General features: G+C 34.1%; 3 protein-coding genes, 2 long non-coding RNA genes and 2 other non-coding genes across 7 annotated transcripts; 2 read left to right on the top strand and 5 right to left on the bottom strand.

The window, feature by feature from the left end:
- Positions 1-14355: 14355 nt before the first annotated feature.
- Positions 14356-21560, bottom strand: LOC136974115 (uncharacterized). Its single transcript, XR_010880599.1, has 3 exons — positions 21447-21560; positions 20933-21072; positions 14356-14767 (listed from the first exon to the last, which is right to left on the bottom strand). It is a non-coding gene; the product is annotated as an uncharacterized lncRNA (long non-coding RNA).
- A 10460-nt stretch (positions 21561-32020) lies between these two features.
- On the bottom strand, positions 32021-58310 carry LOC136974073 (pre-mRNA 3'-end-processing factor FIP1-like). Its single transcript, XM_067268849.1, has 5 exons — positions 58107-58310; positions 50152-50289; positions 49012-49332; positions 44966-45172; positions 32021-33115 (listed from the first exon to the last, which is right to left on the bottom strand). Exons 1-5 carry the CDS (start codon positions 58257-58259, stop codon positions 32204-32206), a joined length of 1731 nt encoding a protein of 576 aa, XP_067124950.1. The 5' UTR covers positions 58260-58310; the 3' UTR covers positions 32021-32203.
- Positions 40798-131053, top strand: LOC136974074 (short-chain dehydrogenase/reductase family 16C member 6-like). The gene is made up of 5 exons (XM_067268851.1): positions 40798-40806; positions 126152-126629; positions 127221-127465; positions 129780-129896; positions 129988-131053. The coding sequence occupies exons 2-5, from the start codon at positions 126174-126176 to the stop codon at positions 130082-130084; spliced, it is 915 nt and encodes a 304-aa protein (XP_067124952.1). The 5' UTR covers positions 40798-40806; positions 126152-126173; the 3' UTR covers positions 130085-131053.
- On the top strand, positions 59194-59302 carry LOC136974123 (U6 spliceosomal RNA). Its single transcript, XR_010880603.1, has one exon. It is a non-coding gene; the product is annotated as a U6 spliceosomal RNA (small nuclear RNA).
- Positions 88967-89072, bottom strand: LOC136974122 (U6 spliceosomal RNA). The gene has a single exon (XR_010880602.1). It is a non-coding gene; the product is annotated as a U6 spliceosomal RNA (small nuclear RNA).
- LOC136974108 (piggyBac transposable element-derived protein 4-like) lies at positions 114440-115577 on the bottom strand. Its single transcript, XM_067268918.1, has 2 exons — positions 114546-115577; positions 114440-114493 (listed from the first exon to the last, which is right to left on the bottom strand). The coding sequence occupies exons 1-2, from the start codon at positions 115575-115577 to the stop codon at positions 114440-114442; spliced, it is 1086 nt and encodes a 361-aa protein (XP_067125019.1).
- A 207-nt stretch (positions 131054-131260) lies between the features above and the next one.
- Positions 131261-131929, bottom strand: LOC136974080 (uncharacterized). Its single transcript, XR_010880592.1, has 2 exons — positions 131729-131929; positions 131261-131434 (listed from the first exon to the last, which is right to left on the bottom strand). It is a non-coding gene; the product is annotated as an uncharacterized lncRNA (long non-coding RNA).
- Positions 131930-144179: the final 12250 nt, after the last annotated feature.

Below are 144179 nucleotides of genomic sequence, written 5' to 3'. Positions count from 1 at the left end.
CGAGAGAGACGATCACGTGACCATTTCGAAAAAACGGCGACGCGCCTAACTAAAAAAAATGTACGTTCCATGTAAAAACTAATACTACTATTACTAAGTATACGGAAAAAAAAAATATACAAACATTTTACTCACCTACACGAAGGCTGTCATTTCCGCTTATTTTTTCCGGCAACGACGACTTGCTGACCGGTTTTCGATTCGGCTTGGGACGCTTCTTTTCTTTTCTTTGCCTGTTTCACATTCCCACTCGTAGTTTCCATCCCCTTTGTTTCCGTTTCCTCCTTTTTCTTTCGGGGTTCTGGGGCAGCTGGCACAAACGGCGGTTCCTTCCATACGGGGTTCTTACCCAATCCAGGATATATGTAACTTACATGTTTCATGAACAGTTCGAATCGTTTTCCGGGCCGTAGTTGGCCCCATTTGAACAACTTCTTGTACATGAACATGTACAGATAAGAATCAGACAAATCCTCGGTGTAATGTTTGGGCAAATTCTTCCTGTTTTTCAACACTCCCCATAGCCGTTCTATCTTCTGGGTGTGTACACCGGTTTGAGGGTCCACGAAATTCTTCGAATGATTCACCGTCTTGTGGACTATGTCTATACCTTCCAGGTCCTCTATGTGATTGTAACCTCTCCACTCGTCGGTAAAAACAGTGCTTCTGGATTCGACGAATTTCGAAATTATCCAATTCAAAGTCTCCTCGCTCCTGTCGTTGACCTTGCAAACAAAGCATGCGTTATCCTCGCGACAAACACTCCGCCGACTACCCATCTCGTTCCCTTCAGTTTGGACCCTTTTCGTATTTACGTCTAGATATCACGGTCTCCCGTCGATTTCCACGGTTCTGCCGGGTCCTTCTATTTTGAACGACGAAAACATTCTCCACGGCTATCATCATCATTATTAGACGGAAGAAGTTTGCCCAATCGACAGACGTGTGACTACCGATAGAGCACGCAAAGAGCCGCGTTCTTTAGCGTGCATTCCAAGCACAGCAAATGCCATACGAAGGAAAATACTTTCCCCCAAGAAACGTGTCCGCATTTACCCCTAAAAGTACCTTCGAAAGCGGAAGAGGAGTTCCTTTTACAATAGGCACATTTCATAACCACGGAGTTCCTGTCGGCACGGTACACCAACTTCGACGACACGGGAACAAGCGGCACAAACGGCTTCGACATGTTGCAAACCTAGTTTTACGGCCAATTTCACGTCGGACGGAATTCTCTCGTCCATCCCCAAATCGTTAAATTTGCTTCCAAGCATTTCAAAAAACATTACCGAATCACACCTAGTCCAGAATTCTTCCGAAATTATCACACTTCGGTCGACATTATTATTATTATTCTCCGGTTATTCTCTTTCCTTCTAAAATTCCATAAAAAACGAAATAAAAAAAGCAAAACGTCAGGAATAAACCTGGATGCGAAAGGAGAAAAAATAAAAGAGGGACGTACCGTAAAGAGTGAAGCAGCAGGAAAATTCTAGAGAACCAAACAACAAAAAAACGACTCGCATAGGCCACCTTGCAAATGAAAACGAAAATTTGCATAATTTCACCGCAAGGGAAAACCCGCGAGGAACGAAGTGATTTGCATAAAAAATTTGCTAGATGTCGAAATATGCCCTCTACAGTCTCCGGTGCCGAGATTTCCAAACGATAGCGGATCACGTGATCGCGTCTCGCTTCCAACAGTCGCCGTCAGGAGCATCGCCAGTCGCAACAGGTACGGCCGCCATCTTGAAACACCTGGCGACAAATTAACCGAAAAATCTTTATCTATAAACATCCAATTATTCTGTTATATACGTTTTATAGATAGGTCTAAATTCTCACAAATAAAAAAAATTGCAGCTTTCTGATCCAATGTAGAGAGATAATATGGCATATAACACCTATGGGCGTGGAAGGCGGGTGGTGGTTTTTGTAAATCTAGGTCAATACACATTTTAGTCTCGATGATGTATATTTCATTCTATGTATATGTTATTTACGCTATTATAATAACAATAGACTATAATAATCGAATATTACACTATTATATGAATGATTATATACCTATTTTTTTACGTATTTACGGAAGTACTGTAAAACCCGGAAGTAATGACTTTCCCGATACATTCTTTGAGTAGAAGCTTTTGATATAACATCTTCTAGTCTAAGTAACTTCAAATAACATAAAACCTAGTGAAATTACAGCTAGAAGCGATGAAAATAACTTTTTCCGAAGTTTGTTTACATTCTGACTCTGATCAAGTGACTTTGAAAGCCATTGGTTCTTTGCAAGAAAATCCTAAACGAATAGTTCTGCAAAGACGCACATTGGTTGATATCCAATCAGTCATAATAAAAATGACAAATTAGAGCGTAAAAGACGTAAAAATAAGAACTTGAAAGCCAATTGACATCAAGAAAATTTTTCTTAGACTTACTATAGTAATATAGAGTTTCCCAGAAATATTTATTGCTAAACAGTTTTGAAAACATTTTTACTTGTCTAAATACTGTCAAAACTTTTCTTTAGCAAATCGTAGATCAAAAAACAAACAAAACAAGCCATTTTATAGCGACTGTTTACATATTTACACAATGTAGCTCGATAAGTGTGGCATTTAGCAACAATTTTAGTTTCAGTGTTTTCAAAGGTTGATGATTCGTCAAACTAATATCTCAACTGATACAGAAATAAACCAATTACAGTTTTAAAAAGTTCAGTATTGATTTTATCAGCCAATAACCTGTATTCTTATCGCTAATTGCTTTACAATAGTAGGGGACGGTCTTTCCCGAAGTATTTATGGCCTAGGGGTGGTGACAAAACATTTATTGGTTAAGACAAATACAAAAAAGCAAATCAAAGTTTAGATCGTTACCTTCATTATATATTTTGTCGTGTTTAATTTTTTAAAATTATTTTTTATCGCTAACTACACCTTACCTACGAATGGCAGCTTTTCGGTAAAACACGTAATACAAAAAAGCCGAATAGCAGGGGGCCCCTGTAAAGTTGGCTATCCAAAGGAAAAGATGCCATTTAGGAACCAAGTTCGATCAATTGAAAAAAATTAAAAAACACTTTTTTTTAAATAAAATAGATGTTTACTTTTAAGTAATAATAATAATTTTTTTCATCTGAAGTCATTTTTTTAATAATTCGTACGTTAACAGGTTAAAGATAGGCGCATTTTTCAAAGCGGAAGATGAATTCGCGGATCAGGCCGCTCCCGAAGAGCTGCCTGAAAGCGAGCTAACGCGAGCCCAATTTGCTAACCTATTTAATTTGAGCGAAGTAGGGAAGGGTAAAGTAGCCCCCTTACTCGATCTCCTGTATAAGTATAAACACGTGTTCGCCAAGAACGACTTTGACCTTGGTTTCTGTAGCTTAGTTCAGCATGACATAGACACGGGAAATAGTCCCCCGATTTATCGCCCCCCCGTATCGGATTCCCTACGCGCAGCGGGAACACATAGACAAATGAGTTAACGACCTAATCGAGATTGGAATCGTAGAACATTCGCAATCTCCGTGGTCTTCCCCGGCATTATTAGTAAAGAAGTCTGACGGTTCGCAGCGTCTCGTGATAGACTTCCGCCAATTAAATAAGGTCACTAAGATAGACCCTTACCCTTTGCCCATCATACAGGAATTCCTGAGCCTGTTGGGGAAGGCGACCTACTTTTCGTCGATGGATACTTTGAGTGGATTTTGGCAGATAGTGTTGAAATCTAAGGAAAAGAGCGGTTTTAGTACACCCTCGGGACATTATCAATTTAATCGTATGCCGATGGGCCTCGTCAATAGTCCTAGCACCTGGCAAAGGGGAGCTGATTTGATTTTAAGCGGGCTTAAGAATAAAATTTGTCTTGTTTACATGGACGACATACTCATGTTTAGTTCCACTTTCAAATCGCACCTCAAGCGGTTAGAATTAGTACTTCAACGATTATCCGAGGCAGGTTTAAAGTTAAAACCAAAAAAGTGTCACTTTTTACAGCGCCAAATTAAATTTTTAGGTCATGAAGTGTCGGGGGAAGGAATCCGTCCCGACCCAGCAAAAATTGAGAGTGTTAGGAATTTTCCTCGACCGCGAAACGAACGGGATGTTCGAGCATTTTTAGGATTAACAGGGTATTATCGACGGCACATTTCACAATACGCAAAAGTTTCGAGACCCCTTTCCGATTTACTGAAGAAGGATATCGAATTCCAATGGAATGAGGAACGGGAAGCGGCATTCGAGAGGCTTAAGGAGATGCTTATCTCTGCCTCTCTCTTGCGATCGCCCGACTTTGAAAGCCCTTTTATTTTAGCGACAGATGCATCGAACGCCGCAATCGGCGCGGTGTTGTCACAGGAGGACGAACGGGGCGAGCTTCCGGTGGCCTATGCCAGTCGACTCCTCAAAAAGGCAGAAAGAAATTATAGCACTACGGAGAAAGAGTGCTTGGCGGTGATTTGGGCGATCAAACAGTTTCGCCCGTACCTTTACGGCCGACAATTCAAGGTTGTCACCGATCACCGTCCGCTCAAATGGCTCATTAATGTGAGGAACGAGAGCTCGCGTCTGAGTCGGTGGAATCTCGTCCTGCAAGAATATCAATTCGAGATCGTTCATAAACCGGGTAAGGCTCATTCAAACGCGGATGCTTTGAGCCGTCTACCGATTGCGCAAGTAGAGGAGGTAACCCCGATCATTAGTAAGGCCCAGATAAAGAAACAGCAGCAGGGGGACGAGTTTTGTAACCGCGTCAGACAGCGCTTGCTGGGAGACACTCCCTCGCGGCAGGGCGATCTTAATGTCGATTTAACCTCTTATTACTTAGACGCCGATCAAGTCCTATATCATAAAAAATTAATCCCCGAACGAAACGAGGTTTGGGAACAGATCGTCGTGCCGAAGACCCTGGTAGATCATGTGCTAAAGTTGTTTCACGATATCCCCATGGCGGGACATTTAGGCGTGAAAAAGATGAGACGAAAGATACGGACGCAATTCTTCTGGCCCGACATGGCTAGGGATATCACCCGTTATTGCCAGAACTGCGGGGAATGTGCCTTGCGTCGTCGTCAAGTTCCGGGACGTCAGGCACCTTTGCAGTCTTTCCCTAGGATTTCGAGACCCTTTGAGATGACCGCGATGGATATACAGGGCCCGTTTCCAACGTCACACAAAGGCAATAAATACTTGCTAGTGTTTATAGACCACTTCTCCCAGTGGGCGGAGGCGGTCCCTATCCCAAACGCTACAGCGGAGAAGGTCGCTAAGACTTTCGTGACCCAGATTGTTTTGCGTCACTCGGTACCAAAGAAATTACTTACTGATCGCGGAACAAATTTTACGTCTAAGCTAATGCAGGAAGTATGTAAATTATTGCGCATAGATCGCCTCCTTACTACCGCGTATCATCCGGAATGTAACGGTATGGTGGAACGTTTAAACAAAACGCTCGTCGATATATTAACCCATTACGTCGATCGGGATCAGCGAAACTGGGATAAAATGATCCCGTACGCGCTTTTCGCGTACAACACAACGGTACACACTAGTACCGATGACGTTCCCTTTTACCTGTTATATCAAAGAGATCCAGTCTACCCCTTTGATGTTGTAACCGCGCCAAATAGACCCCTTTATGATAGCGATGAGAATTACGCAAGCGAATTAAGATTACGACTGACCACCGCGTATCGTTTAGCTCAGGAGCACGCGGAGAAAGCTGCGTGTGATAGACAGCGGTATCACCAGCGGAAAAATCAACCGTATCAGTTTGCAGTGGGGGACAGAGTATTTGTAAAAGAGGCAGCAGTTGCCCCCGGATTGAAGCGCAAATTAGCTCCGCGCTGGTCCAGTCCTTTTAGAATCATCGCCGAAACCAGTCCGGTCAATTTCGAAGTTCAGCACGTACATACCGGAAAGAAATTGCATGTGCATGAGAACCGTTTAAAACCGGCGGTTGTACATTCGGAGACCTCGGCAACGGCACCGAGAGACCCGGACTCCCGCACCAATGACCAAAGCGAAGTGCTGACGGTTAACAGACCGCACTTAGCGGAGCCCGTGGATCCGTGGGACGAGGTTATCTTAACCTCAATCACCCAGGACCAAATGGGGGAAACAACTCCCGAAGAGTATGACCTTCAAGCGGTTAGCGCGCGCGCGTCGCACGGTTACGCGTTGAAAAGTCAAGGTCCAGTGCCAGAACAGCCCTGGGTCTTGCCAACCACTAGCCGGACTAGACGGGGTAACGCCTCGGGTGGCGAAGAAGCTGTGATCAATACGGGTATAGATTCAAGCACAGAAGGGGAAATTGACGGATCGGGAATAGCAGATCAAAGCCAGACGTATCCCCAATTGCCTTTAGTTCCTCATGGTCTCGATGTGAATGATGGTCTCTTCCCAGAGGAAGAGGTCGTCATCAAAGAGACCGTAAAGTGTTTTTATATATATATTTTAAAAAATGTACATAGGTAATTCGGGCACAGGAAACTCAGGGAATTGTCGCGTGGACGCTCCTAATATAACCACCCTGTGAACCGAACTAGAAGTAGGTCACAGAAAGGGGGTTCGAGTCGTATAGAGACATAATGATTTGTAAAGATTGAGCGTCGCATACAAACGTGATATGGAGTCGCTAAACAATGGTCGTGAAGTGGCTGAACGGAAGGGAAAGGAAGAACGTGCAAATCGGGCTGACCGCCTCGACGGAAGTACGAGGTTTGGTGAAAACGCGAATGCGAGATCGGTGTAGGAGCAGTCGACTGATTTCAACGTCTCGTTTGTTTGTTTTTAGGAAAGAAAAAAATTAGGAAAAAAATGACGACCGAATGGACGGAGAGACCCAGACGACCGTGAGACCGCCGGGCACACCATTGATCTTACTGAGATGGCCCTCACGCTCGCCGGGTTAGTGGACTGCCCGGTGTGTTGGGAAAGGGCGATCCCCCCCGTCACCCTGTGCGAGAATGGGCACATTGTGTGTCCCCGGTGTCGGGGACACGTAGAGCGTTGCCCGACATGTCGGGGGCTACTAAGCGGGGGGAAGTGCTTCATCCTGGATCAACTCGTGAACACGTTGGCCCACCCCTGTCAGTATCGACAGGAGGGGTGTAAGGATTTCCTCGGGGAGCGGGACCGGGAGGCCCACGAGAAATATTGTCCGTTTCGGACGTGCCGCTGCCCGGCCCTCGCCCCGGGTTGCCGTTGGGAGGGCCCTCGGGAAGCCATTTCTAGACATCTGGCAGGGGGCCCATCCCGCGGTGATAGAAGAGGAATCCCCCTCGTTACGTATGATTTGCTTGGGTTGGCGCCTGGCTCGGCGGTGTTCGTGGGTAGCCGGAATCGCATGGGGCCGCAACAAGTTCCTGGCCCAAGTCGTGAGAGAAGAAAAAAGGGAGGACCAGGTCTATTTTCCCATGGACTATTTCCTCCTCCGGTCTTTGGGCACCCGTGAGGACACCCGTCGTTTTCGTTACCACGTCCACCTAGGGGAGTGGGCCCAGCGGGTGTCCTACAAGGACGAACCCCGATGGGTGGCGGGCAGCGTTCTCAGTGCATTTAAGCATGGGGACTGCCTGGCCTTACCCCTCGCCCTTGTCGAGGGCCTGTCCGGGTACGGGGCCGTCGAGATGACGGTGGCCGTTCGCCTCATGGGTGGAAGGAGACTGGAGGAGGCGATGCCCCCTCCTCTTCTCAGGGAGGAGGTGGCGATGGCAGCCGAAACCGAGATAACTCCCCCACCTTGGGTGGAGGATGGATAGGGAGACCCTTGGGAGGTGGAAGTGAGAGATCAGGACCGAGTTAGACCAACGTAACGACGAAACCCAGAGCGACAAAGAAGACCCAAGAATTGGATAAGTGCGGAAGAGTGAAGGACTCAACTTCCTACGAACACGCTTGCGTTACTTCTACCCAGACGGAACCTATCTCCAGGTGTGGATACCCGTTCTCCCTGTCTCCAGCAATCCCTGAGATCGAGGACGAACTTTCTTCGGCTCTACAGGTCCTACAAGAAGTTTCGTCTCCAAATTCAACATTTGACTTCATCAGATTGGCAAATCGCCATCCTTGTAAGCATGTCTTTACTAAAATAAACGCGGTAAAACCTGTAAAACGGTCTCTGTGTGGCTCTCTTTGCGTCCTGCAAACCACTACCCCCATACGGTAAAGGCCCTTTCGAGACATCCTGACCTAAAGCGAGTCGGGTCAACTTCGCCCCTTTCACTAAGAGGCGCAAATCCTCACAAATTCGACCGATTGTGGTAAAATTACGATTACCAACAATACGTAATGTTTTGCTGAAAATGTATGGTAAAACTCAATCCCTAGATACAGTAACGAGATGGGTTCTACATATGCCATGCTCGATCGTTTTCTTTTTTCAAAGACTACTGCGACCAAGTAGCTGCTGTCGTAACAAAAGACCTACAACTTAAAAAAGCAGAATGGGACAAAGTAAAAGATATCAGAGCTGTTTTAGAAAAACCAAATATTTCGACAATTGCCCTTCAAGCTGCCGATCTTATTCTGGTGATGTTTATGAAAGAACAGTGTAAACTAGAAAAATGTATGGAAGAATTTGGAGAATATGTTGCATTAGGGATTCTGTCCTCCACGAAAAAGTGGAAAGAAAAGCTTTTTCAAAACACATATTTTCTTGCTGGAGTGTGTGTTGATTCTAGATATAGAATCTTATTAAGTGCGGCAGAAAAACTAAAAGCGAGAGAAAGTCTTTCAGACATCCAACGGTGAATCAAAAAGCAAACATTAATTGATTTGGTTGAAGAGCCAGCAATTGTTAAGCTATCACAGCCAACTTGTAATATAATAAATAAACTCAGATGATGATTTTGAAAAAGAATTGGATAGAAGAGAAAACAGTCGTCGAATTTCCACTTACATAATAAAGATGACAACGAAATAGACAAACATATTGAGAAAGACTGCAATGCAATAGAGGCTGTGGGGAAATTAAAGGTGAATGTATTCGAAGCCATTGACCATTATCAGAAAAACATGCAGAGTCGCTTCGAGCATGCCAACATCTCAAGCAAGTGTCGAGGGTCTATTTTCCGAATTAAGATTAATTTTAAGTGATAATAGGCAGACAATGAAAAATGATTTGCTGTCTGCCATTTTATTTATTAAAATCAACGAATAAATTTCAGGTTGTATGTTAATTTTCTTAATAATAAATAAATTAGTTGTAAATAAACAAGTTTTTTTATATGTACCTCGTACTTATATATCAAAGAAAAAATTAATGAAATTCGTATAAGAATATTTTAACCGGAGCATGGAGCGGAGCACAGAGCAGAGCTGGAGCAAATACTTCGATGCCGGTGTGGAGCTGGAGCGGAGCAACTCAAAAAAAAAAAAAAAAAAAAATGGTCGCTCCAAAGCCCTGGTTTTAGGGGTGGCCCCACCCTATCATTCTCCTCACTCCGAAATCCGATAAACATAACCAATTGTAGAATTTAATCATATATGAGTTCACGGGGGTGGAAATTGGTGGGATGACAGATTGGGATTGGTGGGATGGGTTTGACAGACTTTGTATCACACAGATTGGGGTGGCCCAATCTGTGTGATACAAAGTATGTTTAAGGAAATGAAGAAGTAAGACTGAAAGTCACCAAGCTCGGACAGGAAATGTGTTATATAATAATGTGGATATAACCAGGGCTTATTGTCGTAGTTCCCGATATTCAAGATGAATCTCCCAGTGATATGATCCTCATTCTAATTATGGAGTCAGAGGTTATTAAGTTCTTGCCAGAGCAAAGAACAAAGGGTAGAGACTGGAGTGTGAGTTAATGCGTAAGGCATGGCACGGCTGTCACTTGTAGTCCTGTCTAAAGCATTTGCCTTCTCGTTGCCAAGAATGCCGGCGTAATCCTTGACCCAACCTATAAAGTAGCGGTCTATGCTTCTCTGCCACGATACTACTGCAAATGAAGACGATGTTGGGATACTAATGGACGGATGCGTAGCGATCGCCGTGCATCTGCTAATCACCTGACAATGATTCGAGAAGAAAAAATCTGTAGTAAGATAGTGAGTAAAATGGCACCTATTCTCATCAAACGATCATCTCTCCTAGTGGTCTATGGCACCTAGAAATGTACAGTACATGTACATATTGCCCTCAGAATCATCTCAAAGTTAGGTCTGAACGATCGGCGAAATTCCGAGAAATTCGGCGAAGCGGCCATCTGCTCTTCTAGGCCCAAAGATGCCACCTTTGTCAAATATCGTCAACTGCATATAATATCTTTGACTCTGTGATACAATAAAGTTTCACGTTCAAAGACCTCCAACAAATACATTGAACATTCTGATACACAGTGAATCTCTGTGACACCTCCACGAGAACTTTCTATAGAAAACTGGCGCTATTTAGTGTTGTAAACGTGAAGAAAACTCTGAAAACTCCATATGGCCAGTCCACTGGCGAGGTGCGAACCCACGACGAGTGTTCATTGGTTTTATCCATTCGGCAGTTCCCTACTTCTTCGGACCCCAGGGCAATTTGCTTCTTTTCTTTTGCATATCCCTGCAAGTGCGTAACATTTTTTTCTTAATGAGTTTATGTATATGTTATAGAAATCCAATCTGCAAACTAATTAAATTACAGCAACTAAGTTACCGGAGATAAAAATAAGTATTAAAATAATTACATCTACAAACTTTCATTCAAAAAATAAATTAATTATCATTTTCAAAAAAAAGATAAAACAAAACTTTACAAAAATTCAATTATAAAACTTTTAATACTGCCATTTATTATTAATTGATATAAGTTACGGCTTATAATATAAAAATTTCAAATAGTAATTACGGTCTATATAAATACCGGTAGTTAAATTAATATCCTGTATTTCTTTCTTAATGATAGAAGTAAATTTTTAATCTTTAATATAAAAATTGAATATTAATCTCATAAAAAAGAAATTTAATATTTTAAAAGTGAGTATGTTCGAATTCCTATGGGAAAAATGAACGAGCGTAAGGATGGCCGAATGGATAAACACTGGTCATGGGTTTGCGCCTCGTCAACTGACACGTTGGGTTTTATTTACATATGTAACACGTAAATAGGGATACATTTTCCTTAAAATATCAACTCGTGAGCGATACATTCTCCCTTGGCAGATCCACGTGTCGCGTTGCCCTAACCAGATGAGTGTATGGCTATAAAATTTTTAAATTATGAGTCCTTCTTTCCTATACATCAGGTGTGGCCAAACTTTTATCCCTTAGGGGCTACTTTTTCGGTAAAATACAGTCTGCGGGCGACTATGAATATGGGCAAACAATTTTAGGATTTTTCAAATTTTTCATAGATATTTAATAAATAATTAATAATGATAAATAAATAATGATAAGTTTTCATTTTTTTCCGGCCTGTAGTTGATTTATTCATTCTAAAATAATGGGGTTAAATATTAATAACATTTAAAACAATAATTAATAAACTAACATACCTGCTTCGTTCGCTGTATGAATAAATAAAAACAACTAAAATTGAAAGTAAATACAAGTGCACAAACAAGGAGTAACAAATGGATTGAAGCCAGGGGTTGTCACGTTACTGTCTGACATGATTTTGCGCCATTTTATGCGATTGCCATTTATATGCGCATGCGTTGCGACTACAATTAATTTAAAAGTTAACATTCATTTGCATTGTTCGTCGGGATAAATACAAACAGTATGGGTACATTGCACAGACAGTCTATTATTGTAAGAATAAATTATCGAATTTAGATTTTTAAACATTGATTTAAGTGAAAGCAAATTGTTCAACTTTAGCTTCGCGGGCTACTTTCAAAACCTTTGCGGTCGACCGGTCAACCGCGGTCTACGTGTTGGCCATCCCTGCTATATATCTACCGAATAATAAAGAAAAAAAGAGCAAACGTGACGTCTCCTTTTTTTGTAAGCACATTAATAAATACTTTAGTGTGTGAACGTGTAAGAAGCGATACGACTTGCTTCACAGTAATTAAATTTATATACAGGGTGTTTTTTTATCTTGAGACAATGAAATAACTTACTTGGATTTCATTATTTTGAGAAAAAGGTATCTAGAAAAGTTGTAGGGTTTCGAAGGCCCAATCAATTGGTGACCTTGGATGTGTCCTTGACCTTGACCCTGAAATGACCTTGAAGGTCAAGTCTGTTTTTTAATGGGAACACATATTTTTGACCCCGGCAATGGAAAGAGCGGGAAATTTTACAACCAGATATTCCTTTGACCTTATGGTCTAGGTCAAACATTTTAAGATTTAAATTATAAGCTTTTTCTAATGGGAAACCATACTTTTTATTACTGGAATGGGCAGGGAGGTAAAAGTTACATTTTTTCATGACCTTATTACTTTGACCTTTAAAAGCATTCACTACTTTTAGCACTATCCAGGAGTAACAATGTAGAAGTAGTAGTTTTCTGCTCCCTTTGACGTGCTTATTTTCAGTGAGTCCCTTTATTTCTCACTACTGCGGTGCTTGTTTTTTGAGTCACTTTACTTTTTGCCATTGCTTGAGATGTTGGTTTCAGGAAAAATTTTATAACAAATGTTCAAAATAATGCCCTTCCACTTCGATGCATTTGTTGAGCCGCGCTTAAAATTATCATGCTTGAGATGACCTTCAGAGGTCAAATTTGGGGCACTGAAGGTCATGGCTGATTGTGAAATTTCCTGCTTTTTCCATGTAAATGTAACTTTTACCTCCCTGCCCATTCCAGTAATAAAAAAAGTATGGTTTCCCATTAGAAAAAGCTTATAATTTAAATCTTAAAATGTTTGACCTAGGCCATAAGGTCAAAGGTATATCTGGTTGTAAAATTTCCTGCTTTTTCCATTGCCGGGGTCAAAAATATGTGTTCCCATTAAAAAAACAGACTTGACCCTGAAATGACCTTGAATGTCAAGGTCAAGGTCACACCCAAGGCCACCAATTGATTGGGCCTTCGAAACCCTACAACTTTTCTAGATACCTTTTTCTCAAAATAATGAGATCCAAGTAAGTTTTTTCATTGTGTCAAGATAAAAAAAAAACACTCTATATATGTTTGGGATTCTCGATTAATAATAATTTATTGTGTCCAAAATTCTCTTTTAGGAGTTGTTTTTCTAAAAAGGGCTTTTAGTGTTCAATTTTTCAGGTCTATTGTGGCTTGGTTTGATGGAATTCACCAACGGAACATATGGGTGATCTGCCAAGAAGGGGTGCCTCTCGGGTAGACTTTTATGAATAACTGGCCCCTATTTAAGTGTTAGACACGTGAAAAAAACACGGAAATATCCACGAGACCAGTCGGTTGGTCAAGCGCGAACTCACGACCAGTATTTACTAGTGTTTTCCATTCGGTTACTATTGGGCATATCAAGCACGTTGTGAATTCGTCTAGATTCATAATAGGACTTCCGGGTGATAAGGATGGGACCAATATTATCTGGGACAGACTACTCCCTTGAGGAATTATTCAGGTTTTTTGATCGTTCAGATTCGATTCCGGATACCCCAAAGAGTTAATACATAAGAATTGTTTTAGAATTGTTATGTATTATGTTAAAAGAAAATCGTTTTAGAAGATGGAGAGTTTTTATGAGGAATTTTTCTCAAAATTTGTCTTTAATATTTCATTGTTTAAGAGCAATCGCAGATATAATGTAATCAAGAGACAACAAGCGATAATAATTCTTGCGAAAACATATTCTATTTTCTTCGGATAATAAATAATTTTTATAGCAAGACATCCGTTTCTCCTTGTCTAGTCTTCTTGTTAACTGTGTTGGACTAGAGAAAGAGAGACTCTTCTTAAAAGTCTCTCTCTCCTCTCTAGTAAGCGCTGTAAAATGTAGATGCTCGAATGCCTCCCTCTGGTGACGATATTTTTAGCGTTTTTTAGCGTTTTTGGCGGCTAGCAGCCTCTAACGAAAGGTCGGTCGCCGGAATTGTATTGTCTTAAACACGGAATTAAAAATGGTGATCTCTGTTTGAGCGAACTGTCTTCAAATTATTAAACATAAAAAAAAGCCATCGGACGAAACGAAATTACGAAGTAAAATAAACTACATAAAACTTGCGTAAACCGGAATCGTATGTTACCGAATATTTTTTCTTCTATGCCCGATTTCCACTTTAAACACATGATTTAAAAAATTTTCAAAAAAATATATAACATTTTATTCTGAACAAATGAAATCAGCCATAATACTATATTTGAAATTGAATTGAATTTACATTTTATTGCAGTTTCGTAAATTTACGTCACAAATATTTGTAATTTACTAAGGCTTTATACATTCTGTCATATTTTTGTCATTAACCAGGTTTATCAAAATATTCAGATTTGTATAGTAAATGTATAAAAGATCAACTATATATTTTATGATACCGTCAATATCCAATGATAGAATTTTATAAAAAAATTCACAATTGAGAAGTCCACTACGGGCAATGGAATACAAACGGGCAATACATGCGACAATTTTTACTCCACGTGGAGTAAGAAATAGGCTCAGCAATGTGTATACTGTAGATGCAGTCTCTGATGTAAGGCATTTAGTCAGATTTACTGCATTAGCCGTATTATTATTGAAACAAATTTTCTCTAAGAGGCACGTCGTATTAACAACACCTGACAATAGATTCTCAAGAAAATTTACAGCAGTGATGTTTTCACCTCCACACCCGAGTGATGGTATTATTTTTGGATCCAGACAGTTCGGTAATTTAATTATTACATTCTGAAGAAAAAAATGTATAAACTTAAAAACAGGTATAAGACTGTTTTTAAGGATTTGTTGGTATAATTTCAGAACAACGAATACTAAACATATCTTACAATAAAAGCTTATGGAAGAATACAGGTAATTGTATAGCAAAAAATTTATTAAAAGTTAAAGATATTTAATTAATCAATAATTTTAATAATTAACTAATTAATTATCAACTCAGCAGAAAGTCATTTCAAGAATAATACGTGGTCTCAATTAAACAAACGTAAAAGTACAATTAAAATGTGAATTAAATTTTAATAATTACTGCAAAGATTTTAATACTAATGATTTTTTTAGTGGCTTTGAATTAGGGCGAAAAAATAATAAAAAAATAATTCATCCAATTTATTTCATTGAGTCTAAGCAGAAGAAAACCAACTTTCGCTAGTTACATCCCTTCATCACAACGAATTTACATTCAACAATTCCCCAAAAATATTGATAAGAATTTTAGTATATCAACTTTTTAATGAATTTACAGATATTCACCATAATTTTGAATATAATGAATAATTCCTCCACTAAATTGTCTTTTACCTTCCCGGATGTTATATATAACAGAGGGAAGGTATGGTAATCTGTTAAAACATGATCCTCCAAAATTTTTGTATTTTCAGGACTCAGGGGACCTTAAAACAAGAAATGCAAAAAAAAAGTTGCGGGTTTTTCCTGTATGTATGGATGTCTTTCTATTAATATAAATTATTCTGCACGGGTAACCTATTGAATATCCTTCTCTTATCCAACAGTCCTCTATGTGGCTCATGTCCCCCCTTCTACTTTCAAACCTCCAACTATCCCACTTTTTCAGCTTTTCCTCAAATCACTCTCCCTCCTTCCTTCACTCTTCCATCTTTCTTATCTTTTAAGTTCACACCTTTTAAATACGGTCTTTCTTCTTTCGTATGTGTGTATGTATGTATGGATGTTAGTGTTTTGTGGAGAGGTTATGTGGGTGTGTTTGTAGCACGTTTTTTGTTGCCTACTTGTATTTTAATAATTCCTGTGTCTTCTGTCGAAAATTTATAAACTTTTACACGGGGTTCGCGTGTTAGAGGAAATGATGCAATTAAATTTTAATGGTTAAAGATTAAGGAAATGGGGAGATATATGAAACATGACCTGGTCTATCAATATATCTCGAATGGGTCAAACGTAATGATTTTACCGGTTTTCTCATTTACAATCAATATATATATATATATATATAAACTAGAATATAAACTAGCAGATGATCAGGCATTGCTGGGACAAAAAATCACAACAGCCAAGGTTCAAATTATTAGATTATTTCTTACTTCTATTAATATATATATATACTGTGTATATATTAATAGAAGTATAGATATATATATTACTTCTTACTTCTACTATTATATAATATTTTAATATTTTATTTATATTTACAAAGATTATCTTACAAAGATTATCAAGTGTCCAACCTAACACATTTTTAAATTTTTTTAATATTGTGTAACGTAGAGGAATAAATAATTTTTAAAACGTGTTAGATTGGTTATTCGGTGTGATAAAACCCTTACACAAGATAACCTTTGTAGTTATATAGCCGATCTTACCCATTTTCACCGGATGTAAGAATTAGGTCACCCTCTTCTGAGGCTAATTAGAAAATCTTTAGATGAGTATAAAAATATGTTCGATTTCCCACAAAAACTCAAAAAAAAAAAAAAGCATCTAAAATAGTAATGTAGAAGCCGAGTTTCTCAGGATAATCCTTAATCCTTTCCCTCTTTCCTGCGGGGAAGAATTTTCAAAAATTTCTTCTTAGTGTGAATTCTCATGACTTACTCTGTGTACCAAATTTTAACCTTCAACTCCTAACCGTTTGCACTCTGCGCTTATTATCATCATCATTATTGTTATTATCAACTGATCTCGATATCATAAAGCGAGGATGTCTGTTTATTTATTCGCTATACACTCTTAAACCGTCTGCCCAATTGCTGCGAACTCGGCAGCTACGTTCAAATACTTCTAACTTTGATAATGTCGCACATTCTTCCCCAAATTATTGATTGAATTTCTATGTACAAATTAATTTCTGTTTAAATTTGATTGCTGGCTTTACATGTTGAATTCATCTATTGAAAAAATTTAACAAAATAATTAAGTAAATAAAATTCTTATAAAAAAAAAAAATAGAATTTTAACGATCAACCAATGCCGAATTATCGGGCTAGCAAATGGCTATAGTAATATTAATAATTTAAGATAATTTGGTACTAGAGTTAGGCGTTTGGCGCCATCTCTTGCTAAGTTTAATAATTAGAATTTTAATTAAATAATTTAAATAAATTTAGGCCTAATTTATAGCCATTTGCTAGCCCGATAATTCGGCATTGGTTGATCGTTATCTATAACGGGCTAGTAGTTGTTTATTTATAGATATAATTTTAAAAATATATACAGTCAAACCTGTTTTTATGCGGGGGATAGGGACCGCATTAAAAAAAAACGCATAAAAAAAATCTCACGAAACTTCACGAATGGCTGTAAATAATAGTTTTCGCGACACAATTAAAAAATATTTTTTATGCGGTCAACAGGGACCGCATAAAAAAAGTCTCACATAGAAAATAACTCAAAACCGTACGAAATAGAATTTATTGACAACAGATGTCAGCACTTGACTGCATCGTCTGGTCTATCGTCTGTTTTACATATTTTTGTCCAGGTGGTGTTTTGTTGACTTAAAAAGTAAATTATTTCATTTTTCGCATATTCATGCAATAATATTACTATAATAAGTGCATTTATGCTATAATAAGTTTATTTAGCTATAATAAGTCAACGTAAGACATGACGAATCGCACGAGACTAGTCGCCAACTATACCGCACAAATTAAAAATTCGCATTAAAAAAATCGCACAAATAAAAATCGCACATAAAAAGAGCGCATAAAAACAGGTTTGACTGTATACATATTCACTTAATTATTGCCAAATTAATTATAATAAGAAATATACTCGCCATTACTGCAACTGTTAGCACATAGCACTTGCCCACATGGAATGTAGTAGTTTTTCCTTCTGTACTTTATTCTTTTCCTGTTAGCAATAGAGTCACGCCGGTTATGTATCTAACTCCGTTCAGGAAAAAATATTTGAATTGAAATAACACGACTCGAGGGAATTCATATATAATTAATCTGTGTCTCATGTTCTTAAGCTCTCCACGTATGATCTCATCTTTTATTTAACTCCGTTCTCGAGATTAATGAAGGACAGACAGCCTTAAGGACAAAAGTGGGAATTTATAGGTCTACAATTTCTTCAAATTGCAGCCCAATAAGTACTCCCTCCAGTATCCGAGTGGATAAAACTACCGAACACCGGTAGTCGGTCTTGGGATCCAAATGGCCAACGGTTTGGCTACGTGGAGTTTCTGCGTTTTCTTCGCGTTAGCCAGCTTTACATAAACGCCTTTCCGGGATGCATCCTACTTGGCAGATTCCTCGCGTGTCGCGTTTCCGTAACCAAATAAACCAAACTAATTTTAATAACTTTTTCATAAACGAAATATTTAGAGGGCATGCTTAACTAATACGAAACCTGAACATCCCGATCGCGATCTATGATTTCGTCTCCCCCTTATTAACTCGTAAACCCATTGTCCAAACTTCCTTCACTGGTACTGCTTAAAGATGTTCTAACGTTCAGCCAAATCAATGTAAAGTACGTGCAACGATTTTAAAACAAGCAGAGCTTTGCCGATGTTTATTTTTTCTATTAATTACTATGGCGACATTGCTTCATTCAAAATTTCCTGTAGTTGTAGTCTGTGTAATGTGCACTTTGTTCGGTCTTACTGTCAAATCTGCTTCCTTTATGGTTATATCACAACTTTCAAAAGTTTCTTTTACTTCGATGTATTTAGTATTTGTTATATCATAGTGATTCATTTATATAACTACAAACGTTATCTTACGTATGGGTTTATTACAATTTAAAGAATTTTTAAAATTAGTTAGATTGGTCACATGATGTGATAAACCCATACGTAAGATAACGTTTGTAGTTATACAAATCAAATACTACAATATAATATAATAAAAGGGTTAGAAGTACGAAATAATCTTAATGTTTGTACTTATTTTTTGCCCAGGCAATGCCGGCTTATCTGCTAGTTCTTTAAAAAACTCATTCCTACCCTGAACATTAAGCATTTTGCATTTTATAATAATTAATTATAAAGAATAATATTTTTCATAAAATTTCATAACAGATGGCAACATACGCAGTTTTAATCGTCGTTGACGGTAAAGTTACGCGACTCGTTGCTGGATTCTTTTATCAATATTACTTAACAGACTTCTTGTACGAATTACAGCCATGATCTTTAGGCGCTAATAATAATATAAATTGTTATAAATACTGTCAAGAAGCCTTAACGAAACTCGTCGAAGAGAAAACGATTTTGTCTTCAGCTTGAAAGGATCGGTTTTTCGAAATGGAGGGTCAATTTAGCGTTAGGCATAATTAACAAATTAGTCAGAAGTCCCATAGAGTTGGACTAAAGCCCTGGTCACACTATGCGATTTCCAGCCGTGCGGGCGACTGCAACCGCGACGGCTGTTCCCGTTAACTAGTAATCCCCCCCTCGAAAACTGGTGCGACTGCAATCGCAACTAGAAACAAAAAGTTTGTTCTACCCGCGACGGTTGCAAACGCGCATCCAATCAAAAAATGTCTTTCAGCCACGTCATACTTTGTGTTGTATATTTGTCAAGATATCTTGATTATAACATTTGTATTAACTCAGTTTCAGTACATTTAAATGCTATATTTGATATAAATCAAATCTGAATTTATAAAAGTTATTGTTAGATTTATTTTAAAAAGTTTGATTACTTTTAATAATATACAACTGAATAAAATAAATGCTGATATAAAAGAAAAAAATATATCGATTAAAAATGAATTAAATCATTCAACCTTTCCTCTAAACCACTTCAACCCTCAAATATTCACTTTTATAAGATTGATAAATAGCATCCAAAACTTCTGGGATAAGACTGATATCGAATTATGGTCCACTCTAAATTGATATGTCAAACTACGAAACGTTTCGCCTAAATTATATATAAGTATTGGTATTCATACAGATATATCCCCTATAACCTTCGGCATCCGAAAGCCTTAATTCATTCATCAGCTGGTGAAAGCACGATTATTTAGCCCGTTGATTTTCATTTCGCCAAGTTTTAACCCAGCATGAACGTTTTTTCTTATTTTTTTCTTCGTATATTCTCGCCAGCTCTAACAAAATTGTCGCCTTTTTTCTTTTATTCATTCCAGAAAAGGAACTGCTTGCCATTTTAATAAGAAAAGTTGCTAAAATTCCGTAAATACTCTAAAGTAGAACGTAAAATGTCGGTAAACACACGAAAGTAGACAAAAACAAGCTACTGTATTTTATTGGTTTATTATAAGGTCACGTGTTTCCGAGTTGCAACGTCAACGAATAATGTGTGACCACGAGAAGACGCGCGCGACTCGCGCTTGTTGCGGTCGCAGTCGCCTGCGCGGCTGGAAATCGCATAGTGTGACCAAGGCTTAAGTGAAAATTACTGGCCTAGCTCCGGATTGGACAGTCGTTAGATCTGCAAAACGCCTTATAAAGATGATGGGGAGGTAAAGAAATAAAGGAAGTCCCGAAAGAGAGAGGAATATTACGAATCTTCCGATACAGTTCGCACGCGCTACGAAGACATCTCTGTCATTCTCAACGTAACCTGTATATACTTGTAAATAAAGATATGAATATTATGGTTCGGGTCGTAAGGTGTCTTTCCAATAAACCATAATACACGTATTCTAAGTATACCATATTTTTCAGCTAGTTTATGAGAAGATACTCTGAATTCTGATAACATCTCAGCTAATTATTTGGTCAAGAGGAGAAGGACTTCGGATTTGGACTTCTTACAATGCTATTTTAAACTATATCAATATTATACACATTATAACCGTTTATATGATATTTAATATCTAAATGTCCTAGCTACAGAAATAACAAAAACAAACGAAAATTTATGTAATTACCGCACATTGAAGCAATATATAACCTACTATTGTTTTAATTATGTTAGTTATGACTTTTTGACTCACATGAATAGCTTCGTTTAACTTATCAAATATCTCATTCGGAGTGGGAGTTCTAACGATGTCTTGGGTGCTTAAAACCGAAGTCAGGTCTAGATAAATTCTTGAATTCGACAGTTGACAGAGACTTTGTGGCGGATTCAAACCTTAAAAATAAGATACAGTTTAAGGACAAATACTTTTTACATTGCATAGAAAAATTTTTCTATATCCAAAACGAAATATATTTATATGAATTGCATTGTAAAAATACAAAATATTATAGACTGTAATGTTTCGGTGATGATGAAAGAAAACGACAAAGATGACAATAAGAATAATTTCTTCATATTAGTCTTTAATATGTTGTATTTTTACAATGTATTTAATATAAACAAATATTTTTGTTTTGAGAAATTTTAAGTAAAACGTTTCTTTCTATTCCTACAAAAAACACAATTTTAAAGTAAATTCGTCCTCCTCACCAAATTATTTTTAAAAAAACTAATTTTACTAATTTATATTTAAATGAAATACGTACTTAAAATAAAAACTAGCAATGTAAAGGACATCATGATGCTTTTACTTGCTGCTGGAAACCTGAAAGAAAATTCGTAATTTGCAACTGTCACGAGCACTGACGTGTTTTCAACTATTCGATCAACCTCGCGATTCCACATATGTAAACTTTTAGCTGTGACATTATATGGAAATGGAATGTGCGATATTTGCATCTGTTCAACTTTAGAAAATGTATGTGTAAAATTCTCGTGTTTTTTCTAAATTTTTCTGTAATTGTACATCGAAGCCCATGGGATTATCTTGACTAATTTCATTAAGTGAAAGTTTAGACCATATAAAAATAAATTTTGTATGGTTCCTGATTGGGAATAAAAGGATGTTAATAGGCAAAACGACTCAAAATTTATTTTTGTATGGTCTAAACCAGGCCTGGCCAACCCGCGGTCCGCGGGCCGCATGTGGCCCGTCACGTTAAATTGTGTGCCCCGCTAAGCGATATTATATATTTATTAAAACTTTTGTTTGCCGTTATGTGTATACCAAAACAATTAAATAAATGAAAATTTGCCTGTATCATTGTTATAATGCTCAAGTGCGAGTACGAGCTCTTGGTATAACAATAAAATCTTGCTCATTTTGTATTCATTTTACTATTTCATATCTGATATCTGAAAGCATTTTTGTCTAAATTGTGGCCCACCGTAATGTTACGCATGATCAAAGCAGTGGCGTAGCGTAGTGGGGACGGCAGGGGCGGCCCACTCCGGGCGGCACTTTTTGGGGGCGGCAAAATTTCACAATAAATAATAATAATATCTTGTAAAAATTTTCGTAATAAATGTGATTATTATATTGTAAAACATATAGGGTAGATGTACCAGTTTTGGCCAGTGTACCAATTTTAGCCAGAAAACAAATTTAACTTAAAAATATAATCACCACATATTCAAATCTGTCCAATGAAACAAACTTTTATTGTTAACTGTTCACACAGTTAACAGTAAAAGTTGTTTTCGTGTTTCGTTCTCTATGATTTATGATCATTATATTAACATTTACTGTAAATGTACGTATTTTAATTTATGTGCTTTTAACGCTTTTCTAGAGATATTACGACTTCAATATTTGTGACGGACGGATGTAAAGTCGAACAAAATGACTTAAACTTGATTTTTATTTTTCCATATACTTTTTTCACAAACGACGTATAATCGAGAACGACGTAACTCGAGGTATACCTGTACATCGGGACTGTTGTTCGTTAATTCGAAGAACGAAGTTAGATAGGTAAAAATCGAGATCAGATATGAAAACATTACGGACAGATGACCCAATTAACCAGGAACGAACTTCCGGTCCGGATCGAAAGTTACGCGATTCTGTTAAAATTGAAAGATTAACAACCACAGCCCGGCTTAATTTCCAAGGAAAAGAAATTAAATTATAAATTGCTTTTTTATTTTCAATTTGGAAAATTAAATATGGTAATTTTGTAATTAGTAGATTTTAAATTCTGTTACACTTTTGCTTCTTAATAACGTGGAATAAAATTTCTAAATAAATATTCGTAGATGCAATTAAATTATAATTTCTACTTGAATTTGTAGTTGGTAAAAGCTGCATATGTGCCGCACATGAAACACTGTCGCAGGTGGCTCACATAATACTTGTGAATTGCAAATAACAAACCCGTTTGCAAGCTAAACAAAAGAAATTTTTTTCGTAAATATTAAATATTTTAAATGCTTTTATAATTAATTTAACTGAGAAATTCTACTGCATAAATTTCAGGTAATGCATATTATTTTCGATTTTTTATATTCACATTTTTTTTAAATATCTGACAGAAAATATTCGAAATTCATTGTTTATTTTCGAAATGAATGTACAGTACACAGCTGCAAAAAATACTTAATTTAAGATTGTTCTAGTTACAATTTTGCAAAATGTAAAAGAGCAATTTCGAAAATATGCCTTTAATTAAACTTAATAATTTAAGACTTTAATTTCATAAGCAAATATTTACTTAAATTTTTAATGATATTTGAATTTAAAAATTAATTGTGGTCTTTATTTCCTCAGCTTTTCGTATCTGGTCTCGATTTTCGTCTATCTACGAATTCGTTCTCGAGATTAATAAGGAAAATAAAACGTTTTTATAAATAGTTATATTTATTTTCTATTTCCATTTAAACTGCAGTTAGCAAAAGCTGCATATTTTGATTACACATGGATGATGAATCGTAACCAGCTTGTATTTTGACATCAATAAAATAACACTTGTTAATTAGGAACAACAACAATTTCCAACGTAGTTGTTAAGAATTAATTACAAATATTAAATATTTCTAAAATGTTAGCAATTATTCAACAATTTCTACTGCTTATAAGCAAAAAATTGTTGATAAAGGTATAATTAACTAATAGCAATTACTCATTTTGGTGATTGGCTATTCTATTCAATTTTCACTTGATTTGTCACAACGGTTTGACACAGAAGGCAATTCTTACTTTATTTTTATTAACCGTTGTGACAAATCTAGTGAAAATTGGATAAAATAGCCAATTACTAAAATGATAATGGACTCTACTAGATACGAAGCAAACAACAATAGTTAATTATAGTTAATTTATACTTATTTAAACTGCTATTATTGTATAGTTTTCTAATTTTCACTTTCACTCATGCGCATAATAATACAGCAAACATTCGATAAATGCAGTTTCGATCAGTGCAGATGTGTTCTGAGGGAAGTCAACGTTGCCGGTTTTGTCAGAATCAGCAACGCTATAATTATTCCTTCTCACTTTTTGTTACTGGAGTTATTCTGGTGCAGTTCTGTTGTTTGAATAATTTCATTATTATGTGGGTGCCGGGAGGTGGACGCACCTCCTTTTCTCGGCTAACAGGTCAATGAGACCTGCCCACGTTAAGACGGCGGCTCGGTTTTGTTACGCGTCACGCGTTACGCGAGTGAGAATGCGGAAGAAAATGGGTCCGACGGTAGAGCGGCGGCGATACTCGAATAAAGGACATTAACAACGTATAATAACAACAACAACGATTTATTAATGCTAAAGCTACAGTTACAATAGGGGCGAGCTACTGTCGCCTAAGTTCGGATACGCGGAGGGAGAGTTTACATGAATTTGGGTCATACCTCGTGATCCGGGTCGGTCTTTCCTCTAGGTCAAAGTATTCCTTTGTTCGCCGTCGGTTTTCCTCAGGACTTCGGACGCACACCAACTGTCTAATTGACACTACGTAACCGACCTCGAGTCGATCAGACGGACTCTATGTAACCGATCCCCTTTCCTCTCTCGTCGCCCTTTTATCGTCTCGGTCACGTTTCTCGGTTTCACCAACCAGCATTATTCGAATGTTGTTCCTCATGATTCATGTTTCCTCCATGGGAACCAAACAATAAAATATTTTATTAATAGCGTTTTGGTTCCAGCGGGCTGCTGTAGTATTCTTTACAATGCGTAGTCAATAACCTGGTGTAAACGTTTGAAGTTTACACACTTCTGAACTAGTATTACACCAGTTTTAAGTATATTTCTGCATATCTTCGTGTATTTCGCACCTAAAAACGTTCCTGAAATTTAGCAAAATAGAAATAAAATTTTAATAAATTCAAATAAGAAAATTTTGAAAAGTCTTGTAACACCTTTGTCTTCTTGTTTCACACATTTCAATCATTTTTAAACTGTAAAATACATTTACTTTGAATTGTAATCGTTACGGCTAAAAAACGTTACGGCTAAAAGTTTTTCTATAATTGTATTATGTATGTATTATTTGTATTTTAGAATTAAAGTACATAAATTGTTTATTTTTGTCATTCGCACGTACGAATGGACCCTAGACCATCACTGACGCGCAATTAACTGATTGCCCCTGAAAGTCGGCTTCTTACAGAAACACAGCTTCCCTATCATCAAATGTCACGGCACGCCACTGTTTTTATGTATATTTGTTAATTTTGAGATAGTTGACATCAACTGTCTTTTGGGACTTAATTATACAAATAAAGTAGATATGTTATAGGCCAGCTGATGGGGGACAATGGTCTAAAACAGTGGCGTAGCGTAGTGGGGGCGGTAGGGGCGGCCCGCCCCGGGCGGCACTTTTAGGGGGCGGCATTTTTTCAGAATAAATAATAATAATATCTTGTAAAAGTTTGAACCATTTTATTTCATATTTTTGTCGCACCTACGATGAAACTGAAATGAGCACGGAATTTTTCATTACTTACTCTGTGACGTAAATGGAGAATCCTCTTTCTTTCAATGAATGTATAATAATGACATCTTGCTCATTGTAGCGACTGACAACACCGTCTGTACTGACTTGTAGGGATTCCCCGTATTTTATTTAAGGGAACGAAATTTTAAAAGGGCGGCCAAATTTTCCTTCGCCCGGGCGGCTGACACCCACGCTACGCCACTGGTCTGAAATGTAAGTTTCTGCACTCTGGCAAATAAAAGAACGTAGTCGTGTAATGATCGATCTAGTTTAGCAACTAAACGGTACGAAGTCCCGCAGAACACTTTGATAATAGCGAGGTTGAGGCCGAAGTTTTAAACGCGAAAACGTGTACGTCGGACGTTCAGCGCCGCTATCCTGTAAGCATAGAAGTTTGGCAATAGGGTTTGGAATGTCGAGCATGATTCCACTGACTTTCCAAACGCCATTGTCAAACTTTTAAGCTTACAGGAAAGTGGCGCTGAACGTCCGACGTACACGTTTTCTCGTTTAAAACTTCGGCCCCAACCTCGCTAACCTATGTAGAGAATTTTTTCTATAATTTCGGGTGTACTATAGATTGCTCCCTATGGAATTTCGGGACTTGAGTATATAGTTGAACTCGGGGCCGAGACGAGTTCAACTATATACTTTTGGACCGAAAACCAAAAATAAGAAAGTTATATTTACGATTTCTTGCCTTTCACAATGCATTCTACGCCATTTTAGTTTTCCATTAAGTGGCGTTCGACTGTTAGTGCTCCCTACGGATTCCTCCCGGAGGGGAGCCGTCCAGTATTTAACGTCACTAGTTATTGATTCACGGTAGTTCTTGAACAAAAGAAAGGAAACGTATACTGAACTACAAGCACTACCACTTAATGAAAAACTAAAATGGCGTAGAATGCATTGTGAAAGACAAGAAATCGTAATTATTATAATTTTCTTATTTTCGGTCTTCGGTCGAAAAGTAGGGTATCGTTGAGCTCGTCTCGGCCCAGAGTTCAAATATATACTCAAAGTCCCGAAATTCCATAGGTATCCGCTCAATTTCGACTAATTTAAGTGTTTTCTATTCTGTTTTTTTATCATTGTTTTTATTGTGAAGACGCTAATATAAAAGACGTCATTTTGATCATGTTTAACTTTGTAATAATTTTTAATATTTACTTTTGATGTTAGAATTTTTTTCTTCAAGTTTTTTGACTGTTACTTCTGGATTTGTCTGTGAAACAGAATAGAAAAGACTCAAGACTTGCACAAAAATAATCTAATGTAATTATTTCTTTAAATTGAAGAACTCCTGGGAAATGTCTTCATATATTCCTAATTATTGTAGTACTAGGAGGTAGGCCCGGCGTTGCTCGGACAAAAGTAACGATAGCGAAGATTAAGATTATTACGTTATAGTCAACCTTACCCGTTTTCACAGAATGCAAGAATTGGGTCCTCCTGTTTCCAGACTAATTAGAGCAGTGGTTCTTAACCTTTTAGTGATGAGGGACCATTTATCAAAATTTTTCTCTTGCCATGGACCACGAGCTGTTTGGCAGTAATATAAGTTCTTATAAGGTTGTTCTATAAATTAAACATGTATAAAATTATTCGAAACCAAGAGTATTATATTATTTGCGAAAATGTTACATTAATTATATTATTTTAGTGCAATTTTTGTAACTGCATAGTGTTTGCCAACTGCTGGATTCTTTGTTCAGTGCTACTCAAAGCCAAACGCATGTCGGCACTGGCATCCAACCGATTTCGATGTTTATTTTTAATTAATTATCAAAAGCACTGAGAATCCTTGCTTGCATAAATATGTGGTTGAAAATAAAGTTAGGTACCGTAAAGCAATTTCTCGAATTTTAGAGAAAGCAATAGCTTTATGGCTCCAAAAATCTTCAAGATTAATTCCTGTCTCGAAAGTATTCTTGCAGTTACTATCGTGTTACATTTCAATTAACTCTTTTGTATTTTATCCGGCACCTCAGAAATGTTGACTATGAAAGGATTGTGGATCAGTTTCTGAATAATGCCTTCCAGGAGGTCTTTTAAAGGAAACTGGCCCCTATTCAGATGTTACAAACGTGGAGAAAACCCGGAGAACTCCACGTGGCCAGCCCGTCCGAACGCAGTGGGAACCCGCGACCAAACTCTCAGCGTTTAGCGACAGAACCGCTCAGCCACTGGTGGGCATCTCAGCACACTGTCAATAATTGGGTTCAATGTATCAAATGCAGAAAAATTCTCTTTCAACTTTGCTGATCAATAGGTCGATTTTAGCGATAAACGTACTGATTTTATCTTCAAATGCAAATATATTGCTAATGCCTTCCAATTTCATATTTCCTGACCGTTGTAGTTGAAGGTTCAATTTATTTAGTTTGTGCAAAAAAATCCACTAAATAAGCAAAATGTATTTGAAATTTGAACTGACAAAACTCGTCGTCATTTATTTAATAATTTTAGGATGACTTCATGGACCACTTCGGGTGCTTTCAGGGACGACCAGTGGTCCATGGACCACCGGTTAAGAACCATTGAATTAGAGAATTCTTAGATGGGTCTAAAAATATGTTCGATTTCCCGCAAAAACGAAAAAAACTGCATCTGCGTCTTGGCACGTCGCTTTCTCTTAACAATTCCATTATTACTTAACACTTCCATTGTCACTAAGACTTAATCCTGTCCCTCTCCCCCGTGGGGAGGAATTTCGAAAAATCCCTTCTTAGTGTGCGTTCTCGTGACGTACCCTAACTCCGTACTAAATTTCAACTTTCACCTCCTAACCGTTTGGGCTCTGCGCTGATTATTATAATTATCAACTTGTTTCGATTATATACATAGATTTCGTAATTACTTATTTACGTACAGGACATCATACTATGATCATTTGTAGCCTATTTAAATAAGAGATTTCTTGTTTAACGCCATTCTGGGAATGGAGATCAATGTTAGAAACTAAGGACGACATGTTGAATACTTATAACCGCGATTTGCATAGCTCCGGCGTTACCTGTCCATGACTTTTAGTACGAAAAATTATTTAATTGGCGAGCGCATCTAAAGTTCCTGTTGTCCAAATATTTCATTTCGAACAGCAGAACACGCTCCAGAGTTGGGAAGTTATTTTTTAACAACCCTGTATTTTAAACACCTATTGAACTTTACCTTATTATTTCCAGTTTCTTTACCTATGTGAAAGTTCGAACCCACCGGAATTAAGCCGGTAATGATACATCCTTTTCCGCGCGTGTAGAAGGAAAAGGGATATGAATCGAAGGAAAAGAAAATATGAATCAGGAGGAACAAGAGTCGAAAAACGCGGGTTGGTGAAACTGGAACTTGTGACCGAGAGAATAAAAAGGCGACGACAGAGAAAAGGGGGGTCGGTTACGTTTGTCTTTTAGACTGTGCGTGTGCGAACAAAAATCGAGGGGAACCGCCGATAATCGACGAAATATTGTCGACTACGAAGACCGACCCGGATCACGAGGTATGATCCGAATTTATGTAAACTCTCCCTCCGCGAATCCAGAGAGGCGACCGTCCTTTTGTAATTATCCTACTAGCTTAAATAAATTCTTGTTGTTGTTATTATCCGTTGGCTATGTCTTTTATTCGAATGTTATCATCCGCCGCTCTACCGTCGACCCCATTCACTTCCTCCACTCGCGTAACGCGTAACTCATCCGAACCGCCATCTTGACGTGGGCAGGTCTCACGGACCTGTTAGCCGACAAAAAGGAGGAACGAGACTTTGGCCGCCTCCCGGCACCCACACCTATCACTTAAAAATAATAATAATAATAAGAATCGCAGTTTTATATTCTATATTATATTCAGTTCACTATTAGCAAAAGAAATTGAAAAACAATGTTACTAATTATGATTTAAAAATAGCTTATAAATAAAATCAAATTACCTTCAGTGTATTTCCTCAATTGCAAAGTTGATTATTTTAACGTTAAAAATGTTAAGATCTTATCTTTATTCCACTGCATAATATCGAACATAATTGAGTATGATTTCAGTAGGAATTTTTTGACAAAACATCATCTTTTCTATATGCACAATGCAATTTGAATGCCATTCATTTACATAATTAGATGTACTTTTAACTGTAGTCAGCATAGCTAGAGTAGACATGAATCAGCCTGAGCTGAGTCTATGTCAGATGAAAGGGAAGACGTGGGAATTAACGCACAGAAATAATCAATTTCAGCTATTATGTTTTTATCATAAATTTTTTTTTTTTTTACTTTCTCGGCTGTTATATATAAACAGAAAAGTATGGCGATTGGTCAAAAAGTGACACCTATTTATATTTTTGAACTTAGGACACCTTAAAACGTCGAGAAATGAAAAAAAAACGGGGATAATTTCTATATGTATGGATGTTAGTATGTGGGGGACACGACTTTGTTCACCCTCTTTGAAGCTTAACTCCTGTGTCTTTTGTCGAAAATTTCTGAAATTTTGCAAGGTTTGTATATAAGGGGAATCGGTGCTGTTAAATTTTAGTGGTTAAAGGTCGAGAGGTGGGGAGATAATGGAGGTCGTGTGTACCTCCAGTAGGGTCGGATTTAATGATTTTACTCGTTATTAGCATTTACATTTTTATAAAACCCACTCTTACCTTCAAAGTTATTATAAAATGGCAAAAAGCCTAGTTAAAAGTATAAAGTTTTTTAAATAAAATATGGTAACAGACGGCGTCGCCAAAATTTTAAATGTTTCCAGGGAAATTGAGCAACTCGTTGCTGGTTTATTACTCTGATCCATGTGTCAACTCCCATGTGTCTGTCCATCCCTTTCATGACAGACTCTTTTCGCTCAGGCTGACTCATGTCTACTCTTTCGCCGCGCGTTCTACTGTATCTCAATAACAGTTTAATTCATTAAACACATTTTAAAATATATTTTAGTATTTTGAAAATTTCTTACGCAAGATTTTCATTTTGCTGGACACTACTAACACCGTGTAAGGAGTGTAATCAATTTCTACAAGAAAAGCAAACAAAAATCGTAGATCCAAGAGTGACTCGAGCCTCCAAAGCTTTCTTCCTAAAATACAGTGACCTTAAAAAACACTTAACGTGTTTTTTAAGGTTACTGTATGAACATTAATGGCATTTTTCCATATTCATTGTAAATTCAACAGGCCGAAAGTGGAGGCAGATGAATTTTTCGAGTGGTCTCATAAAAAATTTAAGGTTTTTCAACTGCTAGAATTCAATCACAGGTCCCAATATCTCAACCATCTCATCATCCAGCTGTGACATGAATTGCATTGCCAGTATGATATTTAGTGCATAAAATTGCTGCTGCATATCATAACTTACCAAAGTTAACTATACCAGATACAGAAATTATAATTTCTTTCAGTAAACGATTGAGCAGAATCTTTATCATGGACAATTTTGGCTAAAACATAGAGACAAAGATAACTTTGGAACAGAATATCTTAAAGAGAGCTACTTCTGGACCCATAAATCCTTTCAGTTTGTGCTCATATAGAAATGACTTACAATCCTAATAATATTCTAATAGTGTCTGACGAAAAACATTCGATAATACCAAAGATTATGCAAGCATATAAATAAATTTTCTGGAATATAAATGTCAAAAGCAAGTTGGACAATTATTCTTCTTCGTAGAGATGAAAATTACGACTGTAACAAACAAAATTATTATTACATATAATCACTGAGTCTTTAAAAAATTATATTGCAAAAATAATACACTTACCATTACTTGTATTCTTCAAACTGATTGGTAAAACTTCCCAATAATTTATTAAATTATCAAAAATCTAAGCCACTATATGCAAATTATATCATTGTTAATGATGCACCGATAATACAAAAATAATTGAAAATTTCTGTAAAATCAGATACAATGATATATTATTTTGACTCTCTTCACTTTTGTACTGTATTTTGACATAACAGTTTACATGTAAATTAATTTATACATATTAAAAGGCACGAAGTGATTTAAATCTTTCTGAATACACAAAATTTGAGGACACACCTAGGAAACATAACATACAAATGATCTAAGTGTATTCTTCAACAAAGGCACGGTAAATTTTCTGCAAACATTAACGATAAATGATTAAAAAAATACGATTAAAATATTTGAAAAAGAATTATTAATTCATTTGCAGTACTCATGTAGAAAAATTACAGTTATTGTTATTCTTTAAACAAAATTGTGTGTTAATATTTACAATCTGCTAAAAAATTTTAACAGCCTTCCTTGTTTGGAATATTTACAAAACCATAAATTTTTACTTTTAAATTAATCTTAAACACTTATTTTATATTATTAGCGAGTCAAACATTCTACATCATTTTATTGTTTCAGAACAATTACAAATTACTATATAAACTGAAAATTATATAAAATTATTTTAATAGTGAGTGTTACAGTAGCTCAGATATTTGTATGCATGACAAGTAAAGTTGATCTTGACAAAAGTGTTGTATGAACAATGATGCAATTGATGATGGCTATGTACATCACGAGCTTTTCTCTTCCCCCTCGGCTGCCGTTCCGCTCGATTTTCCTCCTCCTGCAGAACTTGTCGCTTCTGCTTCCTGCGATTCTCCTCCACCGTTTTCTTCTTCTTTTTCTCGTTTGGATCGTTTGTGTTTGTGACGAGAAGAGCGATGCTCGTGTTCTTCCTCTTCGTGTTGATGTCTTCGTCTCGAGGATCTATCTCTGTAACGTTCTTCTCTGTCTCTGTGATGATCCCTATGTCTTCTTTCTCGATCCCTGTCTCGCTCGTATCGTTCGTCTCTTTCTCTGTCGCGTTCCCAATTATGATCCCTCTCTCTCTCGCGTGGGCGATCGTGATATTCGCGGTATCTTCTTCTGTCATGCTCTTCCTCCACTGCCGGAGAACGACCAGAAGAACGATCCCTCGAATAATCCCACTGTGCGTATCCACTACGATTATGGTTCCTATCACGTTCTCTGTCTCGTTCCTCGTGTTCTCGATCCCGTTCGCGATCATGTTCTCTCGACCTCTCTCTATCGCGTGGGGAATTCCCCCAACTTTGTTGAGTAGATTCCGAGGGCATGTCAAATTGACTATGAGACGACTGATTTCCATTGTAGAAACCAGCCATTTCATCAAAATGTGCTTGTCGATCATTACCGGGAACAGAATGAGACGGCACGTAACAAGCTTGATTAAACGAATCGAAAGAATCTTGGAAATTTCCGTCTTGATTTCCCATATTTCCCGACGGAGTAGCTTGAATATTTGGTGGGGGTAAACCAGGTGGTGGAACTGGTCCAGGTGGTGCTATATTTATATTATGTTCAGGTGGAGGAAGTAGAAAAGGTGGAGGCATGTGAGGAGGAGGTAAATGTAGAGGTGGCATTCCTGGAAGTGGCTCAAACGCTGTACCTTTTCTTCCAATAACCTATAATGAAATTAATTTTAGAAACTAAATTACTTCAATTTAACTTACTACTACTTCAATTTGTAACAAAAAAGGGTGTACTATAGATTACCACCTATGGAATTTTATGACTTTGATTATATATTTGAACTCGGGACCGAGACGAGTTCAACGGTACCCTATTTTTGGACCGGAGACGAAAAATAAAAAAGTTATCATACTTTTTAATGCTCTCATGAAGACGGCACCATAGTTGCTAGTACTGCCATCTTGCGGTAAAATCTGCAAACCATGACGTCGGACCACAGTCTTCTCCAGTAGGATTAACACGCGATACGAGAGCGGAGAGAGCGACGCTACTTCCGATCATCGCGCGATCGCCATTTCGGTTAATGTTACTTATGGCAGCGAACATGGAGGCCGTTCCCACCGTTCGTGCTCCCGACTGACCTCTCGGAGGGGAGCCGCCGGCAGGCCGCCATGTGCTAAACGTCACTAGTTATTGATTCACGGTAGTTCTTGAACAAAGTAAAAAAAGGGGGAAACATCTACTAAAGGCAATTTTAACGGCAAGCGACGCGACTCCCGATTGCGATAGCGAGGCCGACTTAGTGGAGAGAGCGACGCGACTCCCTATCATTGCGCGATCGCTGGAAAAAAGTATGATAACTTTATTATTTTTCGTCTCCGGTCCAAAAGTAGGGTATCGTTGAATTCGTCTCGCTCTCCTGAGTTCAGATATATACTCAAAGACCCGAAATTCCATAGGTGGTAATCTATAGTATCCCCCAAAAAAACTATAAATATATAAATTCTATAAATTATTCTATTCTATAAAAATTCTATAAAAAATATATTCTATAAATTAAAATAACAATTTAAATCTGATGAAAATGAATAAAATTCTGCAATAATTCTACAATACTGAAAGTAAAGTCAAGATAGCTGTCCTAGTTGGACTCAGCCAAGGGTGTGAAAGGAGAGGGAATAGAAGGATGAGTGAGGGGTAGAGTGGGGAAGGGGAGGAAGTGGGGTAGGAGAGGGGAAAAGAGATGAAAAGTGGAAGTAAAGTTTGGGATCACATTCCTGATTTGCATTGCACTTACAAAAGAAAACAGTCGTTGGTACAAATACATTTACAGATCGCCTTTCCGGCTAGACAAGTATAATAGTAATATACAGAACAATTTTTTTTTCTTCTCTCTTGCGCAAACACAATACAGTGACAGTTAATTTAAACACTGGGCAAATTTTCATCCTTTATTCGGTTGGATTTACCAACCTGGTTAGGTTTGGCATAGGCCAGAGTTATACTTGAAGAGATTACAAGAGTTTATGAATTTGGCAAACAACTCAAAGATCTCTTGATCCTCACAGAGGGTGTTGGGTTCAGGAGGCCAACAGAATCCCTTCCATAGACAATGGTAGATGAGTTCTTCCCACTGGCTTCCATACAGCATACAGTGAAAGATGTAATAGAAGGCATCCCCTTCAGAGACACCATCACAGCTACACCCGTCATTATTGATCTTTTTGAATCTTGTAAGATAAGAGGGAAGTTACCAATACTGAAAATTTATTTGCATAACCTTGACAGTGTATTTATGGTCCCTGATGTGCTTCACAAACATTTTATGTATCTGCCTCTCAAGTGCTATTGACAGAGACCTAGTTTTGTCAACAGTTTAACAAATTAAATGAAATTGCTTTGACAGATGAACATCTCATAGTACTAGATATCATTTCCAAGTGTCCGTCTATTATGTTAAAGCAGGGATCACTAAACTATGGCTCGCAAGGTCAGTTTTATCTGGCCTGCCACTGCACTGTGTCACAAATGAGCTAAAATATAATTATTTATATGGAAATAATATGTAGATGAACTTATGTAGAAAAAATTAAAATAAGTAAGTAAAAATGCCAAAATTGTTCCAATCTGATTTTTGTGTTTGACAGTAATAGAATTTTTATGAAAATCAGTGATATGAAAAATTCAGTGACTTTTTGCAACTTTGGATATCAGAGCACTTTTTGTGTAAGTATACAGTACCTGGAATAAAGTTTCTAAGAAAAGCGATTATGAGTTTACTGCAGCAATCGTGTTTGTGTATTGGTAAATAAATATGTTGGTTTTTTTTATTTTTTGTATATTTAATATATGATATTGAACAAAATGATTATCCGGCCCATGCTTGACATTCCTTCAGTTATCTGGCCCACTGTACAATATATATATATATATATATATATATATACCTGGCATGGTATATACGTGGTATGGCAGGATGTTTACCTGGCATGGTATATATATATATATATATATACCATGCCAGGTAAACATCCCAAAGCCTGATGCATTGATACTAAACCAAACAATTGCCATAAATAATTTTTTTATTACTTTGCTATTATTAATAATTAGATATTAAGTAATTTGTTTACATATGTCTGGAAGTGAAGAACTGCTTGGAGGTCTGGGTGGCATTGGATTTGTAAAAAGGGCATACATGCACTGCTCCAACATTGAAAACACAATGAACAAACTAAAGCACAGAAAACAATGCAAACATGCACAGGTACAGTAAAAAACTTATACACAGCCTGGCATAAAAATAGAAGGTGCTCATATTAAACATCAGCATCAAGGGAGAACAGATACAACCATGCACACAAAGTCAGCAGACTATAATTACAGATTATGATCCTAGGCTAAGTTTGGCAAATGTGCTAATAACTAAATATGCCATCCCATATATCTTATTGGCACAATGCAACTGTCTACAGAATGCTAACAAACCGTAAAGATACACTAGATGCAAGTAAAGCCCTTGGGTATACTCTGTCCTGATTTATGGACACCTAACTTAGATTGGATCAACTAACAGATCGTCCCACAGAAATAAAGAGCATCAATACAGTATTAATTAAAAAAAAATCATTAATTAACCACATCTGCTCAATATGTCAGTGAGCTTGGGATGTCCACTAATTTCAATAAGAAAAGGCTTATAAGACAAGTATTTGAAGAATACAGACTGCAAACATTGTAAGTATTGAAAGCATCCTTAAAAGAAGAGAGAATTAATAATAAAGACTGTACAGCACTGTCTAATGTGTATTGCTTGGCATTATTATTTGATAGCCCTCTTAGAAGTATAAAGGAATCAAATTGTGTGCAGTAAAAGCCAAAATACAACCCAATCTTAAGTTATTAGTATTATTTTATAATCTCATGTTTATATACCATATTTACTCACATATAAGACAATCTGTCCTATAGGATGAAGTGTGACTTCAACCTGTCCTGTGTTGTTCCCAAGTATTTTCGTGTTGACCTCATTTGACCTTACACATTGACCCCGAATATACTCATTTCTGCATCAAAACGTTTTCAATACTAAATGTCATTGTGTCATAATTTTTATATTAAAACAAACTTTCAAAATATAATTTTTTTGTTCTTATATTTTTCAATATACAGTAAAACCTGTCTATGGCAACCACCCATGGTTTCTTCAAAAAGTGGTCTAATACAGGTGGTGCTGTAATACCATATGTATTTTGCGCATTTTTTAGCCATTTCTACTAAGCAAAACGCGAGGTGAGCCAAAATAAGCAAATTTTTTCAACAATAGCATTAGAATTGTATTTTATTCTTATTGGATAAATTGATTTACAGGAATTGTCATGATTTTATAAGAAAATTTAATACCAATATTTTAAAGATTAATACAATATACACATTTTCTTGATTATAATGCATACTTTCATTTTTTCGACTTAATTAATTCAACTTAGTTCTTTTCGTTCGCTCCTCAGTTACGTGTATTATGTCATCGATATACAAGCGCATCGTATCTCTCCATCACTTTGATTTTGGTTTTCGTTAGTTTAATCTTATTTTAACTTTAAAAATACTGTATTTTTTAAAATATTTAATATTTTCTTAAGTACAATAAGAAAAATTATTAATTAATAATGAAACGATTTTATTACTTTTTCTCATAATACAATTTCATTACATTCTGCGATTGTCATTGGACAATTGCAGAATCAAAAAAGAAGGTTGCCTGTAAAACTGATTTTTGCATTAATGTGTTTATTTTTTTTTTTGAATATTTTGCATGCAAAAACTACATAAATATTATTTTTTGAAAAATATCATGGAAATAAAGTAGGTTGATACAGAAAGTATTTATTGCACATGTACTGTATACCAAAAAATAATAAATAAATAAATTTTATCGAATGATGAGATCAGCTAATTAATTGTATTGTGTACAAAATTTTATACCTGAAGAAAATTACTATAGGTCTACAGTACAATAAATTGACAGTAAGGATACAGTATGTACTCTTGTATGTAGGTGCATGTACTGTACCTTAAAATTGTGTAAAATAACAGTTTTAAAGCAATTTAGAACAGAAAAATTAATAAACTAAATTTACATGCACAGGCTAGACAATATTTACGTGCTTATTAAAAAATTCCATTACCTTAGTCTGTCTAACCTGTTTTAACTTTTGTTTTAGGATCATTTCCTCAAGCTTGTTTTCAATTAAATTTATGCTTTCCAAAAGATGTGATCTTTCAAGATTGATAAGCGTTGCTTTCAATCTTGAAATTGTGAAAAGTGTCTCTGATAGTGGAAAAGGTTCGATACAAACATCACTTTGTTGTTCATTATCATTGTCGTCGTCATTGTCTTCTGTTGTTTGTGATGGTCATTGATTAGTCTTTACACCAACCATAAGTTGATCCTCCAAGTCATCATCCAAATATTCAAAGCATTGAACATCTTCAATAGCTACAATGTTGTTAATTTGTGCAGCAGTTCAAAGCTCTCGAAGTTCCGCTTCTAAAATATTTTCCACATTGTGAAAAAAGCCACACCTTCTAAGACATTTGCTGAAGTTGTTTCAGAACTTTACTTCCTTCCAAGCATTTTTCCATTTAACTGCATCCAAAACGGTCAGTTATTTAGCAAGTTGTGTTGCACTTTCAGCACTTTCCATTTGAAGAAGCAAAAATTTTACAAGTTTTTTTCTGTTTAGTATCTTAAACTCCCGGATTATTCCCTGATCTAATGGTTGAAGGTGGCTCATAGTGCTGGGCGAAAGAAATTTCAATTCAACGTTCGAAAGTGAAATCTTGGGGATGGCAGACAGCATTGTCCAGAAAAAGTAAAATTTTCCTGTTTTGCTTCCTCATTTTTTCATTTAATTTTTCTAACCATTCTTGAAAAATGTCTGCTGTCATCCAAGTTCTGGAGTTGGCTTTCCAAATCATGCCCAAAGTTGCAATGTCAATACCTTTAAAGCATCTAGATTGAAATGACTTAGAAATGACCAATGCTGGTTCTCTCTCTCCTAATGCATTACAGCAAAACATTAGTCAAGCGTTCTTTTGCCATCTTGCCTCCTGAACACTTCTTTCCCTTTTCGATTAAACTTTTATCCAGAATGGCACGAAAAACAAATCCTGTTTCGTCTGTGTTATATAGACATCGCAAAAATCATATCCTTCAATCATTGAAAAAAGACACTGTTTCCAATCTTCCACATTAACTTGATTGACGTCACCACTTTCACCACACAAGATGCGATAAACAATGTTATGACGCTTCTGGAAACTTTCCAGACATCCATTGCTGGCACAAAACAATGAAATGCCTTATTTTTCTGCAAATTCACATTCTTTTGCCTAAATGATTGGTCCACTCAAAGGAATCTGTTTAGCACTTGCCTTTTGAAACCACTCCCATACCAATATGTTTATCTCTTCATTCAGCTGCTTTCTTGTTAGTTTGCTATTCTTATTTCCATTGCTTTCCCAATCCTCCAGTATCGACGACTTCTGTTGCACAATTTTGAAAATTTGCATTTTCCCACAGTTAAATTTCTCTGCTAATCTCCATTGTGATGAACCATTTTCAATTTCTCTAATAACTTTAATATGATCTTCTAATGACAGCATCTGTTTCGTTTTTCTGATATTTTCAAACAAACAGAAATGAGTTTTCTTTGCAGCTGGACTAATCTATTAACACCTGCACCTAATTTCAAGAGTGGGAGAAGTGCCCGAGGTAGGTTCGAACAAAAGTTTAAACTAGATATATTTGTGGAAGTGGTCGTTTATTACAGTTGTTTTTTTACGGACCAAAAATCAATGCCCACAGTGGCGTTACACAGGTGGTCGTTTAATACAGGTAACTTATATGAAGACTCTATGTGTAAAGTATTCCGTACCAGAAATTTTTGCACGTTTTGACAGGTGCCCATTGAATGCAGGTGGTTGCCTAAGCAGTTTTCACTATTTATTTTGTTTGTGCAAAATAAAAAAATAATTTTTAATGATACAGTAGCCGCAATTATTATTTTTTTAAAAATTTTCATTAGGCTTAACATCAACAAAATTCAACATGCAATGGGTTAAAGATCAAAATAAAAAAAATTAGGTTTATTCATACAATTCTAATTTTATTTCGTTTAATCACGAATAAAATATCAAATGCACACATTGTCCCACAAAAATTACTGGCATTTTAAACTTAAAAAAAAAAATCTTGTAAAATTGACATAATTTGTTCATGTAAAGCTGGACAATTGGGAATCAGTGAGCATCCAGTAAAAAATGCAAATAGAAGGTTCACAAAAATGATTGCAAAAATTCCATTGTTTGCACGTATAGGACGCGGTGTCGACCAAGGTGTCGCGTCAGGCCCATCCTAGTCTCGTGTAATGATTAATTTTCGTAACTCTCACCTGACCGTCTTGTTCGTACGCCAGGTTCCCTGTCGTATGTCCAATCACGCAAAAAAGTCCACTAAATCTGTCTTTAGATTTTATTCACACAAAACAAAAATCAACTATTTACATTAATTCGGTTACAAGAGCATTCCACTATGTTCCCGCGCCTTTTGGAACTTAACAACTTTTTTCTTGGTGTTGCCAACTCTCGACAAAAAACCAAAATTCCCGCCATCTAGTGGGATGAATGGGTCATCCTCCCACCCTTGATTTTGTCAGTCAAAATCAAAATTAAATTAAACTTAAATACAACAAACACATATAGTACTAATTGAATGAGTTCGAATCAGTCTACAAATCCAGCCGATTGGGAGCCTTTAAGGGTCTGCCCCTTTTTGAGACTCGAGAATTCTCAGATGAGGTGGTCACATCACTCCCTGTAGCGGCAGAGATCATTCGGGACCGATGATAGGTCCTCTCGCAATCGTTTTCAGTAGAGTCTACAGTCTTGCCACGAAATTCGTTTCGCATAACATACTTTTCATCCACCGAAGAGATTTCCAAGGGATACAGTCTCCTAACAGGACGGATGAGAAATCCAACCTGTGTTTTTATTTTGGCTACTCTTACCAATCCATCTTTACCTGGATAGATCTCGACAACTTTCGCCAGAGGCCAATCAAGTCGCTTTTGGTTGTCATGCCCAACCAAGACGATATCTCCCACAGCAATTACTTTAGCGCCCTTGGCTACCCCCTTCGGGTTTTGCAATTGCCCCAGGTACTCAATTCGAAATCTATTTCGTAAATCTTTTCTCAACTTGCATAAATAACGGAATCTCTTCCCAAGATTTACCTTTTCCAAGTGGTTTAAATCGGGAAGTCCAGTTTCCTTTATCCCTTGCAGAAACATATTAGGAGTCAACGGGATTAAATCTTCAGTATCTTCTGAGAGTGTAGTAAGTGGTCGAGAGTTCATCAAACCCTCTACCTCACAGATAATTGTGTAGAGCTCTTCGTATGTTAACGAGGCTCGTCCCAAAATTCTCCTCATAATCTGCTTTACACACCCTACCAACCTTTCCCACCAGCCACCCCACCAAGGCGAAGCTGGGGGAATGAACTTCCAGATAATGCTCTGAACAAGAATTTCATCTTTAATCTTCGTAAGTTCAGCCTCAGAGAAAATTTTGGCAGCACCGACAAAATTTGTACCGTTATCACTATAAATGACAGAAGGGCGTCCTCTTCTTGCCACAAATCGTCTGAATGTTTGCAGGAACGCCTTCGTTGAAAGAGACGTCAACAACTCGAGATGTACAGCCCTGTACACTGCACAAGTATACAGGACAATCCAACACTTCTGCTTATCCCTCAAGTACAGTGGACCAGCTAGATCAACGCCAGTAACCTCGAATGGCGCAGCATCTCTTATGCGATCCACAGGCAATGGCGGAGATTCAGGGTGGGCTGGAGACACAACAAATCTTCGACACCTAGAACATCGCAGTGTGATAAGCCGAATGTATTTTCTGCACCTCAGTATCCAGTATTTCTCGCGCAGATGATTCATTAAAATTTGAACACCAGCGTGGTTTAATTCTCTGTGTTTCCATTCTATCAATTTCTGTACAATATAGTGATTCCCAGGCAAGATAATGGGTAATCGGAAATCTTCACTATCTTTACTTCTGAATACGAGAGTTTTCACTCTCAAAAGACCTTCCTTGTCTATCACTGGGTGCAATTTTCGTAAACGGTTATCTATCCCCTTTGGAAATTCTTCTCTTTGAATCAGTTTCAGCAATACTAATTCAGCGTGCTTTATTTCCTTTACTGTGAGCCCCCCAGACATTCGAAGGGGTCGTCCTTTGAGATTTGAGGTAAACCGGTATATCCAAGCCGTTACTCGTAATATTTTCCAGTAAGTAGAATAATTCTCATAAAACTTTTCTGCTTTCTCTACATCCAGCGCAGAAATCACAGATTTTTTTCTTTCAGAGCTCACTATCTCCATGTCAGGCATTTCCTTCTGCCGAGGCCATTCTTCTACCGGTAAGCTTGTAAATTGAAGTGTCTCCCACCAGCGAGATTCGGCTAAAGTTCTTGCATTACAACCCCGAGATGGGAGATCTGCAGGGTTTAAGTATCCTGGAACGTGATTCCAGTCATCTGGACTACTTAAAGATCTAATTTCGTTTACTCTATTCATAACAAATGTAGCCCAGCATTCCTGATTCTTGATCCAATACAACGCATTCATGGAGTCAGTCCAATAAAGTGTTGATAATCGTTCAAGTGGGAAGTCCCCTTTAATAGTGTTCATCATTCTGACACCCAATAAACAGGCTAGAAGTTCAAGCCTTGAGATCGATACAGACCCTAAAGGTGCAACACGCGCACGAGCCTGTATCAACAGCCACTTTATGTTGCAGGTATCTGGCTGTCTGAGATAAATACAAGCGGCATAGGAGTACTGTGATGCATCACAAAATATATAAAATGAGAGTGGGACAGCTGTATTGTAGCTATTTACTATCCTTCTAGGAATTTTCACCTCCTTTAAAAATTTTAATTCTTTTATCCACTTTAGCAATCTTCTTTCTAAATCGTGCGGTAATGGGGTGTCCCAAGCTAACTTTCTTTTCCAACACTCTTGCATCAGAAGTTTTGGTATTAACGTCACTGGAGAAAGGAATCCAATTGGATCAAAAAGTTGACTCGCCAATGACAGAACCACTCTTTTTGTTAAAATTTCATCGTTAGGTACCCTAAGGTTTGCATCACAGTATAAAACGTCCTCTGAAATATTCCAATTCAATCCTAGCACACTGACTATTTCATCGGGCTGGATTTCCAAAGTTCCCAATGTCCTTTCATCGCCGTCGCAAACCGGTGACGTCTCTGTTTGTATACCATTGTATACCCAACCTCTTAAATCAAAGCATGCTAAACGCATGATTTCTCTAGACTGTCTCATAAAATCCACCAGCTCCTCTTTGGACTGACAACTCGTAACGCAGTTATCAACGTACATCGATTTCTTGAGTTTTAAAGCTGTTTCTTGCAGATGATCTGGAACATGGTTTAAGTGATAATTTAGAGTGGCTCCCAGGAGAAATGGACTCGAGTTTACTCCAAACACTACCCTGCGATGTCTGAAAACCTTTAATTTTCCAGGGTCGCCACCCTCCCACCACAAGAATCTGAGAAAGTTGCGATCCGCTTCACTTATTTCTATCTGCAAAAAAGCCTTTCGAATGTCAGCTATTACTCCGTATTCAAATAATCGAAATTTATTTAGAATACTGGGTATCAATTCAATGTAGTTAGGACCCTTTGCTAAACAATCGTTTAAGGAGACGTTGCCTCTTTCCTTAGCGGAGGCGTCGAAGACTGGACGAATCTTCGTCGTGGAATGCTCTTTGATGACAGCTCTGTGTGGAAGGTAATGGCAGTTAATCTCATTCGTTTTGACGTCTTTTACTTCTTCGATTATTTGTTCTTCAAGCCATTGCTTGAAGACTCCCTCGTAGGCATCGACCAGGTTCTTATTCTGTAGAGTCTTCACTGTAGATTTTAATCTTCGCTCGGCCAGAACCCTATTATCAGGCAGAGCTTGACAACCTTCTATCCAAGGCAAGGACACCATGTACCGACCATCGCGATCTCTCTTCAGCGTCTTTTCAAAATGTTCGATAGACGCTTGTTCCAGTTCCTTCTTTGATTGTTTTTCGGCAGGGTCCTTTATTCCAAGAATATCTAATTCCCAAAGATCAGGAATTCGCAAATCTCCAATTAACATCGAAGTGACAATCAAGTTTTCGGTTGGCTCGGAATGCTCCTTCGTGCGTCCTAAGATCGTCCAACCGAGTTTCGTTTCAATAGCAGTTAAACCTGATTTGAGTGTCCGGAGTGTAAATTGATAGGGAAAAAAAGATTGGTACTGTGTATAAAATTAATTGCAACTGTCAGAATCCGAAAGTTTATATCGGGGAAACAGGTCGTATATTGGAAAAACGAATTAAAGAACATGAAGCAGCTATGCGTTTGAAAAATAATATTTCTCCTTGGTACCCTCATGTTGTTAATAATAATTGTCAAATTGATAGAAATAGTGTACAAATTTTACATAATGAACGGGATATTTATAAACGCAAATTTAAAGAACACATAGAAATAATAAAATACAACAATAGTAAAAATAATAATTTGATCAACATTTCTAATGGTATGCAAATTGATCAGAAATGTAATCTTTTAACTGTTTTAGCACCACAGTCAACAACTGTGTGAATATTTACATGTAAATTAGCTGTATTAGTGCAGTAGAAGCGCATATAAGATCCGGGAGTATGAAGGTATTGAAGAGGGTCCATGATGTAAAATAGGACCGAAATGCATTTACCATACTAAATAAAAGAAGTTATTAGCAGTTTGGCTGAAAGATAGTCTACCGATTTACAAGTATATTTTGTTCGGATTACAGAGACTTATATATATTTAATATATTAACAGCCGTCATTACAAATCTCAAAATAAATATATTGAAAAATAAAAACAAAAAATTATATTTTAGAAGTTAATCTAGTATCAAAAACGTTCGATTCAGCACAACACAGTCCGACTGGAATGCTTTCGGTTAACTGACGTTTTGGTTGATCGGCTTTCAGATAAACGACGCTCTACTGTATTATGTAATTTCCATGCTTATGCATGAGAAATAATTTGAAAATGTTCTATTCCTACAATTCAAATGTTCTGTTTGCTATGAGTGATTTAACCTGAAGAAGAAAGTTGTGTGGCTTAGCTTTTTGGAACTAATATTTACTTTATATGACTTTAATAAATTTGTGACTTTAATAAATTACTTACAACTTTAATAAATTTTGGAACTAAATTACGACTTAATAAATTACTTTTTTGGAAGTGTGTATGGTAATTTGTGATTCTATATCAGTTCTAGCTTGGATAATTGGTGTAAATGAAGAGTTTCGGCTCTGTGAAATTATTTGATGAATTAAAATGTAAGAATTCCAGATGAATCCATAGTTCAATATTTTTAACACACGTTAGAAGTTATAATAATGAACTAAATGACTGAAAATTAAAATCTTAATACCTGAATGACATTTTCTCTTGGACTGTTTGCAGGTCTGCGACTAGGCAATGACGGTGTTCCACCTCCAATGACATCAATGCTACCTGACATTTTTCTCCCAGGTGGCGGACCTGCTTTTTTTGTAAGTCCTCCTAAACCTGAATATTTACTGTTTTCGTTAACTGTTGCAACTGGAATCTGTTGATCTTTTCCAGTAGCAGGTTGAGTCTGAAAAATAATTGTAATCATATACGTTAATTATAATACCAAGTTTATTATACAAAATTTGTTTTTCATATTTCAACAATAAATGCATTAATCATGAAAAGCTATAAATATTTTCTAATTAAAATTTATCATTTAACAATCACAAAGGAAAATTTTTGAACAACAAATTGTAATGTAGAATAGGATTTAATTGCTTATTTCTTTTAAATATATTCTGATACATCTATAGATTTATGGAAATAAATTATAGATGTGTACACAATTTACTTATATCATGTTTTTGTGAAAAGATTTACAATGAACAAATAAAATTCAATTACAGATATCATGAAAACAAAAATGCACTAGACAATTACAAGTGACCTTACAGCTTTATTCAGATTCAATGATTTTCTAGATAGCATGCATCTGATCATAAGATCCACAGCAAAAAATAATAACCAAACTGAACACACATGTATTTTGCAAACTGAACAGAAATATTATGAAATCGATTAATGTTTAAATAATTTTACAAAACCCAAGCAGTGTTGGGTTTCAAATAATTTAACAATAGGTTTGCTACACTAGTGAATGTTTTATGTATAAAAATCAATATTTATTTATAATTATGTTGTATCCTCTAAGTTGTGGTAGCATTAGTGTACTTGTGAAGTGTCACTAGTTACTCTAATATCCAGTTAAAACTGATTAAATTTTTTTCTTGCATACAAAAAACCTTGACAAAAGCATTTTCGATCAAAGTTTGTATTATGATCCTTTTTCAGTGTCTTCCTGTACATTAAAGATTCCATTAATTACTAGAATACAATATGATCTTATAAAAAAGAGACTCCTACTACACTCCTAATTCACAATACTGTAGATGATAAAATAGATTAAAAGATTTAGTAAAGCATTCTGGATTTCAAATATAATTAATTACAGGAAAAAAAGGTATATACATAAAGATAAATACATTGTTATAAAAATGCCAGTATAAAACTTAGTGAGTGTGCAGTACACTAAGTATGATTTATTTTAGGACATTTTTAATGATGTCACACCTTTTACTATTAATTTGAATACCTTCAAATAGATTAAGAAATCATGTTTTGGTGTAAAATTTCTTTAAATTTCCAATTATGACATTTGTTTCTTTATGGAAGATTTGAATTTTATCTCTATTAATTGGACTACAATTTTAAAAAATTGTAGACCTATAAATCCCCATTGTTGTCCTTCCTTAATCTCCAGAATGGAATTAGATAGTTGAAAGACGAGACCAGATATGAAAACCATAGGAACAGGAGACCCCAACTAACTATATACAAACTTACGATGCAAACTGAAATTCATATTATTTCAATTTGAGTTTTCCCCTGAAAGATGTTATATAGATGACTGACATGACTCTATTGTTAAAGAAAAATTATGATGTACAGGAACAAACTATATTGTGGCTTCATGTTCTTTGATATGAGTATTCAAACCTCTACCAGTTTCTCCTACACAGTATTATGGAGAATACAAGTACATCTATTTTATACACTGTTCTGTTTTTATCTATGTCAGCAATAGGTGGTTGATATGTTACATGTTATAATGTTCTGTATTTTATTATTCCAAATTGTAGGTGAAGTTATTCTATATTATTGTACAAATTTAGAGCATTTTCCTAAATTTTTTTTTTAAATAAGAAAATTTATAACTTAAAATATTTATCATCATTATATTGTTTCACTTTAAATCTACTTTTTATAAATTTCTTTCACCATTTTGTTGAAATCAACCTTGGGTAATCATTAAATATAAGCTTTCCATCAAGATTTTTCATCACTTTATGTCTATCTTTAACATTTGTTGTTTTAGTATAAATTTTATACAATTCTATTAAATATATATCTTCCTTTATTTTCATTGCACAATTAGAATTGTAATTTATTGTTTTATCTACATTACATTCCTTTTTATATAGAAATTATTATTATTTAGTATGTATTGATATTTCATATTTTTTATGGCAATATCTAAATTTAATTTATGGTTAATTTCTATGTATTTTTCAAAATATATACTATGAATACTAGAACCTATTTTTAAAATTTTTTTCATTATGTTTTGGCATTAAAGACCAATAAATAATTGTCCACATACTTTACAAGTAGGCTAACATGACTTAGAGAAACAATAAATATACTACACTTCCAAATGGAATTATTTATAAGTTTATATGGGACCTTACAGTATTTCTTCAAATTTAACAGCTGAACTCACAATGGACTTGAAATGAAAACCTCTTATTTTCTGCAGGACATTAAGAGTAAGAAAAATGTCAATTATGCCCCATTAATCATTGTTCATTAAACACCACATACTGAAAATGAAAGAATTTTCTTCACTTCAAGATGTTTTCTGACAAAATGAAAAAGCTGCTTTGCTGATAAATCAATCCGCACTTTTAAAATAACTTTTTAGAAAATCAAAACTAATAAACACATTGTATGTAATGCTGGATGTAAATTATAAATCACTTACAAACCTAAAATCCAGTTTGTAGAACAAGACATTGTAGAAAAACATATATTTTCTTATAACATTTTGTTCAATGGTAAATAAGACAAGCATTGTCAATGTTCACTTGCATATCCTTGTCCAAGGTATATATAGTTAATGCTGTAGTAGTTTGCCTTTTATTAATTTTCATTTACCATACACATGTGCCTGCAGAACCTAGTAACTTAAAATGTTAAAAATTTACATTGCCAGCAGAATAACATGACTATTAACTACAAGGAGAATAACAATTATCTCCGACATGGAGGGTTTGAAATTTAATATTACTTTTTACATCCTAATGCAACCATGTGACTGGCTGCTGCCAAACAAATGTTCTTTTTTTTATTTTAAATTATAACATTCCATCTCTTGTTCCATTCCAAATTCATTCTTTTAACTTGAAGATAGTTGCTCAAGGCAATTGAAAATGTTCATTCTCCTTCAACAGTTTGTTCAACGAACTGGAGTTTGGTTTTGTAAGTGATAGTTGTTATTTTCAAAACATAAATATAATTCATTTTTTACCTTTGAATATTTCATATTCAAATTATTATTATTTTTTATATATAAGTTTTATACTTTTTGGTTTACAGATACTTTTAATATAGAATTAAAACAATTTCTGAATCCTGGTATTTGCTGTTCCTGGGAAATCTGAAATCAGGAAATTTCAGAAACATTAAGTGATATGTAAAATCATATCTAAAATATATTTATTATCCCAGATCCAAAAACACAGACATTTATGCCTAAAGTTTATCACTTCTACCCATGAGTTGAGCAGAAAATGACAGATGCTTGATTATGATAGGTTGTTGGAAAACAATAGCAATCATGACAGCAACAAGTCTTACTCATGTTTATTGCTCTATTGCATAGTCTCTTTCATTCTGCTTCAGTCTTCATTTAGTGTTAACAAGTTAGCAGTCTCAGGCAAACACACTTGCTATAAATTATTTAAATAAATACCTGTGTTACAAATAATTTTAATAATTGGTTTGCCAAACTAATATTTTGGAAAGCAGTTCTACCAAACCAATATGAACAACTAATTCCAGAGTCCTAATTATTTTAATCATCAAATGATTCCACTAGATTAACTAATAGAGTAAACTTGGATAGTTAATTAAACAGATATTACATAATTTGGTAAATAAATAGTTAGCTAATTCATTATAAAGATAGTGTCCTAAGTTCTAGCCCAATAGTTAATCTGAATCTATCAATTCATTATTAAAATAATTTCAATTGTATAATTATTTTTCTTTGCTTTAGAAATTGATGTCAATGAGTAAACCTACCTTACTTACTACGTTGTTATCAATTCGTAATTTCCTCTGCCTTTCACAATATACTTTCCATGTTTCTTCATTAAAGCCATAGTTAAAGTAATCTGTGATATCGGCTCCAGGTTTACGCCATGGTTTATCTTCTAGTGTATCCAAATTAAATTCATATACAGGAACACCGTTGATAGATCCAACCGAATCCATGTCGATACCTTTTGTTTTGGTAGATGGTCCTGTAGTGGTGGTGCTTCCAAAGGTACCTCTTTTAATATTAAGATTAACAGGAGTACCACTGTAACCGTAAGGTGGTGGTTTGATATCACCAATTGTAACCTAAAATTGTAACAATCATTAATTAATTTCATATTATTTTATCATTAAATTTATTTTATGAAAATTTTATCAGCTTTAAATTTACATTTAACAAGTTATATATTATATCTATTCAATCTGCATATTTCTTAACATAAAATAGATATCTTTTAAAGTAAGACTAACTGATTGAATTTTTATTAAATATAAATTTACACTGAAATTGTACTTTGTGTGGAAAGTTTGTGCATTTGCATGTATATTCATTATCAAACACACCCACACACTAATGCTGAATTGTTTCTTGCCAACTTTTTGACAATGTCCTACATAATTATTTGTAGTATCTGCCTTGCCCCTTTGGAAGGAATTAGCATTTAAAAACAAAACAAACAAACAAACAAACAAAAAAACAAACAGTCAATGATAAAATGAATATGATCCTAAATGAAGATGTTTGCTTGATGTAAGTCTCAGGGCTACCCAACAGCAACTCATGTTCCATAATAAGTGTAACTACGATTAATGTCATGATACCTCTAGTGTTTAATGTGGCTTAAATTCTTGTGAAAATTTTGAATAATTTGAACCTGTATAAAAAGTTATAATGGTTGAAGAACACTGGTTGGAATGTCTATCTTTGGGAAATAGTTGAAGTGGATCTGAAGATGGGATGTTAGAAAAAGTTTTATGGCATTAAAATATAATTAAAATTTGGACTTATGAAAATATTAGCATTTTATATGTTGTTCAAGTTCATTTACATTCAATATGCTATATTCTATTTAATTAAATTTAATTGCAATTATATTTCATTAATAAAAACATTTCAAAACCAACCTGTACAGCATCGTCGTCGTCATCGTCAGAATCAGTTTCTTCAGAACCATGCTCAATTTGATTATTTATTTCTTTATTCTCTTCTTCACCACTTAATTCACCTGCTTCCTTATCTTCTTCTGAAATAGGATCAATTGCCTACAGGTATAAAAAATACAATAGAAGCATATTAATTCATGCAACCAATCTTTTTACTTTATAGACAATACACATACATGACAAAGATGTAATTTTATAAATCTGTATACTAAAAGTTATATTATGTAGGATATATTTAAAATATTTTCTTTATGCTGAAGTGAACTGAAGTTTAAATGTTTATTAATGGCTCAAATACAACTTCTATTGACTTTAAAGATTCTAAATAATTTTACTAAACATTTAAAATAGTAGAATCTCTGTAATCTGACATATATTGGACTGATGGATATCAGATTACTGAACGTTTCAAGCTGGTGAGTGACATTACAGAGAGACTACTATACTCCAAAAATATTTAAACAATTTCTTAAAAAATTTAATATCAAATGACAATTCATATTCATATAAATGTATAGGTATATGAAAGTACTTGAAATACAAATTTCAATAATTTCATATTATTAATGTAATAATCAGAATTGACAGTTTTGTTACAAATTCTCATCTAACATAATATCTATGTTTATGACTGAATGACAAACTAAAGATTGCAAATTTACCAACATTTTACTGGTAAAACAGTAAATTTGTAAAATATTACTAGTTTACCAATAAATTTCCAGTAATTTTTAAAATTTAACACTAAATGAAAAAATTATAACAATAATTGTTTAGTTGCCAACTGACTGACAAGCTTATAACTAGGCATTCACTAGTACAGTGTGCAATTAAATTTCCTTTCCTCTATATTAAAAAGCAATGGTTTTATTGTTGGAAAGATAAAACACATAGTAATTCTTTAGTTGCAATAATTAGAAGAGTGACCAGTTCAGCACTTGCATTCAAATACGTGTTCCACTTTGCCAACTAAAAGTGCTGGTCTACTGTATGCATTACAGGTAAACAAATAAATTTCAGAACTGCATGGAGCTAAAATGTGACACTTTAATAATTGTAAAAAACAGTAAAATAATATCTTAAAACGTAATTGACAGGAACAAAACTACTTTTACATCTGATTTAAATAAAAACTTTTGATGCTTCTGTCTAACACACAAAAATATAAACATAAGTGAATGTTAGTTTACAAAGAGATTTTACAATAATTAAAACCAATATGTATAAAATATGTAAAGTACACCAAAAATATATTTCGGACTTTGAAATAATCCCTCACCAGTTGGTATTTCAATTAAACTCACAAGATAAAATGCATAAAAGTTATATTAAAAGGTTGAAATAATGATGAAGACATCACAATTAAGAAACCGACATTATCTCACAAGTGTGGTACAATAACTTCTCTTTTTCTTGTTTTCATGTTAAAATTATATGACCATCTTCAGTTTTCATTTTATTAGAAGAAATAGTGAAGTAATTCCATTGTGTGTAAACAAAACCAAACATTGCCCTGTCAAGCTAGGCTTATAAAAAAAAAGGTAACCATATATATATATGGTTAACTTTATATATATAACCATATATATATAGTTTCCAAATATTTACTGAGTAACAGCATGATGTGTGATGTGCAATCAACTATCAAGTTCATAGTTTATTATGAGGAAAATTGTCTTAAGGGTAAAAGTTCTCCGAAATGGCAATTTTTTAATAGGTCCCGTTCTTCAGTACCAGTTGTTATTGGAGGCAGATGAGCACACTGAAATGCAATTCTGATCACAAAAATGAAACCCAAATAAACAAAGAAACAGGATGTAAGACAAGACTAACATTTGCATGGAATCAAAAGTAATTAACAATCACACACTAGCATATGCTGGATAATTAAAGGCTAAGTTGTTATAAACCCTAACTAAATTTCTTTTATAATCTTCTATAATTTCTAATTTATTAAATGATCTTTCAATCATAGCCACTGATATGGGTAAAGTAAGAAATAATACAAATATAATAAACACTTCTGAAAGTTTGAATAATATACAGGAAATTCCCATTTCTGAATTCTTCCTATAGCATATAACTGACAATCCATGGCAAATGCAATATGGGATTTATCAGTATATAAATAGTCAAAAATACCATAATTTTTTAGGAATTAGCATACCATAGACACCATAATCAGCAATCAATCAATGACTTTATTTTACCAAGATGCATTTTGGAAATTACATCAATAATAAAATAACTCTCCAAAACTGGGATACAATAAACACAGAATAAATCAATACCAGCAAATTTGAAATTAGGAAATACAGAAATATTTACTAACTGTTTTCATCTGTTTAAAACAGACATCGTCAGACACATAATGCAGAACAAAATGGCTACATTTAAAATGTTCTGTGTTATGTGCTTGATGATGTCTGTTTTAAACAGATGAAAATGTTAGTAAATATTTCTTTATTTCCTAATAATAAAATAGCTATACAAAATATCATGAGTCATGAAATCATTAATAAAGAATTAAAATTTGATTTGGAGGTAGAAAGAGAGGAAATTAAAATATTTAGATGTAATTAAAAATGAGTTAAATCATTTGTCTTTGAAAAATATGTTAGACCTTGTGCTGTTCCATAGGCAATACATTTCAATTTGTATGTCTCCATATATTTTAAGAAAAATACACTTGAAGGATAAATACAAAGTAATTAATAGAACTATATACATTAGAAAACAAGATGAGATAAAAAGTTATTATGATGACTTTATTAAATAGATATACTAAATGTACATTAAATAAATGATTAACAAAAATGAAAGTTATAAGAAAGAAGGAAAAGAAGGAGAAGTAACTAACTTTTTTTTATTTTTAGTTGTAACTAAATTAGAGAATCAGACATTTGAAAAAATAACTTATAAACAAATTTTTTTGAACAAATTAAGAAAACATTCTATCCAAATAATATTGTATTGATTCCCCAATCAAGAAAATAGAACAGAACAAGTATTATATAAATCAAGAGTACCAATAACAACAAAAGAAAAATTAATAATATAGAATAAAAAAGGCAGCAGTAGTATACAGCTGCCTTTTTTATTAGTAGTAGTTTAATTGTGGATGTAAAAAGCCATTCACTTACATCGGAAAGACAGGAAAAGTTATGAAAATAAGTTAAAGAGCATGTCAGAGCAATAAAGTACGATTACAAGAACTTGAGCGTAAAGAACTAGCTGTTACCCGTGGCTTCACCCACTCGGATTTTGCAATTTGATAGAAATAACCCCACTCTTTTTCCCTCCCTACTTCTTGGAGGTTTTCACCAAAAGTAACTCTTTCTCTGTCTGTTTGGCCCCAGGGCCCCACACCGTCTTTTGTTCTACTTATTTTCATGGAAAAGATAATCCTACCCAAGGGCAAAAGGGTTAGACAGCCACACTATAATTGAACAAATATGTAATAATATTTGAAAATAACAAATCAATACATCACTTACTTGCAACTTACTTAATAGTAAGCAAGTTGCATCTTTCAAAATCTGCTAAAATTTCCTTTATTTAGGACTGTTGGCATTCATGTTACAACAGTCTGTATCAAAAATATCACTTTGGAATAGGTTTAGAACAGTAGAGTGCTATTAGAGTGCTGTCAACAGAACCGTTTTGAATTTAAACGGTTCGAACATTTGGTTTAAAAAATCGTAATATGTAAATATTGTATGTTTGGAAATTAAGTTATTACCATCAGAAACAAAAAACTGCATCTGAAATAGTACAGTAGAAGTCATTCTTCCGGTTAAACCTTAATGCTCTCTCTTCCGGTTAAACCTTAATGCAGCCCCGCGGGGAATTTTGAAAAATCGCTTCTTAGTGTGCATTCCCATGGTGTACCCTAACTGTGTACCAAATTTCACCACTTTAGGTTCAGCGGTTTGCTCTGGGCGAATGATGAATCAGTCAGTCAGAACAAGTAGTTTTATATATATATAGATGAACATCAGATTGATCTTAATACATTAAACATAGCTTGTTTAGAGTAAAATATGATAAAGAGAAAGTTGTTTGAACACACATTACTAATGAACGAAAGTGAAGGTATAAATTTACATAAATTGTAGAATTGGTTTGTTGCAAATAGAGGGCGGGGGGGTAGCATTTGGCTATTAGAGTGCTGTCAAATGATGTGATGGAGAATATATGAAAGTAAGAATAGCAAGGAATATTTACAACAAAATGTTGCTTACAAAGGAATACAGATAGTACAGTACAGTAATTTGTTAAATATGCTAGATTTAAAGTTATTGAAAAAACTGTTTTAAAAAATAGATGACAATGATTATAGAATGAAAGCAGTTAAACAGTTGGTATATTGAAATTAGAAGGTAAAATGTTTAATAGCTTTTAGTGATTGACTGTATATTGTTTATTTTTTGTAGTTCTTTTTATGTAACAGAAAACTGTTTGTGCCATATTCTGTTTTTATGGAAGAAAATCCATTGAGAAAACTACTGTAATTTCCAAAATGCATCTGAGTAAATTAAAGTTGTTGATTGGTTGGTGATTATGGTGTCTGTGGTGTGATAATTCATAGAAAATTATGGTATATTTGACTGTTTATATACTGATATTGAAGCATAGTACAGATTACAGATCATATGGAATTTATTATATCATATAATGAACAAATTTCAAAATCTGCTAAAATTTCCTTTATTTAGGACTGTTGGCATTCATGTTACAACAGTCTGTATCAAAAATATCACTTTGGAAGAGGTTTAGAACAGTAGCTCCAATTATGAGAATTACTTTATATACAGAATTAAATTCCTAAGAAAAATTCTTATTTTCTTTTGTAACTACGGACTGTTTCAAAATTCAAATAGGCACATGGCAAGTTGCCAGATCCCGCAATTTCTTGCCAATTGAGCTAATTTTGAAAAAGTTTCACAGCAGATTCTATGTCAAAGTTACAACTTTTTTGTTTATTAAAAACATTTATATCTGACTTTTTATTCTCTTCTACAGATTTCTGACATTAAAAACTAAAATGATCAAAATTTAATCACAGTAATAACAAACTGTACTAATCAAGAGACCTGTTCTAGCCATTGTAAAACTTAATAGTATGCAAATAATACTCAATAAATTAGATATGAATTAATAATTATAACTATTAAATCTTCAAGTTACACAATTTTGATTCATTTCAACTTGTCCTTTAATGTTGGTGTCAATAAAACCAAAATTTCTGCTAATTCTTTTTCACATATCTATACTTGCAACCTTCAGAATGGAGAATAGCTGGGATATTGATAGACAAATACTGATTTTTGAAAAAAAATGCTGACAGCATAAAAAGCAAAATTCCTTATTAACATTGATATTGCAGTGTTTATATTAAATATCTTTAATAAACAAAATTCAATGTTATTTCTGCATATGATGTGTAAAACTATTGCCATAAACATTGGTCAAGAGTATAGCAATGAGTTTTTTTAAATTGTAATGTTTCAGAGTACAAAGTTAAGTATTTTACAGGAACATTATAAATTCACACCCAGATTTAATATATGTTCCATCTTGATGTGTCATGAGTCTTGATATTGCATGATGAGTGCCTCGTTATGTGCCTTTGTGCAATGTTTTGCTTTCTTAATTTCCTTTGTTATGGTACTATGTACTCATGACAGCTACTATCAGTCAGTTTATTGACTTTCACTGCAATTATTAACAACAATAATTTTCTGGTTGTAATGTATTTATTTCTCTCTCTTTCTTACTACACTGAATATCTTTTCATTTTGCTGCACAATAATGCATGGGAGTCAAATCTCAAAAAAATCATCTAATTTTTTTCTTGAGAAAGTTCTTAGCATATGATTTGTATATAATTAAGTGATTAATCGGATGTTTCTTCCTTTTTTGGGTGGAGAAACTGTAGCGCTGCTCAATAATTTGTTGTAACTGTAAAAGTAACTCATTTCCTTCTGCTGATGAGTCAGCCATAATTGATTTAATTGTCAACACGGTAGCACAAATTGCCAGACTTAAAAATGCTATTCATCTTATCTGCCATTTAAAATTATCACATTTGAACAAAAATTCTCTTACATATACCAACATGAATGACACAATATATATATATATATATATATAAATCTTGGTTCTTTCCAAATTAAGAGAATCTGAAAATGTCACTCTGGTTTGCTTCAATCATTCATAAAAAAATACATACAATGTCTTTGTCATATATATTGGTATTAGACTTGTTAAATTAAATGTTTATGTGATAATATCAAATTCTTAAAAAACCCCGGCAAAAAAGAAAAGCGGCCCATCCACTGATGGATCTTACAAAATGCTGTTAGTCAGTGCCAAATGCTGACGGTTGGCAACTACGCTTATCCCAATTAATGATATAGGTGGGTTATTGTTACCAATCCCAAAGTGATTACATTAAGCAGATTGTACTGTATTTGGAAAAAGAAAAGGGTAAACAAGGTTTTCCAATTTAAATTAGCTACATTGAATCAAGAAAGAAATAGAATAGTTTCTCATAATACAAAATAAGAAGGAAAGATTCAAAACTGATAGAATTACAATTCTGAATGAGATGGTTGGGACAATATCACAGCTGTAGACCATGTCCATAGGAGTAAAAAAATCAAAAGGAACTATCAAATGTGTGTCCCTTCACAAGACATAGCATCACCAAAATCAGTCTAAGTGGAAGTACGGTAGAGAAATTTTGATATGTAAGGAGCCATATATACATTAGAAAATCAATCTTCCAGAAGTTAGACTATGTAGTAGTTAGAACATGGCCATTGTCAAAAATGTGGAAAAAGAAAAAGCAGCGAATTACCCTCAAAAATCGAGTTAAATTTAAGTGTAAAAATCTGGAACTATTTCTGAAAACAATGCACAAACTAAACTGTTTTCCACTTTACTAGAGACAGCTAAAAGTTAATAAAACAAGAGAAATGCCATCACATAGGCTATTTTTTATTCTTAACTCTTTCTGCCCCGTGGGCACTAAGAGGGCCTCTTTTAACAAGCCCATTATGAGTTCGTCCAGACCCACAATGGGGTGGTGGGGGACGGGGCCGACACATCTGGTCGAACCACCCTGAAAAAGTTCCTTTTTTGACCCGTCCAGATTTGATCCCATGCCCCCCAAAGCGGCAGGCTGCCACCTCGATTGCTTGGCCATTCGGCCAAATTTCGTAGGAAACAGAGCAGGCAACATGCTCCATTAAGCCCATAGTGTGTTTAACAAGTCGATTTGGGGCTATATCTCACGAAGGGTCACACGTAGATTAATTCCTTTGACTTTTTTTACTCCTACGGGCATTGTCGACAGCTTCGATAAGGTCTCAACATTCTCATTCAGAGCTGCAATTTGACTTCAAAATCTAGTTTAAAAAGATTAACTGGTTATTCATAAACAATAAAAAGCTTTAAGAGATACACATTTTAATATGAAAATAAAACATTTTCAGCGGTTCTTAAAGCATAATCATAAATCTTGGTTTAAGCCAGCCAGTTAATTATTATTGTAATTTACATTAAATTAGGTGAAATATTTTAATCAGCTATAAAACGGTAACAAAATACCATACCAAACTTTACAATTAAAATGCATTTCAAACAGTTTTATAATCAAAAATGACTAAAGTACCATTCTGGTTGTTTGTAACATAATGCAAGTCCCCTTACATAACATTTAATGTAGAAACAGCCATTTAAACCACATTAAATTCAAACTTTTCTTTTGTTTAATTTAATTTATGCCACTAATTGAAAGTGAATATGAAAAATTGATTAAGTATCATCTTTTAAGTCAGTTTAAGGCTGTGAACACTGAATAAGACAATAAAATATTTATTGATTGTAAGCAAAATCTGTAAACAGACCTTCGCTGTGACTTCTTCTGGAATGAATTCGGTCGGAGGTTCGCCATTAGTATCCTCGTTTAAGCGTTCGTTAATTCTTTCTAGTTCTGCCTTTTTCTCTTCGTTTGAATCGCCGTATAACCAAGCATCATCGTCATCAACTAGCGAAGCCATTTTGTACGGCTTATTCAGTTTTGGCGTCTAGAAGGGCGATTGTGACACTCCCTAGCGGAAATAATACGATGTAAAAATGCAAAATAAATATCATATTTATGTTCTAATTTACTTAAAAAATAGTGTTTAGTTTTCAAGTAGTCTTTTTTTTATTTGCGTAATTAATAAATTATGCAAAATAAATAGATATAAATTAACAATAATTACATTGTTTATTTATTCGTATTGAAATTAAGGGGTATCTTAAACACAATTTGGAGAAATTGGTGTTCTGTTGCAGTAAGCAGAACAATTATTACGTGCGTATCAAAGGTGAAAGAAGTACAAATTCGTAGTAAAGCAATTAAGTAGGAAAGAAATTGTTTTCTTTGCAGCATCGTGGAATTAAGCACCCGCTGCTTTAAAACAAAGCATCGCGGCTACGAAAAATAATCCGTCGGTGCGAAACCAAAATACCACGTAACACGAATACTGAAATTTGTACTTTACCATCGTTTACTATCTGACAATGCCGTGATATGATATTGCAATTATCAAGTACAATTGCCGAGAGCGTAGTATGAAATTTAAACAGCGTTCAACTTCTGAGGATTGTAGCTGGTGATTCCAAAGAACAAAAGTGTAGTGCATAATATAATTATTAAAGTCGAATTAAAGTATTCTTAATACGAGCAGGCCGAAAATCCAACTGATCCTGGCAGGTTTAACACTCAGGTCGGACATTGCAGCTATCGCAGGATCTGAAGTGTGCAACCATTCATCGTCGGCCAATAACTTATCTGCGAAAATTTCAAGAAATTTCCAAAAGCAGTCGTTTGAATTTAAAACGAACCACGATAGTTAAATCTATAGAGTGGCGATTAACTGCTGTCTGACGATAAACGTAAACACACCAGTGTGTTAAAATTGTTGGCATATACAGGGTTATTATTAAGTGCAAAATTTCGGTGGTACATATTCGAAAATTGGAACGATACAGAAAAGATTAATATGGTCCCTGCGCAAAAGATGCGACGCAAAATCGTGAAGCGTTCCACATTTTTTAAAATCCAACTATTCGAATCGTTTCCGCCACAAAACGAACTTCTCTTACTAGGCGAGTGGTATAACTGAAAACAAACGTTCTCTATTTTCTGAAAATTGATCAACGCTTTTTTCTTATTGAAAAAAGGCGTGGATTTAAAAGTAATATTGGAAATATTTCGCTGCATAAATTTAAGCCATATTTACAGGAAATACGAAATGAAGCATTGAAACAAGGGCGTCGCCAGAGGGGGGCAGAGGGGCAGTTGCCCCTCCCTAGACATGCGAAAAAAATTATTTAAATGCTAAGTCATTTATTGCCCGATTTATAATTCCAGCGCGAAAAACCCAAGAAGATTATGTTTTAATTAAAATAATCTTCTTAAGCTTCTTAAAATTTATGAATCGTTTTCATTTTACATAGATACAATTCATATCTTCTATCAATTTATATCATCTTGCCCCCCCTGGCCCATTGGCTGACGACGCCCTTGCATTGAAACTTTAAAAAACAATCGAAATTATACAAATTGAGTTTTGGATCATTACAGATATAATTTAAAGAAAAGTTTATATTAAAAGATTTCTTGCGTGCTTATTTAAAAAATTTTAAAAAGCTTTCAACATTCTGTTTAATAAAGTAAATAGCAATAATTATGGAATTGAAATAATTTTTATTTACAGTTACACTTTGAATTTTTCATAGCTCCTTCTTAGATGAAAACAAACATTCATAGTAAAATAAATACTTCAGTTAGACGAAGTGATGAGGAAGAAACTGGTAATGGTAGGCGACGTGTTTTTCATCGGTTAATCGTGGATGATCGGTTAACGAACACTTTCGTGAAAGATTTTTATGTTCGGACAACGAACACCTCACAGAACAAACACAAGAAGAAGCGACGTAAAATAATGAATAGCGATTGGTCTTGTCTTCAGGCAACAATTCGAAACTTTTCGGAGCGCGGGAGACGTCGACATTGACGCTCAACACGGTATATACTGATCGGATAGTATTCCTCCGAACTTTGAAACTGTCCCTTGTAATTCCAGCCTTTTCTTTTTCTGACAGAAACAATTCTATTATAGTATTTGCGAGACTGCCGGGCAAGCACTCGTTAAATATTGCGTGGATTTTTATTTTCGAAAGGTGGGAGTATAATACCAAAGGTATAGAGTGGGCAGATGTTTGATGTTGCTGGGCAGTATGGCTTAAACAGGTTTACAGTAGGCCGCAGTTCAATCTTATCTAAGAAAGATACAGTATAATCAAGATGATTCAAGCAGCTAAAGGAGTAACAAAAATCAGATCTGAGAAATAAAAAACATTGAAGAGCTCATAATGGAACCTGAAACGGATCTGACGACAGAAGAAGGCCAAGAACTCTTGAATGAAGAACACCAAGAAATTCGGTGAGATATGTTTTCTTCTGAAAAAGAGGATTGATGCTAAATCTGCTATTAAACATCTTTTGAAGAAGTGGGAAGATATTAGAACAACGGTCTTAGAATGGCATCCAAACCAGGTTGAGGTTAATAGGTTCAGGGGTCTCTACAATTACAATGCTATTAATCAATTCTGAAAAATCCTGAAGAAGAGAGAAAAGCAATCGACGCTGGACAGATTCTTTAACCCCCACAAACGGAAAAAAACATGACTAATAAAAATGCATGACTGTATATATATGTATTTTAATCATTACATATAAATAAACGTAGTAAGAAAGTATATATTTTTTTTTATCTTTCGGGGTCTCCAGAACGAATTAATCAAATTTCCATAAAATGGTAAATCGATAATCGATTAACGAACAAAGTCTTGAAACGGATTGTGTTAATCGATGAAAACAAACTTCGTCTAACTGAAGTATTTATTTTACTATGAATGTTTGTTTTCATCTAAGAAGGAGCTATGAAAAATTCAAAGTGTAACTGTAACCGATCACCCACTGTATAAGAACTGAAGTTAGAAACACCGAGTTATGTTAGTTGGAGCCTCTATTAGTTCCGGCGATTTCATTGTGTAAAATTGCAAAGATATTATTTAAATTAGTGGCAGAGAATCATATACTCTATTTAGAAAGTATGAAAAGCCGACAGCCTTTTACATTTGGCAGAAGCAGAGTGGTGCAGTGGGAGCGTCCTGGGGCCCCTAACCCAGAGGTCGGTGGATCGAAACCACTCTCTGCAATGTTTTTAATTTTCTTTTCTTTTCCTCTAACTTTGTCGTTTTACGGATTTCAATCCGGAAACGGTGTAGTAAATGGATACTGTTATTTCTTATTAAAATCGATATAATTCTTACCAACGATAACACAACGTTTTCTAATCGATGGTTCTTAATGGTAGGCAAACTTTGCCGCAGGGTCGTAGAGAGTACGTATAAAATTTCATTCAGATATAATTTTTAATATTTGTTTTAATTACTTTTTGCTCGGTCCGTTAGAGTTATCATACATTTAAAATACTCGAACCTGATTTTATTATTTCAAAAATTTCACGATACTTTTCGAATACAGTAGAACATCGATTATCCGGACCTCTATTATCCGGATTTTCGATTATCCGAATAAACAAAAATTCTACGAATTTGCTGATTTGCACTTGGCGAATTGCGACACTATTTATGTACGTACGTGATGAAATGCATGATACAAAATTTTGAAAAGACCATTAGTAAATTCCAGTAACAGTAGAAAGTAGTATAGAAGACATTGCGGAAGCAATAGCACAAATTTCAATATGTGTTGAATGTGACAAAGATGTAACCGAGTGGTTAAATTGCGATTCGAACGATCCTGGATTCCAAATTTTGAATGATGAGGAAATAATTAAAGAAATATCTGCCTCAGATGAACAAGATCGAGAAGACGGAGATTTGCGAAGTAAGAGATATTGGTCCTACATATTCTGAAGCTTTTCAGTGCTTAGATGTCGCCATGAAGTAGTTTGAGAGCTAAGACGAGTGTAACTCAGGACAACTTATATGTCTTAAAAGTATTCGCGATTTAGCAGCTTCAAAAAGAACAGCTAGCTTTAAACAAAAATCGTTAATTGAATTTCTTAATAAAAAATAATTTAATATTGAAGCTATATGTAAATCTAGACAAAAAAATTATTCATACTATATGCACTGTCAATTATTATTTGTTCGATTATCCGGATTTTTCCTTATCCGGACTATCTTCATTCGCAATTAGTCCGGATAATAGAGGTTCTACTGTAGTTGAAAACGAAATGGAGACCGTTTGCTGTTGCCACAACGCTGAATTGCCAAAGTGAAGAACGGGTTTGTAGTTTCAAACAGAACTGCCTAGATATTCGTTGTGATTGTGGCCTATATTTTATAGTTCCGAGTAGACAACTTTGCCTTCGAACTGAAAAGACGCAACGCCATTAGAAAGAGAGTGATTTGTACGCGGTTGGTGTACTTTTCGGTACACCTATGACTCGAAAATCTGGAAAACGCAAAACGTAAATATGTGACTTTTGATAAGTTCGTAAAGTTTATCGAATCGAAATGTAAGTGAAAAAGGCTTAATGCAGCTTAAATTAAAGACCTCTTACTGACGTCGCACGAAACGCACCGTAAACTGGTCCTGGAACTAGCCCACATTCTGTGCTACACTTCCTTTTTCCGTTTCGACGACAAAACATATCTTCAGAAACGTGGTGTTCCGATGGGCAGCCCGCTGTCGGGCGATTTATGCGAGTTGGTCATTAGAAAGCTGGAACAAAGAATCATACCCCTCTTTAATTCAGATATACATATTTATAGGAGGTACGTCGATGATATCTTTATCTTATGGAAAACTAAGCCCAATATAAACAGGTTCATCGATACAATGAACGACAACCTATATGGACTCCACATTAAGCTTGACCAAATAAGCAACTCAAAAGCAAACTTCTTAGATATCCATATGCAAATAGATGGCAACACAATATCCACTAAGGTCCATTACAAACCATGCTACACTCCTTTATTCATCCCTGCCGTTTCAGAAGACCCCTTCTCTTACAAGGTAGCTGCCTTCCGGCCCTTACGAAAAGAGCGTTCACGCACCACTCCAGAATCGAGGACACCATATCTGAATTAGAGCGCATCCAGAACATAGCCACAAGACACGGCTATAGCCGTACATTGGTTCATAACCTTACGTCTGCATATTATACACAATTGCATCGTACTGACAACACCAACACACGCACTAACGACTACAATACCACTCAATCACTTGTTGTGGTTGAATATAATAAACACCTAGACTCCATTTACAGGGAAATTGCCGCATACACCAACAAAAAGATCGCTTACAAGAGGCGTAACACTATATATGACCTCATGCGCAATTCCAAGGACATCGTAGATAAAAGAATGGCACCGGGGGTATACTCTGTTCCATTATGGGATGGCAGATTCCAAAGAAAGCTTGTATACATCGATTCAACGAAACGGTCGCTGGACAAACGTCTACGCGAGCATAAGTATGATATTGACCGCAACAGAGGCACCACTGCCCTCTCCGCGTATGCCTCGACCCCGGGCATAAGTGTTGATCTGCAAAACACGGAATTGACTAAACTCTCCCACCGATTGGACCATCTGCGATCCCTGGAAACTCTGGAAATATACAAAGCTGGACTGCGCACAACCTGCATCAATTCTAAAGATGCGTGTAACATTTCTCAAGCTTGGAAGTTTTGTTACGAAGGGGATGTTCCCCATAGCTCTATTTAATGTACAGTACATCCCTATCCCTTCGTTTATATATGGAATGTAATTACATTGTGTTTTTGCGCCACACGTATTACGTATGTCAACAACACGTATGATACCATGGCAACACGAACGCGCAACTGTTCTATTCGAAAATTTGAATACGTTCTGAAAGAGTTTTGAACTTGTAACGAATCTCAATATTTAGAACCTGAGGAAGACAGAGTTAACGGTCGAAAACGTTTGTTTTCAATTACTATTACTGGTTTTTAAAAAGGTTGTTGAGTGTAAATTCTTCGAGTACACCAGTACACAAGTCGAACCTTTAGAAACTTTATGCATTGTAAAAAATTGTTTGTTTTATACTATGATTTTCTAGCAGAAACACAAAATTCTAAAATTAATTTTTAGAGTAATAAATAATAACAACGACGTCCTTTTTAAAAAAAAAATCACGATGAAGTGATCCTCTAAGACTAGATGAAAATTCTAGTGTCTTTAGCGCAGTGTTTTGAATTTTTTTTCTCATTGCGGAAGAGTAAAATTATGGATATTTTCACTTAGTAATTAAGTGCTACTATGAATTATTCTTGTTGAGATTATATACATTTATTTGAAGTGACAGTACGTAACAAAGTACTGTACGCGTATATGCAGGGAAAATCACGCAATTTGGCCAAACTCTTAATATTAACTTTCGTGGCAACGCAACAATAAAACTCTGTGTACTTACAAATTGTCAGAGTTTTATTGTTGCGAGCGGTCGTTGATTGTTAATGCGAACGGTTGGATTTTTAGTTCGTGCGGTCAAAATTTTCTCGTTTCGAGTGTTTTTCTCAGTTTTGTTTCGTTTGCGTCGATTTTATCGGTAAGTACAGACTACGATGTTTCTAATTTTACGTATTTTTTGAACATTGTTAAGCCGAATATCACAATTAGTGCCAATGATTTTCCGACGAATCTCTATTTTCATAACAATTGATCGGTCTTGACAGAGACGACGGACGGGGTCTTTCCACTCATTTTCACTCTTCGTTAAGCCCAAATCCAATGGAATCTAAATTAATAAATACATTACATTGGTATTAGCGCGCTATAGTTTATATACGCATCATATCCCATATGATATTTGCACTGTTATAGTGCGAACTTTAATTAAACAGAATAATTCGAGATTATTCGTCTAAATTTTCACAAATGTTTTGTGTTATGGCAATAGACAGAACTGTACAATTTGTAGGAACTGATTTCTATAGCGAACATTAACCTATTTACCCCCAAAATAAGAATATATGTGAAAATTATTTTTACATATTATTTATTACTACACACTAGACAAAATGAAAAGTAAAAATTAAAAAAAAATGCTTGCCCTTTGGATTTTAGTTTCCAGGATATAAAGACTTTATGGACATACACTGAACTTTGATGATTTTTGTCACGCCTTCAAACTGAATCATCGCTACTAAAAAAATGTTTCCCATCTGTTTATGGTATTATAATTCTGTTAAACGTTAAGCAAAATTGCTGTTTTCTAATTGGGTAATTATCTTAACACCTAATGTCCTCCGCACCCGTGTTGCAGTCGTGCCAACGTTTGATGACAACATTTAATAGCGAGGTTGAGGCCGAAGTTTTAAACGCGAAAACGTGTAGGCGGACGTTCAGTGCCGATTTGCTGTAAGCCTAGAAGTTTGACAATGGCGTTTGGAATGTCGAGCATGATTCCACTGACTTTCCAAACATCATTGTCAAACTTCTAGGCTTACAGGAGAGCGGCGGTCAACGTCCGACGTACAAGTTTTCGCGTTTAAAACTTCGGCCTCAACCTCGCTAATGTCAACGTCTGCAACACGCTGCAACGAAATATTTCAATGCAAAGACGGGAGAGAAAATCTTGCACTCATGTCAGTGTGCAGCAAGTTGTCATCGATTAGTGGATTTTTTTTAAACTCTTTCCGCCCAGTGGGCACTAAGAGGGCCTCTTATAGCCCTCTTAGTGCCCACTGGGGCACTAAGAGGCTTAAGCCCATTATGGGTTCGGCCAGGCCCACAATGGGGTAGCCGGGTGGTGAGGGACAGGGACCGACATATCCGGCGATTAGTGGATTATGCGATTGCATTTTCCACACACACCCGAATATTCAATTTACTATACAGGGGGTCCTGCAAAATGTCTGATGAGTTTTCGTCACCGCGGGGCCTTCCAAAACGCGGGGCCGGGTTCCGGAGAACGCGCTGAACATGCCTCTCGCCGGCCCTGTTTGTGTGCTTGCCGTAGAATGACTGAATCTATGAGTAACTGTTCTTTGCATCACCTGTAATTTCTACGGCAACCTTTTTGTTGTTCCATAAGAATGTTGTGTTCTTCAACATGTTTGTATATTTTGTTTGCGATACAGGATGTCAATAATTTGTAGAGTGTTGGAAGACATGTAATTGGTCTGTATTGTGTGGGGTCTGTGGTATTGTTGTTTTTAGGTTTCATGTAGGTGATGCCCTGAGTAAGAAAATTTGGCCTGTCTTGTGGATTGATGATGATGTGCGTTAGGTGTTTAGCTAGTTCCTGGGGCAGTGATATAAATTTTTTGTACTGTACCAGAAATTACGAATGTTCTCTACACCAGGTGTCTTCCAGTTGTGTGTTCTGTTAACAGCGCAGTGGATGTCGTGTACGTTTGTTTCAGCACAGGGCATCGTTGGTATGTTATGCAAGTTTTTGTTCTCCTCTTCAATCCAGCCAGCATCAGCATTGTGTGTAACAGCACTGGACCAAAGAGAAGACCAGTGAGTTGTGAGTTTTTCTGTTGATGTGCCACTGTGTTGTGTATCAGTGTTTGTTTTGATACTGATTTGTCTGTAGAAAAGTTCTTCATTATTTGTGAATAATTTATTTTGTTCTTTTCGTAGTGAACATGTTTTGTATCGTTTGAGTCTACGTGCTTTGGCTGCGAATTTTTGTTTTAGTGTGTCGATGTATTCTGTAATGTGTGTGTCGTGATGTTCGTGTTTTGTGTTGTTTTGATTTTCTTGAAAATGTTTTTAAGTTGTTTCTTTAATTTGGGTATTATGTTGTTTTTAGTGTATTGTGTCAGCCCTGCCTAATTGCTGTCTAATGTCATTTATTTGTGTTTCTATTCTTCTCTGTCAGGCAGGCTTGTGATAGCAGTGGCATAGCGAGGGAGTGAAAAGGGGTGTATCATGCACCGGGCGCCACTAGCAGAGGGACGCCCAAATGGTCTCCAAAACAAACTATATGCGTTTCTGGAGGGGCCGCCAATAAAGTGTCGGGCGCCAGTTTTGCCCCGGGCGCCAGTTATGTTCGCTACGCCACTGTGTGATAGAACTGTGTTTTGTGTGTATCTGTCTGCAATTGTATTTTGAGTCCATTGTGCGTCACTACTGTAACTGCCCCAGCATAAACTAATGTAAGAATGTCTAAATGTAGTGTGGTAGTAAGTGAGTGTTTACATAATTTAGTATTTTTCCTACTACCTTTGACGTGTTAATTTTTGATATTCGTGGTCGTTGTATGAGATCTATGCTTGTATATTTAGTGAGTGTTTCCTAAAATATAAGTGAGAGCGTAAAATCTATGTCTAAATCTATGTACTAAATCTATGTCTACGTTATCAGTGGTAGATGAGAAAGTGCCTGTAGTATCAATAGTGGTAGTTGTTGCGTGTGCGCTGTAATCAGTGCTTGTTGCTGGATTATTCTGATCTTCATTAATGTTAAATGTTTCTGTGTGTTGCTGTATTTGATCAGCAACCTGTTGTTTGATAAGTTTAAGTGTTGTTTGTGGGATAAGGTTGTTGTGTATAATTGTTCTTTTTTGATCAACAACCCTTTGTTCGGTGACAGTGAGATGAGGATACTGTCGTGTGAATCTACGGTGTAGTTGTTGTCTGTATGCTGTCATGTTTGTTTCGAGTTTTGTGATGATGTAGTAAGTACGGATGATAAACTCATTTATTTCTAATGTTCATTTCATCCGCTGGCGTTGTTTTCCAGCCTTTGTGGTCTGTGGATGCATTGCCACAGAAACATCAAGGCTAGGTTGGTTCCTCACATCTGTTGAGGGCATTGCAGTAGCCATGCTTGGGCCGGTGCTGCTTTCGCCACTGGTAACCAAGGAGATTGTGGCCTATTTTTCGAACGTGAGCCTCTGCCTAACCCACGAACGCGGACCTTGTTAATCAGGGCGACGTCCGAGCCGGTATCATATTTACAAGTTATATCTGGTTACTACCATGATAAATATCTCCACAGAATATGGGTGTGGTCACTCTTAGCTTCATCTGTTCCCATAGACCTTACTGGCATGGGTGTTCCTACCAGGAGCTTGTGCTCCAGCCTGCATTGCTCTATGGTTCAGTAAAATTACTGGGCTCTCCCACTACGATTAGGTGGTGACCACGGGAGAGTTATAATTATTATTATCAACCCTTTTCGATTTTATACAGTATATAGATTTAATGTAAGATATAATATTTATAATTACGTTTATAAATAGGTTAAATCAAAAGACTGAAGCAGAAGTATTATTAATATTACACATCACAAAAAATACTTGTGTTCATCAGTGTAAAAAATTCGTATGCAAGTTTACAGAGGAGAACGTCCTCATAAATGCAACATTTGCAAGAAATTTACAAAAAATGGAGTTTAAATAAAGATAAAGTTGGGTTTCTTCGAATTAAGGAAATTCTTTTTCCTTCAGGATACAGAGAAGAAAAATTAAATATTTATAGATTACTTAAACAATTACACAAAAATTTAATAATTTAGGAAAAAGAAATAAAACATATTGCTTTAAATGTTTATTAATCAGTTTTCTTATAATCAAATATAGGCATATATTTGATTAGAAGAATTCTATTTTCTAAAGTTTAAAAATCACTTTCTTTGAATTTACATTAATGTAATTATATAAATAAACAAATAATCTAATAGTGAATGCTTAATTAAAATGAATTTAAATATAACGTTTCTCAATTCGTGGATTGCGTTAGGAATTATTATAGAATATGTGATAACTATGAAACTATGAATATGAAAATACACGACATGATCGATTGACTTACATAAAAAATTATTGGTTTCTAAAAATGACTCGAAGTAATGAAAATTATAAGTAAATTGGAATAAAATTTATTTATGCTTAAATACAGTAGAACCTCTATTATCCGGACTAATTGGGGATGAAGGTAGTCCGGATAAGGAAAAATCCGGATAATCGAAAAAATAATAATTGACAGTGCATATAGTATGAATAATTTTATTTGTCTAGATTTACATATAGCTTCAATATTAAATTATTTTTTATTAAGAAATTCAATTAACGATTTTTGTTTAAAGCTAGCTGTTCTTTTTGAAGCTGCTAAATCGCGAATACTTTTAAGACATATAAGTTGTCCTGAGTTACACTCTTCTTAGCTCTCAAACCACTTCATGGCGACATCTAAGCACTGAAAAGCTTCAGAATGTGTAGGACCAATATCTCTTACTTCGCAAATCTCTTCGTCTTCTCGATCTTGTTCATCTGAGGCAGATATTTCTTTAATTATTTCCTCATCATTCAAAATTTGGAATCCAGGATCGTTCGAATCGCAATTTAACCACTCGGTTACATCTTCTTGTCACATTCAACACATATTGAAATTTGTGCTATTGCTTCCGCAATGTCTTCTATACCACTTTCTACTGTTACTGGAATTTACTAATGGTCTTTTCAAAATTTTGTTTCATGCATTCCATCACGTAAAGTTGGGTCTAATGATGTGTTCACTTGCGTATAATCGATCAGCGCCGCCGTAACTTATCGGTTACAATTTCCAGACACGCACCTGTTATCAAAGAGTTGACCGTTACGATTTGACCGTTACGAGATTGACGGTTGCGATTTGAAATGGACCGTTTCGATTCATAACAAGGAAGTAGAAAGTTGGTCAAGAGGGGCATTAAAGCGGCGTCACGTAACTGTTTTACTCAAGAAAATCGAGTAAATTAATCGATGATCACTTATTTATCCCTGCTTATATAGCAAATATTTTTTTTTTTTTTAAGTTGTAAAGTTGCGGTAATCATTTAGGAAAAATTATGATTATATCTTTTATTTCAATCAGTTTTCTTCCTTTCAACGTGTTTTTATGTTTATTTTGTTGTAATTTGATTCAAAAAAGCAAAGAAATAAACATATCAATTTCCACTTAACTCAAGTTTCACGGACCGACCCGCGGTTTCGTTTGTAATTGGAGAAAGAAGTGTTTTCTTTCACGATCAGTGCAGAGTTTATTATCTTTTAATATTGCACGACACATCTTCATAATTTCCGCTAATTCAATAATAAATCCAATATCGCTCTCTGAACGCTCTTTATTGTTCATTTTGTCGTCTGGTTTTTTCCTCGTTTTTTCCATGTTAAGTGTCGCCTGTCAACTCTCTGAAAATCATTCATCCCTGTAAAGCAGCTATGTCTTGCAAAGAAGTCGAACTTCTCGAATAAATTTATAACCGTTATAGCGAAAAAAAATCTACAAATAAAATTTATAAAATTATTTGTCTAATCAACATAAAATGTCTATGGCTAATATCGTTTAGCGACATAATTGAAAGGAATATTTGTTCTCTGAATTTCTAAGATTTACAGGAAATTAGTTTTTCTTATTATTCGATTCATATGTTTATCGCATGCATGACAGCTAAAGTTAATGACTTATCACATCATTTTTTAGGAAAAGTTTAAGTAGAAAACAGAAACCAACTGTGTGTAATTTACAGTTAGAATAACTCTTATAACGTTTAATGACGAAAGTCGTAAAATAACGAAGCTTTCTGCATCACATTTAACAATATAATGAAAGGAATAGCAGTCACATCTTTAACTAAAACGACGCGACTTGTCACGTATCGCGTTGTCCCAGGTAAAGCAGAGCAACTTATATATAAAAACTAATTCCTGTAATGCAAACTGTGCAACTTGTAAAATTTTCGTTTATTTTGTAACATTATTTGGGCATTTATTTGATGAAATTATGGAAATTGTTTTAAGTTATATAAAGATAGAAATTTACGCCTTCGGCATATCGTAAATTTTCAAAATTTTGTTAATGTCTGCATTATTTCTTCGATCTCTTAATTTCTCATATAGGAAACATTCCTTATTATTTAAATAACCATTTAACATGTTGATACTTTCCTAATGTTTCGAGCGTGAGATTTTTTTACTTTAAAGTTGTGAAGTTTCGGTAATCACTATAAAAAAATTATGGTTACATCTTTTATTTCAATCAGTTTTCTTCCTTTCAACGTGTTTTTATATTTATTTTGTTGTAATTTGATTCGAAAAAGCAAAGAAATAAACATATCAACTTTCACGGAACAACCGCGGTTTCGTTTGTAATTGGAGAAGTGTTTTCTTTTACGGTCAGTGTAGTGTATTATATTAGCCGCCATCCACCTCACTGCTATTATAAACAAGCTGTTAATTGTATATAAAAGTTTCGTCTTTCGTTCCGATGTGTTTAATTTTATTTATTTATCTTCGATTATCTTAAGAGCTTTGTTGTAGTTGATTTATTTCTGCTTCACTCATAAAGATACTTATATGATGTTTAAATATTATATTACTTTTATGAATTTAAATATAAACTTTCTCATAAAAATTCTTGTTAGTTTATGAAATATTTATTGGTTAGATGGCGAAAACTCACGGACATTTCTGTAGACCTCTACCTCGTTCGTATCCTTTGTATTACGAATATAATGATTAAACTCAATTCTATTATTTCAATTTTTGTAATGTAGAGACTGAAAACAAGTATATATATATATATATATATGTGTGTGTGTGTGTGTTTGTAATGTTTATGTGATCTTTTGATCAATGTGTTTAAAACGCAGATAACATATACTGTAAAACTTCATTGCACAAATATTCCATTTAATTATTCAACATAGAGAAGAAGGGAAAACATTCAAAGAGATAACAAAAATGTTTAAATTTAATACACGAACAGTTACTAATATCTGCAAACAGATTATTGAAAGAGAAATGATTCCACCGACAAAGAGAAAAGGTCGTGGACGATTCACCGCCGAAGAAGAAAATCAACATTTAAAGCAGCGTAGCGAAGATGTTTAATATTTCGTCCAGAAGCCGGCGTTGTCGATCACCATTTTCATCCTATTCGGCATACTGTTCACTAGCTTGCGACAAATGTTAGTGTTGCCGAATCTTTCCCATCTCTCGCAAAGGGCTTCCCAGAGTTCGTCCGCAGTGGAAACTTTGAATGTCTCATCTCCCATCGCCGCCCACAGATGTTCAATGGGGTTTAGATCAGCTCCCCTTCCTGGCCAGTTTAAGACGTCGATGTTTGTGTGACATTCCAGCCAGTTTCTGGTCAATCTGGCTGTGTGTATCGGGGAGCGATCATGGACGAACGGGACCTTTACTGATGGATCTAACCCTTGGAGAGAGGGTAAAAAGTTTCCTTCCAGAATGTTCACATACTGGGCTGCAGTTAGGTGGCCATTTATTCTTACAAAACTATCGAATTCCACTAATTTTAGTGGAATTCGATAGCTATCAGGGACCTTTCATCTATGATAATCTGTTTCCAATAATCCCCATAACACGCACTTCGAACGATGGCAGTATATTGCCATCTCGTAGACAGTTTCCCCTTACCTTAGCATACTCGATGACTATACATAAATCACAGGGATTAACTCTTCCAAAAATCAAAATAGACATAGGGAAAAAGAAACAGCTATCGGTCTTATTTATGTTACATTGAGTACAGTGAAAAAATAACTGACATAGTATTTTTAAAGAGTTACAATAAAGATCGCTACGAGTCAATCTGTAAGTCCAAGGCCTATAGTGATAGACAGAATTTCATGAGACATTGGCATAGCAATTAATTAATGACTTATTCTGACCTTATATTTGTATTTTTAAATGATCCAATAGAAATCAAATATATTGTTGAGAACGAATGATTCTTTGTTTCTTTTTTCCTCATAATCTAGAAAATAAAGGTGCGAGCAGCTTCGTTCCGACTACACGCTGATGTAGCGTTACTTAACTAGTATAAAAATATTGTATAAAGTAGAAAATGTAGCTATGAGACGTATTGTAGAACACTATTGCATTAACAATTATGTAAATGCCATTAATTTGAATACCGGAGTCAGCATAGATGCGTGCTGGGATGTGTTAATAGAATATAAGAGCGCAGATGATGTAAAACGAAATAACCACTGATGAGGCTGAAAAAGCGAAATGCATATGGTGATGAAAAGTTTAAATAAAGTAAGAAGTGATTATTAACTTCAACTTTTTCCATTTCTGTGTCTTGAGTTTCTTTGAAGTCGGGCTAAAAAGAGTAATTTTAACTCGTTAGTTTAAAAGAGAATTTCAAGTAATTTTAGACTTTATTTTTAAAAATTTATAACAACCGATCCCATTGCTTTTATTTATTTATTATATTATATATAAATATATATATAAATATATATATAAATAGAATAATTCTAGTCTGCAACAAATGTATAACCCCCCTTATATATATATATATATATATAAGGGGGGTTATACATTTGTTGCAGACTAGAATTCGGTGTATATTTATAGTAACTACAGAAACTTCCTCTAAACTCCACATTTTAAATGTCACCAGCCACATGAATTTTTTGACAAGGCGTACTCAAAGAAAAGGCGAAAAGCTACCTCTGCACCATGCCTTCCTGCTCGGCATTGGCGTGTGTCTCTCTTAGTTGGATCTGCCGCAACACTCTGACGAGAAATCACATCAAGACACTGCAGCACAGATTACCAAGCCTCTCCACCACGACAAAGTGAAGACACAACGGGGAGGAAAAAAAGTACCCCCTGCCTTGTTTGCGTATTCCTATCCTGCTTCCCGTCACCGACCGTGAGAAAAAAGAAAAAGAAAAAAAAAATACGAAAAATTTAGGGAAAAAAACGAAAAGGATACTTATCGGTATGGGTTAAGAGAACGCCAATCGGAAATTGCGATATTTGAAGACAACTTAATTTTGTCTTTAAATATTAATAATATCAAAAGTGCTCAGCAAATAAACACATAAAAACAAAACACCTTAATTTGTTGCTGAGAAATATATATAATTTAAAAAACAAACGTTTTCAGCCCGATTAACAGGCCATCTTCAGGTCAAAAAACGAAAATGGAACAGATATGTTCCGTGCATAAAATACAAACATTTAAATCAAAATTTAGGACACAAATATTAAAACTATTTCAAAAATATCAAAACTTTTTTTTTCAAATCAAATTTATTAGTATAAGACCCCAGCCTGTTACAAAGGGAGTTATTCCACTTAAATGTATCATAAAGAATATTACAAAGGCAGTTAAGTATTAAACAACTTTATAACAGTAATATAAATTGCAAATAAATCGATATGTTGCCCGATGAGAACATTTTATACATCGCTTCCACCGAATCACATTCATTTAGACCCATCTATATATAATCGAGACGAGTTGAAATAATAATAATAAAATAATAATAAACTCTCCCGTGGTCACCACCTGGTCGTGGTGGGAGAGCCCAGTAATTTTACTGATCCATAGGGCAATGCAGGCTGGAGCATAAGCTCCTGGTAGGGACACCCATGCCAGTAAGGTCTATGGGGAGAAATGAAGCTAAGAGTGACCACGCCCACATTCTGTGGAGATATTCATCATGGTAATAACTAGATCAAAGTGTGATACCGGCTCGGACGTCGCCCGGGTTAACAAGGTCCGCGTTCGTGGGTTAGGCAGAGGCTCACGTTCGAAAAATAGGTCACAGTCTCCCTTGGTTACCGGTGGCGAAAGCAGCACCGGCCCAAGCATGGCTACTGCAATGCCCTCAACAGATGTGAGGAACCAACCCAGCCTTGGTGTTTCTGTGGCAATGCATCCACAGACCACAAAGGCCGGAAAACCACGCCAACGGATGAAATGGACAGTAGAAATGAACGAGTTTATCATCCGTACTTATTACACCATCACAAAACTCGAAACAAACATGACAGCATACAGACAACAACTACACCATAGATTCACGCAACAGTATCCTCATCTCACTGTCACCGAACAAAGGGTTGTTGATCAAAAAAGAACAATTATACACAACAACCTTATCCCACAAACAACACTTGAACTTATCAAACAACAGGTTGCTGATCAAATACATCAACAGACAGAAACATCTAACATTAATGAAGATCATGTAACCTGTCAGGATAATCCAGCAACAAGCATTGATAATAACACACATACAACAATTACCACTAATGATACTACAGACACTTCCTCATCCATCACTGATAACATAGACTTGGATTTAGTTAATACGCTCTCACTTATATTTCAGGAAACACTCACTAAATATACAGGCACAGATCCCACACAACGACCACGAATACCAAAAATCAACACGTCAAAGGAAGTAGGAAAAACACTAAATTATGTAAACACTCACTTACTACCACACTACATTCATTCAATTTCTACACTCGCAGACATTCATACATTAGTTTATGCTGGGGCAGTCACAGTAGTGACACACCATGGACTGAAAGTACAATCACAGACAAATACACAGAAAACACAATTCTATCACAAGCCTGCCTGGCAGAGAAGAATAGAAACACAAATAAATGACATTAGACAGCAATTAGGCAGGCTAACACAATACACTAAAAACAACATAACACCCAAATTAAGGAAACAGCTCAAAAACATTTTCAAGAAAATAAAAACACACACAAAACATGAACATCACAACACACGCATTACAGAATACATTGATACACTAAAACAAAAACTTGCTGCCAAAGCACGTAGACTCAAACGATACAAAACATGTACACTACGAAAACAACAAAATAAATTATTTACAAACAATGAAAAACTCTTTTACAGACAAATTAATAACAAAGCAAACACTGATACACAGCACAGTGGCACACCAACAGAAGAAGAACTCACAACATATTGGTCTTCTCTTTGGTCCAGTGCTGTCACGCACAATGCTGAAGCAGGATGGATCGAGGAGGAGAACAAAAACTTACACAACATACCAACTATGCCCTGTGTTGAAATAAACATACATGATTTCCAATACACTGTTAACAGAACACACAACTGGAAGACACCTGGTGTAGACAACATTCACAATTTCTGGTACAAAAAGTTTACATCACTGCACCAGGAACTAGCTAAACATCTAACACACATCATCATCAATCCACAAGACATGCCAAATTTTCTTACTCAGGGCATCACCTACATGAAACCTAAAAACAACAATACCACAGACCCCACACAATACAGACCAATTACATGTCTTCCAACACTCTACAAATTATTGACATCCTGTATTGCAAACAAAATATACAAACATGTTGAAGAACACGACATTCTAACAGAACAACAAAAAGGTTGTCGTAGAAACCACAGGGGATGCAAAGAACAGTTACTCATAGATTCAGTCATTCTACGGCAAGCACACAGACAACACAGAAACATACACATGGCATATATAGACTACAGAAAAGCATTCGACAGTGTTCCACACAGTTGGCTGCTACATATCCTACACATGTACAAAATACATCCATCACTCATTGCATTCTTTCAAAACACTATGCAGCACTGGAGAACAACACTACATCTCAGGGTCCATAACACTTCCATACAAACAAACCAAATTTTTATTAGGCGAGGAATTTTTCAAGGAGATTCCTTGAGTCCTCTCTGGTTCTGCCTAGCCCTGAATCCATTATCCAACATGTTAAACAACACGCAATATGGTTACAATATCAGACACGAAAAAACAACACAGTTTACACTGTCACATCTCATGTACATGGATGACATAAAACTTTATGCATCCACACAAAAACAACTTCATCAACTCCTACAAATCACACATTCATACACCAAGGACATACAAATGGAATTTGGCCTAGATAAATGCAAAACACTTCACATAGAAAAAGGAATCCTGAAGAAAGAAGATTTTGCACTTGGAAATGGAAACATTATTGAATCCATGGAAGAGGGCGAGTTCTACAAGTATTTAGGATTCCAACAGGCCAAACTAACAGAACATGCACAAATAAAGCAAAGATTAATTAAAGAATACCAAAGTAGGTTAAATGCTATTCTCAGAACACAGTTAAATGCAAAACACACAGTTAAAGCAATAAACACATATGTCATCCCAGTACTCACATATTCTTTTGGAGTTATACATTGGACTCACACAGATCTTGAGCAACTCCAAAGGAAAACAAGAACAACACTTACTAAGCATAAACAACATCATCCTAAATCCGCCACAGAAAGATTAACCCTTCCACGTAAAGATGGCGGACGTGGCCTGATTGACATAGTTAACCTTCACTACAAACAAATACAGTCACTGCGAGAGTTTTTCTACAAAAAACAAGAAACATCACAATTACATAAAGCAGTAACTCTAGCAGACTCAAATAACACACCATTAAACTTACACTCACATCATATGGACACAACGCAACATATAAAAAGCATAGACACCATTAAGCAATCGTGGGCTCGAAAGGCACTCCATGGCAGGCATCCTTATGATCTGGCCCATGATTTTGTTGACAAAACTGCGTCAAACAGCTGGTTAGCTCGGGGATGCCTCTTTGGGGAGACGGAAGGATTCATGATTGCCATACAGGATCAGGTCATAAATACTAAAAACTACAGAAAACACATACTCAAAGATGCAACACTCACAAATGACACATGCAGAAAATGTCACATCATGCCAGAAACTATACAACACATCACCTCTGGTTGCAAGCTCTTGGCACAAACAGATTATTTACACAGACATAATCAAGTAGCAAATATAATACACCAAGAGCTTGCAAGGAAACACAAATTAGTAGACATCCACGAACCATATTACAAATACATTCCACAGACAGTATTGGAAAACAACACGCACAAAATGTACTACGACAGAGCCATAATCACAGATAAAACAATTTACCACAACAGACCAGACATCACACTCATTGACAAACACAATAAAATCACATACATTATAGACATATCCATTCCAAACACTCACAATATACAAAACGCATGCACTGAAAAAATTAGCAAGTACACAGAACTCGCCCAGGAAATAAGGCATCTGTGGAGGATGGATAGGGTGCTTATTGTACCTGTTGTTCTCTCTTCTACAGGCGTCATACCACACACACTACACAAAAGCCTGGGCACATTACAATTGAATAGAAACACATACATCACACTACAGAAGGCCACTATATTGAATACATGTCATATTGTGAGAAAATTCCTGAATACAGACACACACACTGATACACTTCTTTAATTTCTGTTTTGGTTACTATGCCTTGACTTTGGTCCGGCATAGTACACAGCCACCGGTGTTAACCGAGTATATCTCACTTAACCCAACACAATAATAATAATAATAATCAGGTCAGAGCCCAAACGGTTAGGAGTTGAAAGTTGAAATTTGGTACACAGTTAGGGTACGTCACGAGGACGCACACTAAGAAGGGATTTTTCGAAATTTCTCCCCACGGGGAGAGGGACAGGATTAAGGCTTAACACTTCCATCAACAATGGAAGTGTTAAGAGAAAGCGACGTGCAAGACGCAGATGCAGTTTTTTTCGTTTTTGCGGGAAATCGAACATATTTTTAGACCCATCTAAAAAGTCTCTAATTAGTCTGGAAACAGGGGTCCCAATTCTTGCATTCTGTGAAAAAGGGTAAGGTTGACTATAACGTAATAATCTTAATTTTCTCTAAAACGGTTAGGAGTTGAAAGTTGAAATTCGGTATACAGAGTACCAAATTTAAGTACCAAAGTGTTAAGTAACTATGAAAGTGTTAAACAACAATGGAGAACAAGAGAAAGCGACGTGCAAGATTTACGGGCGCTGGAGAAAAAAAGAAAAAGAGTAATATGTTAGAACATATTCGATTTTCAAATTTAAACAGATTAATTCGGTTTTTCTCGACTTTTCATCTTTAGAACATTCGATGAAAATCGAACGATATAATCAGAACACGCCGTGAAAATCGAACAATATTAGAACATTCGATTTTCAAATTCGACCTTTCTTTAGAAATACAGTCAAACCTGTTTTTATGCGGGGGATAGGGACCGCATTAAAAAAGACGCATTAAAAAAAATCGCACGAAACTTCACGAATGGCTGTAAAAAATAGTTTTCGCAACACAATTAAAAAAATAATTTTTTTATGCGGTCAACAGGGACCGCATAAAAAAGTCTCACATAGAAAATAACTCAAAACCGTACGAAATAGAATTTATTGACAACAGATGTCAGCACTTGACTGCATCGTCTGGTCTATCGTCTGTTTTACATATTTTTGTCCAGGTGGTGTTTTGTTGACTTAAAAACTAAATTATTTCATTTTTCGCATATTCATGCAATAATATTACTATAATAAGTGCATTTATGCTATAATAAGTTTATTTAGCTATAATAAGTCAACGTGAGACATGACGAATCGCACGAGACTAGTCGCCAACTACACCGCACAAATAAAAAAATCGCACAAAAAATAACCGCATAAATTAAAAATTCGCATTAAAAAAATCGCACAAATAAAATCGCACATAAAAAGAGCGCATAAAAACAGGTTTGACTGTATTTAGTTTGTTGATGAAATTACTCTTTTTTTGTGACTATAACGTAATAATCTTAATCTTCGCTTTCGTTACTTTTGCCCGAGCAACGCCGAGCCTACCTGCTAGTAAATTTTATAATTACAATTAATTAAATAATTTAAATCAGTGGTTCTTAACCGATGGTCCATGGACCACTGGTGGTCCCTGAAAGCACCCGAAGTGGTCCATGAAGTCATCCTAAAATTATTAAATAAATGACGACGAGTTTTGTCAGTTCAAATTTTAAATACATTTTGCTTATTTAGTGGATTTTTTTGCACAAACTAAATAAATTGAACCTTCAACTACAACGGTCAGGAAATATGAAATTGGAAGGCACTAGCAATATATTTGCATTTGAAGATAAAATCAGTACGTTTATCGCTAAAATCGACTTATTGATCAGCAAAGTTGAAAGAGAATTTTTCTGCATTTGATACATTGAACCCAATTATTGACAGACAGTGTGCTGAGATGCCCACCAGTGGCTGAGCGGTTCTGTCGCTAAACACTGAGAGTTTGGTCGCGGGTTCCCACTGCGTTCAGACGGGCTGGCCACTTGGAGTTCTCCGGGTTTTCTCCACGTTTGTAACACCTGAATAGGAGCCAGTTTCCTTTAAAAGACCTCCTGGAAGGCATTATTCAGAAACTGATTCACAATCCTTTCATAGTCAACATTTCTGAGGTGCCGGATAAAATACAAAAAGAGTTAATTGAAATGTAACACGATAGTAACTGCAAGAATACTTTCGAGACAGGAATTAATCTTGAAGATTTTTGGAGTCATAAAGCTATTGCTTTCTCTAAAATTCGAGAAATTGCTTTACGGTACCTAACTTTATTTTCAACCACATATTTATGCAAGCAAGGATTCTCAGTGCTTTTGATAATTAATTAAAAATAAACATCGAAATCGGTTGGATGCCAGTGCCGACATGCGTTTGGCTTTGAGTAGCACTGAACAAAGAATCCAGCAGTTGGTAAACAGTATGCAGTTACAAAAATTGCACTAAAATAATATAATTAATGTAACATTTTCGCAAATGATATAATACTCTTGGTTTCGAATAATTTTATACATGTTTAAACCTTTTCCATGCGGTTAGCTACCGATCGGTATGTATCACGTGACTTCTTCGTTTATCGGTGATGCGAAACTTACCGATCGGTAACAATTAAAAAATTCGATTAATTTGCGCTATATTCGAGTTTTCCAGAGATCTTAGCTTTGATTCGCTCTTCTGTATGTCGATTCACTTTGTTTAAGCCAATAAACGTTTTGTTACCACTCCTGGGCCATAAATATTTTGGTAAATACATCCCCTACTATTCTACAGTAAATCTTCGCAGTTAACTACACAGTTGGCTGAAAACAATCAAAGGGAAACTCCTTCTACAGTTTTATTGAGTCTCTTCTGTCTTTGTTGACGTTACTTTAACTAATCACAGACTTATGAAACGAAAAAATTGCCGCGAAAAGCCCCGCCTCCAACCTTCGAAGTAAAATGTAAACAATCACTGTAAATTCGCTTTTTAAATCGATTTTTAATTCTAATTAACTAATTTAATGCACTTAGACATTAAATTAGCTAATTCGACAATATTTAGGCGAGTAAATATGTTTTTAAAACTATCTAGCGATAAATATTCCCGGGAAACTCCACCTTCCTATAGTAAGTCTATGGAAGGTGTTCGCGCTGTTAATTTGGCTTTAAAATTTTTGTCAAATGAATTCATATATATTTTGAATACATTTAATTATTTTACAAAAGTAAGAGCAAAGCTCTAGGACTGACACAGTCGTACAGCTGACTAATCGGTGTCGCTTCACGATAACAATCGACTACTCTCCCAGCTAAGTAATTAGAGACATAGTGTGAATAATGGCAATAACTTCTCCCCCGCTCTAGGTAGAAAGCTGCGGTTTGTTTTGTTTAATAGAGGACAGATGTTTCTATCTAACAGATGTACAAAGTTCAGCGATTCTCTGTAAATTAATTTTTTTTTTTTTTGTTCGTAACCTTCAAATTTGTTCGTAAACTTCATATTATTTTAAATATGTATAAAACTAAAAATTATACAATCGTAAACTGTAATATGTTTTTAATCAAACACAAAAAAACAGATTGAATATAGCGCGATATTGAAGCGAAATATCGCGATTCAAAAAATTACCCAAGAATTGGCATTTAGAGGGCATAGGGAATTTATTGAATCTAATAACAGAGGTAATTATATTGAACTTTCTTATTTATTAACTACGTCAGATAATCTATTAAAAATACATTTAAAGAAGTAGGCCTATACGGTTTTTACTGGCTTATCGAACAAACGAATACGAACGGGCCCTGATGCGCTATTAATTGATTGCCCCTGTAAGTCGGCTTCTTACAGAAACACAGCTTCCCTATCATCAAATGTCACGGCACGCCACTGAATATCACAACGATTATCTATACCTTTTCAAACTACAAACCCGTTCTTCACTTTGACGATTTTATATCTGAATGAAATTTTTTATACTTACTCTTTATGACCCTACGGCAATCTTCGCCTACCATTAACCTAAAAGTCAAATTTTCTTGCATGTCATGTTCACTACACTTTGCGATGATTTAAGTTTCATAACGAACAAACAAAATAAGAAAGGTCAATTCGGAAACGTGTTATCGTTGTTAAGAACTGTCTCGATTTTATTATGGAATAACAGTATCCCCTAACTACACCATTTCCGGATTGAAATCCGTGAAACAACAGACAAAGATAGAGGAACGGAAAAAAAATTAAAACTTTAGCAGAGAGTGGTTTCGATCCACTGACAACTGGGTTATGAGCCCTGCACGCTCCCACTACTCCACTCTGCTTCTGCTTAACAGAACATTCTGTTGGCTTTTTATACTTTCTATTTAAATCGATAGTTTTATTCGAGTTTTGTGCTCTTACCTACTGTGTACTTACTCAACTTAAAGAACCTTATGATTACTCAATGATAAATTTCTAAACCTGTAATTCTACTTATATTAGAATATTTGTACAGTACAGTATATCGTGTAATCAGCGAAAATATTACTCACATTTATATACGAAGCAATTATTCTCAAGAAATATGGCAAAAAATCGAAAAAGTTTTCTTCTCATTCGAAAATCGCCCATTTACAACAAACAAAGCGAAACAATAAAAAAAATGTATTGTTGCCGATATTGTTGCGTTTCGCTTGACGATCAAGCCGATTTAGTAAAAATACCAGATTATTTTTTATTCAACAAATATCGAAATGGCGAAAAAAATAATTTTTAATTTCTAGCGAACATTCTATTTGAAGATTACTGAAACCACCGCAAATATAAAAAATTCTAATATATCGAACGTTACGTTTAAAAATACTTCATTTTTTACGTTACGCAATGATAGCTACCATAGGTAACATTAACTTTAATTTCTAGCGAATTTTCTATTTCAAGATGGCGGCGACCATTAAAAATATAACAAATACAAATATGTCGAACGATTAGTAACGATTAATATTATTTCTTTCTTTACTTTACGCTGTTAAATTTATACAAAAAAAAAATGTAAATAGGTAGAAAATAACTTTTAATTGCTAGCGAACTTTTATTTTCAAAATGACGGCGAGCAGTGGAAATAGCACAAATTCCAATCCGTCGAACGTTACGATAAAAAATATTCTTTTTATTACGTTACGCATAATTTAAACGGTTATGGAATATTCCAAATCAGTTTAAAATATTGAAATTTATCTTTAAAGTGCAGTGAAATCGGTTCTCTGCAACTAATTTCAATATCTAATGATGAATATTTTTCGCAATTTTACACAATGAAATGACTGGAACTAACTGCAGCTCCTACTAGCATTACTCGAAATTTCTAATTTCAACTTTTATACTTTGATGAAAAACACGTCGTTTCCCATATTAAACCAGTTTCTCCCTCATCACTTCGTCTAACTGAAGCATTTATTTTAATATGAATATTTGTATTTATCTAAGAAAAATTTATGAAAAATTCAAGTTTAAAAAATTCACTGTAAATAGAAATTATTTTAATTTCTTAATTTTCGCTATTTACTTGCCGTATTTACTCGCATATAAGACGACCTCGCATATAGGACGAGGTGTGACTTTAAAGATCAGGATAAAGAAAATTAGATTTATTAATACAATTCTAATTTTACTTCGTTTAATCAAGTAAAATATCAAATTAACGTAAATGCACACATTATCCCGCAAAAATTACTGGCATTTTAAACTTTAAAAAGAAAAAAAATCTTCTAAAATCGACAACATAATTTGATCATGTAAAGCTGGACAATCGGTAACCTCTTTTGCCAATTCTTAACAGTCGAATCCACTCTTCGTCGATTACACTTACGAGTTTCTCCGAATTCTGATTTCAATAATCATCTGTTTTCACGTGGGAATAAACTATAACTTATATCGGGCTTCCGTGTGATTTTGGAATTTCAATCTGGGATTCAAATCAAACGCTTTGCTTTTCCTAATGCTATTCATCTTTACTGCCGACAATAAACAAGAATGATTCAAACAATACAGATAAAATACTTATTTTTTAAATACAAGAGAGTAAGCATCCGGTAAGAATTGCAAATACACGGTTGACAAAAATTATTTGCAAAAACGCAAAGAATCTTTCTACTCGCGCATTTAGGACGACCTAGTATTTGAAGCTGTGATAAATGAATAAAAACCTCGTCTTATATGTGAGTGAATACGGTAATTAAACAGAATGTTAAAAGCTTTTTACAATTTTTAAAATAAACATGCAAGAAATGTTTTACTATGTCCTTTTCTTTAAATTATGTCTATAATGTTGCAAAACTCAATTCGTATAATTTTGATTGTTTTTAAGTTTCAATCTATTCTATAATAACACTAGCTGACCCGGCCACGCGTTGTTGTGGCTCAAAAAATTAATATGCGAAATAGCAAAAAACAATATATATAATGTTTGTATTAGTTTTTATTAGTAAAACGTTATTATAGAATAGATTGAAACTTAAAAAATTCGAAATTATATAAATTGAGTTTTGCATCATTACAGATATAATTTAAAGAAAAGGTCATATTTTAGATTCCTTGCATGTTTATTTTGAAAATTTTAAAAAGTTTTTAACATTCTCTTTAATTAAGTAAATAGCAAAAATTATGGAATTGAAATAATTTTTATTTACAGTTACACTTGAATTTTTCATAGATCCTTCTTAGATGAAAACAAACATTTATAGTGAAATAAATGCTTCAGTTAGACAGAGTGATGCGGGAAAAACCGGTTATGATAAACGACGTGTTTTCCATCGAAATATAATAATTGAACTTAGAAACATGAATTATGCCAGCTGAAGTTGCTGTTAGTTCCAGTCATTTCATTGTGTAAAATTGCAAAGATATTCATTATGAGATATTATTTGTATTAGTGCCAGAGAATCAATTTCACCGTACTTTAAGTAGAAAGTATAAAAAGCCGACAGCGTGTTTTGTTAGGCGGAAGCAGAGTGGCGTAGTGGGAGCGTGCTGGGCCCATAACCCAGAGGTCGGTGGATCGAAACCACTCTCTACTAACAGTTTCATTTTGGTGCTTTCTCCTTCAAACATCGTTCATCGTTTCGAATATTTTAACTTCATAACGCCATGGAAACTGGATATTTTTGCTTCCTTTAAGGTCGAGACGAATGAAACAAACTCCGATATGCTGATCTACGCCCTTGTTTCTTTCGTTATTCGTTAGAAAACAGAAACGTTGGTCGTTGCAACGAGTGAAAACGACGTTTTCGTTTTTATTGTGAATTTTTCTCATTCAGAGATTTGAATTTATCGATACAAAAAAAAAGAAAGAAAGAAAAAGAAAATGTGTATTTTACACAAAATAAAACTTCAATTTAAAAATCGCATTAAAAAAGTGCAGGTCAGAAACGACCACATTACTGTAAGAATTGGATACTTGCAAGTTAATCGAGCAACTGTTACTTGCTGTATTTAAAATGAATAAAATAGCTCAAACACAATTCGGAGAAATTAGTGTTCTGTCACAGTAAGCGGAACAGTTATTACGTGCGTGTCGAAGGTGAAAGAAGTATAAATTCGTAGTAAAGCAATTAAGTAAGAAAGAAATTGTTCTCTTCCCTGCATCGTGGAAATAAGCACCCTCTGTTATAAAACAGAACATCGCGGCTGCGAAAAATAATCCATCAGTGTGAAACTAAAATATCATGTAACACAAATATTGAAATTACTACTTCACCATCGTTTACTATCTGACAATGCCGCGAAATGATATTGAAATTATCAAGTACAATTACCGAAAGCGTAGTATAAAATTTAAACATCGTTCCACTTCTGATAATTGTAACTGGTGATTCCAAAGAACAAAAGTGTGGTGCATAATATAATTATTAAAGTCGAATTGAAGTATTCTTAATACGAGCAGGCCGAAAATCCAACTGATCTTGGCACGTTTGGTTTCCAGCTCTCTTTAAGGAGTCGAGTATTAGAATAACATCACTATGATTTGTTAAATGATTAGAGATAATTGCGCATTCTGATGTAACATGCTGAAGGTGACACTGCGCAACTATGTTACGTGTAGTCCGTCACTCCTCACTCCAGATAACCGTTTTATTTTTACAGTCAAGGTACATAAGTGTTTCTTTTCTTTATCATCTTGCTTATAGGTCTGGTTAAAACAGGTGTAATTAGTTCGGACTTGATGTTCAAATTTTGATTTAAAAAACGCAGTTTTGCGCTTTCTACAATACGATTTACTATTTATATAAAGACAACTGTGTCTATTTGTGCGCACGTGTGTTTTATTTTTGCATTCATAGTAGATTAACTTGATATATTTTTAATTACTTTGTTTACATTTTTGGTAATGAAAGGTGTTGTAATAAAATAATTTAGTAATAGTAGTGTGCTCAACATGTTTCAAACGAATTATTTCTGGAAACATCTCTGGAGTTCTTTAATATAATTATCTGTAATTTTTACTTTTCTGATGCTGTAGGCTAAAGATTTTTGTGTTTTGTTTTGTCTGTTTTTTTAGTATTTCGTTATATTCTAATTTAGTCATTTTTCTACATAAATGACAAATAGTCTTTTTTCTGATGCTCTAAAGTCGTTAATTTTCTTTTTGGTGTAATTACAGTTCAAAGTTTTACTAGGTTGTATGTAGTAATTTATGTTGTGCGGCTTTTTGAATATTAAAGCTTAGTTCACACTGAACGCGATTCGCTGGCGAAAGCGAAAAACAGAGCGAATAACACGTCAGACATATGACGTCGTTTCCGGCGAATTTTACCATTTCGCCAATCGCTTCGAAGTTCGGAACCGTCGAGCTTTTTCGCTAGCGAAAAAATTTCGCCACCAATCGTATTCCCGCTAGTTGTCACGTGGTTCTTGTTGTTTTCAAGATGGCTACAGAAACTTTCTCACGCAATAGAGTAAATTTTGTAATTACGGATTTTTAATATTCCTCTCATCCAGCATCGTTTTCTTTTTGACGTATCATTCTTTCTCAATGAATAAACAAACGTGGTTAACGACAGAATGTCGGAAATGGCCATTTTGTTTTTCGAGATGACGTTTTCTCTTGCTTGCAAATGATTGGCTGCTTAAAATTCGCAATCGCTTTTCGCTTTTGGTTGTAGGGTTAATTTCGCTAAGCGAATAAAAATCGTTTTTCTCTTTTCGCATTCGCTTTCGCTATTCGCTCAGTGTGAACTAAGCGTAAGTGCTTTCGATTTTCGATTCGAACAAATTCATGATGGGCATGAAAATGCCATGCTGGTACTTACATGATAGAATCAGTTGATTCCACATTGCTGCAAACAGAAAAATTTCTTTCTTACTTAATTGCTTTACTACGAATTTATACTTCTTTCATCTTTATATTGAATTCATCTTTGACACGCACTGCTTACTGCAACAGAACACCAATAATTTCGCCGAATTGTGTTTAAACTATTTTATTAATTTTAAATACAGCAATTAACAGTTTCTCGATTAACCTAGAAGTGTCCAATGCTTTCTGTAATATGGTCGTTTTTAACCTGTAATTTTTAATGCAATTTTTTATGCGATTTTTAAATTGAAATTTTACTTTTTGTGAAATACACACATTCGGGTATTTGTAAACTCAAATCTCTGAATGAGAAAAATTCGCGATAAAAACGAAAACATTGTTATCACTCCTTTTCTCTTTTCTAACGAAAGACGTTTCGTTACTAACGTTTCTCTTTTCTAACGAATAACGAAAGAAACAAGGGCCTAGATCAGCATATCGGAGTCTGTTTCATTCGTCTCGACCTTAAGAGAAGCAAAAATATCCAGTTTCCACGGCGTTACGAAGTTAAAATGCTCGAAACGATGAACGACGGAGAAAGTAGTAAAATGAAACGGTTAGCAGAGAGTGGTTTCGATCCACCGACCTCTGGGTTATGGGCCCAGCACGCTCCCACTGCGCCACTCTGCTTCTGCCTAACAAAACACGCTGTCGATTTTTCATACTTTCTATTTAAAGTGCGGTGAAATTAATTCTCTGCCACTAACATCTAATTATAAATATCTTCGCAATTTTATAGAATGAAATGACTAGAACTAACAGCAACTCTAGCTAGCATAAGTCTGTGTTTCTAATTTCAATTTTTATACTTCGATGAAAATCACGTCGTTTACATAACTAGTTTCTCCCTCATCACTCCGTCTAACTGATGCATTTATTTTACTATGAATGTTTGTTGTCATCTAAGAAGAATCTATGAAAAATTCAAGTGTAAAAAATTCACTGTAAATAGAAATTAATTCAATTCCTTAATTTATACCATTTGCTTAATTAAACGGAGTGTTGAAATCTTTTTAAATTTTTCAAAATAAACATGCAAGGAATCTTCTGATATGACCTTTATTTTAAGTTATATATGTAATGATGCAAAACTCAATTTGCATAATTTCGATTTTTTTTAAATGTTTCAATACATTATTTCGTATTTCCTGAAAATCACTTAAATTTATGTAAAAAAATATTTCTTATATTTGCTTAAATCCACAGATTCTTTTCAATAACAAGAAAGCGTTGATAAGTTTCCAGTAAATGGAAAACGTGTGTTATACGTCGGATATACCGCTCGCCTGGTAAGCAAAGTTCGTTTTGTGGCGGAAACGTCGAATAATTGGATAAAATAATATGAAACGCTTCACGATTTTGCGTGCCATCCTTGCGCAGGGGCCATGTTAATCTTCTCTGTATCGTTCCAATTTTAGAATATGTACGATCGAACTTGTACGCTGAATACTAACGGTGAGATCCTATATATACCAACAACTTTAAACCTGCCAAGATAATCGGCTTCCGGCTTGCTTCTATCTATATATATAATCGAGACGAGTTGATAATCATAATAATAATAATCAGTGCAGAGCCCAAACGGTTAAGAGTTGAAAGTTGAAATTTGGTACATAGTTAGGGTACGTCACGAGAACGCACACTACGAAGGGATTTTTCGAAATTCCTCCCCGCGGGGAGAGGGACAGGATTAAGGCTTAACACTTTCATCAACAATGAAAGTGTTACGTAACAATAAAAGTGTTGAGAGAAAGCGACGTGCAAGACTCAGGTGGAGAAAAAACGGGCGCTGGAGGAAAAAAAAAAGAAATAGAGTAATATGTTAGAGCATATTCGATTTTCAAATTTAAACAGATTAGTTCGGTTTTTCTCGACTTTTCTTCTTTAGAACATTCGATGAAAATCGAACAATATTAGAACATTCGATTTTCAAATTCGATCTTTCTTTAGAAATACTTAGTTTGTAGATGAAATTACTCTCTTTATTTTGTGACTATAATGTAATAATCTTAATCTTCGCTCTCGTTACTTTTTCCCGAGCAACGCCGGGCCTACCTGCTAGTTAAGAATACTTTAATTCGACCTTAATAATTATATTATGCACTACACTTCTGTCCTTTGGAACCACTAGCTATAATCATCAGAAGTCGAACGCTGTTTAAATTTTATACTACGCTCTCGGCAATTATACTTGATAATTGCAATATCATTTCGCGGCATTGTCAGATAGTAAACGATGGTGAAACACAAATTTCAATATTTGTGTTAAGTGGTATCTTAATTTCATGCTGACGGGTTATTTTTCGCAGCTGCGATGTTCTGTTTTATAGCAAAGGGTGCTTAAATATGAATGAATCTGATTTACAAAATAAATTACAGCGATTTCTTGCTATTGTTATAATAATTTTTGAACTCTTCCAGATTCAATTGATCTAGTTTTATCATTTATGCTTGGATTTTTTTATAAATAGAAGCAATTGTCATATTTTATTGATCTAACGCGACCGACTTATTCCACAAATTCGGATTTTTAAATTGCTAAAATTGATTTTTTGAAATAATTAATTTTTTGCTTTACTATCACGATTGTTTATGTACTAACTGCAATAAATATTAAAGTTCGAAATGAAATTTAACTTCGTGTCTTGAAACACGCATTTCTTTATAAAATTAATTTTACTTTTAGAAGACCGTTTACATGTTTGTGTTTGCATCAACAGTTTTTCGTTGTGTTCATTTAATAATTATGTTTCTTTAATGACTAAAAATGTTATTTTTGGTAAATTTTTTACATTGATTTTTACATTTTAATACTTGAAAGCTAAGAAATTTTTATGTTTTTTATAAGATAATATTAATACACTAAAATTATTTTTTATAAATTCAAATTATTATTTACTTTAGTAGAAATCCTTCATATTATTAAAAAAATAGTATAAATTTTAATGTAGTTTTCGTTTATTATTGTATATATATATATCATTTTTCTATAACTGATTAACTAACCGTTATTATGAGATGAAATGCTATACTAACTCTGTGTAACTTACGCAGAAGTTATAAAAAGATTGAATAGATTTGACCAGATTAGAATTAGTTTGGCTAAGGATAAAAGTTAATATTTCAGAAAAATTTAATGCTGATTCAATATATTTGATAATTACATTACTCTTTCGCTGGACGAAATTTTCATAAAATCTGAGTAATTTATTTATTTATATACGATAAGAATCAACATTATAACTCAAGAAATTAGTAAGATTTTAAGTAATTTACGTTTGGATAAATATTTTGCAAGAGTAATTTTGTAAAAGAGATAAGTTGTTTGCAGATGTCTTGTCTTATTGTTAAAAAACATTCAATAAAAGTAAAGAAAAATTTGCTTACAACCAGGGCTGTGGAGTCGGAGTCGGAGTCGGAGTCGTCAAAAATTCCTCCGCCTCCTTTTCACTTTCCCAACTTGTTATGTATATAAAAAACGAAAAAGTATTTCAATCGTGTCACATTTGACTCTCCGAGTTTTTTGCAAATCTATACGTTTGGAGATCTCTCGAACCCAAAAAATGTCAAATAAAGGGAAAAATTCGCGCGTCCACGGGCGTATGTTGGCGTCTAATTTGTTTATTTTCTTTATTCTGCTCTGAACTATTAAACAATATCTCAGAATGAGTAAAGTTTAAGAAACAAAATTTGGCACAGTAGCGTGTGTATAAAGGGCATTAATGCTATTAAATTTTGGTTCTTTATTAAAGGTCGACAGGGTAGAGACATAGAAGGGGTCATGTGTCATATCTCCAGTGTGGTCGGACTTAATGAATATTTTACTCGTTATTAGCATTCACAATCTTATAATATAATCGAAATGGGTTAATAATAATAATAATAATAATACTGTAATAATAATGATAAGCTCAGAGTTCAAACGGTTGAGTTGGAATTTGGTACACAGTTAGGATACATCATAAGAATGTACAGTACATACACTAAGAAGGGATTTTTCGAAATTCTTCTCGCGGGGGGAAGAGGGAGAAGGTTAAGGATTACCTCGAAAAACTCCGTTTCTACCGTGCTATTTTAGATGCTGTATTTTGCGTTTTTGTGAAAAATCGAACATACTTTTAGACCCATCTAAAAATTCTCTAATTAGTCTCGGAAGAGAGAGGACCTAATTCTTGCACCCAGTGAAAACGGGTAAAATCGGCTATAATCTAAATATCTTAATCTTCGTTATCGTTACTTTTTGCGTGAGCAACATCTGGCTCATCTGCTAGTTTTTTTTAATATTTTTTATAAAACTCGTCTCTACCTTCAAAATTAAGCTTGAGTTCTAATATGAGAACAGACAGAAAAGGAAATCTTACAAAATTTGAAGATGATATTTATTATGCACTGGAAAAAATAAATCACATTGACCACTCTTCAAGTTTGGATGTTAAAACGGCAATACTGCACTATCCAGACATTATCCAAAATACAACATTGATTGTCACAGCATTGTCACCAACCAAGTTTCGGTAGAGCGTTTATTTTCCGCTCTTAAAATTATTAAATATGATTTAAGAACTTCAGTGAATGCTGACTTAATAGAAGTGATTTTTTTTTGTAAGGAGTAATTCAGTTTATAACAGAGATGAAAAATAATAAATTAATCAACATGGCAAAATAAGTAACCTGTTTTTTTACCAGTCTAAATGTTATATTTCTCATTCTTGACTTAGTTTAATGTATCTGTATACTTACATATTATCCAATATACTCGTATATTACGTGCTGTACAACATTTTTATTAAACTAATTTGTTTGTATAAGAATGTATTTACTATTTTTATTCATACACGCTTACCAAATACCAATGCCATCATCAAACAAGTCAATAAATGTGAACTTATATATTCAGTAGATGTGTCAAATTTTAATGTTTAATTAATTTTTTAAAATCGTTTTATTTTGTATTTTTTTTTTTAAATAATCAGAATCGTCGTCATTATCACTTTCCCGGCTGTTAAACGATATAGGCCTATAACAAAGGAAAAGAATGACGATCAGTCAAAAAATGATTTTCTCAGATTTTTACGCTTTTGAACTCGGGAAGCCTTGAAACGTAGAGAAGTGCAAAAGCATTCGGGGTTTTTTCTGTACGCACGGATGTTAGAATGTGTACCAACCGATTTAGTTCAACCATTTTCAAGCTTAATAACGCCTATGTTAAACCAACCCGACTCCGATTCAAAATCGTGCCTCCCATACAGTCTAACATTTGTACATACAGAAAAAAAAAACCGAATCTTTTGCAAATATCGACATTTCGAGGTGCCCTGAGTCCAAGCATGCAAAAATTTGGGGTGGGAGCATTTTTTGAACTATCGCTACACTTTTCCTCTGTTATATATAACAACAGAAAAGTAAAAGTTATCGTATTGACTCATTACTTAGAGGCATATTTTAGCTTTGGAATAAAAAAGTTTCTACGTTCTATCTTTATTAGAACTATATTTATTAATGCTAATATTCTGAGGTCACGTGATGACGTCAGAATTTTCGGGTCTACTTTGTTAACAAGTCCGCCCTTGGTCGGAGTCGGAGTCGGAGTCGTGTAAAAATCTACCGACTCCACAGCACAGCTTACAACTGATCAGTTTGGAGTAAAAATATTCATTCACAATGCTTATTATTCATTATTTGTTTAAACTTTATTAAATTATATCATGATATTTGTGATAAAACTTTTATATTTTATTACATACCGCAGATTTTTTATAGTTATAAATTTAATATTGTTCGTTATTTGACAGAGACTTTACGTCAACTCAGAATTATCGATTTCTCAGTTCTATCTTGATGATATTTTTTTTTTCATTTTTTTTTCCTCGCAACAGATACAATATTTTAATATCCGTCAAAGCTTCGAGATATCGTATTATTATAACTGGCTCTCTAAGTATATTTACACTTTCCTCAAAAGAGTAAGTATTGAAAACTATTTTACCTTAGTAAGGAACATTTATTCATTTTAAATTGATTTTATAACTCAATATATTATTCACCTATTCTTAATATTTAATTTAATTTCTTAAATACAATAATATGTTATACATTTGATTATCTTTTTCTGTCTTTTGGCACTAATAGGGTTTTTTTATGGGAAAACGGGGGCAGACATATCTGGCACTGACCACTTAAGAAAACTTCCTGTGTAATTGCTAGTCAGGATTCGAACTCGGATCTACTAGAGCGGTAGGATGATGCCTTAACCGCCTCGATCATGCCGCCATTAATTTAATTTGATTTAATAATTAATTTAAAATAGTTTTATTTTGTTTATTTTAACGCTACACATTAATTTTTGTACGAAAACGAAAATTAAAAGATTTGACCTTAGACATTAATGTCAATAATGCATTTTGTTTCTAATACGTGAATCTGACGACCGCGAGGTTAAGGCGTAATCATGCTGCTCTTGACGCCTCCACGTCTATTTTGGACGGATCGATAAACACTGACGTGTTATAACCTTATGTAACCAAGGCGAATTTCAATTAAGGGACCCGATGTATTGTACAGTGTTCACTTGAAACATTTTTCTTCAATGGACTTTTTGGAGTATCCTAGATATTCTTGTTCGGTTTTTAACGCGACCTCTCACAAGTCGCGCTAAAATTTCCGCGCAGTGTCAGTCACCCTTCGCCTGTGCCTCACAGCGATATAGGATCTCATATATGGCCCAAATTTAAGTTTCGATATTCTTATAAAAAATTGGTTTGGCGGTGGACCCAGACAATTGCCTTTTTTTTTTTTTTTTTGTCCTTAGGATCGACGCGCTAGTGTCAATAAACATGAGAAATTGCCGAATCCGTAATTGTCTTGCTTACAGGCCAGAATGAATTAAAAGAAATATACAGGTATTCCGCGTATGACACGGTAGTTAAGTTACGAAAAAGTACCGTGTTATGCGAATCCGTGCTATACGAAACAAAAGACTAATGCAAAACATGGGGTTACGTTCCAGAAGTTAGCAAAGTATACTATTGATTTTTGTTTAGTAACGAAAAAGAATACTATACTAAGAGAAATTAAAGCAATCGATAACTTATTTCCAATCAATAATTAATTAACAATCACAATTAAAAGTACCGTATGAAGCGTTAATATTAATTTTGGTTAAACGAGGGCATTTTCTTTGTAAAAAGAAGTTACTTACTGTGTTAGTACCGTGTTATACGAGAGATACATGTATATGTAAATTGTAATTAATTCAATAAAAATTTATTATTTTTGAATTTAAATTATGAAATTAGTTATTAATGACAGCGTTCTATTTAAATTGTCATTTCTAAAGTGTGAGTGTGTAAATCAATATATTTTAATGTTTAAAATCAATAATTAGATTTTTTATAATTATGTTAATTTATGAATGAACATATGTTCAAGTTTAGAGTGTTTTATTATTAATTATATTATTACATTTTAATCTTTTTCCGCCGTCGTTATCTCTCAAATTTTTAAAATTGTTTGGATTATTTTGATGGGATACAGCGCGCAACACATTGGCGACCTGACAATGGGAGAGTAACTTCCAAGAGGACTTGATGTGGGAAACTAGGCCCTATTTTGCTGTTACACGTTGAAGAAAGCCCGAAAAACTCCACATGACCACCTTGTTGGTCAGGCCGAATGCACGATCAATTATCAGCGTTCAATTGTGTTCATTCTCTGGCGAGTAAATACTTATCTTCCCAAAAATTACAGGTAATTAAAAATGCATAAAATGAAAATATAAAAAAATAGAAAACACTATAATAGCTTTTAAACAATATATTATTTTAAAAAACCAGCAACGAGTTGCTTAACTTTCTCGGCATAAAAATTTAAAATTGTGATGCATCATCTGTTTTGATATTTTATTTTTAAAATTTTTATATTTTTAATTATTATAAAATGGCAAAAAGCTTAATTTTGCGAAAACGAGCATCGGGTTTCAGTACGTATCTAACCCAAAGACGCACGGACGTGCGTCTTTGGGTTAGATACGTACTGAAACCCGATGCTCGTTTTCTTCCTGCGATAATGAACCACAGATTTCTCTCACATAAAACTTCAAAAAATAACTGTTGTGTGGTCGGTTGTAGTATTACCTATATTACTGTACCGCCAGGTTCAAAAGTTAACCAGTAATGTGCGATAGTACTTTTTTAAAAATCGATATTAATATACGACATACGTAAGTGCAGAATCAATACATTAAGTCAAAATAATCTACAGTCACTTCTCGACTTACGACCATTTCGACTTACGACGGGGTTCGGTTCCGCAACTTCGGACGTAAGTCGAGAAGTGATTGTATTGACTAATGCAGGCATTACTTTGACCATAACCTATATACCGGTATATTATATATTATTTTTAAATATATACTTATAAATAATATATAAATTTACAATTTGTCAAATTTCTATTTATTAAAATATATATAGTGTTACATGTAACATACAAAATTCATACAGGATAAATTCATATATTGCAAGAATGCTATTATTCCTCAACACGAATCAAATGAACAAAATGTTGAAACAAAAGTAATGAACATGAAGTACTAAACTTTAAAATTATCACATTGAAAAATCACTGGTAAGATCATCATCATCAGAATCTTCCTCACTAGAATGTTTTTGTACGGTTGAAGCAGATGATGGTTTCCAAGTGTAACATTTATCGTTGCTGCTTTTAAGTAGCTCCTTTGCTAATAACAGTGCTTCACAGGAATCGGTAAGAACTCGATTTTGTAGTTTAGTTTTTATTAAATTTAATTGCAAACAAATACGTTCAACTGCTGCACTTGAATGAAGAAGCAATAAAAACGTTTATTTACTGCCAAAGTAAAGTAAAAAAAATATAGAAATATAGAATAAAAATGAATGTTTTGAAAGGTACTAAATTGAAAGAAAAGGCATTAGGATTTCATGAATGGTACTAGGAAAATGGTGTTGGGTATCTTGGTACTGGAACAAATAAAAGGGTACTAGATGAGTACAAAAGTACTAGGTGGAACAACACTGGTGCCGTCTTTTTAGCCCCGATTCTGTTACCCGGCGTCACCGCTACAGGCGCCTCGATCTAGTTTCGCCGTTCCTTTCACTAGCTCTATAGCCACTCGTTGTTCAATGGCACTGTACGTATACACATATACTGTACATGTGTGAGTACACACATTTATTGTTTACATATCAACGTCTATTCAGACTTCTTGAAATTGTTTTATCAATGACCCAGTAATTGATTTTTCTCTAAACGCCATTTTGTAGAAAACAGTGATTTATTAAATTGAAATTCTACATTTACATTGGAATGTAGTATTTCGAAGAAGAACAATTTGGTCTATTGTAGTAAGTTTATAATTATTTTGCGATTAATAAGTATATCGCGATGCCACGAAATAAATATATTTTGGACTTCAGAAGGGGCTTTTTTGTAAAAACAATATCCCATTGGACTTGCCCTACCAGTGACCAAGCGGTTTTATTCCTTAAACACTGGGAGTTCGGTCGTAAGTTCGCGCCTCACCAGGACGGGCTGGCCACGTGAAATTTTCTGGGTTTTTTCCAAGACTAACTCCTGAATAGGGACCAGTTATCCTATAAAGACATCCCGGAAGACATTATTCCCTGCGTATAAACAAAAAATATATACACTATTAATTACGTCACATAAAATGTCCATCGCAACTTACCACGGGGCGCCATAGCCTAGTAGCTCTCGCCCGACATGAAAGACAAGAAAAGATAAGTCCTATTGGACCTCGTGACTCCCGTAGGAAATAGCGGGAAAGGCACCAACGTTACCAGGGTTACCACTTCTTGGTTTTAAAACCCAGATCTGGGTTTTTTGACCTTCTCTTGGTTTCGAGGTTGTTTTTTTTCTAATTTTCGTAAAATACGGTTTTTTTTAAATATGACTTAAATAATAAAAAAATTTAGATTTTAGAAACAAAAACGGAAAGCATGGTACTTTATTTACTGAATCCTGAATCACGTGGAGTTAAAACACTCAGATACAGATGAAAAGTACCAAGTTGTCACATTTAATGCAGGATGGCATTGCTTATTATGAAAAACTGAAAGTTGAAGACATATGCAAGAAACAAAAATTTTCAATGATAATTGATGAGAGCACCGATATTTCAATCTCACAAACTTTGGCTATCGTTGTTCGTTTCTTTGATCATAAAAGAAATGATATAAAGGATGTTCTTTTCGACATAGTATTGGTGGAAAATAAAACAGCTCAGGGTCTGCAAAACTATCAAATCAATTTTTCAAGAAAGAAAGGTACCGTTACAAAATATGATCGGTTTGCCGGTGACAACTGCGCTGCAGTGGTGAGTAACAAAACTGGACTTCTTACATTATTGAAGCAAGATTTTCCATCAATTTTTGCTATTGGTTTCATTTGCCATTCTCTTGCCCGTTGTCAGTCATGCTGTGAAAACATTTCCTTCGTATCTCGAATCATTTCTAAAAAATATTACATCACATTTTGCTCGCATCAGCAAAAGGCAAAATGACGTTAAAATGATTCAAGAGGTCAACATAAGTCAACATTAAATACTAAAATTATCACAAACAAGATGGCTTTCTCGTGAAAATGTTATCAACCTTATTTTATAACAGTGGGATGCTTTAAAACTTTGTTTTCAATCAGCGATGCAAACAAACAAAATCAATGGTGCCAGAGATATATGTGACATGCTAGTAAACAAAGGAACAAAACATACATTAGTTTTTCTACAGTATGTGTTACACAAAGTGAATGTTCTAAATACTGAATTTCAATCAGAACATTTTCACCTACATGTTTTATATTCCATGATTTCAGCAGAGTATCGTAATATTTTAAGTATGTTTATTAAAGAAGAAACTTTGCTAACTACAAATTTGTCTGAAATTGACCCAGGCGATGTAAGAAATCACCAAGATGTGAAAAAAATATTTCTTGGTGGAAAAACATTGTCTCTCTTAGAAACCGAGCCTCTGTCAACCATTAGTGCCATGTGAGTTAAAGAGGACTGCTTAAAATTTCTTGTTGAACTTTGCAAGCAAATTAAGATGAGATTTTCGTTTGATCCAAATGGCATCATTGCCAAACTCCAAGTGCTAGGCCCATTAGTAGCGCATGACCTAAGCCGAACACCAAGATCTCTTGCAAGATTGGTAGTTCATTTCCCAACATTAATTGCGGAAAACGAACTTAACCAGTTAGATGACGAATGGCGATCATTTCGTTTAGCAAAACATTTGGTCATACAATATAATTGTATACCAGAATATTGGTTCTTGTTGCGCAATATACAGGATGGTTTTGGTAACTATAAATACCGTATTTTACGGACTATATAGACGCACTTTTTTCTTCGAAAAATTGCCTCCAAAATTCAGATGCGTCTTATAGTCCGTAGCGTCTTATAGGTATTTTTTTTTAAAATTGTTTAAAAATTAAGGTGCGTGTTATAGTCCATAGCGTCTTACAGTCCGTAAAATACGGTATGCCCTACTATCTAAATTTACGACGCAGCTCACAGTTCTTCGACATTCCTCAGCCAGTGTCGAGAGAAAATTTTCGCAAATTAAAAACGTTAAGACCAAACAAACTAACATGTTAACTATTGAATCATCAAAGAACAGGTTGCTTGTTAAACAAGCAATCAGTAGGAAAAATCTTAGCTGTCTGCTGTATGAACCCGAACCTGAACTAATTAGAGATGCAATACAAGGAGTTTGACACCAAAGGAATAAGAAGCGACAAGAAGAGCATAAAGATTGTGCAGAACTGTTAATGGAAGAAGAAGAAACAGAGTGACTGTGAAATAATATTAACTACTGTGTAAGTTAGGTAATAAATGATTTTTCAAATTGTATTATAGTGTCTGTAATTGTAACAGCATGAATGTACTATGATAGAGTATATATAATTATATTTTAATTACGAATTTTTCTGAGTAAATAATCTGGGTTTTTAAACTCCCCATCTGGGTTTTTTTCCATCCAGACCCAAGTTTTTTCTTATGTCGCGAGTGGCATCCCTGAACGTTACACACTTCTCGCTGGAACGGAACGAAAGTGATGATAATACTGCAACACTAAAATAATGTTTAAAAGGATTGTTTCTATTATTTGTTACGAATTTTATCCTGTGTAATTTTATTTTTCTTTATGTTTTGAGTTTGTAGAATAGCAGAATGATCCTGGACTGCAAAAATGCGCAGTAAAACAGTTTGATTTAGTTTATTTGTATATGGCATGATGGGCGAGGCCTCCCGGAAGGACTTTCTATCAGGAACTAGCCTCTAAATGTTACAAACGTGAAAACAAATCCGAAAAATACCACGTGGCCTGCCGTTTGAGAGGTTAGAACCTACAACCATCAATATTCAGTGGTTTCATCCACTCGACTAGTACTAGCCTTTTGGCTTTTGGATAACGGAGCATTAATGTCTTCACCCTACTATCGGATTTAACATTAAGATTTTTGTAGGAACTATAAATTTATGATTCGTCGGCTTACACAACAGATAATTCTTCTTTGTATGCTTTTAATTGTCTTAAATAGGATATTCATGCTTTGTAATATCACAGCTTTACATTATACCAGCTCAGTGAAGATCTCGTGAAGTTCTTTCCCAAACTCCGTCTTGTTGAGTTGGGTTCCGTGTGTATCACGATCCGATAGTTGATTCAGGTTCGATGGAAAATACACCTCCACACTCAATTCAGAGAATATTTACAGTTTATTTACAAAAGAAAATACGTAGAATGTAAGTTCTACAACATAATATATACAGGACAACAAAGTGTGATGCCTCACGTATTGAATTGGCTTCCGGGAACTATTAAACTCTGGAGAGGCCTCAGTCAGTTTGTGGACTTGGCTCAACGGCACAGTCAGTCCAGTCTCCTCACTAACCCGTCCCTGAGATGTTTATCAGAGAACACTCTCTCTACGCTCAGTGGGCTTCCCAAGTGCCTGAGACTACCGTGTACTAGTCTCTTGCCCTTCTCTCCTCCCTCTCCCATTCGCTCCGCTATTTAAGGGTTTTTTGGACAGAAAACTTCCGACCAATCACAAACCGTTCTTTCGTGAACAGCTTTCACTTAGGTCCACTGTTATCCGACGAGAGTAGAGCTTACATTAACGTCCGCCACTTTTTTGGGTTTAGTTTTTTTTTTTTTAATATGGCAAGCTGCCTATCGTCTGACCACAGGTGGGTCCAATTGACAAAGTCGGCGCTTCCTTTGTTTTCCCTCTGTTTACAAGTCAACACCTTACAAGTGGTATATTACCTGACCGCGGCTGGGTTCAATTGATAAGGTCGCACTTCTTTTGTTTCCTCTCTGCTAAAAGGCCAATACTTTACAAACTTTATTATGAACAATTTGATATTAAAATACTATAGTAATAATAGGAAAAAGAAGCTACTCCTCCATCCACTGCATAGCGTTGCTACATTTCTAAAAAAAAAGAATCATCTATTCATAACAGCGTGAAACATTAGAAGAAGTACGTGAACTGATTGAAGAATTGCAATCCACTACGTTTGGAGAAACAGCTGAAGAGTTGAAGATTCATATTCGTCAAATGTGTCTTCGAAATGACAGAGAATCACAGCGCGTATGCAAGCTTGAAAAGACGTTGAGGAATATATACAGCTGACAAATAAACATGACCTGGTCATTTATCAAAACTTTAAAACTCCAGCAGATAAAGATTTTGGTATACAGCCATGGTGGTGCAATTCCAGCATCAAGTATGCTCTCGGAAAAAAACTATATCGTAGCTGGCCTAGTAATTTACCACGTAACAACGAGACTACATCCAAAACATACGAATGATTTATTGTTTATGGAAAGCAACAAATATATCATTTTGAAAAATCCAGCAACGAGTTTCATAACGTTCCCGAAAAAAAATTTAAAAGTCGTGGCAGCGCCATTAATTATGATATTTTATTCAAAAATGTTTTATATTATTAATTATTAATAAATGACAAAAAGCTAATTTTGAGGGTAAAGTTAAGTTTTATTTTTAAAAATATAATAAATAAAAAACATTGTAAATGCTAATAACGAGTAAAATTTTCATCAAGTCCGACATCACTCGAGATACGACACATCTTCTCTTTCTATTTCTACACCCCTCGACGTTTAACCACTAAAATTTAATAGCATCAATTCCCCTATTACCCAAACTTCCTTGCAAAATTTCAAAACTCTTCGACAAACGGCACAACAGTTATTTAGCTCAAAACAGCAGAATAAAATTGTGCCACCTACACACACTCAAATCCATACATACAGAAAAACGCCCGAATTTTTTTGCATTTCTCGACGTTTCAACGTCTCTCGAGTCGAAAAATGTAAAAATTATAGGGGTTACTTTTTGACTGCTCTCTATACTTTCCCTTTGTTATTGAGCGGAGCTCTGAATAAGTCAAAAAGTGTTTTGAAGTTCGAAGTTCGAAGCAACGTGCCGCACGACCATTAAACATGATTCTTGACGTTTTTGTCGGTTATGATGCGGTTGGATATGCACGCCTCCCTCGTCACCTGCGTGTTTTAAAATGTTTTAGACAACACGTTAGAAGCATGTCATAACATTTGTGTGACATGCATTTCGTGTGAGATCGAACAGAAAAACCTACGCCACGGAGCTGTTTCGTTTTCCTAGAAAATACTTCATATATATAGTAGACGGTAAAACAGTAAAAGATAATAAAAATATAAATAATAGTGTTCTATCGATGAAGTTGAATATGAGATAATTACACTCGTAGATTATTGTTTTGTTTCAATTTATTAAAATTATTACATTAAATAAACTTTTAAATAGTTGTATGTTTTCTAACACATTTGTTTTACAGTGTAATTTATTACAGATTTTTGCTCTGGAACTGAGGATCAGATATATAGAAAGAAGATTACGTAAATATATTTTTATACATCTTATTTTATGTATTTAACAATTATTTTTATAAATATTATAATATATAAACTTTTATAAATATCTTGTTACAGACAAATAGATTATTTTACGACATAGCTAGGTTTTTAGGTCTTTTATACAAGAAATTATTATAGAGCTCCAAATTTTTGAATTAAAAAAGACTAAACTAACTGAATAATTTTTTAATGTTATGTTATGTTTATTGATTTAAAATTAATTCTTACAATGGAGGAACAAATTAGTTACATAATGTTATTAAATATACATAAAAATAAATTATCACAAAAATTCTAAAGATTTAGAGAAGGAGAAAATCTTAAATAAAGTAATTTTTGACAGGTCGTCATTTTTCAAATGATTATACTTGAAATCTTCTCCTAGTACAAAACATTTTAGTTGATATATCACTTGACAAGATCCAAACAAATGTATTAAGGGATTCTCTTCCTCTTTACTACCGCAATAACTACAAAACTTCTTTCTTGATATATTTATCCGATAGCCCTTTAACATAATCCGAAATTTATTAAGTCTAAGTTGCATAATGAGGCTTTTCGTGGAAAAATTAGTTTCACAGTTTAAGTAGTTTTTTGTACACCAACCCAGGCGCATTTCGAACAAGTTAACTCGTTTAGCTGAAGTAGACGATATATCCTGATTCCACAGCTGGTCTGGCTTAGTTTGAATGTTTGAATTATATCGTTTAAGTGAGTTCTCAGCAATGAAGCTGATCGTATTGAAAACAAAAAGGAGTAATCCAAGCTATCAAAAATATTCTTAACTGAAGCAGGCAAACTTTTCTTATCAGGTTTGACTGCTGTTAGCAAAACATTATAAGTAATTTGGCGCAAGTCGTATGAGGGTAACTCCATAACTTTTGACCAAAACAGAAGAATAGTCTTGACAAATTTCAATTCCAATGGAGGTCTTCTCAATTCAAGACGAACTGCAGAGCTTGAAGCTGAACGTTCTATTTTAAAAAGTCTCTTAAAATATTTCATCTTTACTTTTTCTAGTTTAGACAAAATCTCCAGTCCCCAGACCGGGAATAAATAAATCATCTTAGAACCAATAAAAGCGTCAAAAAGTTTAAAGATACTATTTTTAGAACTTAGCTTCATTCGTTTTTGTAGAGTAAGCATATAGCCTGTCTTATTCTGTATGTCTTTGGCTATTAAATCGAAATAATGATTATACGCACCTGACGAAGAGAAATGTATTCCTAAGTACTTAAAATATGACACAAAGCTAATTTCAGTATTATTCACAAATATCTTATCAGATTTAAGTAAATCTGCCTCCGTTGCGAAAAACCATTCCATTCGTTTTTTGTAAGTTAACTGTAAGATCATTTCTTTAAGCATAATTAACTAGCAGAGAAAGTTTTCGTTTTGAATCTGCTAGCAGAACTACATCATCAGCGTACATTAAGCAATGCAGATCAACAGATTCTACAAGAGCAAATTCCGAAGTTTCAGAGGTAGAAAACAGTTGTGGTAAATCGTTAATAAATAATATAAACAACAGGGGGCTTAAAGGTTCCCCCTGAGGCAACCCACTACCGGAAATGACACCTTTAGTATTTGCCAGATTGCCTCTCACATGATATCTTGTGTTACAAAATAAATTTTTTAGTAAACTGAATAACAAAATAATTAATTAATTAATTAATTATATACAGTAAAATCTGTCGGAACCGAAACTTTCATAAAACGGAAACCTGCCTAAAAAGAAAAAATTCTTAGACACAGAGCGATTTTCTTTGTTAAAAAAAACTGTTCACAACGGAATTCTGCCAATCCAGAAAAATATTCCGGTTTAAGTACTGTACGTTTTACTCTATTTATTGTTACAAAACAATTACAATTCATTAATACGCTCCCTATCATAGGAATTTGTACACTTAAAATTTTAATAGGAATAAATTATCAAAAATATACGGTGGTACCTCGTACTTCGAACGCTTCAGAGTTCGAACACTAAATTCGACAAAAATTCGCTTCGGAGTTCGAACGATGTTTTAAAGTTCGAACTGCACGCGCAGTGAAAATGCACTCAAAGCGTAAAAGAAGATTTGAACAAAAAAATAAAATCTCAAATTAGCAATAATTCGTTAAAATTCACAATTGTTAATTAAATCACACAACTATATTGAGTAACGACAGCCGTTAACTATCAATACATGCAGAAACTTTCTGTCCAACCCTATTTCACTTTTATTTATAACAGTGACATCCAAGAAGTGTTTGGAAGGAATGATGTCTGACAAGGGGAAAACTGTAATATTGATGATTCAGACGAAAGAGAAACTCAAAGCATAAACGCGTGGAGGATCTGGCAGCCATGTTTAAGATGCCGAAGTCGACTGTGTGCAATTTTCATTTTATTATACAGTATTTACGTATTTTATTTATTATTTTCCTGCATAAATTTATTGTTAGGACATTAAATTGCGTTATTTTTTACCGTAAATTATGTGTATTTGCTCTTTTAAGTTTATCGAAATGGATATTTTTAGGAGTCTGGGAATGGATTAATTCGCTTTCCATTATTTTAAATGGATTGCTTCGGAAGTCGAACGAACGACTTCCTGAATGAATTAAATTCGAAATATGAGGCACCACTGTATTATGATATTTGATAATCGAATAAATAAAAGTAGGAAATTACAAAGTAAAATGTAACTAAATGAATATCAGTTTAGCGGTGAATTGCCAGTAATTTTTTAAATATTGAATCCAAATGCAAAATTAAGCGCGCTAGTAATTTTTAGTCTTTAAGCACTGAATAATCTTTAGTGCTCTTTGACTAATTAAATTACCTTTTGTTTTGAAAATAAAAACTCATGTCACCTAAAAAATTACTTACTTTTTACCGAATTTATCGGTAAAAATATATCAAATTATCAGTATGTTTACCGATATATTTTACATGATTATTGGTAATGTAATATCTAGGTTCGCTAGGTTTACAATAATGATGGTCAGGTGGTGAAGATCTGTTTCGTCTATTATTACCAGAAATGGGGAGTCGGCGGAAAAATACACGACTCCTGACTATCGACTCTTGAATCGGTATTTTTAAAATCGACTCCGACTCTCCATCACTGGTTATTACAGAGACTGCTTTTGATAATTTGATGCTAGAAGCCATCTGCAGCAGGCTTACCCCTACCTGGAATTCCTGAACCTTCGAAATTAAAATCTTTCATTTTGCTACTCTTTTTATAGACAATGGAACATATTCCATAAAAAGAGTAGCAAAATGTTTGTTCTTATCCATTCTCATAGATATCGAATGGGATTTTTGTATCTGTAAGTTCTAACTTAATCCGATTGCAGAGGTGCTGCAATATGAAAATCTGTTTTGAGTGCCAGAACTCCCAGATGCATTAACAATGTACAGTTCGGAAATTAATTGACAGAGATCAATTTTATATTTTATCACACAAAAACTTTTATCACAGCATTAAATCAAGATGAATTCTATAATTTACTTTACTTCAATTGCAGACAGTACCTTTCCGTGTAAATGTTATTACAAATTTTCAAAGATCATTATGGATTTAAAATTTAATTTACCCGTAGAAACTTCAACATACTACTCTAAGGAACTTGAGATCAGATGTGTGTTGGTCGAAAAACACTAGGAATTTTTGGAGTGGTCTGTCCATCCTTCACCACTCTGTAGGCTTGGCCGAATCAACGATGATCTAATCAAAAAAAGCTTTCTTGATCTTCAGAGGGCAGAGTCCAAAAATAAAGCCTGGGTGCAAGTTTTCTTACTTATATGAAGAACTTAAGTATTCTGGACTATTTGAAGTATGGGGTGGTTATGGTTAAATATATGTTTAGAGGTCTGTGTGTAACAAACTAATTGACCAAATGCGTACTTTCTTGTCGAAGAAATTTCGATTTCAATGCTAATTTAAAGATTAAATACTAAATATGCATAGTATCTAGTAAATTAACAATTGTAATATCGCACAGATTTGCATGTGAATTTTTAGAATACATCTTTATAATTAGACATGTCCTTTACTAAAGCACGTAGTCTGAATTAATAAATATTTCTAATGTTGTAAATTAAATTTATTTTTACTAAGAATGAAGAATGCTCTGAAGAATGTTACACTTTCTTTTTATGTCATGAAGGTAAGATATATATTTCCATTCTATTTTATTTGTTTTAACAATAAAAATTAATTGTTTTATTTCAATGATATTGCATATAATTCGTGTATTATTAAGGAGCATAATACGTTTTACAGTACATTTTACGAACCTTAGCCGGCCTGTAACAATATACAATGTAGAGAAGGGTTTCTGTTTGTATGTAAAAGGCGATGCCGTAACTAGGTAGGGACAAACAGAACACAGGCAGGGCCAGAATGAAGGGCTTCTTAAAATGATATATAAAAATTATCAGTATTATATTTTTATTTTTAAAATTTAAATTTCTTATGTAAACTAATGTTTTCGGTAGATTAAGCTATATTCTAAAACATCCGCATGCGTTCTTTGAGCCCTATGCAGCCCTATACTCTTTTATTACATAAAAAGTCTCAACTGATAAAATAAATCAGTAACCTGTAAAGTATTACTATTACATCGATATTCTCTAGATCATAGATAAAAGTAATAAATCACATTATTATTTCACAGATTGTTTTCTGTTTTGGTGTCACCATGTTTAAAACTGCTGGCATGATGGAAGAAATTTCTTTTAATTGTACACAGTGTATTTATTAGTATGAAAACGCTGTAGGTATTTTTTAGATGCGCAAACTTGTAATGCACTATAAAGATATTGTGGAGAAGAAAGGTTGAAAAATGAAACATAAGAAAAAGTACAGCTTGACATTGTGGTCAACAGTAATGGAACTAGTCTTAAACGAAGTTATGGGTCACTGCACTGCATCAAGCGATACATTGCTTCTGCTAGATGAGGACATGTAATCGGAAGTAAGCTATGGCCATATTTATTAAAAATGCCTAGAGAAATTTTGGCATAATTTATAATATTATAATTTTCTAATGTCTGACAATTTCATTGAAGTCTGTTGCAAAAGCGTGACCATCACAAAAAAGAAAGAAATAACTTTAAAAAGTTTGCATTAATCAAGTTTTTAAAAGTTGAATATCTTGAAATTTATTAATTTATTAGAAAATTTTAAAATATTTACACGTAGATATTCGATCATTATCATTTCTTTTTTACAATTACTAATTATCAACTTTTCATGTTTTCTTTAAGATAACCGGGATGTCTGAATATGACGAAAAGGAAGAGAAATTTATGAATAAAGGAATTATGTCAAAAATCTGTCTCCTTCTTAGTGAATATCTTGGATTCAAGTATAAGATTTAATATAAATAATGAAACACTTATAAACAATTAATATTTACTTCAATTAATTCATTTTAAATATAATCATTACAGTTATAAAATCACAAATGGTAGCTACTACGAAATAGAAAATACCGTGAAAAATAACGTATGATAAAACAATTTCAGATAATGTAATCTCTCATTTTGTAAATTTACTCTTACATTGCATTTTCTTATAGTCAGTAGACCTGATTATACCAGTCAGTCAAAGTTTTAATCGCTATCAGTACATGGATTTTTCTCATGTTATTACTGTGGATCCAATTCGATTCTGTGTTGGTAGACCGACCGAATTATCAAAAGTAACTGCATTAATCCGTCCATTTTCTATTCAGGTAATCATTATTTTAAGTGTATTAAAGTATTAATAATATAAACGAAATTTAAAGATGATTCATAATGAAACACTCCTAGTACACACAAACAACGACTTCGTGTTACTTATTAAGTTAATTTTTATACTGTAGACAATTTTTCAGGGAGACGATTTTTCTTTCATAGAAACGATTAAGAAAAATATCATACAAAAAATGATACTAAAAGGACAAAAATATTAAACATTTCGAGCATTTTTTTTACATTTTATCTGCATATTTTAACCAAAGAGTAATTTCAATGATATATTTACAGGTATGGATAGCTACGATTGTTATGTTTTTCATATCCATCATTTTATTCTCAATAATATTTCGTAAAGATGAAGAGTTACATAATAGGAAACCATCAAGAGCAAACGACATTGCTTGGGCACTATATGGATCATTTTGCAATCAAGGTTGTTTAAGCACTTTCTATTACCTAATGTTTAATTATGTGATACTAATATTTTATATTGATTTTAGGAAGTAATTTATTTTCACCTTGCGGTCAAACACGCAAACTGCTTGTAACCGGATGGATTATTGCATTGTTTATTATTACTGCAAGTTATAGCGGTTTATTAATGTCTTTCATTGCTTTTCCTGGTCGAGAAGAAGTACCCAGAACGTTTATTGAATTAGTCGCGACTGCTGAAAATGGAAAGTATCAAATAAGCACATATATAAATACTCCAGTTATTAAAATGATTAATGTAAGTGTAACATACATTTATTATCAATCTTTAAATATTACATAATTTTATTAATTTAGAGTTTCAATTAATGAAATATAACGCTGTTACTTTGCATTTTATTTTATAATTTCTGTATATAAAAGAATAATTCAGAACTTATAAATAAAAGATGAAATTGGATTGGATCTCTGTGTTTTACTTTCCCAGCTGTTATGTATACATAACAAGAGAAAGTATTAGAATAGTGTCAGTTTGAGTCTCTGACCTTTTGCGAATATCCACATTTCAAGATCCCTGAACCCAAAATAGTCAAAAAGACAGGAAAAAATTCTATACAAATGTATGTTTATATGTATGTGTGTATGTATGGGAGCTCGATTCTGTTCAATCCATTTGTAGCTTAATGACTCCTGGACCTTTTGTCGAAAATTTCTATAATTTTGCAGTGAGGTTTCTGTATTACGAGGGTTCATCTATTAAATTTTGGTGATGAAGTTCTTTTACTGAAATATCATAACAGATTGTGCCACACTCAATTTTAAATGTCATAACATTTCATTGATGAAAACACTTCACTGATCAGAAATATATCAAATATATTTTCAGCATGAAAATTTAGATATTTTATACAACAAAGTAATTTAGTTGAATATCTAGTATAATCAAATAATTTATTTTAAATTACGTGTGATGAATGACTCTCATAACAGACGGCTGGATGGATGTTAGACTGCCGCATATTCTGAAAAATGGACATAGATATTGGTACAAACGGTACGAAGGTACAAATTATTGAGGTGCCAGAATTGAGAAAAACTTCATTTGAACTTTATAAAAACAGAAATAAGAAGAAGGAAGGCCGGTTACGATCAAAAAGACGTACTCAATATTGCCTACGTCTTTATTTTTGCTTTTAAATAATTTTGTAAGTAAAAATACAGCACATCACAATCTATGAGATCCATGTTGAGATATACACACGTCTGAAATGAAACTGATAACGAACGCGCTCCGTGAAAAATAGCGCTCATGTAACCACCGCCTTTCTGTCTTTGAATGAAAAAACAGCGTCCGTTCGTTTTCACGTTCGTCTGACATTAGCCTTATACTTCCTACAATTATCCATTTCTCTCTTCTTTGCTATTTCTTGAACAAAGTCTTATTTTCCTTAATAATTGTCTGCATTTCCTCATTCCACCACCAAGATTCTTTCCTAACACATCGCTTGTCCTTAGTCTCACCAATTACCTCTCTTCTCACTATCAAAATACTTTCAGTCAGCTTCTCCCGAAACTATTTTTTTCCGCCCTTTAATTTCCACCATCTTATCTTTGGAAAACCAACCTATCCCCTGGACTCCTTCTGTATTTTAATTATTTTAATCTTCAAATCCATCACAGGCATCCTGTGTTGAGTACTAAGGATCTCTGCTGGTATCACTTCGCAACCTTTACACATCTGCAGATCCTCTCTTCTGATTAAAATTAGCCAACCTGTCACATTCTCCCACTACTTACAAAAGTGGTGAGAGAATGTGACAGATTCGTTCTCTTTACATAAAGGTCTCTTTACATATTTACTAAGGCCAAGTCAAAGGCCATTGTCATCTCGAGAGTTTGTATAACTTTCTCGTTATTAGATCCAAAGCTCTGTTTACCGTGCATCCTCTCATAACCATTTTTTTCTCTCCTAACATGCTCATTTAGATCTCCGTCAATTATTACCTTCTCGAATTCTGGTATTCCCTGTAATAGGTCATCTAGACAATTCCAGAACTCCTTCTCTTCCTCTCCTAATCATGCTTGAGGAGCATACACAGTGAGATACATCTAAGCTGTCTTTCTAAGGATCACCTTGATCATAATAATTCTGTCATTTATTCTTTTTACTTCTACTACTTTCTCCTTAAGCTCTTTACAGACCACAACTTCAACTCCGTTCCTCATCTCAGAATACCACAACTTGATAGTCACAACCAATTTCTCTAGCCTTTCCTCCTTTCCATTTTCTCTTGTAAGCAGGCCATACTGGCCCTCCTTTACTTTAAAATATCTGCTAATCTCCTGTTCTTACCTGTTAGTATCAATTATTTATTTATTCAAAAATTAAAAATGTTTCTTCTAATCGTGAATATATATAAATTTACAATTATAATCCATTACGTTTTATATACTTGTATAATTACGTTTTAAATGCTGTTAATAAGCTGTTTTAAATGTTTACAGCAATCAACCGAGAGCAGTGGTTTAGCGTTGAAAAATTTACTCAGATCGAATAAAATACACTATGATAAACTTAATAGTGATTTTGTAGTAGGAATGATGAAAGAAAAAACTGCTTTCATATTTTTTGAATCTCTCATACATCTTGCTCTGAGATTTCATGGAGTTGAAAATTTTTTTCTGTCTTCTGACGAATTATATTTTGCAAACATTGGATTTGGTTTCCGTAAGACATTTCCGTATACAAAAGTCATCGATAATACGTAAGTACTTTATGTTTGATAAAATATTTCACTTTATATTTGTTTTCATTACGTAATTTATTTAATTAATTTTTAGAATTTTACGATTATTTGACGCTGGAATTGTAAGGAAATTCGTAACTGATAGAGACAACGAGATCAGAAGATATCAACTTTTACTTGGAGAAAATTCAGAAACTCTTCAAGCTCTGAATATGAATGACTTAGCTGGCCCATTTTTAATTCTAGGAATTGGGCTAATTTTATCATTAATAGCTTTTTTCTTTGAACGTTTCATTGGTATACTACATCGAAATTGTTTTTATTAACGGAAAGTTCTTCTGAAGTTCAATTTTCCCTGACTTAACTTGTTTAAACTTTTTGCAATGGTCTTTAATATAATTTATAAACAATCTGATGATAATAAGATCAATATGGAGCTGTAAATTAAAATAAGCATGTGTGACAATAGTCGAACATTAACAATTGCTTTATCCTTCTGCATTCAAATCATATATGAATGTATGCAACGAACTTTAACCTCTTGCCGTCCGAATTATTAAAAAAAACTGACTTCAGATGAAAAAACTATTATTATTACTTAAAAGTAAACATCTATTTTATTTAAAAAAAAGTGTTTTTTAATTTTTTTCAATTGATCGAACTTGGTTCCTAAATGGTGTCTTTTCCTTTGGATAGCCAACTTTACAGGGGCCCCCTGCTATTCGGCTTTTTTGTATTACGTGTTTTACCGAAAAGCTGCCATTCGTAGGTAAGGTGTAGTTAGCGATAAAAAATAATTTTAAAAAATTAAACACGACAAAATATATAATGAAAGTAACGATCTAAACTTTGATTTGCTTTTTTGTATTTGTCTTAACCAATAAATGTTTTGTCACCACCCCTAGGCCATAAATACTTCGGGAAAGACCGTCCCCTACTATTGTAAAGCAATTAGCGATAACAATACAGGTTATTGGCTGATAAAATCAATACTGAACTTTTTAAAACTATAATTGGTTTATTTCTGTATCAGTTGAGATATTAGTTTGACGAATCATCAACCTTTGAAAACACTGAAACTAAAATTGTCGCTAAATGCCACACTTATCGAGCTACATTGTGTAAATATGTAAACAGTTGCTATAAAATGGCTTGTTTTGTTTGTTTTTTGATCTACGATTTGCTAAAGAAAAGTTTTGACAGTATTTAGACAAGTAAAAATGTTTTCAAAACTGTTTAGCAATAAATATCTCTGGGAAACTCTATATTACTATAGTAAGTCTAAGAAAAATTTTCTTGATGTCAATTGGCTTTCAAGTTCTTATTTTTACGTCTTTTACGCTCTAATTTGTCATTTTTATTATGACTGATTGGATATCAACCAATGTGCGTCTTTGTAGAACTGTTCGTTTAGGATTTTCCTGCAAAGAACCAATGGCTTTCAAGGTCACTTGATCAGAGTCAGATTGTAAACAAACCTCGGAAAAAGTTATTTTCATCGCTTCTAGCTGTAATTTCACTAGGTTTTATGTTATTTGAAGTTACTTAGACTAGAAGATGTTATATCAAAAGCTTCTATTCAAAGAATGTATCGGGAAAGTCATTACTTCCGGGTTTTACAGTACTTCCGTAAATATGTAAAAAAATAGGTATATAATCATTCATATAATAGGGTAATATTCGATTATTATAGTCTATTGTTATTATAATAGCGTAAATAACATATACATAGAATGAAATATACATCATCGATACTAAAAAGTGTTGACCTAGATTTACAAAAACCACCACCCCCCTTCCACGCCAATCGGTGTTATAAACTATACGCTGTATTATCTCTCTACATCGGATTAGAAAGCTGCAATTTTTTTTATTTGTGAGAATTTAGACCTATCTATGTAACGTATATAACAGAATAATTGGATGTTTATAGAAAAAGGTTTTTTTTTTTTTTTTGATTATTTTAAAAACTGGAATTGTATAAATTTTTGTAAACATACATAATATTTTATTCAAGAATCATAAACGCTGATATGTTATTCATAATTCTATAATATTATCATACATATAAAGTCATTTATATAGAATTTATGAACATCTGGTTTGCAAGTATCCTGCTGGCTTAGACCGCTATAAAGTCATTAGACTTTGCTAAATGGAAAATGTTTAGTGTACTGTAAATTGAAAGGTTACAAACTATTTATATGAATTTTATAACCTAAAAAATGTCAATTATTTATTGATATATACAAAGTTGGATGCATATAAAAGTAGGTATACAGAAACATCAATTGCAAATATATAGCATTACACGGAAGTCGCGTAATAAAGTGATTATACCAATATATATATATAATATATAAGCATTACAAAATACAGTATTTACATAAATTTTTTCTTACACATTATATATTTTCAGTCGTGTGATATATTTCAAAACATGGTGCAGGACATAGTGCAACATCGCAATTTCTGCACCAATATCGTGTTTCTTTTCTAATTTTTTTCATTTTGGCATCACGCTTGTTACAACAGACTGCGCAACATCTTGTGGGAGCTGCTTTTTTTTCTGTCGGCGGAATGAAGGCTGGGAAATGCCTTTCTGTCAGTCTTAGTGGACATGGACCTGGTGTCCTCGGCCGACCTCTATATACCTTAGTTACGGTGTGAAATTCCTTGATGAGCTGTTCAATAAGTTGTGCTCTGAATGCTAAATGTTTTTTCTCTCCGCCATATTTTTTATAGAGTACAAAAGAATTATAAAGGCAAATATCAAATAAATGAAAAAATATTTTCTTATAATATTTCTTTCCTCTTTTCCTAGCCACTGGGTAATCATGGAGTTGTTGATCTAAACGATCAACTCCTCCCATTGTATCGTTGTAATCAACGACAACACGTGGCTTCATTTGAACAGTACCAACACGCGTTTGTTTAGATACAAGTGTGGCATTGTGCACTGTAGATAGCAGCGTAACAGTTTTTTTGTCTTCCCATTTTAAAATCATCACTTTTCCCCTCTGTTGTGCCACTATTTCTCCTTTTTTCAATTTCTTTCTTTTTATGATATCTGGAATCCCCCTTCTGTTTAGACGAAGTGTTCCATATATATCTGTTTGATGCGATATCAAATAATCAGCTAACTGAGGAGACGTATAATAATTATCAGTAGTTACGCAGTGGCCTTTGTTCAACAATGGGTCCACTAATGATAATACAATTTGGGAAGTTATTTGCATCTGGTTATATTTTGGATCCAGTATAGTATCCTTTCCGGTGTAAATTATAAATTTGTACAGATATCCTGATGAGGATTCACATAACATAAAGAATTTTACACCGTAACGTGACCGTTTGAGAGGTATGTATTGTCTCCAGGAAATACGACCTTTGAATAGTAAGAGAGACTCGTCCACAGTTATGTCTCTCTCTGGTTCGTATAAACGCGAAAATTTAGAATTTAGATTATTTACTATAGCCAAAATTTTGTTCAATTTAGGAGCCGGATGGGTGGACGAATCGAATGATGCATTATCCGCGAAGTGTAAATTTTGCTTTATTTCTGCAAATCTATTTTTAGTCATGAGTTTAGGAAAAATCGGTGTGAAAAATAAATCATTGGTGGACCAATACATCCTCTCATCCGGTTTTTTTACAATACCTTGCAAGATGCAGATAGCCAGAAATGTATATATCTCGCCCACTGTAACAGGCTCCCACTGATGCCTGGATGATCGCGGCTGTTGCAGTGCATAACGATTCGTCTCGCTAACAATCAAATTTACTAAATGTAAGTCAAAAAATAACTTAAAAAAAGCGAGTGGATCGACATTATTTATATTGAATCGACAACCCGGATTTCCTGTGAAAGGAAATCGTGGAGGAGGCGGAGAAGGATTGTTGATATCCACATCGACCCAATTTCTGGCAGTAGAGATGCTTTGGTCCGAATCTACGCTCGATTCTGAGTCGCTGACATCGCTCAAATTATACTCCGATCCACTTTCAGAAAAACTATCGTCATCATATTCTGAACTAGACATTCTGGCAATAAAAGATTGTATATAAAATCCGTTATATATATATATATTATGCGCGAGAAGAATATTCTCCGGATAAAACATACTTATAAACTTACTTGGAAAAGAGTAGAAAACACTTTTCACGACGCACAAAAGCAGAGATATTTTACTAAATCTAAAGGGAGAAAATTTTATCTAAAATCTGTTTTTTATATTACGCGCGAGAAGAATATTTTCCAGATAAAATATACTTATAAACTTACTTGGAAAAGAGTAGAAAACACTTTTCACGACGCACAAAAGCAGATATATTCTACTAACGCAAAACCTAAGAAGCTGTACTAATATCGGACCTCCTGCTCTTCGTTCAGTTGCGGTTCTGTTGGTTTATTGCACTCGGCAGTAAAGGGTTATAAAAACATAGACAAAGGTTCATAAAACCGAGGGAGAAAAAGGCGGGAAGAGGGACAGGGAAAGTAATTTAGAACATGGTAGAGAGAAGAAGGGTGAAGTGGAGGCCCCAAGAGTAGAATAAAAGTTTAGAGTTTATTGTGTAGAAATATTCGACATTTTCTACATTCTAAAATTCATATCAATACTTTGTAATGCTTTTATATGCATATATATATATTACACTTCTTAGGTTTTGCATTAGTAGAATATCTGCTTTTGTGCGTCGTGAAAAGTGTTTTCTACTTTTTTCCAAGTAAGTTTATAAATATATTTTATCTGGGAAATATTCTTCTCGCGCGTAATATAAAAAACAGATTTTAGATAAAATTTTCTCCCTTTAGATTTAGTAAAATATCTCTGCTTTTGTGCGTCGTGAAAAGTGTTTTCTACTCTTTTCCAAGTAAGTTTATAAGTATATTTTATCTGGGAAATATTCTTCTCGCGCGTAATATAAAAAACGGATTTTATATACAATCTTTTATTGCCAGAATGTCTAGTACAGAATATGATGATGATAGTTATTCTGAAAGTGGATCGGAATATAATTTGAGCGATGTCAGCGACTCAGAATCGAGCGTAGATTCTGACCAAAGTATCTCTACTGCCAGAAATTGGGTCGATGTGGATATCAACATATACAAATATACATATATATATATATTTGTATAATAATTTTATTACAAGACTTCCATGTATTGCTTGATATTTGAAAATGATGGTCACAGCTTCTGTCCACGTATTTTTTATATAAATGAAAATATAATATCTTATATCACTGTTTTCTTTTATTATCTATTATTTAGATACATTTTATTATTCATGTATCACAAACTTGCAACCAGATACAACACACTACAGTACGCTATAAATAGTTACTTGACCTTGAGAACAGCTGACTGTGAGATTTCGCGGGTCATTCTCAACAACGCCTGAGGGGGAAGAAGGTTTTCTACACGTTTGAACTAGAAAATAAAGAAATACTCGGATGTATTTCGTTATTTTCTAATAATTTTTATATTAGTTTCATCTTATTATTTATATTATAGGCTAAGCTTATTCTCACTAACCTAACATTGTTTTTTTGTGCTTTACAGGAAAAACTCCCAAAAAAAATTTAAAAAAATTTAATACACCAATTTATGAATTACATTTCTAAAACATTTTAGTATAAAACTTTATTTCCCTTATTAAGTATTATTTAGAAACAATAAATCTTTAACGTAACAAAAAAATCGCTACGGATCACACGACACCAGACGCATAACTGTGTATAACGCTAAATGTCCTTGAGAACAGCTGTTTATGGATTTTCGCGGACTATTCTCATACAACTCTCAGGGGACAATAGGTTTCTAAACAGATGTTCATCAAATACCGCAAATAATCAAATATGTTACGAGTTTTTCGATCCGATATGCTATCTCTATAGATAGGACCAAGAAAATGGTCCAAAACATAAATTTCTATTGGGTGTAAAATTACGAAATTTGCTGAGGTCATAAACAACATTCAATAGAACGTAAATAAGCTTTGTTTGAATTATTTCGAGCAACGAGTTCTTACGTACGATTATTTAAATTAGCCCGAGTTATCTCGGGTCCGGACAGTGCTTAGTGTAAACGTTGCCCGAGTTAACTCGGGTCCGGACGGCAAGTTAATTATTATGAATGCAATCAATTTACATACTTTATCTCTCTAGACTTTACTAAGAACTGAAGGCATTTAAATACAGCATCACACATTTACATTACATTGTAATTTATTGATTTCTCAATATTCCCAACTACTAACAAAGTTTTTCATCTAATTACTCAGAAAATTTACATTAAATTGTAATTCACATTCAAGATTTAACAACACAATATTTATGTGTTGTTCTACGTATCGTGTTACTGTTAGAAAGCCATAAGAAAATGATATTATTTTAATGATTAAATCTGACGAAATGTGAACATAAATCTCACTACAGTATTTTTGATACATTATAAACTTTTCAGACTTGTTTAGACTTATTCAGGCAATGAAACATGCGTAATCAGAAGATTACACAATTTCCACGAACCTCATTCTTTACAGAAAGCATACGTAATTTGACATTAGAATTTAGAATAATTACTATCACTTAAATCGTTCAAGAATGTTTCAGCTTTAATTAAAGGTCGTTCCATGTTTTCATGGGTTCTCCCACGTCTCTTCTTTCTCTAAATTTATGTTTGAACAACTTCTTTGGCAGTTTTCAGTCTGCCATTCTGTTTACATGCCCCTTCTATGTATTCTGTTATATTCTGTTTTTCATGGCGAATATGTCAAGATCCTCTCTTATGTCTTCGTTCCGTATCTGATCCAGCCTGAAGCTAACTTTAACATATTGTTTTTTGTTTTGTTTTTTTGCGAAATTAATGAAATTATTGAAATATTTTTGTAAAGTTTCAAACTGTTTCGATCGAACCTATAATTCTCTTTTGGCTGCAGACACACAACTTATAAAGTACGTCCGTTAACAAGTACAGTACGTCTATAAGTAGCTAAAAAGTCGGCAAAAGTACTTTTTTTACAAACATATTAACTGTACGTACATTATACGCTTTTGTGTTGTCAAGGCAACGTCAGTACAAAAATACGTTTGTCGTAACGAACGTTCTTTATACGTTCGTGTGCCCTCAGCCTTAATTAATTGTTTCACTATTTAACGAATCTTTTCAAAATTAAGTTTTGAAATCAAATAAAAGAACTGTAAGTAAAGTAATAAATGTTACGTATAAATAAAAATATTAAAATAAATCAGTTCTGAGTATAAACTATATTAATATTTGACATTTTCAACAACTGTTTTTATCTTGTATTCGCAATTAACCAATGTGCATTGACTTTACTTTTGTACGTGAATGCGCATTGGTTACCTTCTAATTCTAACTGTTGATCATGGTTGTGAATGTAGACATAACATATTTATTAGTGATCAAATTTATACATCTTGGACTTCTAGTGTTTTACTGACAGTCACATAACGTACCCTGCTAAAAAAATTTTATTAATTAAGGTTTTTTGATGAGAGAAAATAATTAAAAATATCTATTCACATGAATCTGTAAAAATGGCAGAATAATAAGAATATGGATAATGCACTTTTTAATTTTTCCGTTATACAGTAGAGCGTCGAAAGTTGGAGTCAATTGGGGACTGGGGTTGTTCCAATTAGTCATTTGTTCCGATTTCCGACTTTGTACGAAAAAATATATTAACCTGTCCGATGTTCAAATTTTTCTCCGTTGCGTATCGCTTCGTGTTGATACGTGAGAATTTTCATCGATTTTAAGCCTAACGAACATTTTTATAATAATAATCGAAAATATCGTATCGTTAAAAATTATTTATTCATTTTGTACAAACAAAATAAATATATTGAAGAATATAAAAACATGAAAATTATACTTTAGAAGTAAATCTAGTATCAAAAACGTTCGATTCAGCACGACACAGTCCGACTGAAAATCGTTCCAATTTCCGGCCATTTCAATTACCGACGTTCCAATTAACGACGCTCTACTGTATTAGGATATTCAGAGGAAACACGTACTGTACAGTACATACGAGATACGTGTTTCTACGAATATACGTACGAGTTCGTATATTCGTAGAAAAAACAGCGTATCGCTTAATGCCTACAGAAATTATATATTGTTTCTTCTATGTCTACAAAGATCACTTCTATACAATTTCTATTGTTATAATTTTTATAGAAATTATGTATTATTTCTATATAATTTCTATTTCTATAATTTTTATGGAAATTATATAATTCATCATTTCTTAATAGTGACATCCAAGGCAAGTGTGGTAAGCCATGCAGGAAGCCACAAATAAGCAAAAATTATATAAAAGAACGAGAAATTACTTACTGTGATATCGTCACAATGTCGGACTGCACTTTTTAATTATGTTTTAATTTAAAAATAAGATTTCTGTATCTGGTCTCGATTTTCACGTACTTAACTCTGTTCTGCGCCCACCAGAGGCTGAGTGGACACCGCCTAACACCTGGCCGTTTTCGAGAAACTTTTCAATTGAAGTAACGTGACTTCAGACCATAAGTTCATATATAGTTAATCGGAACCTCTAGCTTCCATGCTTTTCATATCTGCTCTCGATTATCATTTACCTAACTCGAGATTATCAAAAAAGGGACAGACAGAGGACAGTGGGAATGTATAGGTTTTCAATTTGAAAACTGTAGCCCAATTAAAGAGTATCTTACAAATGTTTACAAACTTGTTTCAGATGCTAATAAGTTTATATTTATTTCTATGAGATAACTGTTATAACACATTTCATCAGTCATCAGTCGGATATAAACACCTAAGTAATGTTTATATCAAAATAAATCACTTTCCCTATTTGTCAATACATTCTCTAAAAAAGCAATAGCCTTGACTTTATTTTATTCTCTCATTTTGAGACACTTCATGGTGTCTCAAAACATAATTTAAAAAAGGACACGGAAATACTGTAAAGAAATACTCTGTTAATTTCATATTTTTTATAAATTTTGGACATTTCTACAGCTACAGCTATGCAGAACGACATTTGGAATTTTAAACTAATGAGTAGACAATAGACACATACAACAAAACAATAATACGTTCTACTACTATATTAATTTTTTTAGGATTTATTTCCTTATTACGATCAATTTAAACATTTTTATTTTTACTTTCATATGTAATTTAACTGTGAATTATATAATTTAATTAATTTTTCTTTTAATTATTTAATTTACACCGAGCATGAGGGAAGTGGGATATGAAGCCCCTATCCGTCTTCGAAAGCCAGTAGAGTCGTACCCCGTTTACACGTTTTTCAGTTCCTTTAAAAAAAGGATATACGGAGATCGACTGTACTTCACTAACAGAATAACACTTTTATAAGTTAATTTTAAATTGCTTTCATTCACTTTTTACATAGGAAGCTTAAAATTGGGGTTTCTCTGCGTTCTAGGCCCTGTTGGCTTCTTCTGTCTGGGCTTGAACTTATACATTTATTACGACACACGTAGGTGACTATCAAGTATAAATATACAAATAAATACAGTCACAGCTGTGAACAGCGGTCACTTGCGGGATAAATGGCCGTTATTATGGAAGTTATTTTTATGCATTTCAAAAAGAAACGATCCTGAAAAACTGGCAGCCATTTACAGATAGCCGTCATTAGAAGTTCGACTGTTTTTGAAAAGGATATACTGTACTTCGACATTATCAGAATAATCTTATGTTTGAAATTCAAAATCTTATTTTTTCCTTGAATTTTAATACGGAAAATATATTTCATATTGTTATTTCACGTATGAATTAACTTATTTAATGTTAGATAAGATATAAATGTTATCCTATTAATAAAAAATCTGGTGTATGTTTAAGCTATTTATTCTATAATATTAAAAAAAATTACTTTTTTAAAAATATAAGCACAGTTTTCCTTCTCAAATTCAAGGATTTAACGCCTACTTTTTTTTAATTACTATACTTATCATTCATTCTAAGTATTGGTTACATTTTTCCATATTTAATTGTTTTTAGTCAAATCTTTATAAAAAGTTTTACTTCCATTAATACTTTTAACTATAAAGAATCAAATGCACGTCTGTCACTCACGCTCTGGTTCTCAAAAGTTAATAATTTTGATTTTATTTATTGATTTTTAATATCTCAGTAACATTTAATTTTGTTCAATTTTATGTATTGACATAGGACACATCCGATATAATGTAGTTTCGGTATATGAATAATTTTGTATGTCTATAATGTGTTACAATGTGAACTTGATACAATAAACGATTTCGCTCAATACCTAACAAGTTCACTATATCGAGAGTGAGCAAACGACTCTCGATATAGTGAACTCTTGAGGGACTGAGGTGCATCATTAATACACTGTATTACTCGCTGAATTAGTATTATTATTAACAGTGAGCATTAATAAGTTGTCAGTAATTCTCATAGAGTAATTATTGACAAATAAATTTACTTTTGAGAGAACTTATTTTAAGGAAAAATTATTTTTAATACATTACTTTTTCCAGGTTAACGACACGTAAAAATGGAACAATGTCTGATAGAAACGTATTAAATAAATAATATGAACACGTCGCTTATTCTGTAAATGAAATATTAATTTTTACTTTCCTGGCTGTTATATATATAACAGAGAGAAAGTATGACGATCAATCAAAAGCTGATCCCCAAATCTTTTCATTTTCGGATTTAGAGAACCTTAAAACGTCGAGATATGCAAAACAATTTGAGGATTTTTTCTGTCTGTACGGATGTTAGTGTGTGGGGGGGATACGATTTTCTTTACCATCTTTAACCAATTCATTCACCAAGCTTAATAATTCCGGTGCATTTTGTCGAAAATTTCTTAAATTTTGCGGTGAGATCTGCGTATTAGGTGGATTGATACTATTAAATTTTGGTGGTTAAAAATTGAGTAGTTGGAGAGATCGAGAGGGTGATACGTCGTATCTCGAATAGTGTCGGACTTATTGAAATTTTTTTAGGTGTTTATTTAAAATATAATAATCTAATAATAAATAGTCCGACTTCTTCAATATTATTGTGGTCTCTGTTTTAATAAAAGTTAACGTTCGAAATAATGCTTTATTTTAAAACAACACATAAAAGGAATATACTGGGCCGCATCGTAATTTTTCTTCCATGATACAATCTCCAATACTAAAATTATATATGATTATAATTGTATTCCGCGGTACATACAGACAGATTATTACGAATAATCTATTCTAGGGATGGTTAACTTGTGGCAAATGAAAAGATTTGACACGAAGACTGGAAGAAAAGTTTTTTTTAACAAATGCATCCCTTCGTGTGTTCGGTTTCAATCCGATATGAAGGAAGAGTAACAATACGTCACAGTAGATTTCTCTAATCCTTCTTTATTTAGACAATTAATTTGTCATTATTGAATTATTAAGGTTGAATGTGTACTTAAATGTAAGTAAATATTTATATAGATATTTATTTATAGATTTTTTTCTGTTTCAAACTCTGTTAGTAGATTTGCCTTATAGAAATCGTATTTTTAACATATAACATTGCGAACTTTTATAAGAATTTCAATAACCTATTATTTCTTTAATATTAAAAATTTTAAATTATTTATGTGTCCAGGGGCTACAAGAGGTGAGATGACGCACACGCCAGTCATAAATGTGGGACCTTCCTTCATTAAAACCCTCGAATTAAATCGATAAAATATATAGAAATCAAATCAGAAACGATTTGCGTAACTTTCCCGGCAAGTAACTTAAAATTCTGTATAGCACCATCTGTTATGAGATTTTGTTTAAAATCTTTTTATATTAATAATTATTATAAAATGCAGAAAACTTAATTTTGACGGTAGAGTTGAGTTTTATTTAATATATATGTATATATATCCTAATAACGAGCAAAATCTTTATTAGGTCCGACCTCACTCGACATACGACACATAATCTCCCAATTCCCTCGACTTTAACCACCAAAATTTAATAGTATTGATCCCTCCAATACACAAATTTCCCTGAAATTTTCGACAAAAGGCAGAGGAGTTATTAAGCTTCAAACAGAGTGAACAAAATTCGAAAAGTATAAAAATCTTGGGGGTCACTTTCTGACCGATCGCCATATTTTTCCGCTCTTTTATATATAACAACCAGGGAAGTAATAGCCTATTTTTGCATAAAAAACCAAATTACATTTGGTGCACGTGCCAATTACCTCTGTTTTCCCTTCTATCTGGTTTTTCGTCTAATATACCGTATACGTATCTATTATTATCTAGCTTAATTTCAAGTTAATTGATTTCGCCATCATTATCCTCATACAAAAATAGTCTCATACAAATCAAGTTTTAAACGTAGCGTTTTCCTTGTGTTCTTTCGTTAAATTAATTCTCTGTAGGGTATTTAAAATAATTAAATAAAAATCTCATTTAAAAATACTCTTCGTTAAATAATAAGCTCTGTTAAATTGTTTTGGTAGATAGGCACTGAACATATCATTATCTGACAGCTATTTTTATCTTTTTCCTTCTTAAATATTGGTATTAGAGTACAGTATTTTTATTGAAAGTAGACAAATTAACATGTTTAATTTTGTAAAATATAAATTAAATAAAAATTTATAGAGTCAAACCTCTGTATAACGGCAACAGACGAGAATATGTTGGTCTGAAACTACAGTACATGGCCGGTTTTTCAGGTTATATCCTATGTATTTTTGTCCAAGAAAGAAAAGTTATTCTGAAAAATGGCCGCTTTTGGAAGGTGCCCGTTATAAAATTCGACTGTAATAAACTATACTAATAATAACTTTATAAATTCGAAATTCGTTACCATTTTTACTTTCTCGGCTCTGTTATAGTCTTGGGGATCATTTTTGACCGATTGCCATAATTTCCTTTCCTTCTGTTATAACGGAGGAAAAGGAATCGTTCAAAAAATGACCTCCCCCCAAAATTTGCACATTTTTGGACTCCGGAAACCTTGAAACGTCGAGAAATGCCAAAAACTTGGAGATTTTTCTGTATGTATGGATGTTTCGGTGTATGAAAGGATTATTTTGTTACCCAATTCGAAGCTTAATAACTCCCGTGCCTTTTGTCGAAAATTTCTAAAATTTTGCAGAGAGGTTTGTGTGTTAAGGGGATTGATACTGTTAAATTTTGGTGGTTAAAGATCCAGGGGATAGGGAGATAAAGGGGGATATGAGTTGTATCTCGAGTGAAGACCGACTTAATGAAGATTTTACTTGTTATTAGCATTTATAATACAAGTTTTTTTTAAAATAAAATCATCTATACCCTTGAAATTAAGCTGTTTTTTAATCTTTCTATAATAATTAATAATATAAGTTTTTTAATAAAATATCGTAACAGACGGCGACAAACGCTGTTGCTGCCGGAAAAGTTAAACAACTCGCTGTTAGATATTTTTTTCAAATTATGATTAAGTTCTCTATCTTGAAAAAAGTACTTTAGCATGTAGGCACAAAGAGAGCCTTTTTTCACGGTCAATTGTACCGGAGAATCATAGTAGTAATAATTTTTGTGTGTATTTACTTTTATTAAAAAATCTTTTAACCGCAAATGTATTATAAATATTCTTTTAACATTTTACTCATTTACAATCATTTGTTTGGAAATGTTATATTATAAATTCTTAGAAGTTGACCTTCAAAGTGCTAGTTTATAAAAATACAGTACACGGTGATTTTGTATGTGGGACGTTTTTTATATAATACGACATCGATAACTGAATAATTAAATAAAAATTGAACAATTTGAAACATAAACAAGCATAAACAGTATCTTTAAAAAGTTTGATAGTATATTTTTAAATTTCTTGCCAGTAATCTAAATGCCAGTTACTTTTGCAAGTAAATGTATATTTAATCAATAAACATAAAATGCAGATTTCTTCTATTTTCAAAAATACCTTGTAGAAATTTATATTCTACATTTATCTGTAAAATTCTTTTTAGATATATTCAAATTACTGTATTTTAATTCTAGGACTAGTAGAGTATTTTTTAAATCTGCTGATTATAACAAGTATGTCTATTGTAAAATAATATTACAATAAGGCTAATGACTCACCTCACTTCCGCCCTTAGAATTTACAGTTGAGGAATCAAAAATAAGCTAAATGTTGCTTATGATACTTTGTCATTTTATAGTAATTCTAGTATTTTCATCGCACGGATAATCGGAAGTTCGGTATATGTGCTACCTGTATTACTTGCCAGTTATTGTGTTGAATTTCTTGCCAATCGTTATTTTAAAGCTTTAAACATTAAATCAAAAAATATGCTTAAACTGTATTTTTGTTTACGTGTTTTTTTTTACAATTGTAAAAAATTTCGTACGTAACTTGTAAAATAAAACATAAATATAATATTCTATGATATTCCAGAAGTGTTCAACGATAAATCGCTCTTATTACATAATTTACCCTTGATAACCAATTTTTTATTTCGCTCCTTCTACTCGTACACATACAACTACAACGCAACACACTATTCGTTTGTAGTAGTCATGTGACCGATCTCACGTTCCTTTTTATATGCGTTGCCTGCTGAGAGTGAAGTTGTACGTGTGACAAACATGAACGAGGTAGTTAAGGTGATTGTAAACATATTTTACATGTTATATCTCTGGTTAGAGGCGGTAGTGTTGCAGTTCGTACCGAGGAAGCTTCGTTATAAAGAACTGGATGGAGAGATCGTACTGATTACAGGAGGTGGAAGCGGAATAGGTCGTCTACTAGCGCTGAGATTCGCAGGTGTGGGATGTCGTGTGGTAATTTGGGACGTTAACGAGGAAGGTAATCTCGAAACACAGCAACAAGTGAAGAGCCGAGGAGGTGAATGTCATTCGTATGTGTGTGATGTCACCGATAGAGAGAAAGTTTACGCTGTGGCGCGTAAAGTGAAGGAAGAAGTGGGTCCAGTCACTATTCTTGTCAACAATGCTGGCATCGTAACGGGAAAGAATCTTTTAGATATCCCCGATCATCTTATCGAGAAGACCTTTCAAGTTAACGTCATAGCACATTTTTGGGTGAGTTAAATTTAATTTATAGTCCTTATAAATTGTTTGAACAATACGCGACAATCTTTCGTTTCACGTAAAAGAAATTAGCAACACGTTTTACACTGCCATCTTCTGAACGCATGTCATACAATTTTAATAATTAATATTATATAGGCCTACTGTAAAACCTTCCAAAACGGAACCTCGATAAAACGGAAACCGGCCTAAACGGGATAAATTTTTCGGAACGGAGCTATTTTCTTTGTTAAAAACCTGTTTATAACGGAAAAAATATTCGGTAACATGCCATTTCGCTTTACGCAGGTTTTAGTGTATTTAATTACATTAATAAATACATTTATGTTTACTCCCTATTTTATAATAATTAATGATATAAAAAAAAATTTTTTAAATCTCATAAAAGATGGAGCCACACGCAATTTTAAATGTTTTTGCCGTGAAGTTAAGCAACTCGTTGCTGGATTTTTATTTATTGCATCACAAATACATTAAATATTAGGCAACATTTACATAAATTATAATTCTAGAATAAAAATTTAATTATGTACGCCTATGTATTATATTTGGAAAATAAAATATATTCTCTATTCTAATCAGACACTGAAAGCCTTCCTGCCTGATATGATCAGTAGGAACCATGGTCATATTGTGACGATTTCTAGTCTGGCCGGATTCTCTGGAATAAATCGTCTTTCCGATTACTGCGCTAGTAAATCTGCCGCCATCACTGCCCACGAATCTTTACATTTTGAATTGAAAAATGATAACGTTTCGGGTATCAAGCTGACATTAGTGGCACCGTTCTTCATAAATACAGGCTTATTTGAAGGAGCTGATGGGGGGTAAGTTGTTTCCTGCTTTTAAACTTTTGTTATTAAACCTACACGCTATATTGCCATTAACTTTGTTTTCTTTTATATGTACTGTAACAAGCACATTCTTCTTAAGTTTGTAATAACTGATAACGTAAAGCACAATTTTATTTGGGAACGTATTATTTGGGAAATACATATATAATATCCCACCAGTAGCCGAGTGGATACAACCACTGAACAATGTAGTCGTAGGTTCGCGCCTGGCTGCAACGGGCTGGCCTCAAGTTTCTCAGGTTTTCTTCACTTCTGTAACACCTAAATAGGACCAGTTTTTCTTTAGAAAGTCTTCCCGGAAGACAATCTCTGCCATAAACAAATAAACCAAATATATACAGTTACTTTGTATACTGTTTGATTTGATGTAGGTGCCAAAAATTCCTTTCAAAGAAGGGAACATATACAATGTTTAAGTATCTTATTAGCCCACCAAAGGCCAGGCCGAATGAATAAAATCACTGAATAGTAGTGGTGGGTTCGTGCCTCACCGAGGTCACGTGATTTTTATTTATACCAGAGTCGGGTGAGCCTGCAACTTTGTTTAAAAAAATTTTTACGTATCGTTTGTTGGTGTTAGGCAATTAAAATTGCTTATTAGTGAACACTTACAAACATTTTTAACATTCGAGATTATAGTTCCTTTCCCGCTTTAATTGTGATTAGCGAGGGATTTCTTAATTCTTAGAAATAAGTTAAACTTATTGTTTAACTTATTTCTAAGAATTTATTAACGAATATACAGAATTTAGCTTAAAAGCAAGCAAGCCCACTCGCTGAACATTATTAGCAAAATTTCAAATTATGATGAATATTCTTTAATACGTTACAAGTAACTAACATCTTAGAATAACACTCGTTTATTTTACAACCGTAACATTGCTTCCAAGTAAATATTGTTAAGTGCGTGCAGAGTGGTTTGGAGAGATTTAATCTAAATTTGGGAGAATTAAAATTCAAAGAAACAATAGGTGATACAAAACTGTAAACATTTATTTTATAACAGTTTAGTCCCTCCTTGGTCTATTGTCTATTGTCCCATCTTCATCTAGATATTTAGAGATTTATTTTTAAGGAAACGATTGTTTAATTAGTGTTGTTTTATTAAGTAATAAATTAATTTGATAGCAATGCTTAGTAGTATTTAGAACAAGGGATCTCAAATCCATGTGACGCTTGGAACCCTCCAACTGCTTGATCCGTCACTGTCTTAGTAGACAGTGACGGACAATGAATGATGTATAGAGTTACTCTGTATAGATTATAGTTTAAAAATTAATGAACTACTTTACAAAAAATATCGTATTATTTAATATCTCACTTTAAAAAATAATCCTGTGCGTGGGCTTGGTTTTAGGCTAAATTGTTTATATTTTTAATAATTCTTAGAATTAATTAAAAACAATAATTCTTAGCTCACTACAGTTGAAGCAATTAATGAAATAGGAAAAAAACTATAATCTTAAATTTTAATTGACTAACAAACACGAACAAATGATTCACGAAAAAATTAAAAATCAGAAAAGTTGGGGTTTTGACACCTTTATTAACAGCTTATTATTATTATAAAGAACGATTATATGTGACTAGAAACACCAGCAAATGAGCGACAAATGATTCATAAAAAAGTTTAAAGAATATACAAAGTTGGGGTTAAACTTTACACAGGTTTTATTCACATTGTCTAATATCTAAATAGGGGCCAGTCTTCTATAGAAAGTTCTCTCGGAAGATACTTCTGCCGGGAGATTGCCCAAGTGTTGCATTGCCTTATCTCATCCCTCTACCAAATATCCTATTTAAACACCGCAGGCGTCCATAAGTTGATAAAAATTAGCATTTTTTATTATATTTTACATCATAAAAAATATCACTAACATATTTAATGTGGATTTTAAGTCGCATATTGTCATTTATAATTTCTCTTTTAACTTATTTACCCTACTATAATGCTTAAATGCCAGGAACCATGAAAATATTAAGAGACAATCCCTTGGAATTACATAATCGAAAGGATTTAGAAAAGTTTAGGGCTTCGGTTTTAGGGATTTTAATATAAAATATTAAAATAAAAAATTGAATACGTATTTTGAAGTTTTTAAATAAATTTTAACACTCAGAAAAGTAGATATTAAGCTGGAACAGATAGAAATATTGAAGAGTAATCGTAAATTGCCGCTATCGCTCAATATAACATATTTCTTTAGTTCTCGGGCTTTATACTAATTTAATTTTATAAATTATTTTTAAAATGATTTAAAAACTTAAAATGCTATAAAAATTTCAGATATTTTTCAGTTTTGACACCTGAATACGTTGCCGACGAAATAATATCTGGTGTAAGATGCAATCAAGAAACAGTCATTCTTCCAAGTATCTTTGGCGCTATAGTCATGGTGAAAGCGTTAGTGTTTTTTATCATTTTTTAATTTTATTCTTTAAAATTTTATCTAAAATATATACATATAGTACATATATTTTTTCTGTTTTGGTAGCATAATGCCTGTAACAGCATATTCTGTGTACTACGAGTTATTACAAGGGTATAACGCTATGAAAAATTTTGTTGGAAGATCGAGAAAAAACGATTAATATTCTTTGTTTTTGTATAAATTTTACCTTTGTAAGTATTGATTTTATATAACTGTATGAAATTTCTTGTTGTTTATGTAACTATTTGTTTAAACTTTTATGAAGTTTACTCTTGTTTTCTTTTAACAAATTGTATGTTCCAGTTTTTGCGACATTTCTGTGAGAAGGAAAGTATGGCAATCGGTCCTTTTTGACCGATTGCCATATTTTCCCTCTGTTATCTAAAATAGAGCCAAGAAAGGAGAAAATAGGAGTCCATGACTTATACAAAGGTATTACAGTGACAATGTCCATGCTCTCTGATGCGACGAGCACACCTAACGGAATTTAGGCCTAGGGGTCAAAGATAAAAGCAGTATTACGTGCGCCTAACGGAAAAACGAACATAACACAAGAGCAAAGCAATCACCATCCATTGCTTTGTTCTTGGATCATCTCTCCGTACCCGCCAATGCAAAGATCGTTTCTCCCGTGGCCTGCAGATACGAGGATAGCCTCTTTTGTGGCGGAAAGTGCAAAGTTCACCTGTCTGTGTCTGTCAGGTACTGTACAAGAATCGCCTCTTCTGCGCCTAACAGGTGCAGGGATGGTTTTTCTCTTCCCGGCTTCGCGTCAATTCTATCGCGATGCAACAAATTTTTTTACTCTCAACTTTAAAATTCATTCCGCATTATTATAATGTAATTATTATAATATAATACATTATAATAAGCACTATAATGTAAGTTATTATAATGTATACCGACGAACTTCTTCGTCATACGAGAAACCGGTTTGAGAGGTTTGAAAACTCTCACCAGCGTAAAAATACGCCGGCGTTTTTAATTTTATTTTTCTTGAGAACTATACATCCTAGACATAAGCAGAATACGCCATCGTCTTCTTCTGTTTTTATTTTACATAGTTATTTTTCATTCGTCTTCGATTTTTAAATAAACATACTGCTTAGATAGAATGGGTCATGGTTAGATTACAATGTAAATTTAAATTACAGTGTAATTGTTGTATTGTACTTGGAAAAATGTTTCTAAGACTAAACGATGTGTTTTGTCAGATTATATAATTAAAAAAAATTACAATCTAATTAAATTTATTCGCCTTAATTAATGTAATTTTTTTTATTATTTTGTTAGTTTTTGTACTAATTTATGCTCTTTTATATTTGTTATTCATCGCTTTCTGTAATTTTTTACATTTTTATTCAACTTTGTTAATTAATTTACAAAATATAATAGTAAGAAATATTGTAAACAAACACACGTGCTTCGTCACGTGACCGCAGAAACCCCTGCGGCAGGTGAGGTTGACGCCATTCTATTTTCCGTGACCTTCTTATGACGTAGAAGCTATCTAAGAAATAAAAAATAATTTAAAATATTAAATGTTTTCCATTATTTATAAATATTATTTCAGTAAATAAATTCATTTCTCATTGTTTAATTATATACCATTAATTAAATTTAAATATATTAAAATAATGAAATTATTATTATTATTATAATCATAAAATTCATCAAAGTTATCAAAATAAAAAATATACAGGTAGATAATACTTTCTAATTATTATTGTGTAATATTTAATAAGTTAATTTTTTTCTTTTTGTAATATATAAAATATTATTTGTGTATATAAAAAATAGTTACTATTGTGATCTCCAGATGGCACCAATGTAAAAGTTTGAGAACTCTTCCCCGGTGTTTTGTTTTATTTTTTTTTTTTTTTAGAACAATACATCCTAGACATAAGCAGGTTACACCAGCGTTTTCTTCTGTTTTTATTCTACATAAAATGCAAAAAAATATACTACTATTTTAAAATAAATTTGTCATTTTCGATTTTTTAACGTTTTTACGTTCGTTACATCGATTACGTTCTCACTTTTTTTCAGTTATTCAAGTAATTCAATATAATTCAAAATTTGAAAATACACAATTCTCAGTGTTAATATTTTTATGAACCAAATGTATAGTAACATTTTTTTCTATTTTTTATGTTAAATGATTTTTTTCTATTTTTTTTTATTAATGTTTAATAAAAAAAGAGGTTGTAAAAGTGTGTGTATGAATATTGTAGCTGTTTTAATGCAAACACAAAAATTCACACTACAATGTATTAACGGGTAAAAAAGTAATTTAAGCAGGTTTTCAGTTTAAATTATCGTTAAAACATGGCATACCTATAGCTTTAGTCGTAAATCGTAAATTTCCATTAAAATCTTTAACCACCAAAATTTAGTACCATCAATCCCCCAATACACAAACCTCCCTGAAAAAACTTCAGAAGTTTTTGGCAAGCAGAGGAATTATTAAGCTTCAATTAGGGTGAACAAAATCAAGCCTCTCACATATACATTAATATTCATATAAACAGGAAATAAAACACAATTTTTTTTTTTTTTTGCATTTCTCGGAGTTTCAAAGTGTCTCGAGTCCAAAAATTATAAATCTTAGGAGTCATTTTTTGACCTATCGCCACATCTCTCTCATATATGACACGGTTGGGAAAGTAAAAATGAACAAGATTTGAATTTGTTTAAACGTGATCTTTATATAACAGAATTAAAAACATTACAAATGTTCCATCATTTAATATCTTACATTACTAATGCAAATGTACTTATAGAAATGTATTTTTTGTATAACAATATTTATATTTTTTTACTTTTTTATATTTTTTTTACTTTTTTTATTTTTTGAATTTCTTAATCCACAGTTTAAATCTTTAAAATTTACAACAAAACAATGTTTTTAAATAGATCTTCGGTCCTGGCTGAAAATTATATAAGAGAAAATTTTTTGGTCCATACTTAGCAAAGCTTTAAGATCCTTTTTAAGTGAGAAAACTTTAAATGTTTCACATTACTTAAGTGATTCATATCACTTTTTGTCAATTCAGAAAAATTACTGAAGCTAACAGTTGCATTAATTAGTAGTAATTTACTGATATTTTGTTCATTTTTTAGAGTAAATGAATTTAGAACAGCTTGAAAGGTTTCTCTATTAGAATATACACAATTTAAAAGAGCTATACAATCGTGTTCGTTTATATCTGTCGATACAGTATAAAAACAAGCTTCTAACCTGAAATTTTCACAGTCGACTCGATACATATTAAGGCATTGGCTAGCAAAAACAAGAATCCAAGAATGAATTAAAATGATTGCTTTTATGTAATATTTCATGATTAAAACAAAAATAAAGATTGGTCAATTAACACCTTAAAGTTGTAAAAGCTATAAAGCAATATATCTTTATCCATTTGTACAAAAAATAAATACATAAATCTAAAAATCATTTTTAAATTATATATTTGAAACAACACATTTTAATTTATGAAGTTTAGATTTTTTTATTATAAAGTTACATATTGTTTTTAACTCCCAAAATGATATTTTTACGCCAAACTAAAAAAGAGTAACCAAATTGGGCGCAAAGTAGCCAAAACTTGGTAAGCTGGAAAAAATACTTAATAAAACTGAAATTGGGAGGCGACCGAAAAAAAACAAAATTAAATTATGATAATACAAATTGTGAAAATTATAAAATTTTTGATAATTGTATTAATATAACATTCAGGAATTGACATGGATGCACTTTTTAAGTATTACTATGTGAATATTTTATATTATGAAGAAAATAAATTACAGAATCGAGAACATGTCGTAAATTGCCAAATTTTTGATAATCCACCCATTATTTTTTCGCTTGCTTCATTTCATGCAGAGAAAACATTTATGTCTAAACTATCAGCAAAGAATTTTGATTCTTTCTATAATATTTTGAGCAATGTCAATTTTTTATATTAGGTGATCGAGTTAAGCCTAACACAGGACTATTTTACACATGAATTTTATTTTTAATTTTTTATGTGATAATCTAACGAAACTATCTGTTAAATCTTAAAATCTTAATAATTTATTTAATAATTTATTGAAATAAATAACAATATTGATAAAAACTACTATTTTGAAATTTAATAAAAACTATAAGGAAAATGTGTTGTAACTGAAAAGTAATTTTTTTAAATAATAATAATAATAACAACTCTCCCGTGGTCACCACCTGGTCGTGGTTGGAGAGCCCAGTAATTTTACTGATCCATAGAGCAATGCAAGCTGGAGCACAAGCTCCTGGTAGGGACACCCATGCCAGTAAGGTCTATGGGGAGAAATGAAGCTAAGAGTGACCACATCCACATTCTGTGGAGATATTTATTATGGTAATAACCAGATCTAAATATGATACCGGCTTGGACGTCGCCCGGGTTAACAAGGGCCGCGTTCGTGGGTTAGGCAGAGGCTCACGTTCGAAAAATATGCCACAGTCTCCTCTGATTACCGGTGGCGAAAGCAGTGCCGGCCCAAGCATGGCTACTGCAATGCCCTCAACACATGTGAGGAGTAAGCGGTCAAGGTGGCAGCCTACCGCTATGGGGGACCCGGGTTCGAATCCGAACAGGAATTTTTCGGAGGTTGGTCCGTTCGGGATATGTCGGGCCCCGTCCCTAACCACCCGGTCGCCCCATTGTGGGCCTGGCCGAACCCATAATGGGCCTACTAAAAGAGGCCCTCTTAGTGCCCACAGGGCGGAAAGAGTTAAAAAAAAGGGAAAAAAACACATGTGAGGAACCAACCAAGCCTTGGTGTTTCTGTGGCAATGCATCCACAGACTACAAAGGCTCGAAAACCACGCCAACGGATGAAATGGACAGTAGAAATGAACGAGTTTATCATCCGTCATTACTACACCGTCACAAAACTCGAAACAAACATGACAGCATACAGACAACAACTACACCTAAGATTCACACAACAATATCCTCACCTCACTGTCACCGAACAAAAGGTTGTTGATCAAAAAAGGACAATTATACACAACAACTTTTTTCCACAAACAACACTTGAACTTATCAAACAACAGGTTGCTGATCAAATACATTAACACACAGAAACATTTAACATTAAAGAAGATCAGAATAATCCAGCAACAAGCACCGATTACAGCGCACACGCAACAACTACCACTATTGATACTACAGACTCTTTCTCATCCACCACTGATAACGTAGACATAGATTTAATTAATACGCTTTCAATTATATTTCAGGAAATACTCACTAAATATACAAGCACAGATCCCACACAACGACAACGAATACCAAAAATCAACACGTCAAAGGTAATAGGAAAAACACTAAATTATGTAAACACTCACTTACTACCACACTACATTCATTCAATTTCTACACTCTCAGACTCGTACATTAGTTTATGCTGGGGCAGTCACAGTAGTGACACACCATGGACTGAAAATACAATCATAGACAGATACACACAAAACACAGTTCTATCACAAGCCTACCTGGCACAGAAGAATAGAAACACAAATAAATGACATTAGACAGCAATTAGGCAGACTGACACAATACACTAAAAACAACATAACACCCAAATTAAGGAAACAGCTCAAAAACATTTTCAAGAAAATCAAAAACACACACAAACCACGAACATCACAACACACGCATTACAGAACACGCATATCAATACACGCATATCAAAACAAAAACTCGCAGCCAAAGCACGTAGACTCAAACGATACAAAACATGTACAATATGAAAACAACAAAATAAATTATTCACAAACAATGAAAAACTCTTCTACAGACAAATCAGTATCAAAACAAACACTGATACACAGCACAGTGGCACACCAACAGAAGAAGAACTCACAACTTACTGGTCTTTTCTTCGGTCCAGTGCTGTCACACACATTGCTGATGCAGGCTGGATCGAGGAGGAGAACAGAAACTTGCACAACATATCAACTATGCTCTGTGCTGAAATAAACATACACGATGTCCAATACACTGTTAACAGAACACACAACTGGAAGACACCTGGTGTAGACAACATTCGCAATTTCTGGTACAAAAAATTTATATCACTGCACCAGGAACTAGCTAAACACCTAACACACATCATCATCAATCCACAAGACATGCCAAATTTTCTTACTCAGGGCATCACCTACATGAAACCTAAAAATAACAATACCACAGACCCCACACAATACAGACCAATTACATGTCTTCCAACACTCTACAAATTATTGACATCCTGTATCACAAACAAAATATACAAACATATTGAAGAACACGACATTCTAACGGAACAACAAAAAGGTTGCCGTAGAAATCACAGGGGATGCAAAGAACAGTTACTCATGGATTCAGTCATTCTACGGCAAGCACACAAACAACATAGAAACATACAATGGCATATATAGACTACAGAAAAGCATTCGACACTGTTCCACACAGTTGGCTGCTGCATATTCTACACATGTACAAAATACATCCATCACTCATTACATTCTTCCAAAACACTATGCAGCACTGGAGAACAACACTACATCTCAGGGTTCATAACACTACCATACATAAGCAAATTAAATATTTATTAGACGAAGAATTTTTCAAGGAGATTTCTTTAGTCCTCTCTGGTTCTTCTTAACCCTGAACCCTTTATCTAATACGTTAAACAATACGCAATATGGTTACAATATCAGACATGAAAAAACAACACAGTTTATTTACACTGTCACATCTCATGTACTGTACATGGATGACATAAAACTTTATACATCCACAGAAAAACAACTTCATCAACTCCTACAAATCACACATTCATACACCAAGGACATACAAATGGAATTTGGCCTAGATAAATGCAAAACAGTTCACATAGAAAAAGGAATTCTGAAGAAAGAAGATTTTGCACTCGGAAATGGGGACGTTATTGAATCCATGAAAAAGTGTGAGTTCTACAAGTATTTAGGATTCCAACAGGCCAAACTAACAGAACATGCACAAATAAAGCAAAGATTAATTAAAGATTACCAAAGTACGTTAAATGCTATTCTCAGAACACAATTAAATGCAAAACACACAGATAAAGCAATAAACATGTGTCATCCCAGTACTCACATATTCTTTTGGAGTTATACATTGGACTCACACACATCTCGAGCAACTCCAAAAGAAAACAAGAACAACACTTACTAAGCATAAACAACATCATCCTAAATCCGCCATAGAAAGATTAATCCTTCCACGTAAAGATGGCGGACGTGGCCTGATTGACATAGTTAACCTTCACTACAAACGAATACAGTCACTGCGAGAGTTTTTCCACAGAAAACAAGAAACATCACAGTTACATAAAGCAGTAACTCTAGCAGACTCGAATAACACACCATTAAATGTACACTCACAACATATGGACACAACACAACATATAAAAAGCATAGACACCATTAAGCAATCGTGGGCTCGAAAGGCACTCCATGGCAGGCATCCTTACGACCTGGCCCAGGATTTTGTTGACAAAACTGCGTTAAACAGCTGGTTAGCTCGGGGATGCCTCTTTGGGCAGACGGAAGGATTCATGATCGCCATACAGGATCAGGTCATAAGTACTAAAAACTACAGAAAACACATACTCAAAGATGCAACACTCACAAATGACACATGCAGAAAATGTCACGTCATGCCAGAAACTATACAACACATCACCTCTGGTTGCAAGCTCTTGGCACAGACAGATTATTTACATAGACACAATCAAGTAGCATATATAATATACCAAGAGCTTGCAAAGAAACACAAATTATTAGACATCCACGAACAATACTACAAGTATATTCCACGGACAATATTGGAAAACAACACACACAAAATGTACTACGACCGATCCATAATCACAGATAAAACAATTTACCACAACAGACCAGACATCCCACTCATTAACAAACACAATAAAATCACATACATTATAGACATATCCATTCCAAACACTCACAATGTACAAAACACATTCACTGAAAAAATCAGCAAGTACACAGAACTCGCCCAGGAAATAAGGCATCTGTGGAGGATGATAGGGTGCTAATTGTACCTGTTGTTCTCTCCTCTACAGGTGTGATACCACACACACTACATAAAAGCCTGGGCACATTACAATTGAATAGAAACACATACATTACACTACAGAAGGACACTATATTGAATACATGTCATATTGTGAGGAAATTCCTGAATACAGACACACACGCACAGATACATTTCTTTAATTTTTGTTTTGATCACTATGCTTTTACTTTGGTCCGGCATAGTACACAGCCACCAGTGTTAACCGAGTATATCTCACTTAACCCAACGTAATAATAATAATAATAAACGTTTATTCACAAAAAGGAAAGAGTTTCCCTGTTAAGGGGGTTTTACATTTAATAGGGAAAATTACAAAGAAAGGTTGAACAGTTTACATATATAAATAATAACAGTTATAACATTAATTACAAGTATATTTTTGTTGGATAATTACAATCAAATCCTTAATGTTATTAATAGAGATAAAACCAGTTATATAGTAGTAATGAACAATGAACTATTAAGTTAGGTTTTTCAGTAATTTTGATAAAGTAATTATATAATTTATATAAAACTTTTTTATTATCTTTGTTGATCATTCTAAGTTCAAGGAGTGATTTACATTGAATTTTTCGTTTAATATCAAGTGAGTCGTGCACATTTGTTAAACCTTGACAATCCTGTATCAAATGGTAGAGTGAGAGTTTTTCGGAATTGCACCAAATACCATGATTATTTGCAAAATTAATATAGGCTAACTCTTGTTGATATAGATAGAATATTTATTAAGGCACACATTTAAATTAATTGATTTAGATATATATGGTTGTGAACATGGAATATGGAGCAGATTGGTCCAGGGATGATATTTACTCTGATTTCAACTTGTTTGATCCTTGTTAATAGACTTTGGAGTATATAAAAAATAATTGTATATTGTGTTTGCAATGACGACTTTTTTACTGTCTGACATTTTAGGCATCTCACCCCAAATATCCGGGTGAGATGTCAAATGCCATTAGGGTAAGATAACAAATATAATCGCATAAAATTAATTTTCGAATATTTTAACCAAATTTAATTAATTGCATATGTAGTACAAAGTACTTCATAGTAAGTATAACAGCGCAGTATAAGTATTGTTAAGTTTTCGCCCGTCCTAACGTGCTCTATAGCTAGCTGAAAGCTCTTTTCAGTCCAAAAACCTTTTTCAGAAGTCCTTATATAATTTCTATGCATATCCTGCAATAAAACGAGAAAACAAAAATTTATTAAAAATAGGCATATTGGAATTCAATTAACAAAAGATAGGCATGTTACCCCAGGAAAATGTGGCATCTTTCCCATTTGTCGGGGTAAGATGCCTAGCGGAGTCACGTGTTCTAGCGTGTCCGATCGGGATCGGCGGTAGCTCACAATGGAAACTTTAAAACCTTAACTACATCACACATTAATTGTTTTTCGCAATTTTTAATAAATTCTATTTTAACTTTTAGTTTTAAAATGATTCTAGAAACATTTCACAACAAAAACTTCCTTCTTATCTTGCTTTTATTCTTCTCAGATGTAGAAAATGAGATAACGGTAGCAAACTACAGCTTTCCGCACTCAATATTGGCCCAACGATTTATCATACAAACACATGACAATATCTGACGTCACCGTTTAAAAATATCAAAAAGTAGGCATCTTCTCCCGCTTACCATCTTACACCAAATCACTCTATATGTTGCAGTCAAAACCAGTTTTTAGTTAGAACGCGTTTTAACTAGTTGAAACTAGCATATACTGAATGTCTTTGTTATAACTAGAATTTACTGCTAGTCAAAAATGAATTTGAGTTAAAACTAGTTTTAACTAGACAAAACGAGTTTTAACAAAGACATCCAGTATAAACTAGTTTCAACTAGTTAAAACGCGTTCTAACTAAAAACGGGTTTTGACTGTAACATATATTTCAAAATTTTACCTAGAATCGTACTATAATTGTTTCTTAAATTAATTTATCAAAAATCCATTTATTTATAAGTCGGTTAGTCCGAAAAATCCAACGGAATCAAGTAAAACAGGAAATAATTTCTGGGTTTCTTAGCCGGTTCGAATGCAGTCACATACTTAGAATTGTAGGTCACTGAAGAATCACTCCCCACGTGACGTCACATCCAGCAGTGCTTTCAATTTAGCTGGATCCAGCGCGAATGTATTTTTGGTGCAATAAAGTGTTATCTATCTAACCAGCAATTTATGTTTTTTTTTTTTTAAAGAAATAATACTTAAACTTTTATTGTTTAGACTGGTCGTTAGACTAGGAGTTTTACTGATTTATACTATAAATCAGTAAAACTCCTTACACATTAAGGTAGTAAACTTAACTTTGGTTCGGTTTAACACTTGAGATAGAGATAATTAACTTTAAATGTTTAGTTAAATTATAATTATAATGTAATCTTTAAGTTAAATAATAGCAAAGGTAATTCTACTCACTAATTTATATTAATACTAGCAGGTAGGCCGGCGTTGCTCGGGCAGAAGTAATGATAGCGATAATTAAGATTATTAAGTTATAGTCACAGAAGAAAAAGAGTAATTTCATCAACAAACTAAGTATTTCGAAAGAAAGGTCAAATTTGAAAATCGAATGTTCTAATATTGTTCGATTTTCACGACGTGTTCTGATTATATCGTTCGATTTTCATCGAATGTTGTAAAGAAGAAAGGTCGAGAAAAACCGATCTAATCTGTTTAAATTTGAAAATCGAATATGTTCTAACATATTACTCTTTTTCTTTTTTCTTTTTTTTCCAGAGCCCGTAAATCTTGCACGTCGCTTTCTCTTGTTCTCCATTGTTACTTAACACTTCCATTGTTGACACTTCCATTGTTACTTAACACTTTGGTACTTAAATTTAGTACCCTAACTGTGTACCAGATTTCAACTTTCAACTCCTAACCGTTTTAGCGAAAATGAAGATTATTACGTTACAGTCAACCTTACCCGTTTTCATAGAATGCAAGAATTAGGTCCTCCCTGTTTCCAGACTAATTACAAAATTTTTAGATGGGTCTAAAAATATGTTCGATTTCCCGCAAAAACGAAAAAAACTGCATCTGCGTCTTGACCGCTTTCTCTTAACACTTCCATTGTTGACACTTCCATTGTTGGCATTTCCATTGTCACTTGACACTTCCATTGTTGATGGAAGTGTTAAGCCTTAATCCTGTCCCTCTGCCCATGAGGAGGTATTTCGAAAAATCCCTTCTTAGTGTGCGTTCTCGTGACGTACCCTAACTGTGTACCAAATTTCAACTTTCAACTCCTAACTGTTTGGGCTCTGCACTGATTATTATTATTATTATTATTATTATCAACTCGTCTCGATTATATATATATAGATATTATAATAATGTAAGGCCGGATAATCAGTGGCTAAGTGGCTATCAGTCTTACCAGTGTTCTTATATAGGCTCTACATATCAGTCTGTAGTTATTTATAAGTAATTTAATTATTAGTGTTAGTAAAGTAGTGAGTAAGTAATTAGTAGTAGTCTAGTAGTTAGTTATTATTATCACAATCATCAATCACATACATTCATATCATCATATATCTGATACTCATTAATTTAATTAACTATTTAACTAACTAGATAGTCTCAGTTTCTCACTAATTTTCACAAGAAAATTGCCAAGCCTAGCCCACTAACCACTTATAGAATAAAAGTTAAAAACTCTTATTTAATAGAATTAGAGTAGAAGTTATAAAATATTAGTCTTGTCTTGAATAAAGTATTTTAAAGGATTAAATAAAATTAAATCAATTACTTCTGTTATTTTTTTGACTTTTCTGGAAGTAGGATCTCGAGAAACAAATGGTATTGTATTGATGGTGTCTCCCAACCTACTTCTTAATGAACTGCATATATATCCCGCTGCGGAGAGGGTCCTTTCTGCCTCTACGCTAGTTGGTTTCAGGGTCATCAAATAATCATAAATCGTTTCGTCACGTGATTCATTGACGTCACAACCGACCGTAAATTAGAATTATGCACCAGGACTAGGAGAGGAATTACTTATTTTATTTAGCGCGAAGTCACTTTATTTAGCGAGAGCGGAAAGTCAACTGGCAATTAGATCAGCAGAGGTAAAAGGGCGGGCAGTGCGGTATAGAGAGGGGGGTGTAGCACGTGTCGCAACGTCACGTGTAGCACGAACGGCAACGTCGCTCTTGCCGCCGAGCGATAGCGCACGTAGCAAAGCGGCAACGCCGACAACGTAGACTTTTGCGCCATTATTTAGAAACTTAATTGAGTACTTGCGGATCCTCAGCGCTGGATCCAGCACCTGGTGCTGGATTCAGCAGGCCGAAGAATGCGCTGGATAGCTGGATTGCTGGATGAGGGATCCAGCAATTGCAATCCCTAGTCACATGACACGATGTTTATTGTTAGTCGTACGTGGTCCCCACGCTTTACAGAAAGTTTCTGATTAGTTTATTCGATAGACGAACATAAATTATTTTATATAAATTAAATCCATGTTTAAATAAAGAATATTAACTACTTGGGACGCATGGCCTCCGGAATACATCACCGGTCACGTGACACGCCAAGCAATATACATACAGCGTTAGAAGTCTCGTTAAGAGGAAGATTGTGGGGTGGAAGAAGGGTTTGGCCACGCTTCCATTGGCTAGTGTAATAGATGCACGGACCGACCGGGGAGCAAATGAAAAGTTGGTGCTCATAACTGTCGGAGGAGCCTGCCTGGTGTGACGTGTGGCCATTCGTTTCGGTCCTTCTCGTTCGGCTACAAACGGTGAAAATGTTTCCGCTCCTGTTAATTTTCTTGGCGGTTTCAGTTTCTGCTACGGAAATGGCGCCGATGTGCGAGCCCATCAAAATCGAAATGTGTAAGGATTTGGGTTATAATGTCACTAAAATGCCTAATTTAGTGGGAGACGAGCTTCAACACGATGCCCACCTGAACTTGATGACCTTCCAACCTCTGATACAATACGGCTGTTCGTCCAAGTTACGTTTTTTTCTGTGCTCCGTTTACCTTCCTATGTGTACGGAGATGGTGCCACAGACTATAGGACCTTGCGCTCCTCTATGCGAGGACGTTAAGACCAGCTGTCTACCGGTGTTACAGGAATTTGGTATTTCTTGGCCTTCAGCTCTAGAGTGTAACAAGTTTCCGTCCGAAAACAACGACGTACACACGTGTATGAAGGGACCAAAGCCGACGGGACAAGACCATCACCAATTTCACAGTTACAGTTCGAGACGCTTTGCCGATCGAGGCATTAATGTTAATCCTAGTGAGTAAATAGTATAAAATTAACATGAATCTGATGAAAATATTATTAAGAGACAATCCCTTGGAATTACATAATCAAAATATATGAAACCACGAATGAAATAAACTCCGCTTTTACGATCAAATTAGTTCTTGTTAGAAACTGTAATAAACCGAATGCTGATTATTCATAGGCTCGATATTATAAAATAATATTTCGTTCCTGGAAATGAATAACAAGAATTAGAGCATTTCTCTTAAGAAAAATTCGTACCGATCATAAAGCAAAAATTTAATATAGCTAATTTAATAGGTTATAATTTTTTGGTCCTACTTCATTTTAATTTTATTGTTTTTAATTTTTCCTTGGAGGACTTGCATGACCAATGGATGAACGCCGAATAATAAGAAATTATGGGACAAAAATACTGAAAGTTCAAAACTGTCAACTCAGGTTTGTGCTGTTAATAGATGCATTCCAATCCTCCTGAATTTAGCAGTTTTATTATTTTGTTTATCGTTCAGAATACTGTTCTCAAAAAGTTCACCTGAACACCATTTACTCTGTTAATTATTTTATTGTATCCCTTCTGTACTCTGTAGAATAAAGTTTCTTCTTGTGAAATATAATCTTGTGTCTCTACTAATCATTTATAATAAGTGATTGCATTCACACAACCGGCCAAACTCACGTCCGAATCCCCAGAGCAGCAGCTGACCTGATTATCTTTCCTGTAGTTTGGCTGTCACCACACGATTAACTCACAACAATCAATTTCTTATCGCTAAAGACAATTGGATACATTTTAATCACAAAATTCGGTACAGTAAATGATTATTTTTCATATAAAATTTAATAAAGTGGA

This window comes from Centruroides vittatus, unplaced genomic scaffold (genome assembly GCF_030686945.1).
Source record: "Centruroides vittatus isolate TY-2023 unplaced genomic scaffold, ASM3068694v2 contig_341, whole genome shotgun sequence".
In the NCBI taxonomy this organism is placed as follows: domain Eukaryota; kingdom Metazoa; phylum Arthropoda; class Arachnida; order Scorpiones; family Buthidae; genus Centruroides; species Centruroides vittatus.
This window is presented reverse-complemented; position numbering and strand designations above follow the sequence as displayed.

Bases quoted from the DNA above. Each gene is read 5' to 3' on its own strand.
- LOC136974108 (XM_067268918.1), bottom strand. From the start codon at position 115,577: ATGTCTAGTTCAGAATATGATGACGATAGTTTTTCTGAAAGTGGATCG. The intron at 114,494-114,545 runs GTGATGATTTTA...TGCTATCTACAG, and splicing joins TGGCACAACAGAGGGGAAAA to TGCACAATGCCACACTTGTA.
- LOC136974073 (XM_067268849.1), bottom strand. From the start codon at position 58,259: ATGGCTTCGCTAGTTGATGACGATGATGCTTGGTTATACGGCGATTCA. The intron at 50,290-58,106 runs GTCTGTTTACAG...TTATACCTGTAG, and splicing joins CAGAAGAAGTCACAGCGAAG to GCAATTGATCCTATTTCAGA. The intron at 49,333-50,151 runs GTTGGTTTTGAA...TTACAATTTTAG, and splicing joins ACGACGACGATGCTGTACAG to GTTACAATTGGTGATATCAA.
- LOC136974074 (XM_067268851.1), top strand. From the start codon at position 126,174: ATGAACGAGGTAGTTAAGGTGATTGTAAACATATTTTACATGTTATAT. The intron at 126,630-127,220 runs GTGAGTTAAATT...TATTCTAATCAG, and splicing joins ACGTCATAGCACATTTTTGG to ACACTGAAAGCCTTCCTGCC. The intron at 129,897-129,987 runs GTTAGTGTTTTT...CTGTTTTGGTAG, and splicing joins GCTATAGTCATGGTGAAAGC to CATAATGCCTGTAACAGCAT.